The sequence below is a fragment of the Syngnathus leptorhynchus genome, chromosome 9, assembly GCF_054491065.1.
Source record: "Syngnathus leptorhynchus isolate UIUO chromosome 9, UIUO_Slep, whole genome shotgun sequence".
Taxonomy (NCBI): domain Eukaryota; kingdom Metazoa; phylum Chordata; class Actinopteri; order Syngnathiformes; family Syngnathidae; genus Syngnathus; species Syngnathus leptorhynchus.
The window spans coordinates 8,177,785-8,300,644 of record NC_141203.1 but is presented as its reverse complement, the minus strand read 5'-3'; the positions used below and the strand labels follow the sequence as shown (position 1 = coordinate 8,300,644).

General features: G+C 40.4%; 5 protein-coding genes and 2 long non-coding RNA genes across 8 annotated transcripts in view; 4 read left to right on the top strand and 3 right to left on the bottom strand.

The window, feature by feature from the left end:
* Window positions 1-5,284: 5,284 nt before the first annotated feature.
* LOC147050981 (uncharacterized) lies at window positions 5,285-30,744 on the bottom strand. Its single transcript, XR_015067232.1, has 5 exons — window positions 30,487-30,744; window positions 15,754-15,817; window positions 11,196-11,248; window positions 7,518-7,594; window positions 5,285-6,497 (listed from the first exon to the last, which is right to left on the bottom strand). It is a non-coding gene; the product is annotated as an uncharacterized LOC147050981 (long non-coding RNA).
* On the top strand, window positions 10,012-12,095 carry sox21b (SRY-box transcription factor 21b). The gene is made up of 2 exons (XM_085919786.1): window positions 10,012-10,167; window positions 10,239-12,095. The coding sequence occupies exon 2, from the start codon at window positions 10,255-10,257 to the stop codon at window positions 10,987-10,989; it is 735 nt and encodes a 244-aa protein (XP_085775912.1). The 5' UTR covers window positions 10,012-10,167; window positions 10,239-10,254; the 3' UTR covers window positions 10,990-12,095.
* dct (dopachrome tautomerase) lies at window positions 27,460-31,937 on the top strand. Its single transcript, XM_085919784.1, has 8 exons — window positions 27,460-27,970; window positions 28,057-28,356; window positions 28,705-28,805; window positions 29,031-29,197; window positions 29,299-29,478; window positions 29,552-29,687; window positions 29,763-29,964; window positions 30,965-31,937. The coding sequence occupies exons 1-8, from the start codon at window positions 27,688-27,690 to the stop codon at window positions 31,135-31,137; spliced, it is 1,542 nt and encodes a 513-aa protein (XP_085775910.1). The 5' UTR covers window positions 27,460-27,687; the 3' UTR covers window positions 31,138-31,937.
* On the bottom strand, window positions 31,813-90,858 carry LOC147050978 (glypican-6-like). Of its 2 annotated transcripts, none has more exons than XM_085919783.1 (9): window positions 90,724-90,858; window positions 67,605-67,763; window positions 64,886-65,277; window positions 62,088-62,253; window positions 51,570-51,700; window positions 50,565-50,708; window positions 34,619-34,755; window positions 34,021-34,196; window positions 31,813-33,720 (listed from the first exon to the last, which is right to left on the bottom strand). In XM_085919783.1, the coding sequence occupies exons 2-9, from the start codon at window positions 67,711-67,713 to the stop codon at window positions 33,515-33,517; spliced, it is 1,461 nt and encodes a 486-aa protein (XP_085775909.1). In that variant the 5' UTR covers window positions 67,714-67,763; window positions 90,724-90,858; the 3' UTR covers window positions 31,813-33,514. The 2 variants fall into 2 exon arrangements, with proteins under 2 accessions (XP_085775909.1, XP_085775908.1); XM_085919782.1 differs by lacking the exon at window positions 90,724-90,858 and adding an exon at window positions 83,019-83,225.
* LOC147050979 (uncharacterized) lies at window positions 42,842-43,589 on the top strand. Its single transcript, XR_015067231.1, has 4 exons — window positions 42,842-42,967; window positions 43,066-43,109; window positions 43,171-43,456; window positions 43,530-43,589. It is a non-coding gene; the product is annotated as an uncharacterized LOC147050979 (long non-coding RNA).
* Window positions 90,859-101,918: 11,060 nt separating the features above from the next.
* Window positions 101,919-105,851, top strand: fastkd5 (FAST kinase domains 5). The gene is made up of 2 exons (XM_085921124.1): window positions 101,919-102,012; window positions 102,772-105,851. The coding sequence occupies exon 2, from the start codon at window positions 102,783-102,785 to the stop codon at window positions 105,204-105,206; it is 2,424 nt and encodes an 807-aa protein (XP_085777250.1). The 5' UTR covers window positions 101,919-102,012; window positions 102,772-102,782; the 3' UTR covers window positions 105,207-105,851.
* A 16,531-nt stretch (window positions 105,852-122,382) lies between these two features.
* Window positions 122,383-122,860, bottom strand: part of slitrk5b (SLIT and NTRK-like family, member 5b) — a 7,086-nt gene continuing 6,608 nt past the window's right edge. Inside the window, exon 1 of the mRNA XM_085921086.1 lies at window positions 122,383-122,860. This exon is cut by the window's right edge and continues 6,608 nt beyond it. The gene's annotated coding sequence lies outside the window, so the exon portion shown is untranslated.

Below are 122,860 nucleotides of genomic sequence, written 5' to 3'. Positions count from 1 at the left end.
CAATTAAATAATTTGGTACAATAAAGGCAAACAAAGGAGCAACGCAGGCACAAAGTGAGGGCTCCCACATTTGCATTCTACCTATTTCTGTATCATGTTAATTAATTTGGGGTTGGAACCACGAGGGAAGTGAGTGAGGGAAGAATAGAAAACAGCGCAGCTTGTTTGAAAATGTGAGCGAGGGATGCTCTGTATTCATGCGGCGTTCTAAATCAACAATTTGGACAGAGAGTAGGAGATGATTAAGGGTGACTTTTATTTATTATTTCATTATTTTAGACAGTTAGTGTCACAGTAGGATTTCATTTGAAATATTTTTTTGTCATTTCTAAAATGCTTTGAGGGGGACTTGGAAAGCAGGGGGAAATGAATAGATAATAATTTCACAAGACTGTCACAGTCACCTGCTCATTAAACGACAAAAGCAAATTGTGCTCTGTGTAACCGCTTTTGTTGACGGCAATATGTCACATTCATGTTTTTTTTTTTTTTTGTGCTTACGAGTGGGTGGCTGATAAGCAGTGACGGGACCCATATGGGGCTGTCAGCCGACCGCTGGTGGGCTCTTTTGCTCTCTTGCCGGGTCCAGCTGCTGTAATTGAAAGAAATGAGCCATGGAGCTGACACATTAGCACGGCCCCAAGAGATGCCCCCCCCCCACACACACACACTCTTTAAACATACCAACTCTATCTGGCTACGAGTGTAACACTGACGACGTGGGCTCGGCTGGCATACGCACACACGTACGCACTAGCGAAAGTGACACCAGACTCGGCCATCACTAAGGCGTGATTGTGGGAGGGTGTGTGTGTGTGTGTGTGATGAGAAACTGCCCCGCAGTGAGTTAATCAGTTGGTTGCTCTGCCAGCACCTCCGTTTATTTGCCGTTTATCCTTGCGCTCATGGCCCCCCGGGGGGTTGCCTGTCTGTGAGGTAGCACCTGCAGCTTTCCTGACACTTGATTTAAAGCGGCGCATGCAGCCAGCGCGCCAGATTACACCGGACAGTGATGAGAACTTATTTGTACTCTGATGAGACAAACTGCAACCAAGCCCACCCATCCCATCCCCTCATGCACTGACCGGTCTTAAGCAATCCTCCTGTAGTGTAAAAATGATCTCGGCGTGAACGTGACAAATAAATCTCAGCTTTGCTCTCATTCCGGGTCAGGTATCAATTCATTGCTTCTTGAATGAATGAGTGAGTGAAATAGACGACGTCGATAAATTCGCCTTGCTATCATAAGATCCGCATTTTACACGAGCATCCAACTACTATTTATATGAATCTCTACCATCAGAATTGCTTCAACCAAATGTGTCTTCTGTATAAAATCTAAAGAGTTGATTTTTGTTTTGTTTTCTTGAACACTAAAATTGAATACGGAATAAATGAGACACAAAAGTGCTCTTAGATGCATGTTTTTGATTTAATTTATGTTCACATGAGCACAATCCCAAAGTACATTTCTAGTGCTTTGCTGCACTTTTGTAGAGAGTATAAAGTGCTTTCTTGGTCCTGCCTCCCCACCTCACCATTAATAGCAGGAAGAAGATCAGACCATCTCCAATGTTCCATCAACGCACTTGAGTCTCAACAGCTACGCATTTAAGTGTACTTCATTTACCATTTACATCAAGTCTAATGACAAGGTCTCACCCAAGGGCGGAGCTACGTGGTGGCAAGGGGTGACCATGGCCACCTCTGGTCACTATGACCACTCCACAACAAAAGTAAACGTTTCCTTTTTTAGTTTCATTATTACATGGATGCAGTATTTGTAGACGCCTTGATACCAAAAGAACAAATTTCCAACTGATGTGAATGCTACCTAAAAGACTCCAGTTTTAGTTGATAACTTTTGACTCTTACGGGTTATGTCCATCAAAAGCATCACTATTTATCACGCAGTCATGGTTTTAGAACATAAAATAAGTATGTACTTCAAGCTAGATATCTCGTTACCCATTCATAAAACAAGCAAGAATAAACCTCAGTAAAAATCGATCCGAATTGAGAAGAATTAGAGAGATTATTTTTTGTTTATGTTTTGAACGAATGGGCCAGCAATTGCGGTATGTAAAATAGTCTGACTGGCTGTTAGCTAGCAAATTAGTGCATGAGAAATAAGTAGCTAAAGAGACAGAACACAAAAAGCAACGCGGCAGCAAAAACGATTGCATTATTGAATAAATTATGTTGTTTTGATTGATTTAGACTTGATCTTGTTTGTATTATGCAAGGGTAGTATGATAAACGGCGACTTCCTAGTTACAGGGAAAGCACGAGCAGTGAGATGTTTTAACACCCTGGCCACCCCAATGAAAAATTCCTAGCTACGCCCCTGGTCGTTCCCATTTGTAATGCGAGGCTATCAATTAAACTGCTTTCTGATCTACTTTCTCCAATCGGCTCAGCATTATTCGGCTCGCAATTACAATGGCATAACCCTGATGCAAGGCCCACTTTCAATGGAGCTTGAGTGTTTGGCAAATACATGAAAGGAGAATTTATTGTGAGAGAAAATGTACAGTAAGTATAGAAAAAGCAAAGCCCATAATGGGGACCCTTTCTCTCGAAGAGCTTCCTTTCTCCAAACAACCTTCCTCTCTGTGCCATCAGAGCGGATCGTCATTAAATGCATCCTGAAAGAGGCTTTTAATTTGGAGTGTAGCGCAAACAAAAAGCGAGGAGAGCTTAGGCCGCACTGACTCAATGTTTATAACCTTGCCATAGACAATTTAAGAATACCGAGTAAATGAATGACGCAGGCTTTAAAGCGCACCCCTGAAACCTATTTGCATTCATGATTTTTGTTTTGTCCGTGACGCTAAAGTGATGCGCGAATAGCTTTTGTGAGATGTTTCGGAATAATCTCAACTCAAGCATCCTTATTGTTGGGGTGAATGCCGTGGAGAACTTGAGCCGGTGCTATTTTTATGTGTTTCAAAAAGAAACACACTTTTCATGGAAGAATAGGATTGTAGTTTTTGGTATTGATTTACAGAGGCTTCAAGATATGCATCTCGAAGATGAATGCGTGCTCACAATCAGATGCAAAGAACATTTTTTTTCCCCGAGCTGTCGGGGGGCCCCTCTTCCCGTTGCGACCACCCCTCCCTCGCTCTTCATTTTGCTAACTGGTGCTCGAAGCTGACCAAGCATCAGCTTCCTCTGTGCTGATAAATGGGCCTTTTGAATTGATGGCAAGCTGGAGGAAAAAGAGATAATCCCAGATAATGTGGATACAGTTTTCATTTCTTGTCACCCAATTAAACTGCAATTATCCCGAGTGCAGGAGAGGAGAAAAGTGGAAAGAATGGCCAAAGAATGGGAGAGCGGGGCTCCGTGGGACACTCTCGAGCAGACACATTAGCCCAGATTCGCTCCGTCCTGATAAAAGAGAGACCCCTTTTCTTGCACTTGGCAAGTGCACAGTGAGAGACAGGCCAGCTGCAACCTGGGGCTGCACACAAGAATGCCTCAACAATGTTTGTGCATTTAAAAAAAAAAAAAAAAAAGCCAAATGTACACAGGTCGCTCGGAGAGTCTTTAAAGGTTTGAGCCGTGTAGATTTTTCAAGTTATTATCATGCTAATACTCGGAACACACTGTCGGCGGGAACAAAAGTGTAGATTTTGTGAAACCTTTGTCATCGATGACTGGTCAGTGTAAGAGCCCGTGGAGTGGAGCAAGCGGGGGGGTTTCACAAAGCTGCGGCAGAGCCAAATGTGCTTGCAAAGAGAATTTAAGGGCATTCAACCTTCCTCAAGAGTACGTTGACATGAAAATGACAAAGTTGAAGGAAATAATACAAAAACATACAGGGAAAGTTGCTCCTTTGTTTTTTTCAATCTGACCTTGGGAGAGCAAAGTCAAGCCTTATTTTGTGTTTTTATTTTTCCAAATAAAGAAAACTCTCCTAAAAAAAACAACAACTATAAAATAATACAAAAATAAAACACAAATAAACAAAATACTTTTTTTGTGAATTGTCAGCGCGGCTAGACTTGTGTGGCACAAAATCTAAGGAGGTGAATTAATGTCTTTTGTAATTACACTTCCTCTTTGCAATTATCACTCAGGACAATTTATGGATTAACCATATTGATTTCACTTGACTCTTGGCAGGAGTTAATTTGAGCAGAGAAGATATTTTGCTATGGGATGCAAACAGCCCCCTCGGGGATAACTGGGCATTAGAGGGGGGGCGGGGGGCGGACGGGGAGGGGATGGGGGGGGGGGCATGGTCTTTAGCCTGCATCCCCTGGGAGGATGATGTGACACTTCCAGGGTCCTGGCCCTTTGTGCAGCGATCTAATGCGAGTGTATACCTTTGCTTGGATATTGACTTTCACCAAAGAACAACAAAAAAGTGCAAACTGGAGGAGGCTTTTTTTCGCACGAGTAAATTTATTAATCTTCACGCCGCTGATTAGCGCTTTGAAGTGTGATTTTGAGCGGGCATGTTCCCCGCTTTGCTCTGCTTAGATAAACGACGGGGGGAGGGGGAGAAGCGCGGGGGGCGGGGGAATAAACAGATTACTTCAAATCATTAGACAAACATCTTAACGCACCGAGCGCCTGCTTTGCTGATAAGTCGTCGGCAGGAGCGTCGTGGCTGTCGCCGGATCGGCGTGGCGATGTTGCTGATGACAGCGAGGTGGGAATACTCTCTTGACATTTGATCAATACGCCCTGGCGGGCCTTCACCTCGAACCTCCCTCACTCACGCCAATGAGTAATGGGGAGAGCCACACCGGAGAAGCTAGCATGAGCGTAGCCATGCTGAGGCTGCGTTCATCAAAATAATGAAATAAGCGCAGACAGCCGTCGCGCCCCGGCCACCTCCCACCTCTCTTAGCCTAAAAAGGCTTCTGCTGACAGGACACTTGGCCTTTCATTGATCATACAGTTGTCATGCACATGCCACAAACATTAAAGGCCGCAGTACAGATCATGATAAATAGATTGTAGTATTTTGAGGAATATTATAGAAGTAATCTGCCAAAGGCTCAAAAGAGTCAACTTCCAAGGTATACAACCTTTGAAGGCATTATTGATGTAGCACCTTTGAGCGCACTTGTATTTTTATGTTCCGACATAACACACAAGTTGGAAATTAAAGTGTGATGCATTTAAAGAAATCATTGCAGCAGATGAATCCCAAGTAACCCGGTGCCATACAATTCCGAGCCTAATCATATAAGCAAGACAAAGAAAGACATGACTAAAACGAGTCAACATAATTCAGCGTGCTATTGAGAATTTTGTTTTCTTTCATTTCTGCAAGCGTCACCCTGAGTCAAGGTTAAAATTTGAATTAAAAGATGTCTTTCTCTTATTTCTTCTGATTATGCCTCCTATTTGGTCTTTTCACTCTTTTCTTTCTGTAGACATAAGCATTCTTGACCCCTCATCAGAGCTTTTGAATCAGACCCACAGTTTCAATTCCAAAAAACCCACACAAACTCTGTATTCCGTCGTCTATTCAGCGTCACGAGGGAAACCTGGAGGTCGGAGGCGGGTAATAAGGTGGGAGCGCTATCCCCGGCAACTTTTACACAGGTGTCTTTGATGCGCCGCGCGTTCCCCCGCCGAAGGACGACGGCCAATGTAAAAGCCAGCGTGGCGTGTTCCGAGGCACTGCCTCGGGTTCAAGGAGATTGGATCACGTTTTGTTTGCGCCACCGCCTCAATTCAACTGCCGCATAAAGGGAAAGGAGAGTCTTTGTGGGGTCGCGGGAAACGAGGTGGATAGAAGTGTGTGTTGGGTGAAGAAAAGGCCTTAGTGCATCACTTTTCTCTGATCCGCCAACTGCAACTCAACGTGTATCGGAGAGATGTGTGCCATAAGCGGGTCTTTTCTTTCCCGGGTCCCCGTGATGAGTTAGCAAGAGCTGCAGCGATAAAAGCCGATAGGAGGGGTCGCTATCAGGTGGCAGCGCTGGTAATTACAACTCTCTATTTGGGGGCTTTGCAGCGATGCTGTGGCGATAAGGGGGGGTGAATATAATGAGGAAGAAAAGACCGGTGATAATATATCTGCTAAATGGTTCCAAACAGTCTATCATGGGAAAAGTCAGAGCCTGCAGGGGGGCGGATCGCAAGCAAGCCCTTTTAATCTCAGATCAAAAAAAAAAAAAAAAAAATCGGACTTTTCATCAATAGTTGTTTTTGAACCGATCCGGAATGTTCGTACTATTTCACGTGCCCCCCCTCCATCTTCCCGGGGGCTGTGGAGATATTCAAGCAAGGTGAGATTACATTTAATACGATGACAAGCGGCGGTTTAAAGACGAAGGTCTTATCAAGCTCCCGAGCGGCGCATCCTTCTGTGGAGCCATTCTCCTTCCATAATGTGCTTTCAAAGTTTCTTGTACGCGCCGGCTCAGCTCCTCCATGAAGGAAATGACTATCAATCCTCTTTAGCGCCACATCACAGGCACTGACACCGCTCAGTCCTCGGGGCCTTTTTTCAACAACATCCCTTGCTACATTGTGATGCACGCACACACACACACACACACACACACACACACACACGAACACACACACGCTCACTCAGGATCATGACCACCATCAATAGTATTTACACTAATGTGATTAAGTTAATACCGCGGTCTATGAGAGGATTATTTTCTCAATTCCTCCTGATATGCGTAATATTTAGGCTGTGGTTGAGTAAATATTTTGGTTCTCCACCAAAATGATTCCCACCTAAACAAAGGCACGAAAGTCTGCCCCGAGGAGTAATAAAGACTGTATAATTAGAATGATTAAAGAGCTGCACAACTAATTTGGCAGCCGGTGAATGTGTTTGGAGAACACAACTATTCAAAATAGGTCACATCTTTAAAGCACGGGAAAAGAACTAACTTTATTCACACGAATTACAGACGGGTGACTCATTGGAGGTGATGCCGAAGTCGACATTGTCTGTTTTGCAATCCCGTCATTATGTTGCCCTGCTCCTTAGAGAGCTTTCTGCGTATTGTGTAAAAGAAACCTCCTGAGACAAAATGGCTTCTAATCTGCACGCCGTCATCTTTAAATAGCAATCCATTGGCTCCTTTACACGTTTCAACTGTTTGTCATCCCCACTTTATCACAGGCTCACTTAAGATAAGATTTGGCAGCTAATAGGATGTGTTGGTGACTAATTGACTGTCAATACCGATCACATCATGCCGAGAGCACTTTTGTCCACCGTGTATGGCTTTTCGGGGTGGAAGAAAAATATTTATAATGTTCCCATTTTATTTCCTTTTTGAAAAATCAAATCCATGCTTTATTTATGGCCCTCTTATCTTCATGATACAATTTATTCCATCAACTAATTATAACAACTGGCCTAAATGTTTGAAACAATTCAAAGCTGATTTAGAATCTCACAGCTTTAGTCTCATTATATTAGCCACGCGCTTTCAACAGAAAATCAGTTTGGATCTGAACATCTGATGTAAAAGTGGGTCATCAATTTTAAAGGTTGCTGAAGAAGAAATATTGCATACCTGCTATTTACTGCTCGGGCTGCGTGGGGGTAGCAGAAGGAGGAGGAAGAGGACGCGGGCAGGAGAGATGTCGGTAACTAAAAGAGAAAAATGTTTTTTTTTTTTTTAGAGGATTCAAGAAGATGAAGGGGAAAGCGGTTGGAGGAATATGTATGTCTAAGGAGAAGATATGGGAATTTAAAGATATGGGACGTTTGAAGGAGACGGAGGACCGATACGTGTGGTTAAATGACGACGACGCGGGCAGCTGAAGATGACGTGAGAAGGCAGTTGGAGGGAAAGCGGAAGAAGTTGAAGCTACTAGAAGAAGCTTCAACTTGTTCAGCTTGCACCTGAAGTCAAAGGAGGACGAGGGAGGCAGTTGAAGGACCTGCTTACCAGCTGCCTTCATTTGCCTCCTCACACTTCCAAGTGCGGGCAGGCATCTTGTACTTCCTCCTCCTTCAACTTCAACCTCCAACAGATGCGTTCTCCACCTTCTTTTTTGACTTACTCTCTCTTTTAAGCACCAGCATCTTTCTCCTTCATCTTACTTTATTTAACTGCACGTATATTCTACAAATAGATGAACATGTATTTAAAAAATATATTTTTGTACTACATAGAATAAACAACTAGTGAGATTTTTTCCAAGTGTGTATCTCATTATTATAGAAAGTCAGTTCATGGTTTGCTTTAGCGAGATTTTTGGTTTCATTTCGAGGGAGTGACGGGGGAAATCAAACGTGTGTGTGATCTTCTCTCTTAATAGAGGAGAAAGTCCCCATGGGCTTGTTGTTGCTGCTGTCTCCCTCTATTTATTTGCAGGCTATTTTTTTTCTCTCCTATTCAAGCCTTGTGTGCGCTGAGGTGGCTCCGTCTCAGAGGCTGGAGCCATGCAGGTATAATTTTCCTCGCGCTCACTAACTCATCGTGAATTATTGAAGTGTTATTTCCGGCCTGACAACAAGGGCTTGGAAGGATGGGCAAACCGCAGGTGAGAGGAGGGTTTATGTTATTATTGTGATTTTCTTTCCCCCTCTTTTGTCTGTGATAGATTCTAAAAAAAAAAAAAAAAAAAAAACTTGAAATGTATTTGCGTGTGTGTGCGCATGCAAAACAAAAACACTGACCAAAACTGGAAGAAATTCAATATGTGCAAAGTTTTGGATGATAAGGCCTAAAAACCAAATAATATTTCAGGGTGAAATGAATTGTCTGAAATTAAATGAAATTTGAACCTTTGTATGGGGGGCGGGGGGAATAATAAAAAAAAATATTAAATAGATCATGCATACAAAAACAGTCCAAAGTATTAACTCTCATCTGATATGAAGGGAAAGTAATTCACATTATTTCCTGTTTTGTGTCATCCTCCGGAGGAAATGAAGCCACTCGTAGGAATTCAGTGTGTCCGTGTGTACGTGTGCGTGCGTGCGCGCATAGTGTGCTTGTGCGTGCGCGCATATAGAGTGTGTGTGCGCGTGCCTGGGAATGTGTGTGTCTCACATGCACTGCCCAAGATTCTGATAATCCTTTCCACCAAGCAATTGAAACACAATAAATAATAAAACTATTACATTCTGAGAGCATTTAAAATAATTTCTGGCAAACGAGGATTACTTCTGACTTACTCATGACAAAAAAAACGCCTAATTATCCATAATGGTTACATACTTTATTGTACCATGAATTTTAAAAGAGAAACAACTGTACATTTAATTAAAATGTTTTACCTGCAGAGATAATTTGGCATTTATATTTTCCAAGGCCTCTGCTATTCCTTCATTATTATTTTTTGGGGGACAAATAATAATGGAGAGCAGAGACGGCAAGTGAGAGAGAGGGGGGGGGGGGGGGGGGGAAGCCCGCTCCAACCAACAATTTACCCCACAAGTCCGAGCTGATAAGTGTAATAATTGCGAAGTTGTGAATCGGATGGCTGCCCTTGGGAGGGTCTTTTGAAGTGAAAAGAGGGGAAATAGGGAGAAGGAGGAGGGGGTGGTGGCTATGGTGGTTTGAGGAAAGTAATTAATTTCACCGAACGCGATTAGAAACACTTCAGACCTCCTCAGTGGCTCAAAATTGTTGCCAAATGCGACAATATTAAAGAGTGGGTTAGTATTTAAAAGGTGTTGGTGGTGGGTGAGGTGGGGCTAAAGGCAGGTGAGGCCATGCGAGGTGAACAAGTACGCCAAAAGATTTTGCGCGCCCGTGCGTAATGGGCTATTACGCGCGCATTAATAGAAATAAAAACGGACGCTTTTATTAGGGGATAAAGTGATCGGGGTAACACTGCGCCTTTTGAGCATCCTTTTAAAACGGGATGGGAATTTAGAGGGAGGAAAAGACAGGGGGGGGGGGTGAAAAGAAGTCCGTCGATCGCGTGCTGGTGGCGTTGTAGTGCGCATGCGCCACTAGGCACTTTCACTACCTGCCACACATGCAGTATTTCACACGGGGCTACGGAGACTTGTCAACCACTTGCGTGCGCGCTGCCGCTGGTGCTGGACGACACGCGGAGGACAACGCGACAAGACTGCGTGTTTTTCTACCCACTGTTGTTTTGCTTTAGCGTGGACGCGAGGATGAATAGGAGAATACAGCACTTATTTTAAGGAGTTCTCTTTTTGTTGCAGAAGATAATCGCGATGAAGAATTAAAGAATTAAGTAAGTAAACGACTCGTGTCCGCTTATTATGAAGTGCATTTATTTACGTGCGCGCGCGTTCATTCCTCTAGAGAGTTCGTGCCAAGTATGTCTAAACCGATGGATCACGTCAAACGCCCGATGAACGCCTTCATGGTGTGGTCCAGAGCCCAGCGGAGGAAAATGGCCCAGGAGAATCCCAAAATGCACAACTCTGAGATCAGCAAGCGGCTGGGTGCTGAGTGGAAACTTCTGACCGAGTCTGAGAAGAGGCCCTTCATCGACGAAGCCAAGCGTCTGCGGGCCATGCACATGAAGGAGCACCCCGACTACAAGTACCGGCCCCGGCGGAAGCCTAAGACCCTCATGAAAAAGGACAAGTTTTCCTTCCCGGTGCCCTACAACCTCGGGGAGCACGACGCGCTCAAAGTCAGCGGCATCTCCGCCGGAGGGTTACACGAGAGTATCATCGGCAACCCGGATAAGGCGGCGGCGGCAGCGGCGGCCGCGGCAGCGCGGGTCTTCTTCAACCCGTCCATGTCCACGAACCCTTACTCCTTTTTCGACCTGGGCTCCAAGATGAGCGAGCTCTCGCCGCACTCGTTCACCTACGCGTCCCCGCTGGGTTACCCGCCGAGCGCCGCCAGTGCGTTCGCGGGGAGCGGCGGCGCCGGGACGCACACTCACTCGCACCCGTCCCCCGGGAACCCTGGCTACATGATTCCTTGCAACTGCACGGCGTGGCCCTCCACCGGACTCCAGCCGCCCCTCGCGTACATCCTGCTTCCCGGGATGGGGAAGCCACAGCTCGAACCTTACCCCGCCTACGCAGCGGCGTTATGATTGACCCCGCGCGAGATTAAAACAAAACAAACTATCGATGAATTAGTTTGATTTACGCATGCACAAACTTGAACATGTGATGACGTGTGCATTTATCACATGTAGATGGATGATTGCCTTTATTTAAGGTCTCCGTGAGAACTCGCCAAACTTCTGCCAAATTACTCACGAAAGAGGGAGGGGGAAGGCGACACTATAATTTGCACCTGTTGGAGCTGGGACTGGTTCGTGGGTCCATCGTGGGAGGATTGTGACACACCTGCAAAACAAAAAAACATGTACAAAAAAAAAAGTCGGTTTATTTAGTGTTCCAAGAAACCCAAGCAAGGACATTTCACTAGCATCATGTGTACGTTTAGAGCAGGGGTGGGGAATCTTTGCAGTTTTGATAAAGTCATCCAGGGCCATACAAAATTTACAGTACAATGGATCAAAATGTTCATTATTCCAGACGATGCACCGTTAAAGGTTTTGGGACTTTTTATAACGGTTCCTTTACAATTGCATGGCCAGCCTGATCCAATGCTTGGGCCGTTTGTGGCCCACCGGCCTTGGATTCCCCACCCTTGATTTAGAGTTTTTAAACCCTTTTCTAGATGTCTGTAATATTTATTGTTTAGTGGACTCTATGGTGAGCAAATAAAAAGGACAAGACTGAATTTGCACATGAGACGTTTTAAGAGAACGTAATTTATTTTATTGCCCTTCAGACCCCGATTCAAACGCCCCCCTCCCAAAAAAAAAATACACACACACATTTTCCTCTTGTGTCATGTGCAGGGATTGCAAGAAAATCGTTTTTTTCTTTAAATAACTAACTCGTACATTTCTGTGTTTTCTTTTGTGTCACCTGTTGAGAAACGGATTACAAGAAAAATAATAATCATAACAACAAACCCGTATAGAATTAAAAAAGTATTCGCTTTTTGATGTGATGAACATCTTTTTTTCCCCTCGTTTTGTGAAGTCCAGGTGAAGTGTAAAAGACCCCCTCCCCGTAAAATGACCGCTTTTGTACGGTTTCAATGAGGGTGTATTTATTTAAAGTGCATGCACCTCTTAAAAGTGCATTTATATAATCTGAATTAAAAGGGACGTACAACCTGCTGATGTTCTCAACTACGTGTTTGTGTGTGTTGAATTTCAATCCAGGCCCCCTTTTACTAGATTACACTGGGAGATTAATTCATAAGGATCGGTGCGATTATGCAAAACTAATTTGGACAGTCCAGGGATAATTATCTCCGTCGCGGTTAATTAAACCCTTTGAGTGGCGCTCCGCGTTTGCAACACCCGTGGAACTTCCTCCTTGGGGGGACAGCCCACCCATCCCACCAACACCACCCACTTAAAAAGAATGCGCAAGGTGACCTCGTGGTGCGTTTACAAGACAAAAATATACAAAGATTTAATTGTATTAAAATGATATTTAAATCATTAGGTTTATTTAGGACATAATTGATATACCTGCAATTGTTAAAATCTTTCTCCGATGAATTCCATAAAAATTCGTCTTTTTAGCTCATTTTAATGACATTTTATCTTGCAAGAAATGAGAAAGCCCCCCCCCCCCACACACTTTTTTTTTTAAACTTTTCTCTTCCCTGGGAGGAAATGTGAAAGCCCTTTTTCTCCTTTTCTCTTCTCTGGGAGCGTTTAGACGGTCGAGGAGGTTTTGTTTGCGCACAAAACCCGGGTCGGGAGGTTTTGTGCGAGCGTTGTTTGTTGAAGTGGAGCTCGGAGAAAAGCGGCCGCTCTCTCTCATTGTGATGGAAGCAATCAGTGGTATTTGGAAAACTGTTAGCATTGTGCACTTCTTCTGTGTCCATTGTGCAGGATTTCTTTTCACAAGGTTTTTGCTCCCCCTCCCCGCTCGCTCTCTCTCTCTCTCTCTCCCTCTCTCTCTCAAGCGATCCAGCTGGACGGAGTGAATAGCGGTGCAATGTGTACACGCTTTGTCCCCGCAAGCCCTTCAAGTAGCCCACCCTGAATGGAGTGAGTTGACACTGCATGACAGTGAAACAACATAATAAAAAATACATGAGCGGATGAATAGAAGCAGGCGCATAAATAAATAAAATGGGTGGCCAAAACTGGATAAAGTGAATGACAAAACGGTGAAAGAAGATGATGGAAAAGGGTGGGGGGGGGGGGGGCAAAACGATATTTAACACGCCAGATTAGCATTAGAATGCCATCTACAAAGCAGAACAATTGATGAATGGGTTTACCGGCCAAGAAAGAAATGGACTAAATGCCTTTTGAATAGATGGCCTATGTTTTCTCAGTCTAAGACAGGCCCTGAATGGGGTAAGGTGGAGATGCAACTATGGAAAGAAGTGGGAGAAGAAAAGGCCTTCTATTAAAACGTTTTGCAGCCTTGGCTCCAAGGTCTTCAAGTGAATAAGAGGAAAGAGAAGGTGTGTGTGTGTGTGTGTGTGTGTGTGTGTGTGTGTGTGTGTGTGTGTGTGTGTGTGTGTGTGTGTGTGTGTGCATGCGAAAGGGGGGGGGGGGGGGTGCTCGGCATCGGCATCTCACCAAGGTTATGCATATGAGAAAATTATTATTGGAAATGAATGACAGGAATAATGGCACTTTGTGGCAAAAAAAAGAGACTAACATGGTCTTATCATAAAAGGTTCCAAAATTGAATTTGTAATGTGTAAAAAGTTGAATATTGGGGGGTTACAACCATAAAGCCATTATGTTGTGAAGAAAAAAACTGTAAGCTGATGAGAACAAAATATTAATAAAGGAATAAAGTCTGATGAGCAAAAGACTGCAACACTACAAGAAAAACATAAATAGAGGCATGATGTTACAAGTGTTTATTTAAAAAAAAAAAATGGTGGTGGGGGGTGCTTAAGTCTGTTTCAAGTTTGGTGTCACAAAAGATATATTTCAAATTCAAACTATACATTTTCCCCCTGGAGTCAAAGAAACTTTCCCAGCCTTCTCTTGCACACCTCCATGCATTCCTGAAAGAAGTCTTCCGGGATCATCCACAGCACCATCGCCGCTGCGGCACTCTTGATGTTCTCTATGTCCTCAAACGAGAACCCATTGAGCTTGAGGGATGCGGTTGTTGCTGTTGGGGGGGGGGGGGGGGGTTGTCCGAATAAAAACTACACGAAAACCAAGTCGGCTGAGTTGAGAAGTCATTCTATCTAGGGCACACTTAAGGGCAAACCTTGTAGTTTGGCTTCTTTTGTGACACCAGTCTTGCAACACACTTCATATGTGAAAAAAACTTGCAAGGGCAGAAAAACAAGTTCTATTGCAAGGATTTTTTTTTTTTTTTAATTTTTTTTTTAGAATCAAATCATAATGTTACAAGCATTGGCATATTGTTAAGTGAGACCTTGCAGGTATGAGAATAAGGCTTACATAATAAAGTTCTTAATACTCTTTAGACTAAAGTTGCAACTTCTACAAGAATAACAATAGACTGCTGAGTATAGTGCAACATCAGGTGAAAAAATATAGGTGAAAAAGTATCAGCAAGGGAAGGAGACGAGTCATAATGTGATGGGGGAAAAAAGTTGGAAGAATGAAGAAAGTAATATTTACCCCAAAAAATATATATTGCCAGAAACATGTCATACAAAATCAAAGTTGTAATAACTGGCAATCGATCTTTTCAGAAACAGTGGAGGCCACTCTTTGGCATGAAAAACTTAAAAAAGTGAAAATAGTTTCTAATAAGAGCAAAGTCTTTTGAGACCAAAAACTGGAGTCACAATATTGACTACAACAGGATCAGGATTTTATCAAAATGTTTTATATTGCCAAAAATGAAATTCTCCCAAAAACTATTAAAAATAAAAAGTGGTTCGGAAAGCAAAGTTGCAATTCCACGGAATTAAATTCTTAAAAGGCATAATGTCAGTATTAAGTTTTGAATGGGGGGGGGTAAGAATGTTCCTAGAATACAGTTAAAAAAAAAATAGTTCAGAAAAGTCATAAGGTAACGACAAAAAAGACCCAAGGTTACAAAAATCAGGATGGATTACAGTAGTAAATCACATTTTCAAGTGCAGCTTAAAAACACTCTCAGGAAGCTTCATTGCAGCTACGACCATTTTACATCAACGAGAATTTATTCTCAATGTTACTTTCTTTCCATAATTTATTTTTCCTTGTCATTGTGACCTCAAGTCACGCTGCGGCACGTGAGAAAAAGGCAAAGCCAAAATGATTTTGACATCTCTTTTCACTCACCTTGAGCACAATCAATCTTTTTTTTACAAAGATTTTTCCCTTCTTTCTCAGCAAAGGCAACATAAACTTTTGAATAGGAATAGATTTCCTTTGCACACTTAATCATTAATGTGCGTTTGGCCTTGATGTGAAGATGCTGAACATTGGAACAACTCAAGTGGTTGCTCTATAGCGCAGGAAATGATTCCGTTTTACTCTTGAAAGTAGATTTTTATGCCTAACCTTACAGCGACCAGTGCATTTGATTTTCTCGCATCGAGCAGAGTGTCAAGGCTGAATGGAGAGGGCGAGGAAACGCATTCAGTCAAGTCACCTGAGAAGGATTGCTAATTTCATTATGATGCCTATTTGTATTTAATTCATGACAAAACAGTTAAAAGTCCTAAAGCGCTCCATTTTACATTTGTCTTCATTTAAATGGGTTTCATATGTGTCATTCTTCCCACTGGCCACATCATTTTGTGTCGTTAAAGCTAATTATGCCCACGTTTGACTAATTCTATTCATGAGATTTATTTCTTCCCGGAAATAATAGTTCCATACCTTATTCAGCAGAAGCAAGAAATGCTGTCAGCATGATGCACTCCAGATCTTTGGGCTGGCAATTCTAAAAAAAGGAAGAAAGAAAAAATTAGCATGATTATATAATAATGTGTTCGACCGTTCGTGTTTTAACATGGCCTCCAGAGGATTTCAAAAATCAAAATTGTCTCTGTTAGGAAAATGTCTCCATTAATTTAGGACAAGTATACATAATTTACTGTGAGAATAGCAAACAAGCAAAAAATAAAACTCATGTATTTTTTTTCACAATGCAGTTCACTGCAATACAAAAAAAAATCCCATTCCAATGCCCTTATATGATTCGGCGTCAAAGCCTTCCAAAACATTTGTATAAGTGAGATTAAGGAAATTAACATACATCGGTATCAGCGGTTCAAGCGTGTTGACCTCAGTTGGAAGCACAATGGCTTCCCGTTCCCTAATTCGCCCCGAGGCCGCGCCATGAGCATGTGGATTATCACCTGACTTCAATGGCTTCAGATGGATCATTTGACTTTTTTTTTTTTTTTTCTTCTCTCACCTCCACGGACATGAATAAAACATCAATATGGTTTCTTTGAGGATATTTATTTTATTTGTTTGTGCATGCTCACCTGGTTGCATGTGTGTGTGCATATGTACACGCACACACTGTGAGAAAGCTCAAAGAGTATGATCACTGACTTCTTCCAGCTCATTTTAGGCAAATCAAAGTGTGAAAAGTCTCTCCTGCAGCAATATCTCTCACCATCATCGGCTCAGGTCAAGAATGTTTATGAAGGCCGCGTGTCATATTACCTGTAATCTCCACGCTGTGAACTGCTGTATTTCAGACTTTTTCGTGCTTCAAGGAGGGAAGGAGGAGAAGCCGGGGTAAAAAAAAAAAAAAAAAAAAAAAAAAAAAAAAGGGTAAATTATCTTGCATTGCACCTTACCACGACAGCCTAACGTGGCAAATCGAAGCCAGCCGACGGTACATGTCACTGTGCCCAAGGTCACAGGTAGAAATGAAAATTGTCTGCGTACTCTACAGGACCCCCTCCCCCTAATAAATATGGTACAAAGTCTCTGAAGTCAGGGTTTGCCTTCAAGAAGTTGCTTTAAAAGTAGCTCATACAATAAGTGCACAGAGTTCAGAGAGGATGATTCTTAAATTTGAGCGTAGAAGGCAGGTATCCTGGCATTACGATTTTCGTTCCACCAAATGCCGCATTCTATCTTTATCCTACGCTGATATAAGATATATCTAGACCATATTAGTGCTATTTTTATTAACTTATGATAAATATTTTTTGTATGTTTATTTTAATTCAATATGTGATAATAACCTACACACATTTGCCACACAATATGCACAGGGGAGTTTAATTTCTAGAGCAAAATATTCGATTTAAATAGATGATCCAGATCCATTTTTAAGAACATCACTAATTGTCAATTAAAAATAAAGCACAGTTAAAGCTGGTCTCGAAGGGTCTTTACAATCTGTGCAAAGACTCTACAGCACCCACTGCTGACAAAAGCGGCTCACTACAGTAATAACTTCATATTTGTATTCAGCCAATATCTCCACTGCATTAAGACACCAAGCCCTTTTGATATTTCGTACTACAGTGACTTAAATGCAATAACTCGAAGGGAGAAAAAAAGTCCACAGTGAGAGGTTCAATGGAATACTTTGACAAGAGTTTATGAAAAGATTGTATAGCCTCTTGATAGCCACTCAAATCATTTAGTTAATAAACCCAAACAAGAGCTAGAGAGAGAGTCATAGCATTATTCCATGAATCCATCAATAAATTAAAATAATGTCATGTGAGAAGCTTTAAAAAAATGTTCTTTTAAACAGATGTGACATTTTTTTGTTCCATTTCCAAATGACCGCTGGCAGAGATTGCCCGCTTTGGTATTAATTCTCAGGTTTTCAAGGAGGAGGGGGAGGAGGGGGTGTATAATATATATATATATATATAATTATAAATATATATATATTTATATATATATATTTATCATGAGAAGAAATAATGAAGTTGAAGAGCCGATGCCCTGAGGAGCAGTCGCAAAGAATTATATCTTTCTTTAACACAGGACACAGGCAAAAAGATAAGTACCTGTCACTTGGCGTACTTCTCGGCGACGCGTGCCTATCAAAGCGAGAGATTATTTTGCCCATTACCGCAAAAAGATCTGGGGGGCTCCAAGACTGCACCTTTAATGACAACACATCCACGAGCGTGCGAGCGAGTGAGCCCTTCATGCCAGCGGTTGTGTAGGCTTCCTCTTGCTCACTCCTCAAAGAAGAACTATTGCCAACATTCATTCACAGAGATTATTTCTTTGCTTTTAACAGGATTACAGGAGTGCAGCGCGCGCATTGTAATATCGCAGTTTAGCAGTCAAATGCTTGCAGACTTGTTGTAATTAACAGAATAGATGCTTGCCAAAAAGACATGTTGGCGTACGGATAAGCTTTTGGAGGGGCCGGACTTATTGTTGTTAGCCACTTTAAACTTCATGTCGGAATTCTTTTGCACTTTTTGAATGTCGATGACACACACTTACAGTATAGAAATTAATTAGAAGAGATGTGCCATTTTTTAAATTCATTTAAAGATGTAAATGAGGTCAAGATGGGAGCAAGGATGGAGATGCAGAAGATTTTTTTTCCAGGACTGAATACCAGTACGTATACCGGTCCTGGAACTTTGTGACACCTCTTAAAGTTGTGTCTCGTCATATTTCACTTTAAATTAATGGTTGTTTTGATTTGTATACTTGTGCGACAGTTAATATGAACAATAAGGTAAATTGAGTTTTATTGGGGTTTTTTTTGTTGGCTAACTCCTTACTGCCTTTTAACTACCTGTTACATAAGAAATTAGAAATGATATAGCTTTACATTATTTTCACAGTGATGACAATTGTGACTCTGCAACAAATTAATCCCAATCTAATTAATCTTTATGGAAAATCATATTCCAAAGACTAACTAATATAATAACAGATTATGTATTATGGACTTTGTAGGTTTGTGAAAGAAATGCCATATAATTAAACGAAGCTTTATTAAATAAAAAGAATCCAGCTGGAATTTAAAAAGAAAAAAACATTTCTTAGTGGCAATTTATTGAATTTGAAAGAAAACCCAGTGCATGTATTATCGCAGAGCAAGCCTCATAAAATATGCCATTAGTTCTACTAATGAACAAGCATGACTTCATACTTTGATTGGGAGCTAATGCAAAGTGTCCTCAGAACCAATCTATTATGAATGGTCTGAGTAGACAACACAAGCAGGCTACCTTGACAGTTTACGCATTCCCTTCAGCCAACGTGTCGCACTGAACCTTGTCCATGTTGTGTTGTCAGACAAAATGGGCTTACAAGAAGGTCTTACATGCCCTGATTGTCAATTTCTGCATCACTTGTGTGTGTGTGTGTATGTAAAAAGTGTGCAGTGCTATAATTTTGTCTATTAAAATGTTTGAATCATTGTCACATTGCCGAATGTCAAATACTCTCAAAGTCAAAGGAGATATTTGTTTCTAACAAGCGAGGACCAAGTCACTTGACTTTACTGCAAAGTTGTACTGATGACTTGGTGAAGTCGTTCTGACGTTTTTGGTAAAAGTCATTCGAACAACAATTCCAAGTCAATTTTATTTGACTTTTTATGGCAGTTTGAGACTTTTACAGATTTTCCACACTGCAGAGTAAGCTACTTACTAATTATCTAGCTTCCAAACAAATAAATACTTGGGTGTCAAACAAAAGGGCACGACGTTTGAGGGTTGCTGTTGACACCTCAGGAATTTTTAGCAGGTAAAGTGGGGCAATTGGAAGCGAACCAATTGCAAATATTACAGCACCATATGTTTTCTTCCCTTCCAAAGAGATGGAAGCTACGCTCTCACAACAGAGACACAAATGGACTTCAATGAGGAAAAGCGTACAAATGTCAGGAACAAGGCAAGAAGGTGTAAAAATATACATAGCTAACAGACAGCACTAAGAGATTTATGTATGTAGGGCGTGAAAAAAAGAGACACAGCCGACGCCTGGTGCTGTCAGCCTGGTTTCCGTGTTGCGTCATTCAACAGTGGCGGTGTACCGTGAGGCCAAATATGGCAGAGGGCTCTATTTAGTGATCTCTCGTCACGCAAACAGACGTCGGGATTGTTGGATGTTTGTAAACAACTTGAAAATATTCCCCACTCTTAATTTGATGCTCAATGCATCTTGACAGTTCATTCCATTCAAGTGGCGGTAAGATCACGTGTCACATGTCACTTCCTTTTCAGCAAGTTAGTTTACTAGCGAAACACTAATAAGTCTCTGTCGTCTGGGTAATATTATCGTCCGGGTCCGACCCGCTCTCACCTTTTTAGCTCTACGGCCATGATGCCGAGCGGTGATAAAAGCTCATGTGTGTACATAAAGCCGGCGGGCCCTTGACAAAGTAACATGAACACTTGGAAGGGATACTGAGACAAAGCTCATTGTGCCTCCTAAATTGCTGAACGGCTCCAGGGGCTGACATTTAAAACACAACATTGCCAAACACACACACACATTAAATGCAGAAAAGCCAAGCAGGTTGGCTCTGAGCGAAACCTGAAATTCAAGTTCCTGGCGACGGCGGCTGACCCAAATTTCCCGGCCCCTTCTTCTCCTATACGTGCTTGTGCAAGCCCGGGGCCTCGGGGTGACATATCCCTTACACAAGGATTGCCGGTGCATTTACATGCAAGCATGCTTAATGAGAGATCAACAGCAGCAAAGCGCTTTGAATATAAAGCTTTCTTGTCCAAAAAAAAAAAAAAATAATATAATGAGCGAGCGATTGATCCATACTCAAACAAACCGGTTTGCTGAGCTAATACCAAAGCCAGATTACAGCCCGTGCCAAAAGTGCCCTGGCGTGCGACGCCTTTCGCTTTCAGGGTCCCCAAATTTGTCATCACATTAGCACATGGTCAAGGAGTACATGCGAGCACTAATCTGCTTTCCTGCACAATTAGTCTCCTTGAAGAAGGGGGTAGACTGACAGCCTGGGGGGGTAGGGGGGGATAAGAAGAAAATCACTGAGTTTGTCATAAAATGGATGGATTATTTACAGCCGGTCCAATGTAACAGTCGAAGGTTCTTCCCTCTGCCCCTCACCTACTAAGTCCTCACATTGGCTTCTTTTAGTGTGCATTGATAGAGCCTAACAAAAGAGGTTTTAGTGAATTTGGGTGCTCACAGGCGCTGTCAATGTGTTTTAGCTGAGAAGAGCAGACGGCGGAGGACAGGCAAGTTTTCCTTGAATAAAATATTAGATAATTTCATTTCAAACTATGGGCAGACAGAGAGAACAAAATAGCAGGAGGGATGGAGAAAGGAAATGTTTTTGTGTGTGTGTGGGTGAAAAGAATAAAAAGAATTCAGTGCTGCTTCTTGCAAGAGGGGAAAAAGAAAAAAAAAAACATTGATGACACCCAGTTCCATTCTTCCACTCTCCCCTTTCTCTGCTCCTCGCCTCGCAGCACGGCGGGCTAAGCTGGGAGCTGTAATGTCATTAAATTGCAAATGCTTTTTTTTTCATTTCCGACACACACTGTTTACTTATCTGGCAAAAACATATGTTGGAAGGAATCCGTTAAATTCTGCCCATTGCCTTGGGTGAAAGTGCAATAGAAACGGGCCCACTGAGCTCCTTCTGTCGTCTCCTTTTAGCACTTTGCCTTATCTACAAGGCTGCTTAGCAGCAAACTGGCGAGTTCAATGAAAAATGAAGATACAGAGCAAGATTGGGGAAGAACAGTGACGGGAGAAATGCTTGGAGAGAGGGTCATCCCATTCCTCTCCATCTGCATAAATGACTATTTTTAAGGCATCTGGGGCGTCTGTATATTTTTCTCACTCTGCCACACATTTAATTTCACGCCCCGTGTTCTGAATATGCTTAAATGCATATCTCTGATGCACCTTTAAGCCAGAGGAAAGAGGATGGGGCGGCGTGGGGAGGGGGGGGGGACGGTGGCAGTGGCAGGGGAGGGTACGAAAGCAAAATTAAAGATAAAATGGTGTGATTTGCACTACAAGTCTATTACTTTATGGCATTTACATATAGTTTACCTCTGCAATTCCAAGATTTTTCACCCCCCCCACCCCGAACACACAGCACACCACTTTGCTATCAGTATAGTTGGGCATGTATAAATATGTATAAATCTTTGTTAAGCAGGGGGGGAAGGAAATAGAAAGTTTCAAGGGTGCACTTTCTTGCCTCAACTTCTTCCTCTTGGTGCCGTGACGCTGTCAGCAGACCCGCTGGGCGTGTTCTGGCCCAACAAAGAGCCGTGAGGGGCTTCGAGCACTTTGTGCATCGTGATCCCCCCCCCCCCCCCCCCCTCGTGCCTCATACCCTCTGAGTGACTGAGGGGTTGGGGTGGGGACCCTTTTGCCTATCAGACACCGTTTCAGCTTTGGATGTGGCTGTTGTAGTGAGAAAATGAATAATTCTGAGCATTTGTGGATTCAATGTTTTGGGGTTACTCTGAGCAGTCATGGGACCCCCACATGGCCCGAGGCCCACTGGTTTCCCACCACTGCTGTAGAAGAAGGGCCTTATCACGTGTGTGTGTGTGTAGCCCTCTAGCATGGACATGTCATGCAGATAGACCGACAGAGTCCTTGTGATGAATAGCCTCGGTGAGTCTTCTATCAGGTGCTCCGGCGGCGGTGGCAAAGACTTTCAAACCCCGCCCCTTTCAAGGATGAGGATTGGCCGGGAGGAGAGTGAGAAAAGGACAGAGAGAAACTATTCAGGGCACGATTCCTTCCCCTCATTGTCTGCCCGCTTGGATTTGAATGCGCTCGCTCAAAAGCGGACGAGAGAAGCGCTTGAGTCGGCCGCATTGTTGCCTTTCTCTCTGCGCTCTTTTCTATTTGCAATTAAATGCATTTCACATGGAACAACTGTACGGAGCACGTTGCAGATAAGGAGGAGGAGGAGGAGGAGGAGGAGGAGGAGGAGGAGTGTGTGTTCCATTGCCTTTAACCTCGTTTGTAATGCCTTTGCAAATTTGGAGTGCTCTTATTGTAAAAAAGTAGGCAATCAAAACAGAGAATTTGAATAGAAAATGCCACACAGCTAAAAGCATTGCTTCAATTAAATTTAAATTGCTTTTAGAATTCTCGTCTTTAAAGGAAGCAGCAATCTTAGTGTTGCAGTTCAAGGGCTTTACGTGCAACATTGTGCTCACACAGCCACATCTCACACACACACACAGAGGTCCCAAGAATTGGGATGAGATCAGTCAATTAGAATTAATGTCATCTGGTCATTTACAGCTAAACACCCTCCACATCGCATTGTGTTTGCTTTGTGTGCACAGTGTCGACTGCAAAAACCAATCTCATCCCGCAGACAGACACGGCACTTTTTTTTTTTTTTTAAGGATTTGAACGCTGTAAATAACTCCCAAGCTCTCTCTTACGAGGTTTACCCCTGCAGCACTTTGTAACTTATCAGGGCCTCCTTGTGCTTCCTCTAATGCCGGCATTATGCTCAAATGTAAATGGGTGAAGCTGCCAGAGTGGTGGGCGGGAATCACTCAAGAAAGACTCACTCAAGGGGTCTAGCCAATATTCCGATTGGGGTACAGAAAAAGGCAATACACAGTATGGTTTTATTTATTTTTTATCTTTAAAGACACCACTTACAGTAGCACTGTTCTGTTATAATCTTGTTCTTGATTGAGATCTTTCATTGAAATAAGAACGTGTGTGACTCGAGAAGATTATAATCCATCAATTAATCAAGCAATGAATTGATGAAATTGATTTGTTTTTTGATTATCTGGAAGAAATTGAAGCCAAACTGAGTGGGCTACTTGGCTGTAACCAGCAGAGGCGCTGTTGAGTCACTGTCACTTAGATTTTGACTCAAAGTAGAAGAAAACTACGATTTCAACATATTAAGAATATTTCCCTTATTTCATAAAATTAGTTTACCTTCATATAGGTTTTTGGGTTTAAGTAAATACTCAAACTTTTGAAATAATATATTAAATTGAATGAACACTTAATTAATGTGCTATCTAAAATATATCTATTTTTAAATATCACGTTTGTGGAATGATTTAATCCCGAATACGTAGAGTTGGTGCTGATAAAGTTTTATTATTAGCATTAAAAAATATGACTCTTGTATCCCTACATATGTGCAAAAACAAACCCCACCCACAACAGTTAAACAAATGTATCCCAAAGTCTGTGAAAACGACACTTGCACCCAACCCAACTGAGGAAAACTTGGAATATATTCTTAGTGAATGAGGCCCAAGGCTCTGTTTTGTACTTGTAATTTCCATCTCTAATGGTACAAGAGACTGATTAGTAATTAGGACAGCCTCATTTAAATGCATGTAATGAGTATTATAGGTTTCTGTTCTACTGCTGAGCCGGGATAGGATCTTCACATTGAATTTTAACGCATATTGACCTCTAACGACTCGGTTCTTCATGTCCTCGAATTGGCTTCGTAGCGTAATGACTTTATCGTGGGATCTCACAACTAATTGACCTCAAGCGTGTTTCCCAGCATAACTATTAATCTTATTTTCCAGTGAATAATTTGGGAAATGGCTCTCGCAAACATCCACGTGCACACACACACACGCAGACAGGCGGGCAGGCTGCTCATGGTGGAATGTGTGGCCCCTAGATATTAATTTAGAGATGGATAGGAGTCTTAAAGAGGATTAAAACTCTATACAGGCTACTCATTTCACATGGCTGCCTACCACCCAGGCTACTGTGTTGCGCTCCCAGACGTCGCTCGGCATGGTGGACATTTTAAATGGTGACAGTTAAAGTACAAAGATGTCCAATCCCAGACTATTTCATGGCATATTTGGCCCGGGCATCCTGAAGGAAATTCAAACTGGCAGGGTTTGACAACGAGTGGCCATGCACCAGACACGGCAACACTGCTCTCCTGCGAATGTCTATGGTACTACACCACCTTTCCTGTCCTTCCCCAGTCAAAACACTGTAATGCTATCCTTACAGGGACAGCCTGACACACTAAATAAAAAGAAAAACATTTACAAAAGCAATGACTTCAACCTATTTGTGAATACAAATTGAACAGTGTCTATGGACCACTATGATTATAAATGTATAAAGGAATAGCTCTAAAATAGTGTCAAGCAAAACAGAATAAATTTTTTAATGGCAGATTTTTTTATTTGCCTATCGATAGGAGTCTTAATTCCACTGACAGAATATTTCTGAACACTTGAGTATTAGTATTCATATATGTTGCTGTAAGATTTACATTGGATCTTTAATGTGAAGGACTTTAGATTGTTTGTTTAATTTGTATTTAATTCAATTTATTTAATCCCAAATGAATGCTATTTTATACGAATATAGGCAATGTTTACACCCTTCATTATTATGTCTCAAATTCCATAAATTTCCCCACCTTGTTTCTCTACAGCTCTTTGGCACCAATCTGTGAAATAAAATGCACTATATATTTGCATACTAGTACAAAAATATATACATTTATATTTTTTTTTCTTCCAAAGCAACAAATGTAGGCGCTACATGCCATCACCGTTCAAAAATATTTGTCAAAATACTGCAATAGCAATCGCACTCTATATGGAAAGAGTGGAGAGCAACATTTTGAAATGCCTAGTGGTAATTTTTCAATAGACAAGATATAATTTTGTGTTTGGAAATCAGTTTTAGCGATTTGTTTTTCCGCACGCACACACACGCGCGCTTTAGCTTCAATTTTACAAAGCAAAGCCCTAAATGCACATCAAAGATTTTCTTGTCTTGCATTTCACCTTAACATCTAACTTGAAATGCTGCTTATCTTTAATTTAATTTGATTTGCCTCAAACCTGCACATTGGCTCACACCTTTATCAGTGGCACGGTGAGCCGCAAAACCGTGACCAATCCGAATCATATCACAATCACGGTTGATTTTGACACCTTGAGAGTCTCTTTGCTCTTCCAGACACCTTATAAAAAGCGTAATCAACATTCCAGTTGACTCCGGGCAGGAATTCTTCTAATCCCCATCAGTCCAGTGAAGCTCATGAGGCCTCTTGGGTAAAAGACTCAGCGGTCACAAGAGCTTTTCTCAAGGCGCCATCGTGTTTTGGTATTACTATATCCTGAGATGATGGACTATTTTATGTTTATGTTATTTTTTATGGTTAAAAAAAAAATGTCGGTAGGGAATAGGAAACAAAATCAAGAGTGAAGCTGTGACCGTAACCTTTTCTTAACATTAGATTGGTAATTATTGCACTATTGTTGTACAACAGATACATACAAAAACAAATGATGACATGAGTCGCAATGAAACGTGGGTGGACGTGCGATTGCCTTTACATAAAAGCAATGAGATCAAACGTCTTAATGATTCTTTCCTTGTTTGTAATTCTGACGTGGTCTAGTCTGCCTTTCTTGCTTTGAATTCCAAATTCTGCGTAAGAGCGTCAGCAGTCACAAGACGTGCGGCTGAAATGCAGAGAGACAGACTCGGGGGTCAACCATAATGTAGTCACAAGTGCGACAGAAGGGATGCTCAAGGAAATCTTGTGATGCACATAAGTGAGCATATGCAGAACATTGCCGGATGAAAAATTCAGGACACGATGCTTTGAAATGGAGGGGAATCCACATACAATTGGCTGGTGTTCAAAAACAAGCGTGCACATAAAACACACACTTCACAATAGATATTTCCTTCGAGAAATGTCGCCTCTTTTTGAGATGCAAACGAGCGTCTGACTTAGAAGCTGGATGTTGTGCCACGCACTTGTGTAAAGGCGACTCGGTTTCTCCAATGTAGAGGTCGTTGAACTCCTCGCTACACTGCATCACAAAAACAACATTGCTGAGCTTTCGTCTTGGGATTTTGTCTTTGGGGTGAACCAGCTTTTGTCAGAGGGTGTTAGTGGGTTTGAAATACACTGGTATGTATAGTTTGGAGAAAATCCTTCTGAATTTGAGACAAAGTCCAATTGGGGGTGAAGTTTTTTTTTTTTTTTTTGGCATTTTGCTGGACAAGGGCAGACAGAAGAGGGGGTTTGAGGCATTGTGCGCTCTTGTGAACAAAAATTACATTACGCTACCTGCGCCTTAATTAGGACCTGTTTTTAGCATGTCTTTAATCTAGTCTAGTCATGGTCAACAAAATGCCAGATTAAAAAAATAAAATCCAGTAATCTTTTAAAAATAAAATTCAACATAAACATGTTTTTTTTCTATTCCAGAATAAGATTGATTTGCTTCAAATGTATTGATTAACATATTGCTGTATCAAAATATGACAAACAAATGTGTGATTCCCAACACATTTGGAAGCTAGCGTTCCACCGTCATCAAGGACCACATGAATTGCATGAAAAACATGAAAACTGAAAGATTCTTGGAAAATCCTTTCCTGCCCTTATGTTATCTTTACAAAGCTTTGATTGAAAGGACAACAGTTGCTAAGAGCATTATCCTGTTATTTTGTGCACTTATGTTAACCCACTTATTGTTTCTAAAATGTTAATCTGATTCATCTTTTTCAGAGAACTTATTGAATATAGTCTTGATAAAGTTCATTAAAGTCTTATGCCTAATGGGCCCTTCAGGCAAACATGTTTCTCAGTCTCGCTTTTCAGCTCGCCTGTCAGGTGATGGTCACAAGACCAACTAGTCTAATCCCACCCAGCTCTACTAAAGCTCCAACACAAAATAGTGCGGTCCTTAATGTGTGTGAAACCAATTGCAACACAAGATGACTAGACTTTAAGTGCCATTTCCACAAATTTTCTCCACATCTAATTTGAAGATACACAACCAGGGAGGGAAGCCGGACTCTAGTTGATCGACAAGCTACGGACAAGAATAAACAAGCGGGTGGAAAATGACGGTAGTTTTACTTTTTAGCCTTTTTTGCTTATTTCTGCGACCCGGTGAGGCTCAGTTCCCTCGAGCGTGCTGCACCGTGGAGGGGATTGTGTCCAAGCAGTGCTGCCCTGCTCTGGGCTCCGATTCTGCAAACATATGCGGCACCCTGACGGGGAGAGGAAACTGCACCGCTGTCCGAGTTGACACCAAACCCTGGGGAGGTCCGTACAGGCTCAGGAATGTCGATGACCGCGAGAGATGGCCCACCAAATTCTTCAACCAGACTTGCAGGTGTAATGGTAAGTCCAATTATTGTATTATATTTATTGATTATTGCAGTAATCAGATCACTCATAATTAAATGAATACTTTTTGGGTGTTTTAGGCAACTTTGCTGGCTATAACTGCGGGCAGTGTAAATTCGGCTGGACGGGACCAAACTGCGACCAGAGGAAAGCTGCCGTCATTCGCAAGGACATCCTGACACTGAGCCCTGCAGAACTCCAGGAATTCCTGGATGCCCTGCAACTGGCTAAAACCACCATCCACCCAGATTACATGATTGCCACTCAGCACTGGCTGGGCCTTCTGGGGCCAAATGGAACAGAGCCCCAGTTTGCCAACATCTCCATTTACGATTTCTTTGTGTGGCAACACTACTACTCTGTACGAGATACTCTGCTTGGTGAGTAGTCACTATAATCGCCACATTCAAAATCACTGATTAATTAAAAGGAGCGTCGGATAAGGGAATCCACAAAAGTTGACTAGAAGGCAACTGCTTTTCTTGCTTTGAAAGGCTTCAATGACATTACGCTATATCAAACAATTAAATGAATTATGCATAAACTACTGCAAATAATCCATTGTTGCTATCGGCCTGTCCTCAGCCCCCATCAGTATTGATATTGATGTCGTCTAAGGTCTTAGCAAATACTTTTAGGAGCTGTAGTCTGCTTAAACCAAATGTTTTGCTCTGACCTCTTTTTAATAACAAAATCTGATTTTTCGTTTTTGCTCTATGTCCCCGTAGGTCCCGGTCGCCCATTCAAAGCCATTGATTTCTCACACAAAGGACCTGCATTCATCACCTGGCATAGATATCACCTCCTCAGCTTGGAAAGAGACTTACAGGTACAAAAACATAGTTTTGCTGGAAAAACCTGACGTAAAGGTTTAGATGGTTCCCTTATTACATACAAGATGTTTATTTTAAAAATAAAGAGATGCAAGCAACGTGTAAGCAGAACGAGTTAGGGTTGTGTCAATCCCAAATTTGCCTAATGAAGCACACGCATTAAGCGTCTTGCAAAGGCATGCTAATACCGATTAACCCCTAATTCCTTGTTTCCCCTACAGAGGCTGACTGGCAATGAGAACTTTGCAGTACCTTTCTGGAACTTTGCAACCGGGCAAAACGATTGTGACGTGTGCACAGACGCTCTGCTGGGAGGCCGAAACCCCGACAACCCCTCCCTCATCAGTAGCCAGTCCAGATTCTCGAATTGGGGTGTGGTGTGTAACAGGTCTGCACTGAGATTTGTATTCTTGTTGTTAGTTTTTTTAATATTTTACATATTTTTATGACAAATCTGCACCGAGAAACAAAGTATTGTGCTCATTGCAGTTTGGATGACTACAATCGCCTGGTGACCCTTTGCAATGGCACCAATGAGGGTTTGATTCAGAGAGGTGTGATGAGAGGAGCTAACGCAACTATGCCCACCATGAGTGATGTTCGCAGTTGTCTGGGTATCCGGGACTTTGACAGCCCTCCATACTTCAGCAACTCTTCCTTCAGCTTCAGGTGGACTTTTGAAATAGAGTTTCAGCCACCCGCAACTACACTGCACTCTGTTACCAAAGGTTTTGATACACAGAAACGCCCTGGAAGGGTATGACAAGCCCGACGGCGAACTGGATGAAACTGTCAACAATCTGCACAACCTGGTCCATGCGTTGCTCAACGGAACCAGCTCTTTGCCCCACTCTGCTGCCAACGACCCCATCTTCCTGGTCAGAGTCCAATTTCACAGCGTGCTCAGAAGTCAAGCGCTAGGGGGTGTTGAATTCTGACCGCTTGCCTTTTAGGTTCTCCACGCTTTCACGGATGCCATTTTTGATGAGTGGATGAGGAGATTTGTCCCTTCCAATGCCACCTTCCCGGATGAAATGGCCCCCATCGGTCATAACCGAGACTACAACATGGTTCCGTTCTTCCCTCCGATCACAAATGAAGAGATCTACATACCATCAGAGCAGTTGGGGTATTCCTACGCTGTTGACTTTGAAGGTAAGCAAGTGGCCAATGTCAGTTTATTTATCAATTCTGCCCATACGATAAAACCTCAAACTTACTGCCACTATCACAGAACAGTGATGCTGCACAAGTCTAAAAACATGTTTTTTAAATAAATAAATAAATAAATCTGGAGAAATAAATAAACACATTTGGAGAAATAAAAACACAGATGACAATAGTACATACAATCCCCAAAAATATGAGTAGATGTCCTAGCTGACAGGTGTCAAACTTGATGCCCACAGTACAGATCCTGCAAAAGGTTGCCACATTTTTTTCTGCACGAAACTAACCACAAAAATAATAAGCAAATGCATGAAGTATTTTTTACTTGCAACCAGTTTTGCAGTGTGAGCAGGCCAAGTCATTGCAACAAACCAAACGCCACAAAATGTTCAACACTACCAGGAATCGTCTGTTATATTCAACCCACATCTATGCAACTCTCTTTTAAAAGTCATAGAGCCATGACGTCACAGCGGCCCCATATTAGAAATAAGAAGCACTTCCTACCGTGTTAAAATGTTTGCAAAGATGATCGACATGCATGCACAGCTGTATCCACTATTCCTTCCAAAGAAGAAGAAAATATATTTCCGTCATGCTGCACAAGCTCCTCCAAAGACTCGCTACCTTGCCAATTGAAGGTGCACCTGTAAACAAACCGCATATTAATTCCATAAGAAACTGTTCACGGGAAATCTAAAGGGGCTAAATAGATGAAAATGAGCGATTAACATGTAGAAAAAAAAAATAAAAAAATGTTTAACTTTTAACATGTACAATGTGTGTGTACCTGGTCAAGGTGTTTTTTTTCTATGACGCAATTCCACGCTTCACATACGTGAACCGGAAACTTTTTCTTTTTTTATATATGTGCGTGTTTCTATATTAATATCTGTATACATAGAAATAGTGAGACAATGAAATATAATTTCTGCATTAAATTGCAAATGATGAATATGTTGTCTTCGTCTTTGCATTCTTTCAGACGCAGGAGGATCAGCAGTGTTTGTGGTGGGATCAACTCTTGGGGGAGTCTTCATCGGGCTCCTGGCGCTCCTCCTTATCTTTGTGCTCTACCTTCGCCAGCGCAGAAACACAGGCTTCGAACCCTTGATAAAAGCGGACTTCACACACAGGAAGTACACGGACGAAGCGTAGATCCCCATCAACTGATAACTATCACTGTAGAGCAGGGGTGGAGAACCTATGGTCCGCGGGCCTGAAATCTAGATCAAACTTGTCCAACACAAAAACTGAAATGGTCCCTCATAAGAACAAGGTTCTCAATCCCTGTTGACAAGTCACATATTTTGAATGAGAAAATTTCACAGTGCATTGCCAAATATAGTCACATAAAGAATATATACTAAAATGTATCCCATTGATTTATTTACAAATTGATTTACTTTAGTGTGAAATTTGGATCTGTTAAGTTATAGTACACAAAATATAGGTTAATTGTGCCTTCTGCCATCTAGTGGACAAACAATTAATTGTCACTACGTTGCCGGCATAAATTGATGAACAGCGATACATTTATTTGTAGGAAATCATTTTTACGACCTGATGAGCTCTCACGGCACACTTCATCGTGATGGGGAGTCACTGTTGTAGATGAATGACATGCAGAAACAATTAAAATCATGTAATAAATGAACACTTTATAATGCTTGAAATAAATTTAAAAAAATCACCGCAAATTTATGTCAACTATTTAGAAATAAATAAATTATTTTATCATTCCAGAGTCATCACAAATGAGAACCTATCGGAATGTTTTTACAAATATTTATTCTTAAGAACAGTACAAAAACACTGAATGCAATCATCCTCTTTAATTAATTGCATTGTAAGGCATATTAGCTCAATGGCTTGAAATCAAAGTCAAGCTGAGTTCATTTGAATGTACCGTCATATAACAACAATGCACTGATGAGAAATAAAAACAGTGACTTGAAGCATTTCCATCTCTGGATATATTTTTTTCCCTCATCCTTTTATTGCAAAAATATTACCATTAAAGGTTTGATGATACAAAACATGAGAGCACTATTCATTATAAAGAATCTTTTTTTTTTTTTTTTTTGAATGACACACTGTACACTTGAAAAGTCCTCGCTGATATGTTCTGAAATGGACGCATACAGAGGCTGCTTTTGGTCGGCCAGGCCCCCCGACACCCTCGACAATCCGCTCTAGTGACTAGACCCATTCTGGCCTGTCCGCTCTGCACTCTCCATGGATTCTCATTTCACAGGTGACTGTGGATCCAGCCTGCCTGGGCTGCACACACACACACCAACGTTCAGGCTTCACAAAACACGTTCAGGGGCCCCTTTTCTTTGCATTTTGTTGCACTCTTTTCTTTAGTTTCTGCATTATTGTGCTAGTGCAGCTCAAGAAATGGCACAAATAGAAATCAGTAGATGCTGGACATGGGTGTTTCAAGATTCAAATTCAAAACATCTAACCAATGAGCATCTGATGTTAATTTAACATTCATTCAGTGTCTTGCCACTGAAATATTTCTGTATGGTTGCATGCTTTCCAGACTTATAATAGAAATAGCCTTCAACTTATTCTTATCACTGGGAATTTCAAACATACAAATTATTGAATAGCAAGATCCATTTATGGTGAATAACAGGTTGAATTTTTTGGGGGGAGGAGGGGTGCGTTTTATTGAAAAGAGCTTCGCTAATAGTGAGCAAATAATTTTCAGCATTTATATTTTTATGGACAGAATGCCTGTATTTTCAATGGATAGACGCGAACAACAATTAGCCTTGTGGATAAATACAAAATGGCAATGGAGGCACGGCAGCCAAAACTGTCTTCTCTTAAAACATCTTAACATACAAACAAAAAAAGAATGTTTGGAATATTTTGCAGAAGGTTTATGAATATGTTGCAAGGCAAATGGCAAACTCAAGTATAGTACAATTTTCCCTTTTGTATGGCATGAGGCCAGACTATTAAGACATACTTCTTTTGAGAATATGATAGGTGAATAAAAAAAACGATGTAAAATGAAAGCAAATTCATTATTAGCGCTGATGATTTCATGGAAATTAAAGTTGCATGTTAAACTCTGTCACTCCTGCCATTAAATTGTTTGAATCTGATTTAAATGTTACATTGAACACAACTGTACCACTTGAAGTCATCAATAAGCACATTTTTAAAAATGATCTTAAACACACACACATATACTTTTTTTCCTTAACACAAAAAGTCAAAACAATCAAAGTGCGTGCTATTTTCTTCCACTTGGGGGCAGACATTGCTGCCTGACATTTATGTGCAAAAAGTTGTTGCCTTCTTTTTTTCCTTGAATAAAAAATAGTTTTAATCTCTCAAGCGGAGATTGTAGGGCCGGCCGGCTTCAGCGTCGAACAGAGGAACCATGTTGTGAACTATCAAGTCAATAAATGTGCATTCTTTGGGAAAGTGGGAAAATTGATGCGTGACTGACTTGACTTGTTCAGTCTGAATCCTGTGTGGAAAAACTCGTCCCCACCTGTTTCCCCCTGCATTATCTCCAATGTATTTGGAGTAGCACAACCAAGAAGGCCAGTGCGGTTATGAGGCCAGAGGGGGGAGCGTGGGACGAACAAGTGCCATCTACCGGACCCCTCCGGTCGGCTTCCACGCCCGGGGCTTCAGGAGGGGCCACATCTGCCTCTGTGGGGCAGGCCTCTGTGCAGCCGCTTCCGCTGCCGGAGCCGCTGCCCTCGTCGCCTACGGCGAGACAATTAAATGGATTCATAATTAAATCTGGCGATTTAGAGAACAACAAGACATTATGTAATCAAAAAGAAAATGATTTTATCCATAAAAATAATAAATAGGACTTTATTGGGTGCATCTGTTTGCGATAAATAACAAGAAGGTACACTGAGTTCACCTATAGACAGATACTATTTATTTTTGATCTAGTCTTTTTTTCTTCTTTTGTTTGTCTTTCTGCTTATACTGTAAAAATAATAAGTGGAGTCTAAATGACATAAGAAAGAGAAATGGCGGAAGGTATAAACTCACTGGAGTCCTGAAAGTAGATATCGTTGCCATTATAGGCATTTTTCAGCTTGTTTGTCATCACTCGGAGAGCCATGATCTGCTGACGGATGAACGTGTCCGGACGGGTGATGTCCACATTGACCTCGGGGTTGTTTACCTGGTTGGTTAGTCCATCCATTACCACTTCTGGGAAATACCTTTTGAAGAGGATAAAAACACTCAGGATGTTTTTTTTTTTTTTTTTGTCAAAGCAAGCCAGCTTTTGCAGTAGTCATTATAAGTGTGTATGTTGTGCTCTCTAACACACAAAGACATCTTGTGAAACTTGATCTAGAAAGAAATAGGAGGCCATTATCTTTTGATGAGTCATCCTCAATCTCATGAGTTGCTTCTTTCTTAGTATGGAAGACAAAGCATTTCGGGATGACACAACATTCCATCCAGTCAATAAAAAAATAATAATACGGTTTCAAACATCTGACACACTACAGTGGCTTCTTTGATAAAGCAGCAGAGGATTGTTGTGTGATTCAATTCCTTTTTTTTTTTTTTTTGCTTGTCAGAACACCATTTGTTCCCCTCAGAAAGAGCAGATAGGTCAGTCAACTGGAATTTTTACCTCCCCTTGGTGTGTCCATTCCAGCACTGATCATCAGAAGCATTCCCAACAGCAAGCCTGGTGTCCACACACATCTCCTCAGGCAGATTGGACCAAAATCTCTTGGAATGCTTCAGTTTCTCTTTTATGTCAACAACCTAAGCGGAGAGAATAAAAAGTAAAGCATTTAGTGAGGCCATTGACTCTCATGAGGACATTACACATCGCCACGTCTACCTAATGCCCCCCTTTGGAACCTTAAATGAGCTTGTACGATAATACTAAAATTTGGGTTGCATTTGTGGTCACCGTTAACCTTTAAAGCTTAGTATCATTGGCTGCCCCAACTTTTTTCAGAGGAAGACCACATAAAGCTCCAAAATAGACCTGATTATTATTCCACCGTCAAACAGTCCAGGGTGTTGTTTTTTTTAAGCCTCTGTATTAGAACAGGCAGGATAGCAGCAATGACAACACCCCCAACCCCAAGGCTCAATATTCTTTCAGATCTCACGTTATTATGCGCTTTCTGACTTGAGTGTGTTCAACTCCAAACTTTCATCGAGCATGCAAATGGTGACATATTTCGCCAGAGTTGAGGAGAGTGTCTGATAAAGGTGGGCTGGCCCCATAATTTTTGTGTATGTGTGTGTGTGTGTGCCCGGTTTACAGGTTGGCTTGTGAAATTGCGGTGAACCTGAGCAGAACATGAAAGGTGCTGTGCTGAGCGCGCCACGCCGCTGTGGGCCTCGGCGGCGCTTTTGATGTGTTAATCCTGTCACACTGATGCCAAGGCACCTCAGTGGCTCCGATGCTGCCCAGAGGGTCACCGCAGACGCACTGTGCTGCCACAGATTGACGATGGGGCGATGTTGGACTAAAAATCTTTGCGCGTTCAAGATTAGCTTAACGTCACTCGACATCTGCAGGGTCCGTGAAAAAGATGTGGATTGAACCCAGAGTGAAAAAGTTACATTTTAATGATGCAAATATGCAGAAATATGTGAACTAAGACTCGACTTGGGATGTCTTGGCTTATTGTTGTTTCGTTTTTGATGATTCTATCTGCAGAAGCGTAAACACTCTAAATACTTAATGGGAATACTATTAATGTATTCTGTTTTAATCTGCTGCTGAAAATAAGTAGGTTGGAAGCTTTTAATAAAGTCACACAATTATTAAGGTTAAAACATGCAAATGATAGGTTCTTATTGTATTTCAGCAGCTCATTATTTAAATGTTGCTTCTTGCACTCTGATACAAAAAAAAGTCAGATTTCTCACTCTTCTTTACATATTTTAAATCAGATTAAGTAGCAAATAAATCATGCGCTGAGAAAAACGCTTATGCATTTGATGATTAATGGAGATCATTTAAATGGGAGGGAAAATATTTTCACAGAGCAATAAAGCCATTTCTGGGAAAGGTCAGCCTACCTTCTCCCTCTTGCGTTCACGTTGCCCATAAATAAATAAGTAAAAAAATGGTTAACTGAGTGCAACTCTTGTCAACGTCCACTAGATATCACTGTGTCCTAGCAGAAGATTTCTTTAAGCAGGAACGTACTAAAGTCTTTCTTTTTCTCTTCAAAATACATGGCAACATATCAAATTAGAGCATTCCGTTTTGTACGTTTACTGCTTTTTGTATAAAGTCAGCTGGAATCGCAACCCTAAATTTCGGGTTCTTAAGGCTCAAACACTGAACAAAAAAACGGTTTCCGTCACTAAACAAAGATTGAAATCATAAATGCTATTAGGAGTTCAGTTTAAAGGCAGTGATTGACAGTAGTTATGTACAATTCAAGCTCTCACTACCGCTCTGAGGGAAGAAAAAGTGCAGCAAGCCCGTCACGAAGCATCTACGACTCCATTGTGTCTTGTGATCGTCTCTCTCTTTGCTTTTCTCAGAAGCCTTTTGTCCTAAGTGAAGGCGAAAGTACCGCCGCTTCACGGCCTGTGATCTTCCACTAAAAAGCTTCTTATTCTAAGAAGTATTGCTCTGCCTCTCTCAGAAAAGTGGGGCATGGGTGTTGCATCACTAATAAAAGTAGCCTGTTCTTCAGCATGGCTTCTTTCCTCAAACGATATGAGACAAGATGTTTACAAAACTACACTCCCAAGATTCGTTCAGCAGGAAACACAACTTAAAAGTTGCTTGTTAAGTTTTAGCGCTGAGGTGGCTTAAGCTTGCCACAATTCAAACTGTCATTCTCCTCAATGCAAGAAGTACAGAAGAGTATTTATTTACATACTATATTAAACATGGGAAAGTGTTTGAAGAGAATAATTAATTACGGGGGGAAAAAAACAGGATGAGCCAATGAGATAATTGTGTTTGGATTCTTAGAGTGGGCGTGTTGTGTGCAGATGCTCCACAGCCTTTCTTCCAATATTTGTCATACAAACACACATACACACATCAGTCATTGTGGATTTCTGCATGCGAGGCGACCGTCTTTCAGCTCAGCACTCATACCCAACAGCTTTCCTGTGCCCTTTTCAGATAGCTGACTCTCAAGTAAAAATATTTTAAGAAACACCTTCTAGTCAATTAAGCATTATCAGAGTCTATTCGTCCAGTTTTGTAGGAACAATTTGAAGGGGATGCCCTTTTCTTGAAGTAGCATGTTGCATAAAGCAAGGTCCATTAATGCTTGGATGCAATTTAGTGTCTGAAAATTGAACAGCTAACAGTTCCAATCGCCAGTAGTCATGTGGATGACTGATCACAAGTGATGTTTCTAAAAACCCAAGCTAAGCACTATTATTGGTTTTATTTTGTCTAAGAAGTACACAGAAGGAGCTGCATTATATCGTACTCTGAGAGGAACTCTGGCACTGCATGAGGAAGTCTCGAGTGGCAGGAGTTTAAGTTGGAGTGCATCAGGGCTCAACTCTGAGCCCCTTTGTTTTCACGATAGTGATGAATAATAAGGTTAGACTGGAAAGATTATGATTCTAACTGGTACACAAAGATAATTGTGCTTTTTTTCTGGGGTATCAGACAGAGGAGTACAGTCTTGCGTTGAGCCAAACGGGCAGTTGTTTGTCGACTGTACCGCGTATGTATATCGTCTAGCCATAATTCATCGGTGAATTACATCTTGTCTTGCTGCTATGATGTCACACTATTGACGTAGTTGACCCAGCTGTGTGCCTCCTACCTACGCAACCCGCGGTGGTAGCCTGATCGGGATTTATGGATCTGAACCGCACTGTGGTGAACCGAACTGAACTGGTAGAAACGGGACTTAAGGCTATCTGACGAAAACTTGACGCATGACCCTTGGAGTTTCTCCTTCAAAGAGTGACTCCATCTGGCATCCTGCCTCTTTCAGCGTCTACTTAAATAGCCATTTATCTAGGGATGTCCTGCTTGCCTGACACTGACTTTCTACTGCAGCGGCCAGTTTGGAGCTAAATTAGTGCGTGTTCCTTTTAATCACAGAGTCCGCAGCAGGCCTCTCCACCAAAACCACGAGGGGCAGACGACTCCTCGATGGACTTGTTTTCACTGGCAACCGCGACGGCATTCTGCATTAAAATAGTTTTCCTTTTGATACGCGTTTGCAGTATTCTTCCTGCGTCTCAATTACAGAGGTCAGCGAGTAAGGCGGAGTTCATACCAGACCCCCGGCCAGGCCTCGAGGCTGACCAGTGACCGCTCTGAGGAGAGATGGAATAGTTTCTCACAGGCCACGGTCAGAATAGCTTTGCTTTCTCATCAGATTCCTGATCAATTTTGGTCCAGACAATGAATCTGCTTCTCGGCTATAAGATGTCCGAGCGCAAATTGACTTTGACGTGTTGTGAGACCTTGAGATTGTCAGCCATCCAGTCTTGTATTATCTCGTTCTCCTTGTTGTTCCAAGACTACAAAATAGCAGCTTCGAGGCCAGAGCTGCTATTTTATATGTAAGCTGATATGTAAATAAAGCAAGCGGGAGTATTATTTTGGGTATAATACTATCTTTTGGTTATTTTGTTCCACTTTTCAGCGGTTCAAATCTAGTTCTCAGTTTCTAGCTTAGTTGGTAAGTTATAAAAAGAAAATCTACTAGTAGAGGAAGAAAAGAAGTTAAGCTATTTTTTAGCTTCTCTAATGGTGTTTTTTTTTTTTTTTTTTTTTTGCAGTTAATGACTTGTGAGATACATTATGCAAACACAATCATTATTTGTGTCGAGTGACATAAGCTTCAGGCCACTTCCTAATCAACTATGGTTCCAATTCATGTCACAATCAGTGTAACTGATTCATTTGGAAGTCAACTAACAGCAACATGGTTGGGAAATTATCCAATGGTTCCAATATGAGTATGAATGCTTATTTGTCTATATGTCTATACCCCACCTCTTACATAAGTCAGCTGGGATAGCATCCAGCTCATCCGTGACCCTAATTACAAGCCCTACAGCAAATGGATGGATGGAAGTCGGCCAGCATCACGGAACGGATTGTGTTGGGCTTTGGGGGTTCCACCGAGAAGAAATCTCATCTTGCACTGGATGAAATGTTTTGCAGCAATCACAACCTGAGTAGAAAGGGAATGGACTGAAATGATCCCCGTGATGATGTTCTGCTTGCTTTTTGGGGCCTTGCTCTAAAGCGACTTCAGCAGGTAAGCAGACCGCACAGAGACGCTGGCCAATCAATATCAGTCAACAGCAACTCCCCAGTGTGACTTTACCGGCTTGAACACCATGAAAGCCGCCATTAAGAAATTGCGTTTTATAGATGCCATCTTGACGCAAAGGCTTCCGCTCTATATCACGACAACACTTAGCTGTAAGCCTTAAACTTCCCTCTCATTTTTTATGCCATTTCTAATCTGCCACGGTGAAAGACGACAAACTCAATTTAACACGGAGAATTCAACAAAGCTCCCGCCTGAGCAGGACATTCCTCCTTCTAATGGCTCCCGCTGACAGTGGTGACAATGATAGTCTTGTGGGACTGTTAGAGCTCCGCCTCCTGGGAATGGACACTTGACAAACTGAGGAATGTTTTTTTTTTTCTTATTTTACATTATTTTACATATTAAGTGTAGATTGAATTTTTTTTCAAACCAACACAATGTCCGCATCTCAGCAAAACATCTACAAGTAAATGATAGATTCAATTGATGCTTTTTGAACTAATACATATTTATCACTTGTCACACAATGTGATTAAAAACCGCCGCCTCAAAGAAAGTGCACACAGAATGAAATCGGCTGCCGCGCAGTCACCGACTTCACTGTCAAACTCGCTCTCCATCCAATAATAATATTGAACGGTATTGTCACACCCTTGAGACATAACATTATTTTCAACTCTAACGTGCATTGCTGAAAATGAGTCACCATGCCCTTAATTTAATGCGACGGCAAAGCTCTGTGTTGAAACACACAAAAAAGGAAGGAAAAAAAAAAAGTTGGTTCCAAAAATAGACGGCGACTAACATATCTTTGCTCTGTCTGGAATTTGATTGGGATTAGCACACTGCACGCTGGATTAGGAAAAAGCACTATACTGACTGCTTGCTTAAAATGGGACACTATCATAGAAATGGAAAATACACAACCAAGTCTATTTATTCTTATTAAACTGAGAAAATGTGTCAGAACCACTTTTACGTCAATAATTAGTCCAGAGTCAACAAAGGCCTCACTTGAAAATCTGTTAGGGATCTTAAGCAGAGTTGCAAAGTGGTTAGACTCACAGAGAGCAGACAAATACTTTGTCATCATAACCTCAGCAAGCATCCTCCAAATATGATCATAGTGCGATTGATCATGTTTTGGAAGGCACATTGAAGCGTTTTTTTCCTCTTTATATTGAATTACATGCTGTCAGTGTAGGTCAAATTCCGAATTGTGTTTTACATAGTACGGCCTCAAACTATTTGTTAAATCCCGTGAATTGTGTTTTACATAGTATAGCCTCAAACTATTCGTTAAGTCCCGTGACAGGGAGCCGGTATGGCCGAAACAGTTCATCACTGTGAGAAAAATGTATCACGGTACCGTCCTGCGGGGAGGAAATAAAAATGACAGAATATTGATGAAACGGTGGTGAGTTCGCACTTGTGACTCGCCTGGGGCTATGACAGCGGAAGTTTGAACAAGAGGGATGATTAAAGGGAAGAGATGCTCCGCCGAGAACGGAGCCGTCATCAATGGGGCCACGTGGCGGGAGCTCCCCTGTGAAGAAGCCAGCCTGGAGTGTTCAAGGGCCAACGCGCCTCATTAGCACAATGACGAGTATGAATGATCTACATGCCGGACAATGTAAGTGCAGAATATGAAGACAATAGCACGACCGACCTCGCTGTCGGCATGTGTGCTACCTCACTATGGCTTGTGTTTACCACACGTTGGAACTGAACTGAGCGTTTATGAATGATACCTTACTTAAAAGCCTAACCGTAGTTTGAAACCCTAATCCTAGTTTGAAACCCTGACTTTAGCTTTAATACTAATGACTATTTGTCAGCAATGAGCGATAATGCAATTGCTGAAAATGTCAACTTCTTTGGCCTAATAAAGAGTTCTGCTGGGATTTCTGCAAATGGCAAATGTTGTTTTGCTCTGCTGTGCATTTCTGTTTGAGTCGCACCTTGTATGATCACATTATCTTTTAGTCGGGTCAGTTTGAGTTACAAAGACGGATGCTGTTTGCTTATGCACTGGCAGAGCTAGCATTTTTCCCTTGGAGGGGTGGGTGGGGGGTCAAAGGATATCTCAGGGACTTTTCAAAAAGCCGAAGATGATTTGCAAATGTATCGAATTGCTGTAGTATAGCGTCATCTGCTGGTGATAAGTACTTGATGTAAGATTTTATTTGGCTCAAGTATCAGTGGCTGGTATCGGCACCCTCTACAAATTCTAGTACCACAAAATATGCCTGGTATCATATACTGTCCATTTATCTTTTTATTTGTTAGAAATTAAAAATGAAAACTTCAGCTGCAAATCTTTTCACTCCAAAACTGTATACCTGTCTGTTGTATGTGTTGGCTATGAAAAAGGAAGTGTGTGCATATTTGACATTCTTGAGTCTCTTTGTACTGACTGTATTACATAGTTCGACTGAAATGAATAGTTATAAAAGGATTTCTAGTCCGTGCCCATGTGTCATCATAATGATTTTTGCCTTGCTGTGTCTCTATTCTTGACTAAATGTCACAGTGCATTTACAAAGAGCCGCAGGAATTGTGTTTACCGACGCTCACCTCTCACACATCTTTGAATGCATTACACATTTCTAAAGTTCCATTAAATGCCAGGGCACTGTGTGGCTTGCAGAACAATACAGCATGGATGAAGTGAAACTAACAGCAAGGTTGAGAACAGCAGCGCACATTCTGGACTAGTTGCCAAAGAAATACAAAGAACATATTGTCAAACAACCATTCACAGTGACATTCACGCCTCGAGACAATTTAGTTTTTAATGAGCTGCACATAAAATGTTTTTAGAAGGTGCACAAAAGCCATCCAAACATTTTTACAAACATGCAAAGCCTGATTGAAGGGCAAACATGCTAACTTGAACTGTTCTAAGTTGAATGTAAAGACAAATCAATAGAGTTATTGATTTGACAATAGGACACTAGGAGCTCATAATTGTTTAAAAACAGCGACCCAGAATAGGTGGAGGGACATATAGCGTATTTATCGACCTCAGCTATATTGTGTCGGGTATGATTCAAAATCAATAGTCTTTTTTTTTTTTAAGACAATCGTCAAGGGAAATTTGCTGAATTTTTTGTTGTTGTGAGCGGGTGATAAGGAACGAGCTGCGTATCATTTAAAAATTTGGAGGGGTTCCAAAAAATATGTAAGCCTTTCACCGTGAAAAGTTGGGTATTAGGTTTGTGCATTTACAAAAAGAAAGATGTGTCCAGCTCTTTTGGAATAGGAAGGACAAAGTTGAGTGATTTTTTACTGGAAGGCACTCCATCATAGAAATTATATTACATCATGAAATCCCTTGGGGGTAAATGCTGTGAAGCAATAAACTACGATTTTATTATGTTGGGCTTTGGATCATTTTTGGCTCCGGGACACCTTACAAGGGAGGTTTTTTTTTTCTTTCCCAAGGACCACCTCTGCATACATACCTCTGAATGCAATCAAAATTAAAAGCTTCTCATTTGAGGCAAATTATTTTGAGGATACTTTGACCTCCATTTGAGACCTTGTGTTTAGATTTATATGTGCTTTGAGTGTGGGGTCATTGATTCTCAGTCTCTAACCTGCTAACTTGTGCACACCTGGGTGATCAAGAGCAGCAAGCTGATTGGTTAATTTGAGAGCACTTAAACAGAGGCAGCATATTGACACAAGTTCAGTAAAAAGAATCCAGCGACCATGGCTTATAACTTGTATGTGATGTAATGTTGCTTTATATATTATTTCTATATATTTCTGATGTTTTTTTTCCCCCTCTGATGACATATTGTTCTGTATTTTCTGTCTCCAGGGTGCTTGTGCTCTGGCTGTTAGTGTTTGCACAGCACGCAAAGGGTAAGTCCCTGTGAATTTGTGTATCCACAAAACTATTGTTACTTTTATTTCCTCTCTGTAGGAGGTGGTTCATCACATGGAGACTTTGCTCCTCCAGAGTTGGATGGGATTTCCCTTGGAAGCCAAGTAAGCGATTGGGATCCACAACAATACAGTCAACAACTTGAGTTAACGGACCCTGAGCAAAGCGGTTGCCCAAGTTGCGTTTGCCAGCCGTGCGACCCCCTCCCATGCCCTCGTCCTCACTGTGTGCCAATCTTTAGTCCTTGCCCTTGTCTTTCAAATTGTTGTCGGCGTGGGTGCAGCCCGCATTGGAATTCTTGGTAGCCTCCGCAAGAGCTGAACAAGTAAGTAATACATTTAGGTTTGGTCAGTTTGTTGAAAGCTGTGCACTAACTTCATAAACTTTCATGCTTTCAGGTTATTATCTACTGGTGTCCACTTCCATGACAGGAACTGTAATAAATTTGTTCAACTGAATCTCTGTCCATTTAGTTTTGATTCTGTTCATTGGAAATTTTTACAGCCCTAAATCACAAGCAGTCTCAAGATAAAGGTACACTGGTTATTTAAAAAACGATAAAGGATTTCAAAGCATTTGACTGCTGCTAGATTCGGGGACCCTAATCTCAAAGATTGCCAGACTTCATTGAGTAAACATTGACTAGGGCAGCTAGAGGTCAAAGGACACGTGCTGATTTCATTTTGCTCTATTTTGACTGCCTTGTTGGCTAGCATTCAAAATCAATGTGATTCTTATGTGAACCCCTATAGGCAGGTCAGGTCTTTTTTTGTAGTGACCTGCTCAACTGGTATTTGCACTGAATGTGCATTAGCTGGATGGATTGACTCAAATACACTGAAAGCTATTTGATTCGAACTGGTGGGTTTTGATTTGTGTAATGTTACTTGCATTGAAGCAATTAGTATAACATGCTAATGTTAAATTTATCGTTAATTTGCCTATGGATGCTTTGTAAAGATGGTGCTTTGTAGCCAAATTGGTACTCCAGTCTTAGGTTGGCATATGCGTTAGTCATACTGTACTTTGGTATGAATGCCAATTGTTTAACTTATTGATCTGAGTTTTATGAACGGTTACTCCAAAGCTTTTTAGTCGAACAAACAGTACAATTGATCACCTACAGTACCGAGACTAATAATTGGTGTCTTTTCCAGGAAAGTTGAAAGCGATGGAAAGTCTTCAAATTGGAAACGGAATGTTCAAAATACGAAATTAGACAGTTGGGTGATTTTTTTACCACAGATTTATGTTAAGTCACTTGAATTAAAAAATGGCACATTACACCCTCATTGAATAAATGTCTTTCAACCTTTGTCCCACAACAAAAATGCTCAATGAAAATGTCCAAATGTAACAGACTCTGTCTGATCCTTCACGTGGTAAATAAAACACCAACTCACATGTGGCTAGACCAGAATAGGAAGCAAGGACTTCTTCCATTTGGAAAGTCATTCTCATTTCCATGGAAGCGGAGGTAATGCCTTGAAATAAAACTTCCTTCCAGAGGAAACTGCGAACATTAAATTAAACACCGCACTCGCCACATGTGCACTCATAGACGAGTTATTTTACGTGGTCTATGAAGAAGCATGTTAGAATCTTTGGAATCTACATAATTACACGGCTCGCTAGGTGCAACAACTTTGTGAGAACTGAGCTGTGGACAGCGACGGGCTCACTTCACTTCCATTAAACTGGATCCAGTACAAGAATTTCCCAGTGGCTTGACGCAGCATTATATTTCTGGGCTGCAGCTTATAATGTCAGGTTCAAGATGTTTGGGAAAGGAGTGGCTGGGTTCTTTTTCCTAGCCTGACTTCACAAACCACATTCGGATGTTTTATTCTGTGTTTCCCGCTGAGCACGGCGGGGAGAAAGAAAACGAGAAGCGAGGGGAGTAGCAAATTTAACGCAACGTTAAGCTATCTACATCAACACATGCTGCACTTGAGCTTTGAACAGGAGTGTCGCATGCAGCTCTGAAAACTCAACAGCCAAATCATGACAATATACAGTAAGAACAAAGACGAAGCCCAAAACAAGCACACGTCATAAAAATCATTTATTAGCTAGGAAGGCCATAGTAGCACAAAATAAAGGCAAACCATGCAGAAAACTGAGACAAAAGCCCAAGTGTTGCCGAGAGGAAGATAATGATTCAATGTGCCGCCACCTTATTGCTTGGAGAGAGCTCAACAACAAAACTTCTGCCTTCGGAGTCAAATCTAAAATATACTTTATTAATCCCTGAGGGAAATTAAAGGTAGCTTACTTTTGTTTTTGTGGTTCTGTAAGGATGCGTGCTGTCTCTATGGTTAGGGTTAGGGTTATGGCTACCATGGCCAGACAGTCTGGCTTTTTTTGCATTGTGGTTCGTGAACAGGTTTTTCCAAACCCAAAAGCCCCAGTTCCAAAAGTATTGTGACTAATGGTGACAGAAGTGGGACACTTTGCGGTAGGGTCAACATTAGGCTTAAGGTGTTGGTCAGTGTACTTTTTTTTTTTTTAACGAAGCAGAACGAAGTTCAAATTTGATTTGAAAGTTCTCTTCATCAGAGTTCTTCCTTCAGGCCATCGGTGGTGTGTTATTTTACATTACTTACTCCTTCAAATTATTGTATCATTTAAGCGGGAATTATAAGTCAATAAAAAATATTTTTACATTTCTGCTTTGTGGACTTTACCACCCTTTGGCTTGAATATTCTTATTTTGCACAACACTACAGAACAGTACAAGCATATATTGAATATCTATTTTGACTAGAGGCCAGGTAAAAGTGCAATCTCAGGGGTTCATGTGCCTGGTTGGATAATGCTGAGGGTAACATGTGTTTTCTATTTTTCAACACAAAGCATCTGGTGAGGGTGGGTGGCGGTGGCATCGGGGGTTAGTAACTTAGTTTTAATGGGGCCTGGCAGAAAAACGCAGCGAAGGAAGTTCGGTCGGAGATAAAGTTTTATCTATTTAATGTAAGCAAAACCATGCTGGTCTTGAGAAGGAAAAACGGAAAGATGCAGAAAAGGGACTCAATGTGTTTGTCGTGTTAATCTTCACATCTACCGACTGAACCCACGTCATTTTTTTTTTCCAGAACTGTCTGGCAGCATGTGCCTTCTTTGAATTGTCTGTTTTGAGTTTCAAATTGCGGTGGCGAGCTTGGACAAACCTTGTGGTGTGTGCCTAAATACACGGTGGATACCCGCTGTTGATTGTTTACCGACAATGTGAGCCTCATCCAGCGGTTCAAAAAATGTTTAACATGGCAAAGCATGGCACGGAGGCGAGTGCAGAAAGACAGCAGTAAATTATATCTTTACAAAAAAAAGGGAGCTATAATTTCTCTGCAATGATAGCTTTTACAATTGGTGTGAGGTCACAATAATCAAGCACTGGACCATTCTCGTAAACACTTAAAAAAAAAAAAATCTACAAAGGGAGAAAAATGCCAATATGGATTATTATTATTATCATTACAAATATACTGGAACCTCCAAAATTGATTCAGTGTAAGACTTTGCGGGAATATAAACAATGTTTTGTCTTCTTGGCTTTTTTGTAATGTCATTAGAAAGAAATTGTGTGATGATGAACAGAGCTGTGAATTTAGGACGTTGTGCATGAAGCTGCCCCCACAAATGAAAAACGTTTTATCATCTTTGAAGGCGCATGCTTTTCTTCTCCCGGTGTCATGGTAAGCGTTTGGGAATTTGAACTTTGAGGTCAAGCAGTATCTCAAATTGGCTAAAGTAATAATAATTTATTTGATTAAAAAAAGAATCTGAAGTCCATTGACTTTATGTGTCACCCTTGTAGATCCGTCTAATGCCAGACAGTGTATTGCACAAAAGGACACAAAAGTCTTTTAAAACTTGTAACAATTGCTAAATGAAACACTTCTCTCCTTATCTACAATGTGGCTCTGACTTTAACAGTCTATTGTGCCTTTATCGCAGCTTAGAAGTTTCATGATCACCATTTCTCGGAGGGGGGTGTGCTCTGACAGAATGTCAGGCAATTAAAGTATTGTGGCTCATTGAGCTGGAGGTGGACACCGCTGCTCCGCCCCCCCATCCCATCACTTCCCAACCCCTTCACTAAAAAAACCAACAACGTATGGCTGTACATCCACACAAGACATTCTTATCAAAGAGCAAGTTAAACTCTTGTCAACATATCACAAGGCGGAACAGCATCACCATACTGGGTAATTATGAAGCATTGGTGCGTATAGGAGGACAGCGTGAGGGAAAACAAAGATGAGCTCAACACATGGAATCCATTTCTACCTCTGATGCAAAGGAAAATGTACAAATTCTGCTACGCTAATGATTGCACAAAAAGAATCTGTGACACGTAATTCTATTTGTAACCGAAAAAAAGCCACACAAAACAATAACAGGATGTCAGATTGACTTCAAAGAGCCTCAACTGCCACTGTAATTCAACTTCTTTTCCTTTTATGTCACGCATGAAAAAAATAATATCCTGGCAAAACCTTTCAACCATAGCAGTTGCACACTGAATAAAATATGTTGTATTTTAATAGAAAAGAGATTCAATGGAAAAAAAGGAAGCTGCAGAGTACCTTTCAATTTTTGTTACAGGTCATTGTACTTTCAGTCTCTACATGGGACTAGTTCTCCTTAATGACAACATTTATTTGTCAAATTCACCGGTTCATGAATGGGTGGTCCATGAATAGAATAGCTTCTCACTATGGCAATATTATTCGTTGTTTTTCACAGAGAATAAATATGTGCCTGTGGGTATTTTTATATTGATTGTCTTTGTGTGCTGCGGCACCATTTTTGTTCAAATATCCATTCAACATCGCTACATAGATGCTCATTATATTCGCAAAATTGACACTAATTATGAAGTGAATTGAGTCACTTGCCACCAAAACTGAGTGACACCCACATAGATCCTGGACGGGAAGTAGTTTTGGCAAAGTGGCAGCAATAGAAATAAATGTAAAGCCGTCCACTCTATGACTTTGGGGACAGTTTCAAGTATATCCTAACTTTGCATGAACGTCCTTGCTGCTATTGGCGGTAACGTTTCACTGTTTAATATTTAGCAGCTGGAGGTAAGCCACCGGAGTGAGTTCATAGCAGATGTGCATGGTATTTCAAATATGACCTCAAACACCTCCGCCAACATTAAAAACAATTCTGGCATCATTAACGAACTTCAATATTTTTCACGATATGACTCACTACAAAGATGAAGGTTGTGTTTGATGGCGTGAACATAACTGTCGCCCCTGATATGATGCTACGATAACACTCTGGCTTTTAGGCCGATTTCTTCACTGTGCTGATGTTTCACCTATAGCTTGGCAGCCTGAGCTGTGCTATTTTCTGCATGTTCCGCGGTGTACTTCGCGTATATGACACATTCCTTGTCTGTTCCTGCAATTTCTTGTCTGAATGCCGGCTGATTATTCATGAGCGGCCCCCACGCGCCGGCCTGGCCGCCGGCCCGCGCCGTTGTACCATTAGAGCAGATGCTGGCCGCAGCGCTCTGTCAGACCAGGTCACCTCTTGATTTGTTGTCCGTGCTATTACTAACATTGGACAGGGGATATTTCCAGAATAGATAGGTTAATTGAGAAAGGTGTGTGCTGAGGGATCGTCACCACCTGAGGACACGCCGGCATATGGTCAACACATCCGCGATGAGTTAATGACTTTGTTGTAATGGAATAAAGTTGAAAGTTTGACACTGTACTTTAAGATATGATCTGCTGCATCTAGTAAATCCTCTTTCATAGGTGTTTGGAAATGATGTTTAATTAATGTTTCGTAGCATTCTAAACAAAAGTAGGAAAAGTAGGTTGTACGGGCATAAGAATTTATTTCATTAGTCACAAAATTATGCCAATTGTATGGAATGGATTCATTGTGTTGGAAAGCCAATGAGGCGAAATTCCACCCATTTTAGATAACAATGGCTGTAGTCAGCAACAATATTTGGGCAACCATTGTGCATTAGGACTGTGTTTTTGCCGGTCTAAATTTAGTCCCGGGTAATTTATTGACCCTACGACTCAACTCGTTTTTTTTCATACTCAGCCACCATAGTTGCGTTACATAAACGTATGCATTAATCGGGTTCAGTGAGCCAGTCGGTAATTATAGCTCAGGTCCTCCCGAGTAAAGTTTGCATGTTCTCGACATTCCAAAAACATGGATGTCAGTTTAATTGAAGACCAGTGATGTGCGGTGAGATTCATGACTGGTGTGGAACTACTCCACTGGATTCGGATATAAAAAAAATAATGAGTACGTTGAATTGCTTTGAAAAATATTATTCAAATAAGGTCACTATTTAATTTTTCAATATGTTTTCAGAGCCATGGCCAACCCAACTGGGATCAATTCAGTTCACCAATGATCCGAGTGGGCAAACGTACTATGCAAAATGGATGGATAGAAGACACTGACTTCAAAAACGACTCATGACCAGTCGGCAAAAGATTTGTCCAATTAAAACAACAGCAATGACTTGACCTTTCATTTACCCCGTAGCCTTTCAAAGGCCCACCCACAAGCACAAAGGAAGAAATATGCTGAAGCTTACGCTGTGTTGCATAGTATTCCAAATAATCCTCTGGTTTGCAGCAGAGAGAAAGAGGGGGGAGAAAAAGGAAAGTCTTAATTAATTGTGTAGGTGGACGAAGGAGTGAAATGAAAAGGAGGCATGAAACAAAGCATAAAAAATACCCAAACAGAGATATTGAAAAGGCAATTAGTCTCGAATCAGGCAAATAAAAACATGGTATACGCATCATTAAACTGACAAAATGTGAGAGGATTGGGTTTTCAATAGCATGGGTAAGTTTGCTGGTGACTAAATCAGTCAATTTAAACCACTTTTATCTCGAAACGTCAACCATTTGCCTCTCGACTACGAGGAGGGCATTGTGGCCGCCAAAGTATTTACGGCATGATGAGAACGGCCCCTGAGTTACATTTGGCTGTCAGCGTTAGCCTTTTCCTCGGCTGCAGCGTTTTAGCCCTCAAGGTTGTTTGAGATTGTAAATGCTCGTATCAACGTCCAATCCCGCAAACACGCAGCCCATCTGATATGAAATCAAGAGCTAGCTTTCCAGCAAACAATGGTCGTGGTCAGCCTTTGGAAACAAAAAAAAAAAAAAAAAACTTTCAGCCTGGTCTGTTCTGTTTGCCAAGCACACAGACAGGCAGCAGAAGGGCACGTCGTGACACGCCTCACTCTCCGGGGGGTGGAGGGAGGCAGTTGATAGGTTAAAAAACGCCGATCGATAGATGCGAGAAGAGTCCGTGGAATGAATTGCCGTCGGCGGGAGCCCGACAAATCACTGGCTTTAATCAACGGTGTCAGGCGTGAGGAAAGATAAATGGTGTTTATGCCTAGGAAAACAAGTGGCACTCGATGCCCTTACCAGTCTGTCGAGGCTTGTGCCAGCTGCCGTGGTGGGACGCTCGTCTGGGTTGTAGGGCCTGAAGCGGGCGTTGAACACATCCGCAACACCACGGGCAGACCGAGTCATTCCTGCGGGTTTTGGCTGACCGCAACCTTGAAAAGCCTACAATTACAAAAAAAAAAAAATCCCCCAAAAATCACGGGCACCCAACCGACGTTCAGGATATGAAATGACTTTTTGGGAAGGAGAGAATGAGAAGAAACAGGACTTTGCGATTGGTTGAAGGCCACACGCTGCTGGTATATAACAAGCTGTATGCTGAGGTAACCACGGTGACGCTGATGGTGATTCAGCTGGGCTGCGAGCGACTTTAAGTTTTATAGCCTTTGGGAAAACACCACATATACAGTACCGTGACTGTATGTGCTGTATGGGAAACCCCTGCAGGGTGCTTGAATCCCAACTGACATCAACATTACATGAGAATAGCATGCTGCATTTTTCAAATTTGCTTTCGTTTGTGGCTGGTAGAAAATGCAATAAAATACATCAACTACTAATTTACTCTGCAGCTCTCAGAGTAATTTAATCCCTAAATGGAAATCTTTCAGGTAGTCTTAAGTGAGTTGAAGGATGATATCCAATTAAGACCACAAAGAACTAAATGATACAAATAGTAAGCAAAAAAAAAACTTTAATCAGCACTGCTACTCCTCTTTGACATCTATATGTGTTTAACTAGTTTTAATTTAAACTCGTAAACATTTAACCACATTATTCCTTCCCTCCACCAGTTTTAATACATTTCCGCAAAAGGTCTAAATGGGACATTTTTATTTTTCACAGTTTCTTACTTGTTAGCCTACCCTAAGATTACCTAACCAGACTCAGACATGTAATTTACATGCGACACCTAAACTTGGATTTAATTAGAATGTGAATTACACACCTATGACTCAGAGCAGCGGTGTGTGATTCACAGCTGCCATACCGGCGCGGCGTAGGCGACAAGGTGTACGATACCTTATAGGAGACCTGGGCGCTGTTGTCTTGCATATTCATGATGGCTTCTGAGATCTTGACATCAATGGGGTCCATGACGGATTCGATGTTGAAAGGTCCCTCCAGCCGCAGAGCCACTAGCAGCATAGCATCTGCCGGAAAATGAGTTAAAGTGAGCACTGACATAATGAAGAACGATATGATCCAAATGACATAATTATGATGTGTAATTATATCGCGTCACGTCTTGTCACTCTTCACACAGCAGTATAGTTAATCCTTTTGTGCTGTGCAAAAACCAGTTAAAACATACTATACATAAATAAATACAGGACTCAAGATAGATGAGCTGTGCATAAATTGCAATCCTAATTAAAAAATGTAACATAATAGTGTGTGGAGTCATTTTCACGCAGCGCTGAAAGGCTTTTGTTACACTAATTAGTTAATGAATGCGTGATATAACGTGCCTCACTCACACACACTGACTGCATGTTCCTGAAAAGGGAAAATTAAGTCTCATTTAACACTGGAGAATGATTCATGTATGTATGTATTTTGCTTTTTCTCAGACTTTTTGAGTTTTTTTTCTTTGGGACAATTATTTCAAAAAATGGTTGTCTTTCGCCACCCTAATATCTAACACCTCACATTATCTACAATACAATTTACTTTTTACATACAAAATTACACTTGGATTGAATCCACAATGAATGAGAAAAAATTGCAGCCTGATTTTCTAAATGAATAAGGCTGATAAGCTCACACTGTGTGTTTCAGTCTTTTTCATTACCACACATTATCTTGTGAGTTCCTGTCGTCTGACCAAATTAAAAGGCATGAATGCCTTTCAGGGCAAATTTAATTTTTATGTTGATTGACCCCGTCACATCAGGCAGATTTGGTTTGGCGCCGTGCGATGAAACTCGCTGATGAGTCATTGATTTAATGGAAACGCTAAGCACCTATTCTTACCGACTGCGGGCACGACGGGAAGGTCATCGCCTCATTAATGTCACTGCGTGGACAAGGGCCAGAGTCTCATTGAATTCAAGACACTTGCGGCGTTGTCTGTGCGGATAACTTTTGTTTTAATTGCCATCAATTACACCCTTTTAACCCTTTTAGAACCAGCACATTCATTTGAAATTATGTAAAGTACTCAAATGACATTCACAATCAAAACATCGTTGTCCCTTGCACAGTTGCACAAATAAGCCAAGCTAAAAATGCGGATAATCGAGCCCCTTTGAATGCGCTCCAATTCCCACGGGGTGTGTATGTTAATGCAGAACTGGCTTTTAAATGGCAGTTCTGAGATGAACAACTAAATCATAATGGAGAAATTCCCAGATTCCTCCCACTTCAAATGGCTAAATAGCACACTACAACTGCTTTTCCCAGGAGCTGTCTTCTCTTTGTTTTTGGGTTTTTGTCTCAATTTTCCTATTCCTATTTGGGATTAGTTCTTACATTATCATGTACCATTCATTGAAGGTGCACCTTATAGTCCGGTGTGCCTTATAGTCCGAAAAATAAGGTAAATCAAGTCGTATTGTAAGACGGTTTCACAAATTCTAGGAGATGATATCAAAACTGAAGCAATTTGAGACCAAGTGAAGCCCAACACGAACATCAAAACTTTCCACATTAAACCCAAACGTGAGACCAAGACTTGAAAGAGATGAGACCTGATGAGATTCTGTTCTGCCAGTCATTTTATTACGGGGCTTGAGGTCACTAATGGCTGAGACCCATTAGCTCAGCTTGGGTTCCATTTACTCATTTCCTCCCAAATTATGTGTATCCCTCTTAAAAAAGATGTTTGTTGACACTACGGATAGCAACTAGGCCATGATGCACCTGTGAGGTGTTAATATGCCGAGCGCATCAGTGCCAAATGGCCGTGTGAAGTAGCACTTCACTGGTTGGCTCCACTGAGGCTCCAAGTGTAAATGACACTTTCATCTGGAAAGCAAAAATTTGAACTCGCCTTCGAGCAGCGATGATAATCAGTCATCTTGGCGCGTTTCCTGACTCTGAACGCACTGCATTGCTTTGTTTCTAACGGCGGTTGACGTGTCATTCAGCATTCAGTTTAATCTGTTTACCGTGTAAATATGCTCGGCTTGTTGTGCTCGCCTGCTTGCTGCACGGAAAAATTAGAAACATCTAGCAGAAATACATGAGCTGTCAAGTGCATGCAACGACAATTTAGGTCAAAGGAGCCGACTAGGGGTAAAAAAGTCATTTTCATAGTATTTTATAATAAGAAAAACAGAGTTGCCTCTAGCATGAGAGATAATGGCAGTCATTCCCAATGACACTTATCAGACAGTCTCCTCAAAGTAAGAGAATGTGTAGACCCCATTGGTCCGCAACTCATGGCATGTGACAAATGACGCACCCTTCGTTACTTTTGCTAAGTCTGACAAGCTTTCAACGCGAGTTGCCACTGCCTGCACTTTCATGGTGAAATATCATCCAATTTATGGAGAAAGAACATTTTAGACAGAAGGCTAAACAGGCCAAGGATAAAGATGGAGGATAAACATAACATTTCCATAAAGCTCGCTAGCTCTAGTCCGATCATACAAAGCAAATAGAAGCATTCATACTAACTTAACAATATGTGACAAAAAAACAACAAAACAAAATCAAATCACACTAGCATTTTGGTTCACAGGCTAAAACATGGCAGCTTACGTTTGAAGCCAGCACACATTACATTATTTAACATTTCATAGAGAGCTAACAAGCGTACTTTTATTTTACAATTAATACAGATACATTGCTTATCTGGAAGCAGTAAAGTTGTTCCTATTGATCATTTAGGGATTATTTTGACAAAATAACTTAATATCCAGAGCCTGTCCTTATCCATGGTAATTTGGACTTTCCTCACGTATTTACAAATAACATGTGTCATGTATACAGATACCCAGAGCATTTTAAAAGGCCAATACTATTTCCCCCAAAACATTGCAAAATGTCATCATTGAATTCAGGAAAGTGTCAGAGCTGTGTTCTGTGGATCGTTGTGATTGCCCAGTCTGCATTGGGACCACAATGAATAGTTGGCACTTCCAGCCAAATGTTCCTTGCATCAATGCAGAGATAGGCGAGCATCCAGCTGTGGGAAATCTTTTTATCATACAGACACAGCCTTAGAGATAGACAGGTCCTATTCTGAGCCCCGGGCTTTTAAAGACAACATCAGAAGCCGTACCTCATGTAGAGCACAAGCACCATGCCGAAGCGGCACAATAGACCTTCGGTTTTACCAATATGCACATTACCTATTTGAACATCACAGCAGACACTTTTAGTCTGTGCTCTTTATCAATATTGATGTGCACTTAAATAGGAGAGATGAAAGACATTGACAAGTCAGGAAAAGTGAACGGCCCTATTTATGAAAGTATATTTTCATCGGGATGGGAAAAATAGCTGTGGCATCATTTTAGTTTGTGCACCTCATCTGTGGATCAGTCACCCAACAAATGGGACTAAAAATGGGAGGGAAAAAAACAAACAGTTGAGAATAGGATCAGACTCCTCCTCAGACTAAACCTCACAATACAAACAACCATGGTTATTTCAACATGATGCACAGATAAGAGACAATGGCACTCAAGAGACAACAGGAAGCAGAGCTGGAGGTGGCGGAAATGAAGATGTGGAGGGTTGCTAAACTGGATTGGATTAGAAATGAGCTCATTGCGTTAGAGGGGCAGCCAAGGTTTGATGTTTTGGCGGACAAACTTGGAGGGAGCAGATTTCGATGGTTTGGGTATATCCAGAGAAGAGATAGTAAGCGTATTGGCAAAATAGTGATGAGGATGGAGGTGACAGGCAAGGGAGCGAGTGGAAGACCTAAGAGGTGTAGTAGGGGAAGACATGAGAGCACTTTGCGTTCTATGAGCACAGGTAGCTGAAAAGAAAAAAAGGAAAGTAAGCAAGAAAGAAAGAAAGGAATCAACAAAGAAAGAAAACATTTACCACTTGTCGCTATGACGACAAACCGTCACTCATCCAAAATTGTGATTGAATTATAAATGTTATAACCTCAAGGGGCATCGAGATTCCGGTGTTTTGCATTGGTATCATAAAACGGCAAATCGAGCCCAGTCCTTCTCAAATAGTGCAGAGTTTATAGACAAATTATATTTATAGACACTGAAGAGAGTTTGAGGGCCATCAAATATTTTCGTCTTCCATAACACAAAATAATTGTCAGCTATGAACAGTCGTTCTACGTCACGACCACATCATGCATTATCCTTAATTCTATACATCACATAAATCATGTTTCACAACCACATTATGCATTATCATTAGTTGTATACATCACATAAATCTGATTTTGGACTGCACCTCACGCCACTCCTCAGAATTTTACCGGAACCTTGAGAAACATTACGTCCACAAATGCCATTGAGCTCCACTTTGGGATTAAATGGAGTTGAAACAAACTAGTCTGTACCGAGGCAAGCAAGCAAGCTGCGGGCAAATTGCCTTCATCTACTCTGAATTACAGTTACGGCCAGCACAGCAGCGACGAGGATCACCCACTCTGCAGCAAATGAAACACATACTGTGGAACTGATGAAACACTTCACTCTCAAGCAGGTAGGTTTGGTTTGCAACATATCTAGCCTGATAACACAAGTAGAACATCAATAAAAAAATGTAATAAGTTATCCCTTATTGAACATATGATGGTCAAACAATAAAAATAATTCAGAGGCAATACAGGAAATAGAAATCATTTGCTTCACTGTCGCATCATGTTTTATAATAAGATTTAATTTATACAGCAGCACTGCCTACGAATGTCAGAAGTTAACTCAACAACTCATATTGTTCGTTTTACCAAAAGTTACAGAAAGGCAAAGCCAAACACTGAGTTCATCAAGTCCTGAAAAGAGATTAGTCAGTCACTAGTCATTAGTGAGGGCCGTTCATTTGTAAAACCTGAAGTTATTCTGATTATTAGAGCCACAATAAGACAGAAAATGTTTAGTCAATTTTGCATCATCAGATTTCAGATTCAGGTTTAGCCCTAACAGAAATTTTGCAGTTTCCCTACATGTGGCTTTTGGTTTTAGTCAAATTAGCCCGTCGTAGCTTCTCGCAGGTGCCATTCCGTTGCAGGACTGAAACACCATAACAAAGCCAAAAAATATTTGTCTCTGTTGTGGTTGATTTATGTGACTTCTTCCAGGCAGCGTGGATTAATTTCCCGCTTTTGGCAGTCCACTGATTAACTGACGACTTAGAGTTGGAAGTGAAACTAAATGATCACCGATCAAGTAATCAATCCAAGGCCCGCCGCGTATTATGTATTACACTCATAAAATACAGACTCTGAACATACTGTTCTTATCTAAGTTATGTGGTTTTACATATTCTATTCCAACGAGACATTTAACTCAAGAGGCACTTTCAGCACCTTTGTTGAAATTCAGCGCGACGTTTAAGACTTCAGACTCGAAGGACACGCTGCGCTTGAACAAAGAGTGCAGCTTGATAAGTGCTTGTCTCTCACTTGTGCTGTATGACCTCTTTCAAGCTCTTCAATTCAATTTCTGATGGTGACATTGAGAGACATGTATGAATAATGTTTCTTCCATTCAGCTCCAAGTACTGTTAGGTCAGTTCTTTTTGTTCCTCTTGAATTCAGAATCTGCGACTTGCACATACATTATTTGGCATTTGGTGATTTTATTGGAAGAAAGACTCAAAGAAATACTTTTGAATAGTCCAATTATTTTAACTTTGGCCATGTTTTCTACACATGCTGCAAATCGGAATCACATTGCAAGAGAGTGAAAACAAAAAAAAGTATTAAGTGAGGAAAAAAAAGAATGACTGAGACAAAATAGTCACATTCAAATACAGTCAAATATTTTTTATGATACATACACATGCATCAAATATAGTTACTATAGAATAGATACTATGATTGCACAATGTTAGACCATAAAGACTAATTTATTGTGAATATCAGTATTCTTGATCTATTGCCATCACTTGGAATGATCAATAAAAGCAGTTTTCATTATTTTCCGCTCAAACATTGTCAAACAATAGACAACTTTATATTGAATTCTGTCATTTTTCTACTGTACTTTTCCTCACACCGAGGATGAGTTGGAGTCAATTCCAGCTGAGTTTGGGCAGAAGCCGTTGCTAATCAATTGTAAGGCACTTTGAAATTGTGAACTCTGGCAGAGAGGGCGAGAAATTAACACAGTGAAGTCACCTAAGAAAAACTTTTGAGGAGAACATTCCAGCAGAAGCCCCGAATGCGAACCTGATTGGCCGAGAATCAAAATGAATTAGGAGTCGAACCTCAACCTGCATTACGAAACTGAACCGTATTTTGGTATTAAATATTCTGATTTGCATGCCTGGTTTGCAATTTTATGTTTTTAATTTGTGATGTTTGTCATCGTAGGACATTTCAGTTACCAACAAAACATACATACGATTCCCACCCATATCAATCTTCAAAACCACAAAGTTTAAAATGAATCCTGCTAACACAGGTTCATGTACAATAAAAGCTGCAAATATAATGAATAGCAAAAGCACAACACTTTACAATGGCAATGAAAAAGCTTCAGTGTGCTCCTGTCATTCTCTTTCTTTATCAGCAAAAAGTGGGAGTCGGCTAAATCTATTTGAAATATTAATAACATACAATTACATTTCCACCTCTGCTCATTCGCTGATAATTGGATCCTATTCAGGCCTGCTGGGAAGGAGGGTCACCGAGCCAGGCTGGATCTGGAAGGCCGAGACCAGTAACACCGTTTAACCCTTGCCTTACGGTGTACTCAAAAGTCTGAGAGTCTGAGCAGCCTCGAAAAGGTTTTATCGCTGGTAAAATATCAGAATCAGCTTTATTGACCAAGTTTGTGCATGGCAAACAGGGAATTTGACTCTGGTTGATCTCAGCCTCTGTACAACATTCAGGTAACTCACATTTATTTTTATTTTTATTCATTTATTTTTGATTTTGTCAGTTTTGAACCATTAGGTAAAACACCCCAAAAATGCACTAAAAGGGTTATAAATTTTAACCCTATACATTCATTTGAAAATTGAAGCATTGCTGTGTATTGAATTCATACTTGATTCCAATAATGCATGCATATAGAGTAATTTAAAATATCCTGTGTCACTCAGGTACAGACTAAAGACAAACAGCTGCAGCTTCAGACTGCTCTAATTAACATAATTGAATTGTAATGCCGTTCTCATTAAATGTTCATCTTTTGCAAAGCACACATCCAATAGTGGCAGATGTTATTACTGTTATGGGGAGGGGGAAAAAAGGGTTCCCCCAGAAATTCATCACGTTGTCTAATACGCAGCTGTTATCATAATTAACGCACAAAGCAATTGTTGTCTTGCAAGAGCAGGCGAGGTCGGCGAGGATGCTTTGCTGTCCGGCGGGAAAAAATGGATTAACGAGAGGCTACGCAGCAGAACCTATTTAATCTTTTGTATGATTCACTGGGATATGATTTATTCATTGCAATGAGGGCACAAACACATGGATTAAATGACTTTTGAGAAAAATGTGCAAAAATTTAACCTAGCGAGGAAAATATGTATGCATGCATCATGTTCTTTAGCTAGCTAGCTAGCCAGCGAGTGAGATAGCGGATAAAATCACTCTCTAATGTAAATGTCTAAATAAGTAATACTTGCCAGTACAATAGTTCAGCATGTGAAATATTGTTATTATTTAAAACATTCCCTGCACGCATAATAAAGGTTTGATGATGGATACAATTTGACCCTGGAACTGATGAATTCTATTTCCATATTTCCCCTTTGGCCAACCAACATTCTGGCACAGATTCTTGCTCAATCATAAGGGTCCCAATAAATATGCATTTACATGTGATGGAACCTTGAAGTGTCCAGTCGGTGCATTTATTAAATGAAATATTTAATCGACTTGTCTAATTATTCTCTTGCTTGAGGGTAAGAAAAACAAGCGTGTGTATGAGGACTTTGATTTCATATTGTTGTGAAAAAAAGAAAATCTCTTCATGAATTATCGTGGGACTGATGAGACCTAATGCAGTGGGAGGAAATGATTAAGAAACTTATTTGTATTATGAATACGCTTGCAAATGATATCTATATACTGTATATATAACAAGTATAGAGAGGAGCAATTCATCTGTTAGAGCTTAGAGATGGTGTCAACAATGTACACAAACAACACAACACACACACACGATGGATAAGAGGCGAGGTCTCGTTAATGTCAAGTGCTATATTTTATTTGAAGTGAGAGATTGTTGTCTGGCGGGAAAAAAAATGTATCTATCAGTGGGTGCAGCTTCAGAGTTTAAAGGCTTTTGCACCCTTTGCTTGGATTATTTTTCACCTCCTCCAATAGCTTGTCTTCTGTGCTCAGTGGAGCAGACATATGACATTGATGTGAACGGCGCACCATCAAGATGAATTTCTTAGGTTAGCCGACAGTGCAGCACCCCAAAGCCGAGAGCAAATAAAGTCAACTTTGCATACTTCGGCTGAGTTTATACTAATTCCACACATATTTCTGTCTGCCCATGTTCAGGAGAGCTTTTACGGTGAGACGGTAAGCTAATTGGAAAATCTTTCCGATCAAAGCTAGCTTGAAATGTCAAAGGCAAAACTCATAAAAGCGCCGTTTCATCGACCACAATAATGCCTGACGAAGACAGACGAAGAGCTGCTCCTGCATTAATGAGGCCCAATGCGAAAGTGGATATAACCCAGCAAAGCGTAGATGTTCTTCATTGCCAAGGCTCAATTTACAAAACATTAACAAATAAATAAGATTGACATGTTTGTGCCTGTTTGTCTGCCTGTCTGTCTGTTTGTTAGTTCAACATCTGAGTGACTAGTTGACCAACCCACTCAGTCACGACTAATTGGGACGATGCAATAGGCTCCAAAATGGTCGGAAGTTCTTTTGTCACTAACAAGACAATATTACGGCAAACTGTGTGTCTGTGCATTTAGGGTTGTTTCAGGTTATTGCAACTTTTAGAACGGTAATTACCAAGCCAAGGCCATGTTTACCCTCTATTGATATTCTCTCCATTCTTCCGCATAAACCTTGTGTTATGCTAATCTTATCGAAAAACCTTCACCATTTAACATTTAAAGAAGATAGATGTGATCAAATGTGAGTAAAATATGTATTTCCCACCCAGTGCAGAGCCAGGCTGAAACACTTGCAAACACATGATTTAAAGGTAAGAACATAAAAAGGAGTAAAAAGTCATCTAGCCGTGGAAGCGCACAACGGTGAATGATAGTCTGATAAAACATGCACACTTTGATGCTTTGTCCTCCTCTAAAACGACCTAAAGCTACCCCAGAGAGCAAGCAGACGAGGTATGACTTCAAGGAAACGGCTTCGACTCGGATTTAAGTGTTTTCTTTGCCACGGGCTGTCACCTTTTTTTTTTTAGTGTGCCACCTTAACATGACTTGCTAACTACTGGAGTCATGCGCGCCAGCGAGGCGTTTCATGGAATATGAAATTAATAAAAAAAAATGTTACATTGATGTTTGTGCTCTTTGTCTCAGCACGTTCCTGGCGTTAAAGTTGACGTGCTGCGCCCCCGCCCCGTTACAAATCCCCATTAGGCTCGACGGGAGAGAAGAATCCAGTGAGGAAAATCGTTTGCAATGAGGGAACGTGGGCTGGAAGGGGTGGGGGGGGATAACATTTTCTCACTCGAGGCAAAGCCCGTGTTGTCAAAACAAAAAGCAAAGCTCTCCTCCAAGTCAAGTTCACTCTACGCAAAGTGTCAAATTGACGAGATGAGCATCGCGATATGGACCATCTGTTCTCATCCATATTGAGTTACCGTCATGATCATACCAACTATTTGAGCCTACATGTCATATGCAACGTCAATATTTTGCACGCAAGTTTAATTTATCATCTGATTACTATTTTATTCAAAAGGTTAGAAAGTTGCGGATTAGATTTTACAATTTTGTTCTCAACATTATGACCACATACTGATTGTTTACGTATTTCATTTGTCATCGTATCCCAACCCCAAATTTTTCAAATTTATACTCAAATTATTATTATTTTTTCAGTGAATAATGCTATCATTATGATACAGAAAAAATTACATGTTGGGAGGAAAATGTCATGTAAATATGTATTTCATATGTAAATAAGATGCCAAAATATAATTAATGTAGAGTTGAACCCTGATGCTTTCAGCTTCCACGTGTTTGTCATGTACAACGCGGCTGTCCATTCATACAGTAGTTGACACTTCACAATAGCTATCAGTGTCAAAGGTCATATTGCTTCATTTGTTTTTCCCGGGCCTTATCTCAATCTGTGCTTCCCGCACTCCAACAATTACCTGCAAAGCTTTTTCCTTTGGCCTCAATATCCAATTCCATCACACGCAGTATTAGTCAGATGCACTCAGCAGCACAAGAGAAGAACCAACTTGAATAGAGCTGTGAGAAATGAAGCACACTAACCGATGTAATGGTTCCACTCGGGGTCCAGGTCAGCTTGATTGGCCAGGCAGCCTTTGATGACATTGAGGCAGTAGTTCTTGCAGGGTTTAATGGCTGGCATGCCTTGACAAAAGGGGCAGTACGACATCTTGGTCAGCGCTCGCATGCATGCCGGAGTGCTGCTTACCTGTAAGAGCACACAAAGAAAGGAGATGTGAGCGCCTTTGAAGAGAACATACAGGACTATTGCTCCAATAATGGAACGGTAGAAGTCGCACTCTCGTTCATTCCACGAAATGGAATCTCGTATGGATGTAATGTGGGGTTTTCTTCCCTCTCTTTCCAGGCACTCTTCAGATCCTCCTCCATAATCTCACGTTCATGTTGTGTTGAACTTTTTATGTATTGTACATAAAGGCTAAATAAAGTCATCACTTTATTTTTATGTAAATTTTTTGGTGTGTTTTTTTCATGTTCATTTTTTTGTGTGATAAATTGTAAACACAAACTTATCATTGCGTCATTTGTCTACTTCCATGCAAAGCAACTTATTGTAAATATTGACATTGATGTTGGCGATCCAGGTATTTTAAATCATTTTAAAAAAAAAATGTTATTAACAAATGGCCATTTTTGGGACTCCTCCTGCACAATACTGGCCCGATGAAACCTTAAACATCCTTGGGAGTATCCTATTGAAGGTTCCGTTGTCGCTCTGGCTTTGCTCAATAAATCTAGGTGCTTTCCGTGTGCGCACATGCTAACCGTCACGGCAGAATGATGGCATGTGGCCAAGACTTGGCAGAAGCTCTGTGCATTCTATCATTGCATCTCGGCTGTGTGCGTTTTCCCAGCTTGTCCCTGCCTCTGCTGCCTCTTTCCAGCCGAGTGGAGATAGCGGCGCCACGGTACTAGATACGAGAATGCCTCTCCACCTAGGAGTTAAATGTGTGACACCCGTGGGCTCGCTTCTTCACAATAAACGAGAAGATGAGCTTCCCCCTCTCTCCTCCCAGCTTGTCATATATCTCAGGGATGAATTGGACACAGCCGGCATGCACTTACCTGCGGCTGTTTCCCGCATACACATACATCCATCTCTTAGGGCGTCAACATGCCAGGGAACAGCGGCAGCAAAATGACCAGGCCGCACATGAAGAGGGAGGGACATAGGGGGACATTTGCCAAGGCGGTCTCTCGGTCTACTCCGTGCTTCTCCATCCTGTGACTCAGTCACTGTGAGTGATTGCTATTGAGTGATGTGTGTGTTGCACCTCGACTCACTGCTACATTAGTGCTCCATTAGGTCACACAGGTCAAGCATGCGGAGGCACTGACAAAGAGAATGTCCATGTACAAAGAGGCCACTGAGCAATGGACGGAACTCAAGGACGGTCCGACTTCTCAAGTAAAATGTCACAAGGTTCATCAAGCATCACAGGATATTTTGGGTTTTATTTGAATTTGGTGAAATTTTATAGAACTAAAATATTGCCATCCATCATATACAGATCAGTGTGTGGTTCCTCAGGGCTCCATCCTTGGTCCTTATTAGTTTCTATTTCTATTTTTAATTTAATTCGTGGATGTTAAAGATATTCATTCATCTTTTAAAAGTATCAATCAACAGCTCATTTGGCAAAATGGGATCTCTTTTCTTTCAAAGAGGGTAAAGAGAAAAGTGTGTTTATACACATCCTAAAGATCCTACCGATGATTAATCATAACTCATTAAAATTCTAACCAGAAAGGCAATTAAAGTCTGACTATGTGTCTGTCTGATTGCTAGTTTCAATTGAGAAGATGTGCTTTTTGGTTTACAAAGCGCTCAGTGTTCAGATTCCAAAGCATGTTTTACTTCCATGATCACGTCTGTTGCCCAAGGGGCAATCCTCTATGTGCTTTGAGAAAGTCTGCTGAAAGGACAGTCAGTCATAAATTATAAAACAGTTTGCCTGCCCTTCTTAGATGTTAGTCTGTGTTGTTTTCACAACAAAACTTGTACGTTTTCAAAAAAAAAAGTATTTTGTATGTATTCCTTCAGTTGTAGCTCATAAATACACCTATTGCTTTAAAATCTAATGTGTCTTAAATGAGGTCAAACATGGAAAGTGGCATTATAAAATTTTACACCGCCACTGTTTGTGTTGTAGGATGTGCAAAGAAAGCAAAAGCGCAAAGCAAAAAAAATCTTGTTTTGACTTGGTAAAGTCGTGATCTCTCCTTTTGGGTTTGGTTGGAAGGTGTCTGCTCACACTTTTAGTTAACACTTAAAACAGGTCCTCTAGAGATTGCTCGAGAGATAACATCACCACAAGTGCTGGTTGGAGGAAAATGAATACACGGGAGTTATGTTTGCGCATTTGGAAGGTGACACTTGTTGTAAATTAATCCAAGATTTAGCTCGGTGCCTTTTGCTTTAATCTCGCCCCTGTATATGATCAAAAGTGCAAACACTCCTGGGGCGGTACGGTATAGAAGCAGGAGAGGCATTAAATCAGTGCATTACATCAAACGGAATATTAAGGACATACAGCTTAATTATAGTTGCTAGATGCTTTGGGAGAACTTTGCAAACAACACTGACCAATTTTTGGATTACCTTCTCCTTTGCATGTCATCTCTGGAAACTCTACACAATGTAAGCTGTTTGAAGACCCAGACAAAAATTGTTCAGAGTAAGGAGGAAGTTGTTTACAGTGAAACAGCAGAGGAAAGTCAGCTCGCTACAAGAACAGCAAACATGCCCTTGGGCGTGTTAAAAACTGCAGATGATGCGCAAAAAAAAGTTGTTGATTCTTAGCCGTTCTTTCGTTTACCTTAGAGACTCTCTGAGCCACCTCGCGGCCGACCGAGAGTCCTTGGACAAAAGTGCGAGCAGCGATGAACGCCCGGGTGATCTGAGCCTTCAGTTTCCTGGGCACGTCTCCGAAGGGCTTGAGCTGATCTGTGTACTTGCTGACGCACTCCAGGTAGTCTTCAGTGATGACATACTGGGAGTTCAGCAGAGTGAACATACGCTCCAGAAGCCGTGACCAAAAGTCGTTGAGCATTTCCTCCAGGTTGACATTGCCCCCCGTGTAATAGCGCTTGAGCTCGGCGAAGAGGTTCTCGAACACCTCAGCGTTCTGCATGTAAGGCTTGCCGTACGTTCGCACGAACATCTCGTTCAAGGACCTCTCAGTGTTCTCCAGGAGCTCCAAGAAGAATTCTGCAAAGAAAACACTCATTAACTCCGATGGTGTAAATTTCACCTATGTAGGTGAAATTCAGAGTTGTCCATCTCACTGAGATGGAAGATGAGTTCCGTTTGAAACTTAACTTTTAATCATTGTTGATTCTTTCGCGTACAAACAAGAGCTCCACATGAAGCCTAGTTCTGGGAAGCAATAAGTTTAATGTTTGCAGTCTGTATTGTCCAGATCACATCTGTCAAAATTCATTTCAGATTTATTGTAGTGTCGAATCAAGATGTTGATTCTGCAGTATCTCACAGAAGTTTCTTTTTTTGTTGTTTTTTTAAAGACAGTACTGTAGACTTCTGATAGGAATGTCAGTTTGCCCAAAATGTTTTCCACCTTGGAGGTGAAATGAGAGACGCCATTAAATATTTTGTGTGCATAATGATAAAAATGCTTCCTGGTTGTTGTTGATATGAACATGTAAACATGAACCCGGTCTTTGACAGTTAATCCAACAAATGTAAACACAGCGTGTGTGCTAACTGCTAGGTAAATCGACGGACGGGAACATTTTTCTTTGAACCAACTAAACTCCTGTTTCCATGTCAATGTATCAGACAGAACAAAGCTGCCCAGTTGTCTTTCTTCAGAAATGACACTTCATTTACAGCGTATCTTCTTCTGTTCTCCATTTTGACCCAGTTACATCAAAATTGATTCATCTATATTCAATTCCTCACAATCAACTTTTCTTTTGATATGCTCATCCTGACATTCTAAGAAACATACAAATAAACATACATTCACATTATAAAGTCTCTTTCAAGAAGCAAACATAACTCTGTAGGTGAGACTCCAACGGTAGGTTTTAATGTCAAGAAGCATCTAGACAAACTAATAAGAAAGCGTGTTTGGCACATTTCGACTCAACATCGATGCTCGTATCGCTCGCGTCTGTGCTGCTTAGCTAAGAAATGCATGAAGTCGCAAATGCACAATCTTACTGAATAATGCAGCATCTAGATTAATGCTTTCCTTTCCTATCTCCTAGCGGTGAATACACCACGTCGACCTTTGCTGGCTTTTGTTCAAACCTGACAATCACATTCAATTTCTATATTAATCAATTAGTAGTCACTTTATAATCGATACTTGTGGAGGCACAAAGGAGAAAAGCTGAAAATTCCCAAAACAGAATCTGGTTTGTTGCTGATGAAATTACGGAGAGTGACAGCAAACCCCAAGAGCAAATTGCGTGGCTGGACAAAGCCGCTGGCTTTCTTGTGACATTACCGATACATTGACAGCAAGAAATCTCTGCAGGAAACAAGATATTGTCTGGTATTTATTTATCAATTTGTGGTTCATTTGTATCTTAGAGGAAGCTCCATGTGACGCTTTGAATGCTTATAACACCTTTCTGAAATAACACAAAAAACTCATTTCTGTTTAAAAACAAAAAAAAAAGGAAATGAATCCAACATCTCAATTACTGATCATAACGACATGATACCGGGTATAAACACAAGAGCAGCTTTTAATGGCCATCTCGTCAGAGGCAAATACTCAGCTCGAGCGTAAGGTATAGTTTTAAAACCATCCTGTTACCAAGGAAACCTCAAGAGCTTTAAAGTCAACCGGGAATTAAAACTTAATAGGCACAACTTTAATAAGAAATGAAAGTTTTATATGCTGCAATCCACTGGGCGCGCCATTCAAATCACCTTAGACATCAAAAAGACAGGTGGCTATTTTTCCCCCCAGACTTCTTTTCACCTCTGCATGTGAGGTGGTGATAAGACATCCCTTCCCACACAGTCTCATGTCGGGAGCGAGTGGGATTATTATATCTCATTAAGAGGAGCTGACTCCATTGAGGAGCCTTTAAGAGATGAGGGTGAGGTAACATTAGCCCAGTGGTCAAGGCAGTCGCTTTGGGGGCTTCAACTCACAGTACTCACGGCACGGCACGGCACGCAAGAGAATGAAACAAAGCTTAATAATGCAAAATTTGGCTCTGGGCTGCTCTTGTCAATCTGCTGAGCAAGGAGCCGTAGTTTGTTTAATCCGATGAGGGGAGGCTACTCCACCCACATGCATATTAATAAGGGGATTCTCTTATCTCCGTACGAGGGGCCGAGTGAGGCGCTACAAACAGTTAACCTTGTATCAAATTAACACTGACAGTCTTTTCATTTTTGCTCGTCAACTAAAAAAAAAATTTCCATAAAAAAAAATACAGAGTGGTAACATGTCTACTGGAATGCGAGTCTCCGACTTGACCGACCAATTTGCAGAGCATGTCTAAAATAAAAATTATCGAAATAAACCTCAACAGTATTCACAGATGACTTACCATCAAACTTCTGATGTCGAGACACAAACATGCTCCTCAAGGTGTGACTCATCTCGTCCACCAGATCACTAAACTCTTGTTTAATCCGCTGGCCAAAGGCGTCTTCCATTTCTTGGGTACAACACGTGTTAGAATGCGGACACACTCGCAGATTTTCGCCTGTGAAAAGAAACACCAATTAAGAAATAGGTCACGGTAAGAGCAAGTCTGCTGACCACCAAACACCATCAAATTCTAAAATTGTAGAGCTGGAGCCTAATGAAGGTCATACTCAACAGCTTCAGTTCAACTTATTTCTTGTTATTTATTGTAAAGCAAAAAAAAAAAAAAAAGGTGAGGCCTGTAACTAATTACAAACTTGTTTGTATAAATACCCACCACCACAAAAACATGGGAACTTTTTTTATTGGATGAGTTTTCCCATGTCTGTCATCTTTTCTTTCTGAGTGTGAATAGCTAAAGCAGTAAGCACAAAGAATTACATTGACATTCTTGGCATGTGGCACAAAGAAGCCTTTTCACTCTTGCATATTATTCTCAGGAATAATCTCCATACATCATGATGGAACAACACATCATTTGACAACGTAATGAAAGTGAAAAATTAATCAAAGGAGAACTAAAGAATGGAGGCATATATAAAAAAAAAAAAATTACAGAGAAGTTCAAGTTCCCTAACTGGCATTTAACTTCTGGCACTGAGGTAGCACAGTGAGATGTGTGACAGTATGTAGGCTGCAATCTTGCCGTCATGATAGGCCTGAGAATAAATTCTATTGTTGATGGCAAGAGGTAAAGTTAACTTACAGATAAATCAGCGCGAGCTGAGATGCTACAATCTTTTAGAAGATTCGGCTGCACGTTACATAATTAATGACATTGGGGAGAAGTTAATGATGCACATCATTCTCTTCCCTCAAGCTGTGATTTAGAAAGAGCAACAGAAATCTTGGGAAGTTTGGTCTATCTACAAACTTGACGAACACTTTCACTGCTAACAGAATTTATTTCAATACCGTCTTCATTGAAAAGTCTCTTTCACATATATTTGGATCCAATTTTCATGTTTTTATTGGCTCTGCTGGTATTTTAACTCTTGCCCCGATCAATCAGGGTCAAAAGTTCTTTTTCGGCTTTGTTCATTCAGATAAGTATGGAGCAGAGGTGGGTGGGTAAACTAGCCAGCAGAAAGTAGCTCAATGAAGGGAGTATAAGTGTTTCATCGTGACACAAATACTGAAGTAAAAGTCAAAATGTCTTTAAAAGTTAGTACCTGCCACTCATTTGATGACACAAGTACCGTGCCACTGTGTTAAATATAAATATTGTTGAATTGACATGTGACTAATGACTGTCAATTGAACTACTCCACAAAGCAGCATTTACTTTCTAAATGCTCTCAGCGAAGATTCCAAAAGGCCAATTTTCTCAGCATCAAGTCATTTTTGGTCTTTTCAATTCGCGAAACAATTTATTGCTCGTCTTAAAGTGAGCTACAGCCTTGTGTTACTGTCAATACACACCGCTGCATTGCTCATGAAAAGATCAAGAAAAGTCATAAAGTCTAGGGAACTATTGATTTATTGTTCATATTGTCGATTTTAATTTGCTATCCTGGTTTTTATATCCATTTCAAACAAATGAAAGGGTATGGTGGATGTCTAAATCATGCAATGGCATCATGATATTTCGTCATCTGGATTAAAATTGAAAGCAAAATTGCAAACATTTTCTTCTAAATTTCTTTCTTACATTGCAATGGTATGTAATGTATTGCTGTAGAATAAAGAACAATGATTCAGGGATCACCTTCGTGGTGCACCCTCTCACTGTGAAACAAATAGTGACTGTGACCTTTTCATCAGTTGTGTCTGGTGGAGAGCATCTTGACATAACATCTCTTCATTGTTCTCTGGTGGCTCTCCAACATGACTAAGCCCGTTGTATATCAATGAACTGCACATTGGGGAAGGAAGGGGCTTTCAAGGGACACCAACACTCAGAGGAGCACTGTGCCCTTCCTAGTCAAGGTTAAAACAGCTTGGCCTCACTGGATCATCTGTCTGCCTGACAACCTCAGATCTAAGATGGAGGAGTAAAGAGCTTATAATAGAGTACAGGTTTTTTAGTAATCATAGGAAATGGATGTATATTTATTGGGTGTACTGAAGATGATGATCGACAAGAACAGAAAGCATCAACAGATATCAATGTACTATATTACATTTTACCTCTAGATAATTCAACAGAACGATGGCATACATCATTTATATGCCACACAAGTTTTTTTTTCACCATAGCTCAATCCACTGGCAATCCATTCAAACGAATGCGAGTAGACTCTTCGCAGCTATAAATTCCTTAGTCCATGCTTTTACCACAATCTTCCCAATCCTAATGGCCTGAGGTTACCAAACAACCAACAAACAAAAACTTCCTTGTACTTTGTGGTTTGTAAAAAACAAAAATGGCAAGAAACAACATAAATGGAACTTAATGTTGGACTCTAATAGGCATTTGCTGCATCTTGGAGCACCATTTCGGAAGTTACTTGGGTTTAGCAACTGGAGCATTTGTGCTTACAAAGGCCAAGGAGGTGGCTATTGACAACAACAACAACAAAAACCAGAATCATATGCTTGGAAGTATGTCGATGTTCACACAACTTCTATCACTCACAAAATACTACAACACCATATTATTCCAGATTATAATGGGGATTTCAGCGTTCACCTAAATTTACCAGTGGCAAGACTGTGTGCATGAAGCAACATAATTATATAATTGCAGGGGTGTTCATGAGCAAGTAACTGTATGTTAATTAGTTCGGTCTTTATCGTTTCACAATTGAGTGACGTTTGTTGGGTAGTTTATTAAGGCATTGGTTTTGTTAGTCTGTTTTGGTTAATGGGAGTTTTTCCTAAGTGTTCTGTAGTCATCCTATTTTTTTATTGTTTTGGTATTTTAATCATTTTGTTCGTTTTTATTTGCTAGTTATTTCACTTTGCGATAGTTATTTAACTTATTTAAGTTTCTCAACTCGTTGAGATGTCTTCAGGGTTGTGCACTGCGTGTGATTTCTTTGATAGCAAAGTCATCATTTGTTTCTGAGCTAATGACTGTTCTGGCCGATATTATGTAAAGTTTGATTCCCGTGGGAAGCTGTCTACGACCCTGAGCAAGGCACTCAGAGGGAATTATTTCACATGAATAGCCAGCCTTGTTTATTAGTCAGACAGAGGAAGAGGCTTGAAGCACAGAGATGTATCCCCGCTTAACCTTCCTGTATTGAGCCAATCGTCGTGCGTCCGCCTAACAAGAGCGTGCACAGGTTTTTAATGAGCTTTGACTCATTTTAATTACAGCAAAACAGTTTAAGCATGGAATCAGAGTCACTTTTAGTGTGTTTACAAACTGCCATCACGGGTCTCAATTACTTTGCATCACTTGCATGTCAGCGATCCTATGCTCTGTCAACCATATTTGCTGCTTTATTCTATTCATGAGTCTAAATATTAGAAACAGCCTTCAGCAAACTCTGGCCATGTCAATTAAAAGTGAGCATGAACAATGGGGGCCTGATTTCCTAAGATCCTAAATGTCAAACAGCTATTTATTATATGCCGAATACACCAATATTAGTATTTCAGAAATGTTGTCACATGACCTGTCAATGTAATTGGCAGCCCTCATCTATATTGTCCTCCCATCCATTTATACTTTTTGCTCTAGCGGACATACATAAACAACTGCTTTGTACAGGGAGTCTAAATTAAGACACCACTGTCACTTATCTCTAATTGCACCATAAGTAGAGTACCATTATGCTTCGTCCTTTTTATGAGGGATTTGAAGTTGCTAACTTTAAAAAGCAGCCAGAGAGATGTACCTGATCACAAAGATGTGCAGCATATGTCTCTGGCATCTGCTGCTGCCCAAACACTATTTTATTGGTTCTCCATTGAGGTCACAGGCCTTTGTCTTGTTCTAAATAACTGTGTAGTACTCCATATTTTGCTTTGGTAGTTTGGTTTTCAGTTTAGCATTTCATCAATGTGTCATTTCTATAACAGAGCCATTAAAGTATGTTGTACAAGCGAGTAATGTTTGGATCATTTTGCTTGTTAAGCTTCCACACTATAACATGCCTGCAAACATTTCCATGGAAATCCTGTTTTTAACATTTGAATAGATATCACAACATTGTGAAATAAATCGAATGAGAGCGAATTGGAATGTCCATGAACATCAGTATGCATCCAAAAGCCAATGCATTCTCACACACTCCTCCCTTTCCAGTTTTAATAATGTCTCCAGAGGCGTTGTGTATAGAATAGCCATGCTCCCTCCTCAAGTTCAAGCTTGCATCAAATCAATTCCAGTGACACTATATCACATTTTGGGTCATGTCACAAGTCATAATGAAAGACATGATGTGCTTTAAATAACTGGCGGCTTCTGCAGGTATAGACAGAGGGGCGTGTGGTTGTCCTTGAGTGTGAAAAAAGGACAGATTCGAGACAGAAATGAATTCCCGGCGACATAAAACATTCGACAATGAAAGAGGTGCGATACGTTTGTAGGATGGGAGTCTTCTTTTTATCCCCGGGAGAGTCGGCATGATGGGGAAAACAATATAGAGAAAAAGGGTTTCATCCACCAAGCAAACGTGTCAGGTTTTTTATGTATATGTCAAAGTATCCCACAACATGCACCATGTAGGTGTTAAAAATAAAATGGGGGGGAAAAATGTTGAACCAATGAGTGTGTGTTTACATTGTAAAAACATTTCTAAATGCAGAAAAAAAATTATTATCAGAAAAATGAAAATTCACTAGTTTTGTTAGTTTCCATTCATTGACTCATTCGTTGTTTAGCTTGCATGCTACAAAGCAAGAGTCTGCGTAATATTTAGGATTTGGATAATCGTTGCTTAATTTCACTGGTTTAGTTTGGTTAATATTAATCAGTGGGTTAGTTAGTTTTCTGACTAGTGAGTTAGGAAAATTTGTCTATTTTTGGTTCCTTTGTCAAAAAAAACTGTAATCAGTGCTTAACTTCAGTTTTTTGTCAAATGCATAGAATAAACAGTTGGGTTATGTTATTCTTTGTCTTTTCCAAAAGAGCTTTGATGTCCATTTTTTTCCTGTATTTTAGATAAAAACACCATCAGTTAGACTCAACTCAAAAGCAATTCAGGCAGCAAAATGAAGACATAGCTCTCTCTATTTGCCATTTCCGGCAAACAGATCAACATTTATAAATGTATATAAAAAAAAAAAAATCTGCCACCAAATAGTTCAAATTAAGCAGCTTGCCAATGCTGCTGGCCTCATCGCCCAGCGTCCATACATATTTTATGCCTAGCAGTCATGAGGTCATCTGAGGCAACCAAAAAAAAAGTCATTTTTGCTTTTTCATAAGACGTCACAGCCGCGCCAATATTGTCACAGCATTACCCGGCACTGAAGTTATTTTTATGAAGGTAAATATATAAATTGTCATGAGGCTAAAATAGGAAGAAAAATAACAACCCAAGCAAAGGTCCTTGTATAAATAAAAGTCAAGAAGACAAATAGACAAATAAAATGTACAACGTGCTTGACCTGGAGGCTAATGGCTGTGGAATATTCATGGGCAATATAGCGCTGCAAGGCCTACCAATATCAATACGGTTAAGATTAATGTGCGTTTGCATCTTCAGCACATTTAGGAACCATGATCAGCATATGGAACACAGTGTCTGCCTATTTTTTTTTTATTTATTTATTTTTTTACACGATATGGACTCAAAAATGAGGAGGAGGAGGTTGTTGTGGATTTCCAGTCCACACGCTGCTTAGACATGCATGCCAACATGCTCTGCATCCATTTAGCGGAGGCGACGGCAGCGCAGGGCAGCAGCCGGTGGCACTTTACTGATTATTACCTTTCACTCAGCATTTAACGGTTTCCTCATTAGCGCTGAAACCTCGCCACGGTGCCAGGACTTCCCGCTCGTCAGCACTCCACTCGGAGGCCGCATTCCCCTGGCCTCAAAACAAAACGATGGGCCAACATCGCTGTTAACAGACGGTTGCTAAAGATAGACGGTTGCAACGAGGCATTTCGAGGCAGGGCTGTGTCTCATTTTGATTTGATGGCTAGGTGAGGCCTTGAGGAAAGCAGACGTATCTGACACGACAAGAAAAGTTAGGAATGCTAGCCTTTTGTGGAAAAAGTCTTTTTTTTACTGAAAAGCATGTCTGTCATTTTTTAATACAGCTGCCTCTAAGTGGATATTTTGTTCCGTTGAGTGCTCTCAGCGAGAAACCAAATTTCAAATTTTCAATAGAAGACCCTGCCTCAAATATTATCATCTCCCCCTGTGTCAAAATGATTTGAGCTAAAGAGATTTCTTTTTATTAAAATTGATTTTTATGAGAGAAACAGTCCAACCGTAGTGATTTGAATGATTCATGTGGTTCAAGCAGCCTGTAGTTTTGAATTAATTAAATGGAAAAAAAAAGAGAAAATTTCTTCAGTTGTTGGTTTTTTCATACATTGTTCTTCACGTCTTCATAGAAGATTTTGAAATGGTTTGGGGTCAAGAAATTACAGCTCGGCTTGCGAACATCAAATAACCAAACTCAGAAAACAAGTGAGCCAGAAATAGATAAAAAATGTCTAGATTTTGTTTTTTAATTCAAATTCCACAAACCCCAATAAATTATTAGACTAGTAGGGGTTCATACTGTGTATTACCGTAAGGACTTTCCCTTTAAACTTTGATGTCTGCTAGGGGTCCGCAACATATTCTGCAGCCCACAAATGGCCCCCGAACCCTATGTTTGGGACCACTTCTTTCGAGGCATTTTAGCAGCTTTTTCTGATGACCATGTCCCTAACGTTCCCAAACCTTACACTGCATAAAAGAGCAAGTTTCAGGTGGGTAAATATAGATATTTTCATAACCTAAAATGTAATTCTAACTAGCTGACACAGTAGAAAAAAAACAACTCTTACACCGCCTTGGGGTTTGGCGCTAAGGAACACTGGATTAGAACCAAAAGCCACAAACAGAATCAAGTCAAATCTTCCATTGCAGATAAGTTCCAGGGATGCATCATCGAGATACTTTTGCTGCTTAAAAACACTGAACCTGAATTAATGAGTTTGAAATCCATCAGTGAATGTAAATTTCTTCGGGCATCTGGAGCCCGAATAGAAAAACAATTAACAATTATGTTGGATATAGAGCAGATGCTGCATACAAGGTCTTCTCACCCATGGTTTCACAAAACTGAGCCACCTTGTAATGTCAGATAGGCAATTGATTTACAGAGCATACAAGATTTACCTTGGGCAGCCATCCATTGTCTATATCGTACTTGTCCTCATTAGTGGCTTGGAGCCTGTCACGCCCATTCTTAACAATTTAGAATTAAAGGTAATTTATGTTTTGGGGATATGAGTAAAAATCCAAATCCACCCAGAAAAGCCAGAAATTAAGAGTTGTTTAGCAGACGTGCTTAACCAATAGGTCACCTCGCCACCTTGATTGATCACATGCATTAAAAATTGCAAGATTCTCTTCTTGTAGTCTTGACACTTTGTGTCAATGTTAAGAGCTCCATTTATTCTCAGTATGCATAATTTTGGACTAACAGCATATGAGGCATGTTTTTTTTCCCCCTAATAAACCTTTTAAATCCCTCGCATCTGCAAAACCATCTGCTCATTGTGCTTATCTTGTTCAGAGTCGTGGTGAGCTGGAGCCACCAGACATGGGGGAAAAGACAGATTACACCTTGGACTGGTCGCCGCTCAATTACAAAGTACGTGTAAAGACAGACAACCATTCCCCTAACATTTGCACCATCGCCGAGAAGGGAATAAAATCCATCCACAAAAACCACAGCTGAGATTTGAAAACTATCTGCCGAGTTGTGAGTCAGACGTGCTAAATCGCTCGCTCCACATCCGGTCGATGACATTTTATGTTATATAAAATCGCATTAAATGAGCAGACCCTGAGCTCCTTTTGCTAAGTGCCAAGTGATAGGTGAAATCATCAAACATGAGAGAATATATATCATGTCAACAATATGCATACTATCTGTGAAAAAACATATTACGTGGCACAGAGGAACATGACTGTTTATCTAACAGTGCATGCATGACTTCCTGGGACATTAACTACTTATGCAACATTAAACAAACTGAAGACAATTCCCAGTTCTGCTTATTCATCTCGCCTTATAAAATTCAAGTATTCCCTTCCCCTTGCTTTTTACATGAACAGTGTCATCACAAGGCATTTAAACGACGTCTCGCAACAGCGCTGTGGAAAGCGAGCGTCACGGGGCCATTTTGGGCCGTCACGACGGATGAGATGCGAGTTGGAGTCAGCGCTGAAATAAAAATCCCCTCGGCAGCACCAAATGCCATCGTTTGTTTGAATTCCTCCTCCCGGATGAGTGTGACATCATCAGATTACATTGAAGAGGAGCAAGAATAGCCTTTAAAGAAGACATATTGCACTCGACTATGATGTTATTGCTTTTATTATGCTTTTTCTCATTTCACATACAGTTGTTTGTGATACCTTCAGTCCTGACCTTTGGATGTTTTGCTAAAGTCACAAACTGTTGGCATTCTTTACAGCTCTCACAATGTTTCCGTCATCAACAGCATCTTTGGTTCCTTGATCTGTTTGAGGTTGTTTACTTGCTAGCTGTTAGTGGTTTCTTTCGTCCTTCAGGACATTCCAAATGGTTGTATTGTATTTTGGCCAGTGTTTCTGAATGGATAGCCATCTTCTCTCAGCTTTCACAATAGCTTGTTTTTTGATCCGTAGACCAGCTCTCTGGTTTTGGAGTGGGTTAAACGTGTAATTGGTTCGAATGTGTCTCGACAAACAAAACACAGGCCAAATCTGAAACTTATCCTGTAAGTCCTGCTCCATTGAGGGGGGTTAGGTCATATTGCACACCAGCCCCAAAATACTGCAAGCGAAATATGCAATATAGAAACACCCTAAATACTACCTAAGCATGTTTTTTTTATAGCATGAATGGCACTTGAAGGTCTTCAAACACACTTTAAAATAATACAACCACATTCAAAAATAAATATTGAGAGCAAAAAGAGGTCCAGTCACTGTTTCCAGTAAATAAATCCCTTTTTTGCCATCCCAGAATATAAATTAATAACTATTTCCAAAGATATATATTGTAAAATGAATTTCCAGCCATTGCTTTCTGTTGCAGGGGTGAAGAGGACAATCTCATCTGCAAAGAACGAGCCTGATACTTTCTGTTTTCTAATCTTTAAAATTTTATGTTGTACCACCTAGTGTCGGAAAATGGAATGACATCATTCCCTCCTTGACAGGTGGGCAGGCATTCTGGCTATATTTATACAAGCAATTAAGAAGACACTTTTCAATAATGCGTCCCCATTCACAATGACGGTGCCATAAAAGAGCATGAACAGCAGGTGATTTGCGATTGGAGCAGAAGGATAGCGTAGAAATCCAAAGACGTCATCGTAAAACATCAACTTGACAGCTCTTCACGGATCAGTCTCGGTGTCTGTGACAGACAGGAAGGTCACTTTGGTCTGGTAATACATCATCGGCCAATCCTGATCACCCCAGCCCCACCGTGCAGGTACTCCCGTTTAACCTTTCTAATCCTCTCCATTCCATTACATGATGCTGGAGAACCTGTGCACATTACACACTCCAGCGAAGCTCATTTGTGCCCTTATGCAAGCAGCCAAGGATCAAATAATATAAGCGCTCGTATTTCAGTGGGAGCTCATGGCTAAGTGTAAACAAACGATGACATTGAATGCGACTTTATTGTGATGTGGCCTCCTCCGTATTGGAACGTTTTATCTCTGTCGCTAGCTCAATCCAGACAATAGTTATTGGCCGTCGATGTGACATGTTTTCAAATGAAAACAGGTAACAAATTGTGTGCTCTTTGTTTGTATGACAAAAGGGGACCTTGTCACCTCCAGGAAATGACAATGATGCTGAGTTTGCTTATTTCGGTGGAGCTAGAGTCGATCACAATTTGCTCCAGGATGCTGCACATAATAATAACATTTTGAGTTTCATCACTTGATAAATATCTATGTAGCTATTTATATAGCCAGCGAGCAAGCAACCGCTTTTATGTTTCTGTAAGGAAATACGGACATTGAAATAATCAATTTCTTATGTCAAACTGTCACCACAATATTTAACATTTTTTTTACAGTACGAGAATTGTATGGGATGTGCAACAAAATTAAGATATTCTACCAGTGGGAGGCTGAAGTTTCACTGGGGTTATTTGAGAGGTCATCCATAATTTTGAGCAATCTCAGACAGTCCAAGTCAATTTTGAAAGGAATTTTCAAGGTTCTGTTGTATTTATGTACTTATACAAAAGGTTCGATAACGGAATAGCATTTGAATTCTGAACATGCATCTGCAAACAGCCTCAAGCCAGCTCATCCGCAGGCGGAATCGTGGCCTTGCTCTGACAAAAAGTTTATACCGACGGGGCTTTGCCTTTTAACCCTGACTCCGCCTAACTCCAAGGCATCGCTTTGACCACAATAAAACTCTGGGATTGCCAGCATGACTTAAGAGCAATTATGCTGAGGTCACAGTTGAGCATGACATTCTGCTTCCAATATTTGGAGTTTGGTATAAATAAGCCCATTTATAAAAAAATAAAATAATCACACAGCCCAATTAACTCATCACTTATGAGTCTAAATAAATCTGCCAAATCTACTCAAATCGTGTCTTGAAGCAATTGAGGCAAAGAGCGCTAATTGGCGCGAATTCAATGTCAACTAGTTTGCTAACAGTGTCGCCAGTTACATTGACTTCCAAAGTTACTTACTTAAATGATGACTTGATTGTAAAAGTAAGAAGTTCATTTGCAAGTTAGATTATTCATTACATTCAGAAAATTCTGACAAACTGCCTAACACAAAACTGACAATTAAGTGACTCCAAAAAAAAAAGCAATGTGTAGTTCTTGAAAGTGGATTTAATTCATCACTGAATTTATTATTCATTTACAATGCAAACTACAGCCCTTGTCACTCAGGTGCAAACAAAGGTTTACAATGTTTTTCTTTCAGTTTGAGTAGTTGAGAAACTATCGGTATCAACATTTCTGACAGCCCTGTTGTTTCGCACACAACAAATTAAACAAAGAAAAAAAAAAAAATGAATAATCCCATCTGGCACGTCTATCATAGCCGTGTCTAAGAAGCTAGGTTGCATATTTGATGAAAGGACCACCTGTTCACGAATGCCTAGAATAACCTCCGCGCTCGCACCTTTGCATCCGTGCCGACGACGCATCGAGCAAACAATTTCATCTCTCATCTCCAGATGATGTCATCTCTTGAATAGACACCTTTTGATCAACGCCTTTGAATGAGTCATATAGAGGCGAGGCTTTATGAGCACCTCAGCAAATTTGCGCGAGATGGCCGTCGTGCCCTTGAGGCGTGCAACCTGCCTGCTTCAAGTTAAAAATTAAAACCATCAATGAATTTTTTAAAATGACCATCGCACATTGTTGTCTCTCAGCAGCATCTGTTGACCAACTAATCAGCACTATTGGAGTTTGGCTCAGAGTTGCTGTCACACTCAATTAAGTCATGTGGAACAAAAAGTAGCCTTCATACGGTTGCCACAATCGCTAATGCACGGGTTTCCATTACATGCAATGGCAATGCAAGTTTCATTTAAGTTCTGTACTTGCCTTTAGAAACACGGGGATTTTTTATTTTTTTTTATGTAGGCTGCCTTAAATGTCACCAGCACAGAAACCACAACACAAGGTTACCAATGATCCGTAAAAAAGTCCCCACTTGTTTTTTCCCAGAATACAAGCATTATTTATCCTTAAGTAAACACACTTGATTCTTACATTACATATTTTTTGCCTGATTACAGAAATAAAAAAAATGTCAGGCAACAGGTAGTAGCTACCGGTATAATTACAGTATAGCCGTCCATTTCGATTTCACTAGTTCCCAGCCAATTGCAGTTAATGTCATGGAATAATTGAATAATCTATAAATAGACATGTCTTACTTGATAGCGAGCGGCACCGCTTTTTACTGAACACACCGTTATTGTATCCTCCCACATTCCAAAAAAAACCAAGCATGTCAGGTTCTTTGAAGACTGTAAATTTTCTAAAAGTGTGAATGTGAGCTCGTCTCCAGCCTACCAGTGACTCCACTCCGGTGAGGATAAAATGGATGGACGGAAGTGACCAAATCACAATGCAACATGACTGAACCATGCGCTACAAATACAAGAATAAACTTGATATAAAATAACGCTTTTCAGGAAGTTTCTAGAAGTTTCAATTCAGCACTTGAGATTGTGTCCCTAATTAAGTGTTCAGTTAGTGAAGTAGTGCTTTGAAATGAATTTAGGAGAACCTAACACGTCCCATGTTGGATATAATTTGAAACAAGCCCTATCTCTTGACTTCTCATCCCGTTTAGCTTGTTTTCTACAAAATTTCTCCCCATGAGACACTTCTGCTGATGCAGGATGAAAAACGCTCACGCTATGCGCACCGCGTGCCAAGATTTTTCGATGAAACCATCACTTCTCCTGCAAACTCACCTTTACGCTTTACTGAAGACTTTAATTCCTCCAAACACAGCTGTTTCTGCTTTGAACGCATAACTGAGCCACGCCGGTAATGCCGTCGTGCTTTAGCAGCTGTTTCTTATAGAGTTTCATCGTGCCAATGAACGTAAAAATTGGAAAGTGGCCCGTCATGCTAGGTAATGTGAATTATTACATTTCCCACATTCACACTATGCAAACTGTTCCCTGAGGAATGTCACGAGAAATCTTGGAAAAACTAAATTCCTTTGAATTGGACTATTGTCAAGCAACATGAGGAAAATCTATATTCATCTATATTATACATGTAAAACTACATATTGGGCTTCTCAGTAATGCCAGCGCTGAGATTCAAACACAGAGTCTCAGAACTATGAGGCAGACATTCTAACCACAAACATATTACAGAGGAAGGCAGTGCCCCCGCAGCCCCCCCTCTAGTTCCGCTAGTGCAAAATCTGTCATATTGCTTCTGTTTCCTGAAGATGTTTTCTTCATTTTGATTGAAGATAAAACCAGTGTAAACATTTCTTGTTATACAGTCACAGAGTATCTCCACTAACTTCCAAAACTTCCTCCATACATTCTGTTTTACGTACCTGAAGACATGAGCCAATTGCCGTCACTTTGTTTTAATAAACCAAGGGCTGGCAAACTTGAATTATAAACATCATGTTTATGAGCAGACATCTGATTAATTCAAACATGTCATGGCTAAAATGTGCTGATTTCAGACTAATTACACTTTGTTCCGAGTTAAGAGGAGCATGAACCTTCGTGTCAGGTGGATCAATACTGAAATACTGTTCACTCAATACCTGCCTGTAATTGATTCCTGGAACAAATTCGTGATATTAGAACGTTTGACTGATTCCTAATGATACCATATGACAATCTTGATAACTGTATTATAATATAACCATTATAATCTCTCAAGGGGAAATTCAACTCACACTGCTCTAAATTTATATCACAGAGGACTACATCACACTTATGCAGGCATGCGAGGAGAGATTAAACAATGCTGCACCACTTGAGTCGAGATGCGAGGATGGCGCTTTGCTCAATGGCACCTCCACAGTAGCCAGCAAGCAGACCGATATTTTTTACTGCTGCTGTCCCAATTTTGGTATTAGTATCAGTATTGAAATTCATGAGAAAGGATTTTTACACCGTTGGTTTGTTGCCATTGACAAAACGTTTCAGTCTAATTGTATATTTATTCCTAGCGATTTTTTTACAAGTGTGGGAGAGTCTCACATCGCCAGTTGCTTTACCAGTAAGCTTTACAGTCAGTCTATCAGTCAGCTGTAAGATATAATTGGAAGCGAGACGCGCTTTAATTGCCTTTTATGGCATTTTTAATCATGTGGAAAAAAAGAGTCTCTTGTGGTCGGAGATACTTAAGCAAGCGGAAGCCACAGTTCCGCCTGGCGTTGGCGCTAAAATGTACGCGAGAAGGGGTTAGTTAATCTGCTTATGACTGACCATTCATTATCCTTTATCTATGCACGCAGGATTGGCTACAGCACGGAGCAAGCAGGCAATCTCACTGCAGTCGCCTGTGGGGACTCTTCACATTAGGATTAAATATTGTTATCGTCATGTCGAGCAGTTTGCGCGGAATTAACTGGCGGCGTGCTTCTAGGAAGCAAAGATAGCCGCACTGACCGTTGACCTCTGCGAAGGAATACTAGGGACACAATTCAATGGAAAACAAAAAGAAAAGATATGGCAATGTTTGCCTTAACCAAAAACGATGACTGAGAAAATAAAATTGTAATTGAACAGAATGAGTGTCAAAATTTTCAGGTCTTTTCAAAAAGTTTTTTTCTTGTACTATCACTAAATGTTCCTCTTCATAAATAGCATTTTTTTCTCTAATAATAGATCTTTTTTATAATGATGAAATACTTTTGTCATATTCCAACTTAATCCTTAAAATAAATCAGGATTTTATTTGTACTGTTACAACTTTTTCTCAAAATTAGTTCGCTTCAATAAGTTCAAGAATTTGAATCTGTTCTCAAACCGAAGCGATGGAGGCGACCGAAGCAAACCGATGAATGGAAATACAATAAATCCATTCCCGCCCGTCAACGTTGTGTGTGCCAGAAGCAGAGGTCGTCAAGGGAGTTCGAGGGTGGAGCCTGTGGATGGATGACCCACCTAAACAACACTTTGCAGGGCTTCCTAATAGCACAATCACTTGCACTTTTCACTTTCTTGAGAGCAACACTAGCGCTGATACTGATTTTTGAAAATTAATAACAAATGTGACATTTACGCTATGTGAGAGAACTCAATTGAGTTACTTGAACTTAGCAATTTATCTGAAATTTTGTTAAAAGACTTTGCTGAACTGAGATCCCACCATGCATTATTCTCTCTCTAAAGAGTCCAAATTCACATTTCAGAACCTGCGTCTCATAAAACTAAATTATTTTTTCTCAAATGATCCTCCTCAATGTATGATAACGTTCCCCCATATATGCCATATTTTCTTGGGTTGTACAAGGATTTTATTTTCATTAAAATTCCAACTTTATTCCCTGATTGTATTTTCCAGAATACACAGGCACTCCCTATTCAAGTTTAGATTTGAATGCTGAAGTTTAAAACTCTTGTTGGAAATTGAACAAGTGGCTGGGATGTTGTTCCATTCTAACTCAACCGCAAATCAAAAATCAGCTCTATTAAACTCTTTTTGTTTTTCCGGCCAGAAACAAACACTTGTTGGTATTAACGTCGCATTGGATTCTTACCTGGAATCTCCTGGAGGGGAACATGCGTGAAGCTGAAGCCCCTGGCAACACAAGCCTCTCTCACCTCGGTGCAATTCCTTGCTTTCAATTCTGCTTTGGATGCAATGCACAGCGCAGAAAAAGTGTAAACGAGCATCTCCAGTCTGAGCATTGTGGACTTGGATAAAAGATCCAGGAGCTTCCCTGCTGTATCCTCTGCTAATTAAAAAAAATAATAATAATACAACAACAGCAAGATCCACTGGTACTTGGATCTTTTACTCAGTTTGCGCCTGCAAAGCCAAGCAAGTGCATGTCCCTGAGGAGGAGATGTGTTTGAAATGGAGCAAGGGGTGCTTAATTAAGAGTCCCCACCATGCACCGCTGGAGAGATGGCGCGCATAAAAGTGCCACATGGATCCGGAGAAGAGAAGCGCTCTTCCCACCGCTTGCGCGTAACTTGTCCGAGCCCCGCAGCAGTGCAACAGAAGTACGGACTGAGAGCACCGGGGTGCTGCGTTCAAGTACAACTGCTGTGCGAGTGGGTGCAGAGGAGAGACTGCGTGCGTTGCGTATCAGACGCTCCGGCGATGCAAAGCAGCCCACAAAATGTGGACTGGAGTTCACTGCAGACACCAAAGTATAGGCAACTGAAGCTGGGGAATAACATGTCATTTAATTATGGTGCGACATAAAACGTCATAAGAGTATTATTTGTTGATTTGAAGGAATACTGAGAAACTAAATTATTATTATTATCATTAGTAATTGAAGCTGCCTAGAAATAGTTTGGGAATGCCACATTTTTTTTAATTGAGAGATTAGTGTGAAAGGGATGCTTTGAGAATAATTGTCAATTATTTGTCTATGTGAAGCCCTTTGAGACTGCTTGTGATTTAGGGCTATACAAATAAACTTGACTTGACTTGACTTGACTTGAAAGCTTTTGCGTTTGCATATTTTGTGATACACATGTGACTTGAGCAACTGTGACGTTAATATTCCATAACCCAAACAAAAATCACAACGCTGTATTTCAACTAATTTGGGTTGCACAGAACATATTATGATAATAATTTGCATGTTGACTTCACTTTTAAAGACACATTTTCTATAATTGTGCAAAACATTAATAAAGTGCTCTCATTCATTAAAATGTGCAATATCCTGTGTAGAATTCCACTATAAATAAGTTTTAAATATTCTACGAGTGCCAAGAAAAAATTATTGCAACAAGTAAAATGTTTAAAACTGTCATTTTTTTAGATCAGATGATCCTGACGTCATATATGCTAATCACTGCCACTAAGGGGCATATTGACATGCAATGCCGTGGAAATCCAATTGCAACTAACAAATGCATTTTCTCAGTTTTTGCTGTGCAATGAGAGGTTATTTTTTGTCAATATTTTTCCTTCCATTTTCTATGTTCAAACACAAAATCCCATTAACGCAGTATCAAAGTGCATTAAGTCAGAGATGGAGAGAAAGGCCATGATGAAGAGCAGAAGGCAAAGCCTCCATGACATTATCGATTGTAGGGCATCTTGATCCGAAAAGGGTAGATCAGCAGTGGATTAACATGGCTGCCATGGCAGCGTAAATGATACCTCAGGGTATGAAAAAGAACCACCATTTCCCCTAGATGATAACATTCATTGAAGGAACGCAGAGATGTTCTGCCACATGGGAAATGGATGGTTGGTGGGAATCTGTTGGAGTGAACTCCATATATACATCATGTGTGGTTTGTTTGCTCATCCAATATTCACAAAGTGATTTTACAGCGAGGCTGACATTTATCGACTTTGCGGATCGAGTATGGAAGTATGCAAAAGAGGAAACCCTGATGCATTTTCAATGATGGTGCACAACATACATCATGTTGCAAATATAACACCCCAAAAACATGTCCATCCACTTCAGTTATGGTGTATTGCTGTTACTATATTACGAGGATCAAATATTAAAAATCTAACCTGAAGTTGACTCAAGACTTGGGAATACAAATTAAACTGATCAAGAGGAAGGCTTCCAGAAGTCTGTAGTATTTTTCTTTTTTTTTTTACATTGAAAACTTTGTATCCCCTTGTTGGGCAGCATTGGAAGGGTACCAGTTGAAAATGTACGCAATTTTTTCACCAGTTTTCTGAAGCTGAGACGTAATTGGTTGTGACCTGTGATATCATTTTCAGTTGACAGAAAATGACAAAATGGTCGCGCCGAGATGGATAAAAATGGTTGGAATTTGCTGCTTAACTCAAATGCAATATCAGAATGCCGTTATTAGACTAGTGTGGGGCATATACAACATATTGCAAAGGATTGCATATTGGGTTCATATCCCCTTTAACAATTACAATTTAAAGTAGGCTAACAAAAGAAATGTCTCAAGTAGCATTATTGTTTCAATTATTATTAACAATAACAGGATTGCCAAATCACTCAGTTCCTCACTGTGGGACACAAACTGAGAAATATAAAATTCATGACGCCGTTATTGTTGTCAGCTACTTTTTGATCAGTGTTCTCTGGCATTGAAGACTGTGTGCTGTGTCTATTTTGCGAGCAAATGTGCCCCCATTCTGGCTGCTTGCAAATTTGCATATTGGTGTTTGTCGAGATGCGATATCTGGGAATGCACTGAGGAGAACTCTTAATCCCTTCTTCGCAGAAGCCACATCTGCGTCGCAGTCAGAGCACGGAGCCTTGACCCACAGCAGGGGAAATAATAAAGCAATATTGGCTCTGACGGTGCTAAATGAGTAAAACCAGGCTTTATATTGACAGGCCAGTCCAAAAAAAAAAAAGGAGTCATTTCTAAGGCTGGATCTAGACACTTCCTTCAGATGGAGGATCACTGAGGTTTTTATGAAAGCACCTGCACACAGCTTCTTAAATTGCTATTGCCTGGACCTCCACCTGAGCCCACTTTGCTCTCAATTGAACATCCTACCTTCTGCTCTCACTCAATGTCATGTAAATTACTTTATATTCTGTCGGTACAGGAATATCGCATTCAATTCAAAGAGGATAAACATTTTGCTGGCATTATTCTCATTAATTTAACATAAGATATGTTAACAAAGGGAATATACGATCAGGGGAATTATCACTTAAAAAAAAAAAAGATTAGTGCTTAATATGGACCATAAGCAGTCTTAGAAAAAAAAAAAAAGCTCATCGTATAAATATTTAAGCTTTGTATCATGTATTGGAGTAAATTTGATTTATATGATGCTCAGATTGATCATTGTCCATTTTTAATGAAAGTGCTTAACAGGTAGGTCTAATTAAAGCAGATTAAATAGGATTTGTTGGCAGGCTCATTTACTTCTATAGGCGACAGTAATTATCTCCTGTTGCACTGTCTAAAGGGGTCACTTTAGCACAAAGGAATTAACACAGAAAGTTTGTTTTGTTTGCTTTTTTTTTTTTTTTTTTTTTAAATGGAACTTCATTATACTCTGGAGGGAAATGAAAGCATAATGAAGATGCCTGTCTCCTTAATAATGCCAGCCAGCTCAAGGATGAAATGTATCCATCAGGGTTCCAAATTGCCTTTTAAAACCAATGAAATACACCAAGGCTAGTGGGAATAAGTTAGAAGGCAGGGTGTTTATAATGTCACGTCATCACTTCTACTCAATGCGGCCTAAACCAAAAAGGTCAACATTTTCAATGCCGTGCATCCTCAAATTCTGCCATTTGTTCTAATATACTGTATTCCTTGACCCAGTTACTTGAGCACAGCAAAATGCTCACCTCATATTTCCTTTATACAAAATGAAACAAAAATTGTCTGTGATTACCTTTTGGTAAAAGTAGAATGGAAAAAGACGAGGCATTTTAAAACGGAGGAATTTTTCCGCTCCCATCTGCAAGTCATTTAATGGTAAAGTTGTAAGATGAGTTTGATAAAAAGTATTTTGGGTGTCCCAAACAATCCTCATCATGTATTGTCCATATAGTTACATCGCCCCCACGCCCCAAAAAAATCAACTTAGTCGAAACATAGTGTTTTAATCGCACCAATTTTACTTCCCCGCCACCAAACTGCGTAATTAGCAAAAGCTCGACTGGAGACGAGAGGTGTCGCGCATTCTCCTGCAGCCTACAGCGAAGCAATGCCTAAACATAATGTCATCGCTCATGCTTCATCACCTCGGCCGTTGATTGCGTTGCCAACAAACATGTCCGTGGGGCTGACAGTGAAGAATGAAACCATTACGGCGTGAGCAGCAATCAAGGCTTATACTATGACTATGCAAATACAGAAAACTAAGTTTCTACCTCATGAATCGTAAAAGGTTCAAAATAAGACGTTTGTGCAAAGCTCTCCGAATGTTGTGATTTGCTGTACAAATCAAGCTCTGAGTTCCCCCAGGGGCATGCAATTAGCATGCTCGCAACACTTAGATTGAAGTCCAATGTCGGCTTGGACCACAGCAAAGCAAAAATAGCTGGAGATGCATGCATGCAACAAGGACAAAGCAATAAAGCACGATCGACTGACAGCTAAAGGTAAGTGTACTGTCACTAGAGCGGAACATGCCAGATGGATTCTCCCATCTTGTATGTCGCCTCATATGCTGATGGTGTTCAAATACAAGCTTTGTGCTAGCTGGACAAATTGTTAGGTACACTACATTGTGAGTCAATACAACCTGTGCAGAAAGACAAATTTATAATGATTTTCCATAATGTAGCGAGGGGGGGTGGGGGGTCGTAGGGGGCACTGCCCCTCATTGAAATATACTTGGATCCCTCAGGTACCAGGCTAGATCATTAACTTTGGGGTATTTTCCTCCCATTTATTTTTATTACTTTCCAAACTTGAAATTACAACCCTTCCCTCTCAATTGCTTCTGTCCTTGCTTTATAACACTACTTTTTCCAAATGTGGACAAGCATGATGATTCCTAACTTGCGCAAGCCACATCTTATCCAATACACCAGATAGAATGAGACACATAGTAATATTTAGAAAATGAGGATTTTTTTTCAAAGCAGTAGCAGCAAAATAATGGTAGTTAACATGGACATTGTTGAAATAGAGCTTCTATTATGTTGCCAAAGTTCAATGTTCCATTTCACGACCGGCATTGCTGTCATCATAATAACACATCTGTGAAAAGAAAATGTAGAACTACATTCTACGCACACAATGCTACACTGCTACCTCCAAGTTATCGGGATGTGGTCTTTGGAGGGCTATTTATTGTCCTGCAAAGGAAGAGTGTGCCCGTCTGAGCCTCCTTTAGCCCATTAAGTGTAATGAAGGTGCTTAGTTAATGAGCCATAGCTTCCATATAGAAGCAGCTCGCTAATGGAGCGGTGACGAAATGAGAGTCGAGATGTGATTGAGCTAAAAAGGTGCACAATTCTGAGGGTATCAATGGGACAGGGCCAACTCTGCTAGTTAATTGCATATTAGAGGAGAGAAATTGATTTGAATTATTATAGAATAGGCAAACATGTTGACATGTAAATGTGTGTGTCACAATTAAATGAAATGAGACAAGCCCCCATTTGATTGTTCGTGAATGGGTTTGGCTGTATTTATGCTCAAACTGCCATTTTATTTTTTGCATGGGGCTGGGAAGTTACTAACAAATATCATCATCATTTAAGAATTCATATATTTTGTGACATTTTTGCTTGGTAGCGTGCCGTGAGATTTTTCTAATGCAAAATGTGTCCCTTGGCTCAATAAAAGGTTAAGAACAGACAGACTTCTTCCAATATAACTGATTTGCTTTTAAAATTCCATTATATTTTTGCCCTTTGGTTACTTCCATTTTTTTTTTTCCCCTTGCAGCAGCATTTAACAGTTACAGCATGAAATGAGTCCATTCGCTCTCTCGAGTCACTTTCGACAAATTACGCTGTGCAAAAGGTGAAGTATAAAAAGTCGAGAATGCTGACAAGGATGCACAAAGTATCAGAAAGCTCGATTCACATATTTGCAAAACTAATAGTAGATATCATTAGATTGTATTCATATTTATCTGTAGGAATCTCCAAACGCAAAAAACAAGACAAAGAAATTCACTTCCCCTGCCTACAACATCTGAAGAGATTATACAAATTTATCAAGCGCTATCAATGTTTCCCCTCACACTCAATTTTAGTTAATTCAAAGGCTCTTTTCATATTTGCTACCCGCAGTTTGATGTTTTAAAATGGAATATATATTGGATGAGGGAAACGGGGGAATTGGGCTGCCTCTCTGAAACGCACCATTATCTGCCTTTTCAGTTTGAGGCAAATTAGGCTCAGAGGTCCCCTGGACTCATATGACGGTGCAGAGTGAATCCTCGGTGCCTCACTATTTTGATAGAAAGCCACTTAAAGCCGAGAAAAGGAAGAAAAAAAAACTCGCTGGAACTTCAGAAAGGTTCACAGACATTTCTTTAGCAAAGCTATACAAATGGACCATTGAAAATTTGGACTCAAGTGAAACAAACAGCATATTGTGAAAGACTTTAGATCAGTGAGCATGTCAAATATTAACATGTAAAACTAATTAAAGTATTAGGAATAACCATTTAGTCTGGTTCCTTTCTATTAAATAAGTCAATAATATTTACTGTAAATTGAACAATTTGGGAAAAAACAAAATCCATATCATTTACGATTATGAAGATAATCCTTGGAAATAGTTCTGTGGTCCTAAAAGTTACAAAACCTCTGGATTTTAACATTTCAGTGAATTTAGCTTGCATGAGTTTCAAATGTGCAACGAAGCCAGAACGCACCGAGAAATTCCAACATAAACATTCCATCTGGAGAAAGAAAAAGCTAGAACATGCCTGATTAAGTATTAATAGGTTCTCTTCTATAGAAACACAAACATAGTCAAGATGTTACCTCCAATACATGGCCGAAGCCTGACAAGTGTGTGATTAAAACAAGTAAACGATCTGGCCCTACAGATAATTGATGATTTGTTCATTTCCTGACATTTGACTGCCCCATTACACAACTCTCATTTTAGTCTTGTTATTGTTATGCATTTGGCATTTCTTTCCTTTCTCCCCCTAAAGCTCCTGGCAATTGACATTCTGTAATTAGTCAGTAAACATCTTTTGAAAACACGCTTGACATTTTGAGGGGGGGGGGGGGGGGGGTTAGGGTTACATCTATTTGTCCGTGATAGTTTGATAGATCCGCAGTGAGGACGTTGGAACGCTCAAGAGTATTCGCCCGCCACTCATTATGTTGCATTAGGCGCCCCTGCTAGGAGGGGGAGGCCAAAGCTCAGAGGGACTGCACGGAATATTAAATGCGCCTTTGACCAACATCGTTGCATCAAGGTCTTGATGCAGATGTAGTATAACGAGGCAACGTTTCAAAACAAACGTGTTCATTAACGCATATACATTGGGGGAGAGGCGGAACAACATGATTCTGGATGGACCCTTGGTAACAGGTGGTCCAAAAAAATTTAAATTAAAGAGTACAATGTGACAAAAAAATGCAAATAAGTCCCTAAAGCAAGGTTCTCAGATTTTAAAAAATAAATAAAAAATGGAGATTTCAAAAGACAAGTAGAAGCAGCATTGCAGAAAACAAAGCAGATTATATAAGGACCAATGAAAAATCACAGCCAAGATGGTAAAAACTAGGAACAAATAGAAGCATGATTGTTTTGCAAAGTTGGAGACAAAACAGGGAGCACTTGAAACAAAAGCATGGACTCGAGTGAAGCAAGAATGCTTACGAGAAATGATGGTTCAGGTCTGAGGATGCCACAGAAGACAAGTCTGCGAGAAGACACAGGTAGACCTGGACTATTCCTACATGAGGAAATGGGACACAGGTTGGGACAATCGGTCATCAAAACAGGAAGAAAAGCTTCTGAAATGAGAGCAAACAATGACTACACAATAAAAGCAAGCAAAATAAACAAGTATTCCATTTAAGAAAAAAAATGTGTTCAATTTCTTGAGTTCAACTCATGAAAATTGGAAGCAAAAAGATAAGTTAAATCTTATTGGCCAGTACAAGGAGTGGTGTTTGTTAAATGTAGGACAAAGAGGGCGTCGCCGTACGCACCTCTGAGACGCAACCCCATTGAGCGCACAAGTTGCCTTGCAGCCTTTATGAGAAGCAATGCAACAGAGGCTTGTCGCTGAGAGGAAGTCATAGTTTGTCTCTGACAAATAGTTCATGTTTAACGGCGAGTGTGTGTGTTCGTGCATGTGTGTATATTTGTATGTATGGCCGACATCGTCTCATTTGACATTGCCTGCGGCGGTGTCAAATGTCGTGTTCACACAAGTGGGGTCAAAGCATCAAACACTGACAGATGACTGCTTGAAACCACAAAAACCTACACTGAACTAAAATATAGAGCTGTTGTATTATGTGCCACAGTCTCCAATTGGCTGCAGAATACCTTCCCGGTCTCTTTTCAAATAAAATCCCAAACTATGAAAATAAACATTCCAAAAAAAGCAAGTTTTATTTCCAATCTACATGACACCTTAATGTGCTTCACCCCTTTTGTTATCCTTACCTCGTAAGTCTGTGACCCCCAGCCTTGGAGAATAAAGACTTCGCCATCCCTTCAGCATGACCCGATAAAGCCCGGCCCGACGAGAGGCTAAACGTCTCCTAAGACAACCGCAGCAGTCCAGCAATCGATTCGGTGCCTTGAGAACACAAGAAACGGGATGAATGAGAAGCCTCGCAGGCATCTATCAATGTTTTCGACACAAATGCCACTTAACTTATAGTACAGCAGGGTGAGTGATTACCTCTGTCAAGGTGGATGCGTTCTAAGGACCTGTTTGTAAAGTACCCATGACACATCTTAGAATAATGCATAGATGGATCATGGTAATACTTAACGGATTAGCTGGACGGAGGACCCAAAGTGACAAAATTAAATAAATAAACACACCATGAAATGTTTCATGAATTTTTTTTTAATAAATTATTTAAATAGTTAATTGTTAATGAAATATGGGATTAAATGAATCAAACAATAAATTAATATGTCATTAAATAATTAAATGCACCATAAAATGATTCAATAGAGGTCTTATTTGAATGTTTGATTTATTAATTATTAATTTATTATATATATAATTATATCTCTCTTTCATCAAAATTTTCCCGGTGATGAATTTATTTATGTCAAACTTTCCCATCAAAATTTGATGGGGAGGTCCTCACACCTGATTGGTTGTTCGCTTGTCAAGTCAATTCAAATCAATTACACGCGCAAACATTTAAATAATAAGACATTATTTAATGGTGCATTTCATTATTTATTGGTGCATTCATTTGTTTGATTTCCTTCATTTCATATATAATTGATTTAATTCATGAAACATTTCATTAATTAATGCAATTTTTAATTCATCATTTTATTGCTTGATTTCATTTTGATGCTTTTGGTCTGCTATACAGTTGAGTTTGCAGACTTCTCTGGAGCTGCACAGTGGGGCATATTTCAATAATTCAGTGTCAACAAATGCCAAGATTTATTTGCCACAGTGGGGATGTAAACATCTCACGGCTGAGGCGTCACTATTAATACGCGTTTGTTTTTAATACTCAACATCGAGTTGAGATATACGGCAGAGCATAAAGCATCACGTCGTCCCGTAATGATAGTCGACAAATGGGGTCGGCAACTTGATAGCCCTTCATTACTTTCCATTTCTCGCTAATGAGTCTCACTCTTCTCCTCAGATGTGTCATTTCACCTGTCAAAAAATGTTTCATTCCTCACAGAACTCCACATCAAACATTTCCTATGGCACAAAAAGAGAGTGCGTTACCCCCTGTGGAATCGACAAAGCCAAAGTGTCCTTCTTGCTTTCTAGCAGCATGGTGCAAACCAGAGTGAGTCACAGTTTAAGCTTCATCAAGTGAGTCCACATCTTTGAAGAGAGTCTACACTGCACATGTTAAGAACCACAGGTGAAAAGGTCCACATCTCCAAAATAACTTGATCGATCGGCAAGCACTATCACTTCTCAGATGCGAAGATAATTGGCTGTGATGTCGTGTTTTGCAGACAGTTGAGAACGTTGCCTGAAATCAGGTTGTTTTGGTGATTATTGCAGCCATTATGAAAGATAAGAATGGATCCCAAGTTGAAAGGAGGACATTTTAGGTATTGTTTGTATTGGTGCCAGATTTGAAGCCAAACAAATAAGAGAAAACAATTCATGATTTTCTAATAGTTTTAAGTCATTCTAATGACATCATGAGAGTTTTTTTTCAACAATGTTGCTACTTTTTCTTCTCGGGAAAACAAATCCCCTTAAAAAACATGACATTGTTTTGACTTTAACATTGGTTTTCATTTTGATCTGATGCTCTTTTGCAGACGATCTAATGTAGCTCCAAACAACCACAAACTGAGAAGAAAAAATCTGTTTTGTTTGTTCTGTAAATAAATATGAAAGAGTGGCCTCCTCGTTGTTATTATAGAAGTACTCCATCAAATGTAAGACCGCATAAAACAATTTACTTTTGGGATTTGGAATAAACACTTTGAAGGGATTGCTGTGTTGGCTTTGGCTTGATCCTCCATCTGTCATTCACAAAATATTTGCACTGTTTGTTTTCTATGCCACTTCCTGTTTGTTTTTTTTCCCCGCCTCTCTCCATACAGTAATCCACGCCTGGTGCAGAAGCAACCCCAAAAGCGCAGATGGTACATTCTGGACTGTTTACACCATAGAACATTGTTGGAGGACACATATTTCCCCCTGTGGTTTGCCTGGTGTGGCCTTTGCAGATTTGAGATTGTACAAATTTAATCCCCATTCATCTGCTCCAAATCCATTAAAAGAGGAGATACGATACACAAGCTTTTAAGTGTAACACTTGAACGAATGTTGTGCTCCAGTTGCACCAGAAAACTGTGCTGGGTTAATTCCATTTGCTCATTTTCCAGCAGAGGGATGACTAAAAGCGTTGTGTACGAGTGGTCTAAATCCAAACATCCATCAAATCGACCCAAAAGATGATTGAGATTGATTTTTATTTTAGGCCGACACCGATTCTAATACTGGGCAGAAAACTGAATTTTCAGACCTGATTAATCAGCCAATTAATAAAAAAAATGAAATAAATAAAAATTAATAAAATAACTTCTTGGCCTTTCAAAGGGAAATGACTTTATTGTCTTTACAGGCATCCTTTTTTTTTTTAAATCTTAGTCAGTGAAAGGCTTGCAAGAGCTTAATGTTAATAAAACTGAAAACAATTTGCATTTTTGTTTCAGATTTTCACAAGAAACATAAAGTAGACGTACTTGATTCGCTTTGGCCGATGACTTGCGTGATATGAATATTATTGGACCTCTATCATATTCAAACAGTATAGCGTTTATTTAGACAGATGGATGATGTTGCCAAGCATGCAAGTTACCATGGCAGGCGGTCAGGCTTGAATTGTGGGCAGTTCTAATGGGGAATCAAAGTTAATTAATATTGCAAATAAACCACAATAAAAAGTTGACATTTTAATTGCTGTGTTCAAACAAACAAAGCGTGTGCACACGTTTACGTCTGCTCAAATCTCGCCTGACAAGCCTTGCAGTCAGCAAAGTGTTGAGGCAGACGAAGAAGCTTCTTGTGAAAACTCCTCATCAACCTGCCCCGGGAAAATTAATTGTTTTCCGCAGCCAATTCAGAGATGCATTAGCATAAATTGACGGCGGCGCTGCACCGCGTGCATACTTAAAGCTGTGGTTCACCCGCCGGTCGGGTATAGAGCCGGATAACTGGCAGGGGTCAGCTGATGGACCGGGACCTCTGTCACAGGGAAGGCCGGCGGTTGAGGTGCCGCCTCAGCAGGATGGCTGACAGGTCGCTCTTATTTATTTATTTTGAGTTTCCTGCCTCATTTAGATCAACTCGCAAACACGTCGCAACATTGACAAGTGTGCAATGTCTAAACGTTCAATTAGTTCGATAAATCCGACAAAGAGCTGAAAGCTTCCTTCTATTTGGGCCGCCATATTTGTTTTTTTTTGCTAACTCCACCACACAAACCAGTGCTTCTGACAAATTCTTTGGGTATTTTGAGAAAAGCACGCTACAAACATATTATGACACATGGGAACTATATTAAGATGTAAATAAAATAAGATAAATTAAATAAAGACCCTCTGCTAGCTTGGGTTGAAACAGTGACAGTGGCCACATAAACAGTGCTTGAAAGCACCGAGTGACATAGCTGACATCTTCACAATAAAGATGCATTTTTAACATCTAATAAAGGGAAAACATCAACGCAAACTGCAGGATAAATAGAGGTTCTAGCAATCAGCTCGAGGTGACAAGCGGAAATGCATCCTTTGAGTCGGTGTCCTTCCCGAACGCGTACCATTTATCTTGACTGTCAAAGGAAAGAGGACATGATAATGAAAGGTGTACACCCCAGTGAGCATCTCTCACATTGGCACCACAATAACACATGCACGGAGCTCCAAAAGGAGCCTGCTTGGAAGGACATGTCTGATGTGTTTTTTTATTGATGGTGCCTGAGTTTTGGTTAAACTCCAATTGGAGTAAATAGGTGAATTTCTGGACATTTGTGTAAAAAGTGAGTCATTATGATCAAAATGGTGGCTTTCAGACTTTCCCATTTTACTCCCCAAAAGATGAGCTTTTTCCGAGTTTCATTATTGTGCTACATTTTCATGATAGCTGACTGGTCGTTGACAGGACACTAATAATATTTAAATAGTTTTACCCAACTGCCATCTCCAGGTTTGGTGTCCTTCATCAGTATTGTGTACAAGTGCTTCCCTCTGGTGGACAGCCACGTAACTGCAACAGCAATAACGGTCAAGTGGTTCTTATGCTGGTAATTATCATTGGACAATTTTTACCAGTTGAGATGCATTATGGAATAACTTCATGCCCTATTTGATGTTATAATTCGCTTCAACTACATGCAATTAATGGGTAATATAGTTCAGCCATAAGTAGATTATACACTTCTACTTTGCATTTGTGAAATAGATTTCCCCCTTTTTCTTCAGAGCTGCTAATCTAATTTAACGGCACTGTATTTGTACCGTAAACATATTGTAGTGACAAAGGTAGTTCATATACTGCAATAGTTTAACCTACAATTAGGTTGGAATATATTTGGAAGCGACAAAGGAAATGCCCATTATAAAGCACATTCGCTTCCTCTGTGAGAATGTTAACTGCAAACTTCCAACATAATTATGCTTGCAAGTACTGCATAGTTATAGTCCCGTTTGCTGATGATCCAAACAGGATTACCTGTCTTGACATGGGCCTGTAATCTCTTCCCATTTCTTATGAAAATTATAAATTTTATGGGAGAAACTGGGTTTTTTTTAAGACCAAATATTTTATATAGCTTTTGTTCTCATTGGGGTCAAAGGTTACTGGAGTCCTTAGGGAAAACTGTGAGGCACACATGCAAACCACCAACACACTGGGTTAACAAAATTATTTTTATTATCATTCAAGAGACAGCAGTGGAGTCACAAAAATATGAAATCTTTCAATCTAACATACAATAAGACAAAAGGCATAAAACATAAGCAGAGTATTGTAACATTACCAGCAACACCGTGACATGATCCAAATTTGACTGTTACAACATGGTTCCTTAGAAGAAGCCCTCCCAGTGTCATCAACAGGCCGGGACAAGTGCAATACCGAGCACATCCAGAGCATTGCCACCTCTCCCAACCTGCTCAGACCGGGATCAAATCTGCCGAGATTGGTGTTGGCTCCGTGGTCAGTTTTGCATGGATTTGCACAGCGCCGCAAAAAAATAGCTGAAAGCAAACCAGCAAAACTAACCACAAAGTCACGTGGGGCCATTCCTTGCTTGCGTCCTGTCCTGTCCTGGGCTGGAATGGCATCGAGAAGTACTTGAAGTGCTCACACTGCAGTAGATGGTCAAGACACTACCTGCACTATAAGCACTTTAATACCGCTGAAACTCACATCTCTTCCATTGGCCGCCATCAAAAGGCACAGGTTAGTGGTAAAAATACAGGACTCCATCAGCTTTGCATAGATTTGCACAACTCTTGTTCTTCTTGCAGCGCAACCACGCAAAGCTAACAGAGCACTGCCGCCGGTGTGTTTGCACAAACAGACGCACAACATGGAGCGGTGCGGGGCCGCTCATGCCAGAAGGGGCACTTAGGGCAGTAGGTGCACGTTGACTTAACTATCTGCACTAGATGCACCTTAGCATAAGCACCCGAGGCTGTCTCGCTTGGGGACGTCACTCGCGCGTGGTTTGACATTCGGGTGCATAACATTAGCGCGTGGAGTGACATCACACCGGCCACGAAGACAGTGATTCTCTGGGAAAGCTTTTCTGTCCATGCACCACAATAGTGCCGAAAGTGCCTCCACTGCAGTAGATCTCACAAGACTACCTGCACTGTAAGCACTTTGACACTAAAGCGGCCTGACATGATTCCTGGTGATGTCCATCTGCGTTCCGTCACCTGAAAGCAGAAAATGAGTCACAGAATCAAGAGTTTGTTGCCATCGCTTTGATTGATGACTGTCAAATAAAAATGAAGGTTGTTAGAATTAACCAAAACAAAATCAACCTGGGCCTAAATGTAACTCTGCCAGAACCGAAACAGCTAGCAAACAAACTTCTCTCTCTCCCACTGTAGGCCTTTTAAATGTTTACATACATGACTCCACTCTAAGCTGAAGATTTAAATACAGCTGTAAAAGATCAACTAAAATGGGAAAAGTACTTTTGAGATATGGATAGGGATTTCTTCAGCATGAAAGTGACAATACAAGATTTACAGTTGGTTCCACACAATATGGGCATGCTTAAAAATGACATGGAACATATTTACTATTCTACTGCTTGGCGCTTTATTCAATTACATTTTACGATATGGTCCAAATATGGTAATTTTTAAAAGCCTATATATTATTAAATCAATCATTTGATCCATCAATTTGCAATCCACAAGAGACATACTGCTGCATTTTACGTCATCGAATTTAACGGTACTCGCAAAACAAAACTTCAATTTCCATAAATGAGAAAACTAATGCACATTTTGAGTGATTGACTTTGACTTTCAAGCGCTTACTCAACTTTACTAGTTTGATATTGAGCTGTACTTTACGCAAGCCAACAGCACGTGACCTCCTTTGTTCCTTCCTTCCTTCCTGCAAGTGTAATTGTACCCTTCCTTTGCCTTGTCTTCCCTCACTCCTTTTCTGAACTTTTTCCTGACTTCCACCCCCGCTGACCTGTTTTGTTTTTTTCATGTCATCTTTCCTTCACGACTACCTCCTTTCCTTCTCTCTGTCCCATTTTACTCACACATCCTTTCTCCCTTCAGTTTAAATACAGAAGAAAAAGTTTTTATTTTTTATTCAGTCATAATTTTTCAGCCTTCATTATATATCAGAACCCTCCTTCCCAATGTCCTTTCTACCCAGGGACAAAGCTAATTGCTCATTAGGTAGCTTTTAATTTTATTAGATTTTTTAAAATTCTGTTTTAGTTTTAGGGAGGTTTTGTGAGAGTTTAATTTGAAAATGTTTCATTTATCTAGTGTACGTATATGATCTGTATAAAAAGGAACAACAAATTGTGCAATAGAGTGAACTGCAATCCCTAAACAACTGTTCGTTATCTTTCTTCTGAATGGCCTCACAGTAATACTGAAAAACAGTAATATAAAATGTATCCCCAAAGCACTCATTTTAGGTTGTTAAAAATGTTTTTCAATTTTGATTTGACTTATTTTGTTAACTATACATTTTGTTCTTGACTTATATTAGCAGTTAATGGCATCCCTTATAAGTAAACTTGGGAACCAAACCTTTATTCTACCAGTGGTAGAATAAATAAAGGCATAATTTCACTGCTTCTAAAACAACCTTCAGAAATGCTACATTATCTCGTATTTTCTTGAAAATTGCCTACGGGATCTTCTGACAGATTTTTGACCATTTGAAACCTCAATCAAATCCACAAGATAAGCTGACTGCAAAAACAAGCGGGTGGTAGAACAACACTTTGCACCCTTCCCCCACGCACTAACATGGCGTCCACGCGTCCGCATAGGGAGCAACATCCATCCACCGGCTGGATACGGTCAACAAGAACAAGTGCGCGACTACAATACACTAAAACTCGGCGTGGCTCCGACCACTACGACGTGCTTGCGTGGAAAGTGGAATAGCCTCCACACACGCGCACACGTTGCGGGTGTCTCCACTTCATGCTCACCAAAACACGCGAAGATGCGGGCATGTTTTAGCCAAACACGTTGTTGTTATTTAAACCACACTTGTGCCATTTTGGTGGATCTTATCAGGGCTGTTAAGTGGGAAAGTGAGCTTTAAAAGAAGAGCGACTGACTAAAAGACGCTCTAAATTAGCTAGCTAGTTAGCCAGCTAGCTTCCCCTTCTAATCATATACTTCAAATTTAAGCAGCTAACTTGGTGGTTAAGAGACAACACGTACTTATAAAGACTGTTAATCTCGGTTGCTTTCAGTGGCATGGGGAGTTCACATAATCATGGTTTACACAAAACTGCGAAGTAATTCAACGCTGTTTTCGTGTTTGCCCATTAGCATTAGCCGTTAGCTGGCTAACAACGTAGCATCGCGCGCGGCCTGCTTCAACTCCCCATGTGCTGCCGCTTTGTTCCGGAGCTACTTTTTAAGTATCCGGCGGATAAACTCGCCCGAATTTTGGGCGTTATCCACCAAACAGGTCGTCCACTACGGCTTTGAGCGAGCCGCGGGATTCGGTAGGCTACGGGAGGGGGAAAGACGCAGGTAGCACGCGAGGACGTCGCTAGCGAGCGGTGGAGCGAAAGCAAAAAAGCAACACATGCTTTTCAAATCTCCCTCACCCATGGAGGCGAGGTAACCATGCGCCGCGCACGCACAAAACACTCCTTCCCCAAAACGTGGAAAGTGGCCAATAAAGCACATTTCGGTCCGGTTTAGCAAAATAAAAATGTCCTTTAGACATCAAACAGTTGACTTTGTTTGCAAGAGAACAAGGCTAACAACAGGTTTCTTCACGTAATAACACGCGTGGTGGACACACAACTACTAGCTTACATGGGGTGAGGGGAAACAGCCCTTGAACACTTACCGTTTACTCACTCTTCTGTCATAGATATTTAAAAAAAAGAAAGAAAGGAAAAAGTGACGAAAAAGACGCCACATAGAGAGAGGGGTAAAAGGAGCCAAGCACGACCATGTGCTCCCACTATGACGCTTGGCCGTGTGTTTGTGAATGGTAGTAGGATTGCGAAAGTGGCGCGAGTAAAGCGGCTCCGGGTTTGAGCATGTGCTCAATGAAGGGCGGCTCCCACTGGAAGCCACTGAAGTCCGACTCCCTCATTAGCATAAATCAACCACTTCCTCCCCAAGCACCACTTCAAACTTATTACTGTTACACCAGAAAAAATTCATAACAATACAATAATATGACGTTAATATATTTCTCACTTGAACGTGATAAATATGTTAAAAAGGAATACCTTATCACGTTCAAATTCTACCGTACAAATAAATAAGTCGTTACAAAATAAAGAAGGGATATTTGTTTTACTAGGTACTATCATGCCAACCCTTATCTTTAATTGTTGTTTACTTTGTGAAATGTTCCTGTAAACACTGGTTCACTTATTCAGGCAATGTCTTTATAGTAACAAATTCAGGAAACATGCATATCAATTTATGATTGATATTATTGATTGGAACAATTTCCTTTTGGAAATATATATTGTTTGAGGCTCTAACTTTGATTTCCAAGGCACTAAAAGGACTCCATTGGTGACACAAGCCGGAAGAAATTGCTTGATTTTGTTCTGCTGGTCGCAGAGGTCATGTTTTAACACGGTAACTTATTATGTTTTAATGCAAAATTATTTATGTTTGCATGTGAAATTCATAGGGTGAAAATGGTAATGAAAACGTGATAAGTTTGCCCTCCGGTTAAGGTCACTCGTTGAGTCCTTTTTGTGTCTTATAAATTAAAGTTAGTAGCTGCAGTATATATTTCTCATTTGTACACTTCTGAGCAGCATATTTAATGTGTTAAATTATTTTATTGTTTTAAGGGTTGAATGAATTTTCCCAGGCTACTGTTTAATGTTTTACTTTAACACAAGCCTAAAAATAAAACGCCAGCAAACAATAGTGATTCTGGTTCATGTATGGTCTTTGCCTATGCATTAATAAAAATAAATACACTGATATCCAAGACCAACGTGTATCATTTATTTACACAATTATGATCATACAAGTATTCACGTTTGTATTTCCAGTAAACTAAACACAATTTTCCTAATAATATGGAAACGATTAGGAATAAGGAAATGTAATTAACCCACTGTTAATAGTTGCCTCAGTTTGTTTACATTCTGCTTAGTTTGTGTAGTATCACAGATTTTTAAATAGCAGTCTTAATAGGCTCTTTATTAGAATAAAGTCATATTTTCTATGAATTGAAATTATTATGAAATTATTATAAATACATTTGTTAAACTTGGCTTGATATGGTTACTGTAAAAGTGTTACAAGGTAATGACAATTTTTTTTTATAAACAAATGTATTAACAATTGCGTTTCGTCTTTTTGACACTACCGGGTTACCGTAGGTAACGCTGCTACGTTACGACCGCCTTTACCGGAAGTACCATGACATTTGAAATATTTCAAAATAAGAACCTATCCATTCACGTGATTACACTTAATCACAATAAACGACCAAGAAAACTTCTGTGTTGCAATTCATTACTGCATATTTTGCACAAAAGTGAAATATATTCCTCGCCTTTTTTCATCTTAGCTCACAATGTTCCCTGGAACGGGTTGAAGCTTTTTATTACGAAGGTACAAGTATTTCAGGATTTCCTGTTAATTCCGTAGTAGGAGACTGCGTCGGACGTTCACCTTCCCCATGCTCAACCTCATGTCAACTTCACGTCAATACCATCACATCTACACTTTCACGTCGAGGAAGTAATGGTGAGTTTAGTGTGAACACTTATGTGTTCTTAATTCCTCTGAACACACAAATGAAATTGAGGGTAATACAAAGTGTAAACAATATTGCTTTTAATCAATTGCAACATTCCGTGTTTGCATGGTCTTCAGTGTTATGGTAGTTGTGTTACAGCATGTTCAGTAATGAGTACTTCAAATTGATTTCAATGGTGTATGGTCATCTATTCGTCGCAGAAATGACTCTCATTTGAATTCAATTTACTGTACCCCAGAAAGCGATTTTATTGCCATTGTCAGTGAAAGGTTATGTCCAATGGTGCAACGTGAAACTAAAAAGATGGCATGTAATGTAATAAAGTAATGCATATATTTAAGTATAGTGCAGCTCGTTTATATTTCATCTTTACAAGAAATAACTAACATACTAACATTAGATTTTAAGGACTTTTTTTCCCCAGTCCTTGACTTTCACAAATTTATTTACTGTTGATACATGGGTGATTAAGCAAAATGCAGAATCAGTTTGAAAATGTAATTGCATTTACTTGGATGATTTAAACAGAGCCCATTAAAAATGTGTCCTAGTTCGGATGATAATGTTTACTGTAAATATTATGGGAATAAAAAGTACGTATTGAATGAGTTCATAATATAATGAAATAGTAACTGTTTTACTTTTATTCTTCTACTGTATTTTTATGATTTAGTTTACATTTAAACTATAACATTACATTGTGATATAAAACAAAACAGTCACAGTCTCGCATTTGTCTTTTTCAGCCGACAGATTCATGGCTGCCTGCGTGCTGTGTCGCTTGAGACCGAGGCTACGCTCCCTTTCGGGTTTGAAAAAGGGTTTTGCTCACCGCGTTATTAGCGAACTTGAGATTGATTCGGATGAGCAGGACAAAAGAACGTCGGAGTTCCAACTCATGGATGCCCTTCCGCTTGATGACTACAGGGTCCATTATAGCCCATCTTCATTTCACCACCCTGTAGGAACCAAATCTGCCCTCTCCAACAGTCAAGGTGATATTGATGATGAAGAACCATGTCTCCCCACTCTGGCTCCTTCTTTCTGGCAGCAGAGCAATCGCTACAGCATAAACTCCTCACGGCATCTTTCCAGCTCCAAAAACACTTTGCTCGACTTAGCCTTCAACCGAGGTTCCGAATCCAAAATATCAGTGCAGCTCCATCAAAGAATATCCACGTCACCTGATGTTCAAGTTGATGCTCGTGCTTTTCTCAAGTGCCGGCCTGATTATTCATCCAGAACCCTTGATCTTACCCAAAGACCTCCTCCCATTGAATGGGAACAGGTGGTGCAAGTACTACGGAAAGTGTCTTTCCTTAAAGGCACCATGAAACCGTCCAACATTTGTTGTTTCTTTGAGGAGCTCAGCCACACCGACGCTGACAAGGTGTCACTGGTGAAGACTGACCAACGCTTCATCATACTTCTTCGCTACTCGGTGGAGAACCTTCGCCTCTTTTCTCTCCATGAGCTCCTGAACATACTGAGCTCATTAGTGTGGCTGGAAATGCCTCATAGTCACACGGTACTCGGGCTGTACGAAGCTGAGCTGCGGCGCCGTGCCGACCGGATGACTTTAGACCAGTTGCTTTTGGCAGCCGACTTGTGGCGCTGCCTTGGCAGGAAGGTGCCTCAATTCCTCAAGCTACTTTATGACTTAGTCCATTTATATCTTGGACAAGTCAGGCTCCCAGAGCTGGTCCAACTGTTGTACATCATGGGAGAAGGGAGGCAGTGCCCCAAAGTTCTGATCGAGCCCATCGAGCAGCTACTCGTGCGACACGTCCAGCAGCTCCAGCCGGAGGAGGTTGGTGCAGTCTGCTTGGGCCTCTTCAAATCCCAAACTGCCCTTTCAGAAGTAGCGGTGACTCGCCTCGTCAATAAGGCGCACTCCCTCGTTGGGGATATGAGTGACTTTGCCATGGTCAATGTGTTCAAATACCTGCGTTTCAGCTACTTGTTTCACAGCGCCTGGATGGAGGCCATGACGCACGAGGTGCCGCGACGATCTCATGGGATGGGAGTTAAGGGGCTCATGCACGTGGCGCTGGCTTGCTCGGCTTTGCATTACCGCAACAACGGCATCCTCGTCGCCATCGCCGAGAGAATTCCAGCGCTGGTGCCACACTGCCGGAGTAAAGACTCATGCAAGCTGTTGTGGGCTTATGGCAACTTAGGCTTCCTCCCTGCTCAAAGTCCAAGTTTTTACCAAAGTCTTACCGAGGCTCTTAGACTGAAGAAGGCTGAATTTCTACGCTACCCAGAACATCTGCTCACCGGTCTTCTCGGCCTAGCCTTCGTCTCGCAGTTCCCTGAGGACCTGATCGAGTTAGCCTTGAGCCCGGACTTTGTCAGCTTAGCGCTGAAGTCACCGCAACTGGATCTGAAGAAAGACTTGTTCACCTTGGACAGAGCTGTGGCTCTGGAGTTGCCCCACTGGACCGGTCCTCGGCTGAGCCTCCAACTGAGAGAAGAGGTGAAAGAAATGTTGTGGAAGTTTGTCCAATCGGACGTGTGTCAGAAATTTGAGGTGAAGGAGGCAGAGGCTGCACTGCAAGAATTGCTGGGAGGAGACAAGTTTGTGTGTAAAAGAATGATCCTGCCCCACATGCGATCCATCGACCTTGAAGTGCACCTTGACTCTTCTGGTCAGCCCCTTCCCGTTAATCCGGAATCTCAAACAGTCATCCAGAACAGTTCTTCCAAATGTCCTCCAAAGCAGGGTTTGGGGAGAATGAATCTAGGTGTGAGCGTGACTGACAATCTCATAGCACAACTTACAAATGCCAAGAACCTCCCAGGTCCACCAATCGCCCCTCCCAAAGTTCAAACTCTTTCTGCTGTGCAGCCCGATGAAAGACAAACTTTGTTTGACACCAGGCTAAACTTGACGGGCGCCATCACAGAAATGATCACCGCTCCCAGCAGCCGAAGATCAGCCCCCGCAGACCCCGGCGCCATCGTGAAACTCGCCATCCAAGTGTCCAGCCGGAACCACTACTGCATACAGTCACAACAGCTACTGGGCCTTTACGCCATGAAGAGAAGGCAACTGGAGTTGGCGGGTTACAAGGTTGTAGAGCTTTGCTATAACGAGTGGCTTCCTATGTTGAGAAAAAGCAGAACTGAGAAGATGGCCTACCTTCACTGCAAGCTCTACAACAGCCTGGAAACTTGACCTCACACAGCTGCTGGTTTTGAATGAAATAGGATGCTTTACAAATTTGCCATACGAATGTGCTAAGCATAGAAAATGTCCTGATAGACTTTTGTGTACATCATCCATATACTGTATGATAAAATTAAATCTCAAAATTTGTTTAAAAAAAAAAAAAAAAACATCCATTTGTCATTATCTTTGTCCTCACACTATCAAAATGAGGCACAATATATTTGTGCAGTGTCTTGCAAAAGTATCCACACCCTAGTCTTTTTTTACTCGTTTTGTTACATTAAAACCTCATTCACAATTTACTTATCTGGTTTTCAATTTTAATGTAATTTTATGTTTTTCAGGGCTTTGTAACAATGGTTTATACATTACAATATCCTTTTTCTTATGTAAAACATTTTTAAAATATATATAATGTACATTTTATTTCAAACGTCATACTAGTTTGTTCAGATCCGTCCATCTATCCGAATATAATTTGAATTGGAAAATTCAGCCACAATTCCTAAGAAAACAACAAATAAAAGACCACCAGGAAAAATATCTATATTGTGTTTAAACATTTGCTGCTATTATAAATGATGCCACTAGAGGGCGCTCTCCAACAAGGTACTAGTACAATGCATCATCCAATAAATTCCAGTTCAAAAGCTGCGTCATGACTTTTGTATGACAATGTAGTACGTTCATTCTGATGTCTTTAGATGGGCTTTTCTACCTTGCAAACTGCTACCACAATAAATGTGATACATTCAAATAATACACCTACACTTTTGACATATAATTAAATTGAAAAAAGATTCAGTATTCATATTTTCTGTAGAAGTGATTGTTAATTGGTCCCATTGCTATGTTTAAGCTGTGAATCACACAAAGGAGAAGATGTAAATATGCAACATTGCTATTATGAATCTCTGCAAGCATTTAAATTTCATATGATCACTTCAATAGCATTTCAGAGAAATAACATAAGAACAATAACAAGCTTTTCTATTTTTAACAGGTTCATGGGCTACTCATGTGGTCCTCGAGGGTTACCAGCTGCCAAGTCCCGTGTTGGTGAGCGCTGAGCTGTGTGTATCCCAGATCCTTCAAAATGGTGCCAAACATAAAGGTGTTCCGAGACAATTTTTGGGAAGTGCTCAAGCACCCCTAAAATTTTAGATTTATTATTATTTTTACCACATGTCCCTATGGTACTGAATGTAATATTTGACATTTAATTGTAGCTCACGTTTTATATGTTAGGAAGGAGTTATTATTAATTTATAAAAAAAAAAAAAAAAAGCTATTATACAAAACATGACGGAGACACCACCATTTTCCTCTGAGTCAGATGAGAGACGCTTGCTGTTGTGCCGTATGCATATGTTCATCTCAAACCAAGGCTACTGACTGGATCCCTATGAACTCATTCATTGCCATCACATTTAAAATTGATATTTGACGTCTTGAGCCGTCAATGGCAGTGAATGACTTAAAACGCTCACTCCTAACATATCACAGAGCGTGAAAGGATCTCGGAAAGAACCATATTAGTATTCACAAAACTGCAATGCCGCTGTTGTTCTTTGACTTTCGGCTTACTCCCTTTTAGTCAGGCAGTATCAAATACTTTACACTTATAAAGACCCAAAAGACAGTAAGTGCATTTTAATTAGTCAAATGCAGAGTCAATGGCCTTGAGACATTACTGTAAAAGTGAATTCACATTTGGACCTTTCATGTGGCAAAACTCTGGCAGCCAATTTCACACCTCTGGGTGAGCAAGGAGCATTCCTTTGAAGTGCACACGACTCCCTTTCTCATTTAGCGCCTTTTATTAAATATTATATAACTCTTGCGCTTTACCTGTGCTCAGTGATGCGTCTGACCTTGGTTTTGTATTTTGCAAACAGTCAATTTCTTCAATTTCCTTGATCACTCGATGGCCTTTCTGCTTAATTAAGCAGCTATCAATACAAGTAGGTAAATAGAGGATAATCATCAGGCTCAGACACGACGTTGCAGGCAGTTAGCGGAGGCGCTGTGAATGCTGTCTCAGTAATCCTCATCTTATTTGCATTTCAATTCTTCTGCTTTTTCTCCGGTTGGAGGCTAATCCAGCGGCATCTGAATATGTGGCCTCGGCGTGCAGTCGGCATCTCTCGACTCATCCCGAGGGAGAGATACTACATTGTGTCTCGCTCTAATTCTTTCATATACTTCATTGTAGGAAACAGACAAATCCCAATGTCTCGTAAAACGCTGACGCAACAGCTCGAATGCAACAGAAGCGGCCAAAATGAGCAAATCGTTTTGCGGAGTCGGTCCATCTCTAGATGGTGTTTGGGCGTACGTCGGCTCGTCTCGGCTCGGCTGACCTCTCGGACGCCGTTCGGAATTGTGTCTGGTTCTGAAGCTTTTAACATTCCTCACACACACACGCGCACACATTGTTAACCAACTGCGGTCTACTTAAATTGATGGAAAGTGTTTGCATTCAACTCTATAGATACACTTAATAGAGTTCTGAATGGCAATAAACCGGAAGCAAGAGGTTGAAGACAATCTGTTTTGAGATACTGGTTCATTTAGGATCACCGTTTCCCATAGGAAATAATGAAAATTTAATGAGTAAGTTCCAAGGTCAAATTGTTGCTATCAACTCGAATTGATGGGGGAAGTTTTTGCATTCAGCTCTTGTTTGAACCGCTTCTAAAACGTAATATGGACGAAGTTAAGCAGCTAAAGGCAATCTGTTTTGAGATGCTGCTCGACTCTATTATTTTTTTCACACAGAAATAAACGGTTTCGGGGTCAAAGTGTTCGCGTCATTATTCCGCTTTTGTGATGTATCCACGGGCAATGTTTTAAAATAACAGAGTGAGAATTGAAGGAAGGAAGACTTGCATCGAGACCTTTCCCTTTAGCATTTTAAACTGTCCTGTTTTGATCAGCGATTTTGGCAGCTATGGCGGGTTGTGCTAATAAGATGTCAATATGGCTGACATGTTTTTGTTTCACCATGCTGAGTACCGGGCGTGATTCATGAGTGTACAGACCCCGAGTCGGGAGTTATGAACACTTTTGCGCTTATTTTGTTTTTAGAAAGTACATCTCGGTGTCATCTCGAACGTAAGCTCGCGCAGGGAGAGCCACGCACACTGCTAATTAGTCTAAAAACATACTACCTCGTTTTGTCTCTTTGTCCTCCATTCTTTACACGCCTGCTATAAATACGCCCGCCGACAATATGCTCCGAGGGCTTTGTAATTATCGCGGGATGTGTTTTAAATGCTGAAATTTCTCTGTAAATGTTTACTCCCGCCGAAGTCACGTACAGTATGAAATTAATTATGAGTTATACTTGGGTTCATTAGTCACTCTTTGTTCCACTGCTCGGTCATGACTTTTTTCATTCCCGCCACTTTATTAGGTACATTTACAGAATTGGATGAGATGTATCAAAGATTCTGCCTTTACAAAGATAGTTTTGAGAGGTATTCACTTGACTTTCTTAAGGTGTGGTTACCTTTTATTCAGGCTAATGGGATATAAAAGCAAGCAATTTGAATCCTTCATATCTTTTGAGGAAAAACTTATTTAAATTTTACATTTATTGTGACCTTGGCTGATTGTAAGTCAGATACAGTATGTTATTTTGCCCATCAGGAAGGTTTCCTTTCAGTATTTGGTGCCGGTCATCTCTCTGGATCTATGAGGTGCTCAACTTTCCGAGCCTTAGGCAGGATGACAAGCTTCACCTCAGGTTTTCAACTCTTTGCAGCAAGTACGCACTTTGCTCAGTGACACTGTTGTTGCAAAGTAAAATTCGCATGTTTTGACACTAGCGGATATGTTTTCTTGGGTAGAGTACAGCATGTGAATTGTGCCTTTTAATATTTAATATATTATACTTAATATATATAATATTTAATATATAAATTACAATATTAATTTAACATTATATTCGTATTAAGTTGACAATGGGTTTGTCCCTTTAGATGTCTTCAAAAATGGAGTGATATGGTTAGTATTATTAAAATGATTTGTTATAAATTATTCATATTATACCTATTTTTTTTCTCTTGATTCAAGTGGTCATGCGTGAGCTGGAACTTTTATCCTATGGACAATTTAGAATCTTCGATTGTGAAATCAAACAAAAACATTATTCATATGAATATTTCAAACTCTATTTATGTACTTATGGTATAGGCCACTCCTCTCGGCTGACGTACGGTGTTTCTCACCGTTTGTAATTCATAACCAGTGACCGGTTCTGTTTACTATAAATATCTCTCCAGAGGCCGATATACTTTTTTATTTGCCTGCAATTTTGCTTCGCTTCGCTTTAAAGCCGTTCCAGCCAGACTTCTGTGAAAAGTGTACACAAGCACTTGATATCAATCATAGGTTGGCTTAGTGATGAGCATGGCTTCGCCATCTTTTCCTCATCATTCATCATATTGTGAGAACAATACATATCACAAGTGTAGTTTATTGGAGCCTTTGACTGTAGAACAAAAGTCACCATTATAACATATTTCACCCTTCATACAAGTGTAAAAAGATGTTAACCACCATAATACGAATACAAAAACCGTACTCACCTCTTTGGTTGCTGACACAGCACTACGACCTCCGACCACAATAAATATTGTCAAAATGTGTTAAACTGAAATTTGTATACAGATGTTGTATTGGATCCTATTAGACCATACAGGTAGTTAATTATATCAAGTGTGAATGTAGCAATTAAGAGAAAACAAAACTGGCTCGGACTTGGTGTCATACATTCAAGAGAGTCACGCACTGCTAACCTCTAAGCAGACATTAAAGTAGCCCACATTCTTTGCTTTTAACTCCTCCTTTTCTTTATGCTAATTTATATTTTAGTCTGCGAGAAGACCTCGGTAACCCTGTCGACAAATGTAAAGTGATGTGCTATGTAATTATTCATGACATTATCTCAAACACTCGTAAAAACTCGCTGTGGAACTGTTCAGCGCCAAGTCACCACGAACACGCAATCGCCATACCGGCAAGTGTAGGGAAAGATTGTGGTCAGTGTGTTTGTTTGTGAATTGTGTCCTTGCCTGTGTTGTGTTGTCAGGAGGGCTGCTGAGGAAGCTGTTTGATAAAAGAAAGAGCTGCAGGAATTTAAAATCTTTCCAGTGTACCAAGTTCTGTTTGTAAATAATTGATGCTTTTTACAGTACATTCACATTGACTTGACATTGCAAAACATTGTGCACTACTGCACATTGTTTGAGAACATTTCCATCCCGTGAAAAGCATCGCAACATCTGTGCCTTTCATTTACAAGAGGAGCCACAGTCAAATCAGAAAGCCAGTCTGAGACATAACAACCATTGACCTTCGTCTCTCATAATGATAATACTGTAATAGTAAGAAGAATAGCAGACATTAGTACTATTTGCATCCCGAGGCAGGAGAGTTGATGGCCATGTCATTCTTCTTATCCACATTTTTATTCCAAACGGATGACTATGCAAACTCACTCAAATCAGCGGTGTAATTTCGTTTTTTTTTTTTTTTTTGCATAAACATGTTAAACATGGTGGAGGTAATCCAATCCCGCTGAGGAAGCTTTTCATTCAACAGAGGAACACGAGGCCTATTTTAAGGAACCCAGCAATGTTATCCCTAGAAAAAAAAAGCACTTAAAAAGCTATATGTTGTCTCAAACAAGCATGTTCTGCAATTTTGAGAATCCTCCAAATCGACGACACTGCAAAAATGAAGGACATTTTTTATTTATTTTTTATTTTGCCCAACCATTTAGACGCGACAACCCGCCTGTCATCTTCGCTGATTTAATGGACTTGACTGCAAACCCACAGCAGTTGACCTCATTCCGCAGAAACCAAAGCATTCCGAGACCTTCTGATCAAAAACTGTGACTTAATGCTTATCAACCTATTCTGCTGCTGATTACAACCAGTTCCCCCATTTAATCCGCACAACTTAATTATACAGGAGATGTCCGACTCCCAAGGACGCTCTTATGCCATAAGCACTGAATCCAAATATGCGTACTAGATGTAGCATCTTTTTTGACAGGCATAACCAAAAAAAAAAGAAAAGAAGTTAGCCTACATCAGCGATGTCACAAATATAAGCTGAATGGGTCAAAAAAGGTGTCCCCAACACATTTGTCCTAAATCTTTTATCACAATCTTGCAAAACAAACTCACATCAGCGCAAGCTCTTTAATTGTGATTAAAGATCTCTGAAACATCTTTAATTAGACGGGATTCGATCGACAAACCCCACAGCTACCCTCATGCCGTACAAGCTGAGCCTTACATTGTTTGATGTTCTTAATGTGTGCTCGTGTCGTGCGTATTACGCGTGCCACAGAAGTGGCATAAGTTGCTATAGCAACGAGCCTTTTCCCCACTCAATTGTATTCCTGTGAGTGGATGTTGCTTTGATCGGGTAGCCAGCGGCTAGGTGAGCCGTTTAATTGTGCCATAACCGCTGGGAAACTCTTCTCTGTGGAGAGACGCAGACATGCAGTCGATATGTTTTACAAGAGGAAATGAAATATCATCAGCGTCCACTGGAGTCTTTGAAAAGTCTGAATTATATATCCTGAGCATTATAAGCATTGATCTGTGCCGTGGACATTTTGGACCACTTGTAAAAAAAAATATAGATGTATACTAGAAAACTCAAGTCACAACTTGGTTTGACAAGTTGTATTAAAATATAAATAAATGAATAAATAAAAATTAATGCACTTTTCTACTTTGGATGTACGCACAGTATATTCACTGCAAAGGTAATTTCCGATATTCCGATATTAAAGATATGGCCTGCATTATTAATAAATGTTGCAAAATGGCCCATTTGAATAATTCATCCTACATTCTTTGGAGTTTCACATCGTAAAGCCACCAGTGAAAAGTGCTTTCAAAGAATTGATTTTAAAATCTAATCTCCATTCTCATGCGTCTGCTCTACAGAGAGCTTCATTTGCAACAAAAAAGACAAAAGAAAAAAGATAAGAAGATGAGCTCAGCTGTAGCCGGTGGCTGGGTTGGTATTAAGTAAATGCAAATATAATTTATTCGCGTGCCTTCCATTTTATGTGATCATTCAGTTTACACCTGAACATCCCACCATGGGAATACTAGCTTTCTTTGGTCTTTTTATATATATATTTTTTAAATTAACTACCTTTCTTCCATGCACACACATTCACACATCCTCCTCCTCAATTACTTGTCAAGTGTTTCTTTCAGTGTTGATTTTTTTTTTTTTTTTGGTGGGGTGCACTATATCACGGATGAGCGCTTTGCCAAGTGATCTGTAGCGAGTGTGTCAAGCTGGCGGTCATGTGTGGCCATTGCATCAGCAGCAACAAATACAGCTGTGTTCAACACTCCATCAGGGATGGATGGATGACTGATGAACAATTTGCCTGCTAACTTGAGTAAATTGACCTTTCGGTTTTTATGACTAAAATATGCTTTTGCCGTCAAAGTGGTAGCCTACTCTGCCTGTGTGTGTATGTATACACATATGCACACAGACACACAGACTCTATATGCATATGTATATATACTATATGTATGTGTGTATATATATGTATATATGTGTGGTTGGAAGCCAACGAAATAGAAAGCCCGCACCAGAGAGGACAACCAGAACCAAGATGAAAAGGGTGGCCCTTCCATTTCTGCTTGCACCTTTAATATGGGTTGAGTCATTGGTTCTGTCAGGCTTATTAATGAAAGTCCCAAACAAAGGTGTAATTTTGCCTTTCCACGCCTCAGGTTTGCTCAGTGTTTTGGAGATGTCTGTGTAGACATCAGAGGAGACTCCTTGTTTTCCCTCCCGTGTATGTAAGACAAACAGCAGCAATGTGACTTGTTTTAAGTCTAGTGAAGATCCACATTTGTTTTCTCTCAGACAGATACAGTACTTGCAAAATACTTTATGTTGCTATTTTGGTCTCGGCCTTAAATGAGCTTGCAATCAATGCTTCAATGACGTGAAATGGCCGCATAATGGATCGTTATACCTCACAAATGGACTTCTTGTATGGTGTTCATCCAGTTTTCTTAAGAGCAGGTTAGTGAATGCTATAAATAACGTAAGTGGCATCTTGATATTTAAAAAAAAAAAAAACAGCAAGGCACCAACCACTTAAGTAGACTACATACTGGGAAACAAGACTATCATGCTATCCAAAACAGAACAGGACAGAAAAAGCAAGTAATTTGGGAACCAAAACTGAGCAATTAAAGGTCAAGGAAAAGGAGTCGAGTCAAAAGTAAAAAAGTTATTTGTGTTTGTAATCTTTTTCTTCAATGCATTTATAATCCGCACCAATTATACACAAATTTTTGCTGTTAACAAATCAAGAATGTAATACATTAAAAAAAGGTTATCTTGCACAGACTATACAAATTCCTGCTCTGTATCCAGGGCGTCCTCAGATCTAAAGTTCAGTACATATTTTTTTTAAAAAGAAATTAGTTTGACCTGTATCTCATAAAAAAAAAAAAGTTATATCCAAAGAAGTCATTTTCATTAACTGTAATGAAATCTTGGAAATCGAGGGAGCCTGCTGACAGTTATCTATCAGCAACGACGGGCGTCGCAGTATCGTATCTTTGCCGGATCGTGATTAACTGAGCGGTATGCGACGCGTGTTGCGGCGGAGGGTCGCCTCAGTCCGCCAGCTCGTTAGGAACCGCCGCGCTTGATTTCCAAACTGGAAGGAGGAGGCAACTTGAAAGTAAAAAATTGTTTTGATGCCCTCGCCACCAGCCGCTGGTACATAGCCCGCAGCACATAATGCTTCCTCGTGCGGTTAATGAGCAACGATATGAATGGTCAAAAGTGGCGTGCCGCTGTTGCCGCACCGCTCTTTGAAGTGGAGCCTTTTGAATATTAATGACATTCATGACCTATTTGCTACTTTACTTTATGGAAATTCTTGATGGCCGCGTTGCCCCAGCGGATTCAGGGAGAACGCGAGCATGCGAGCTGTGAGCAACAACCGTCTCATTCCAATGGGATGATGCGGTTCATCGTTTGAAAACGGCGTCCTCCACCAGGCTTTGAAATAGAGACAATGAAACTTTTATGCAGCGATATATCCTTGACACCAGCTATTGCGAGCATCTTTTGTGCGACATTAATCGAATTAAGTAGGACTCCCGTTTCAACAAAGAGAAATAATCCCTGAAAGTTGAAGAGGACTGATTGAAAAGTGTACGCAGTAGAAGAGGCAATTTGCATGTAGTGACCTTAAACATTGGCTGTTTTATGTTGCAAATCAATAAGGTCTCTGCTGTGACATTGAGAAACAATCCCTCAAAGAACTGCTTAGAACTGCTTTAAAAAAACAACAAGCACTGATCGGCCTTTTCGCACCACTTATTTTCCAGTTAATTCAGAGGAACCTTGAATGCCCTAAAGTCCAACAATTTGCAATTCAGAATTTTGTGTGTGTTGCTATATGGGGGGGTATATTTGAAAATATTCCAAAGAATTGATTGCTAGCTGTCCTTTTTCAAAAACAGATAGTTGTCATATATAGAATCACACAAAATAGTAAAAAAAAAAAACGTTCTTAATGTTCAAATCCATCTTGAATGTGCAAAGACGAAAAATACTCCCTTCAATGTGTTCCGTCCCAAACGGACAGGGAAATCTATTTGAACGAGATGACAGGTTGTCCTTCTGCTGAAAAGGTGATAAATGTTTGGAGGGAAAGCACGCTCTTAACAATATTCCAACCAAGTTTTTACATCAGCGTCAATGTCTCGATTCGTCATTTTAGGGCGTCTGAACAACTGTAAACAGGCCTGTCAAAGCATCGCATGATATTACGTCGCATCTGACGGTGGGTGAAGACATTTGCTTGACAGCTTGAGTATGGTCGTGCTCCCAGGGGTTCGGAAGATGGTTACCCAACACACCCACCTCGCCATCTGTCCGACTCCATTGTAGCTAGCTGCAAAGCCCACAAGGATGTGCACAGCGAGGGAAGACAGAAACATAGAAAAGTGCTTTTAGGAACTCTGGCGCAACCTCTCCAGTGTCTTACATTAGAATCATCTTTTTTAAATTTTAGCTGGTGTGCGGTCAAGAAATCTTGATGCATTTTGTGCGAAAGCAGTACGGCTCAATTTGAAAAAAACAGTTTTTGCAATTATACAAAGTAGACTTTTAAAACTGAAAACGGAAACAGTTGGTTCAACATCTGGAGCTCAAATTTTCAGCACAGGTCAAAACTGCAGCACATTGGGGCATTGAAACAAATATTTTTTGTTCTTTGAGTGTTTTGAAAATGTTTTGACCATCCTAGTGTGACATTATGTTCGTTTGGAAAAATCTACCCGTAGAAAATTGGAAATAATTTGGTTCAGTAAGACCGGTAGTTGGTAGTTTTCTCTCTTCTTCAGTGTGCGAAGCATGGTCAAGCTTGTTTTTAATTTCTTGAACTTTTAAATTGCCAGTCTCCATTTAGATCATACAAGTAGGACATTGTTCTCATTTCCCTCCTTTATTGTTGCTTTTTAGTGCACCAGTCTCTTGACAAATGCATCCAATGCATATATAACGAGATGGGCGATTTGGGATACCTCATATCACCCCACATAAAAGGTCACATGCCTAATATGAATCAATCATGATTATAATCATTTGGTCATTATAGTAATCCTGAAATGAAACAGAATGAAAAAGAAGAGAGTAGAAAAATAAATATCCAGCTGGAATTGCTCAAAGTGTTTTTGGGAAACGGCGTAAGGAAAGCCATGATTTAAACAGACAGTGCCCTGTGCGGCATGTATGTACTTTGCTGTGATGTTAGTGCACCAGATGCCAAAAGCATGTGTGGATCTCTGTGGCTATGCGGGTCACTGTATGCCCCCAAGTGTTCGTTCTGATGCCACATTGGCCCAGGGACTCTGCCCGAGTCCTTATTGGCTCAGTGTCGTTTATGTGACACTGCACTAAGGAAAAACATATTGCACTCTATTGCCCGGGTAGAGTTTATTTAATTGTATGAAATAGAAAAATGGCCATTTTCATCACTATTATTATTATTATCATTATTATTATTGTCATAATTATTATTATTATTCTCTGCCTGGTTAATGTGGCCACTGAGCTATGTTTTTCCATTCATTTTTTTCTATTTTGCTGGCAAGCCTTGTGTATACTAAAAATAAAATTTGAAATTACTGCGCTTAAATTACACAAAAAATAAAGCCTTACAGAACTAGAAAATGTTGCTTTCCTTTGTGATCAGTGTGCCAGCTCATACACAAAGCTACGATAAAATGTAATGCTGAGTTGTAAGATTAAATGAAAGCTATCTTACAACCTGTGGTATCATTATTCTTTTCCAATTATCTTTGCTGACTTACTCATTTTGTGTAAAACATTTTAAGCTCAAGTAGTCATTTAATAAGGGATAAAAGCTTGCCTCATTAAAGCAAATGCAATGCTGAAGTCATGTACATCCACACAAATATTGAAAATGGCATGATCACCTTTTAAATATTGCCTACTCGAACTACATAAGTCTCTTCCACTACAGGCATGAGTGATTAACTGCCGCTCTTCAGGGCCAACTTCATTTACGGCTGAGCGGTCAGCTCCTCCCGTCTTTGGAAGGCCGGTTGTTCCAGAGACGGTTGGTAATTCAATTTTTCCCGTCGCAATCTGCAGTCATACGTGTCACAGCGTTAAATTGTGCTGCTGGATCGCATTAGTTTTTGGTGGGCAAAGTGATGACATATTTGTCAAAGAACGCAGGGAATAACACATAGTGCTGAATTATCTTGGTTCAAATGTGTCTTTGTAAGGTTGTGAAGTAATCCGCTTCAGCGTGGTTTTAATAGAACTGTCAGTTCTGATGTCAGCCTTATTTTTCCTTTCCTGCAAAATTTGCTACAAACATTCAGACTTCCATTTGTCGAGAACTCTGCAGCCAAAAACTGGCATGTATTCAGGCTAAATGAACCCCTCGATAAACAGACTGCAACGTGGGATATATTTTTAATGAATTCTGGATGACAACCAGAGTAAACATTGTTTTTTTTTCCCTTATCATTGGGCAAGTTAAATTTTGTTTGGTTTTGAGGGTTTTCCTTTCCATGTTAATGTGTGGACTATTAAAGGGTCATCTTGAACTGCCATAAGCTTTGTCACTTCATGCAAAATGGAAAAAAATATCTACTGAAACCAAGGAGAAACATTTTTGGTCCATAATTCCAAAACTGTTTGCGACAAACACAACACTGCTTATCACCCAAACAAGACCTGCTGCTTTTCTTAAGATGGAGGTGAAGGGAATGATGAAAGTTTCCAAAATAGCATCCAGTTTCAGCACAACACCTTCAGGTTTATTCTCGAAAGCAAAAACAAATGTCAGGAAAAATCTACGAAAATAGCTGAACTTGACTTGGGGTTAAGCAAGAAGCACTCTGTGCTGACTTCCATGACATGACCTTGAAAGGTATAAGGGGTGTGTGCACACTTTTGCAACAACAGTATTCCTGTTTGGTTTTTTTGCTTAGATTTTTTTAAATTTAGTTTTATAGATCACATTTGTTGTGGGAAAAGTTTTGAAATAATTTATCTCGGTCTCAATGATTTATCCCTCAAAGTCATTTACCTGTGACACAAATGTGCTAAAGTGTGCTAGAAAATGGAAGGGTGGATGGATGGATGGATGGATGGATGGATGGATGGATGGATGGATGGATGGATGGATGGATGGAAAACATGCATTACAGATTCATTCAGAAACTGAAAAAAAATCAAAGGTCAGCCTCCCGGTCGTGGGTTGCCGAGGTTCCGCGGTACTTAGCGTGTAGTTCACGTATATCCATCCGTTTGTTGTCCCCTATAAATTCCAGGCCCGCATCAGCGGTGCGTGGCACTACAATTTGCCCTTGATGTGCTCCAGAGCCAGGCGAGGGCGGAGCTGATATGAAGGGGGGGGGGGGGGGGCGTGGACAGAGGTTAATGCTCTGCGGGGTAGCGTGAATCCGAGTGAGTGACAGTGAGGGGGGACAAACACTGAGTCATGTTGACACGGGAGGATGTTATTAATTTGCGTGCGTACAAAGAGAATTACCTTATGTACTCAGACAGTTTGGAAAGCCTTCTCTAAGCATCCATTCGCGCAATGTTGCCAAATCCCCTTTTCTTTCTCTGGAATTGTCTCCTCTGTCGTATGTGTTCTCTAAATGGAAGGATGAGGAGGGATTGTGTCACTTCGCTCAGGTTTGGCAAGTCATAAGCCCGGATAAGCCCTCATGAATATTAGTGTCTTTTCAACAAAAACAGCTCTGTGTTGTTGCGAATATACTGGCAGTATGCCGTCCCCTGCCAAAGCCACCCCCCCATCGACCCCTCCACCCCTCCCCTCTTCAACCCTGTGTGTGTTTGCATTTATTGCCCAGCCCCTCGCAGCGTGTCATTTCCTCTCAAATCAGCAGGGAGACATCACACTGACATAAACAAACGTGACGGACACAGACAAATTGCTGTTTGTATTCAATATAGCAAAAAAATAAAATAAAATGGAAGTCTGCCCCTTCGCTTTGTTTTGCCAAAAGAAACGTTAAACGAAGAGAGGATGCAGCCACTGTGTTTGGCTGCAATCCTGGAGGCAGGCATGAATTCACTCTGAGTCAATAATTTATTCACACACATATAAATGCAATATACAGTACAACACGCAGCTGAAATTGAGTGCTGCCAGGAACCAAATACACACGTTTGTCATATTTCAGCTTGCCACTACACAACAATCCTTTTCCCAGTTTACATGCACTGATCTGATTAAACTCACCTCCTCAATTTACTTACTTGGAGCTTGTTGTCAACTTGTTCGCTCATTGCGTTATATCATAAGAAGGTAGCTGCACATGGGACCATTTTCAAAACTGAAAATTGATAAGAACAGTCATGTTTTGTTTAAATGGTGTCAAATGAAAACATATATATATTTGAGGTCACATCTCAAAATAGACGTTTGTCAAAACCACCAAGTTATTCTACCTACCTAAACACTGAAAAACTTATATTTTCAAAAGCAAGGCTCGCCTGATGGCACTTCTCCAGCAAAGTGAAAATATACTGTGACCAACAATGACATATTACCACCATCAATCAAATTGGAAGACAGGATATGCAGTCGGGGGTTTTCAATCATTTTTACAGCTCAGTGTGAGCTGGGATTGTTTTGACAACGTCGTCGCCGGTACGTGGAAGTTTTCTTAAACGTAAAGGAAAGAAAATCCTGCTTTATCAAGCTCGTTCTCTCGTAAAGGGACTATTAAACAAGTCGGCATCGGCTTCATGTACTTTCTGTCTCCAAAAAGTTTACTGCGAGATGTAGAGTCGGTGTTTAAATGGCAAACCTTTAAATATATGACTGTCCCTTTAAAAGGGAACTAAAACCAAAATGTCAAAACTTTCTGCTGTACGATAAATGTGCATATTCTCTTTATTCATTCTAAAACATCGCCTTTACTTGAGAGAGTTAGAGATTCTGCTTGTAAGAATTGATTCATGTCATTTTTTGTCTAATCTTGTTTTGAAGCCCCGATATTGTAATGCGATACTGGATTAAATGCAATAATAATTAAAAAAATCATAATATATTGCTTTATTGTTCCAATGTAATGCGTTAACCTCAATGTTCCCTCCATTACTGACTATCAAGCTCCATACAAAAGTTATAATGAAACAGGAGGTAGGCAACTCACTCACAAATTGAAGAGGGCGGGGCTTAGCAGAGGTCTGCGTTCTACCAATTGACAGACACATTAGTCAAGAATTTCCTCAAGCAGTGGCCGTCCTTCTAATTGACGCCTTGTAGTTACTATTTGCGTCATCCTGGAACTACAGAACCCATTTGCTTACTGAAACTCTGTAGTTGTTTTTTTAAGTGGGTTTTTATTGCTACATTGCTTTTATCTCATTGTTATTTATTTATTTATTGCAACCTGTTTTCTATGCCCTATTAAGTGTTTGTTTAGACCGAGGGTGCATTTGGACCTGGAAGCTGCAAAATTAATTGCCCGCATCGAGATCAATAAAGTCGTCTGAATGTGATCCGAGCACGTCAACAGGCTCTCACATGAATTAAAGTTTGGAGTCACTGCTGAGTATTAAATATGATTTTACATTAATGACAAACAGCGTTTGAGGGAACCCTCATATCTCTGTAGTGTTTTGTGAGTCTTGATGGCTGGCGAGGCAGGCGCTCCAGGGAGCCAACTACTTGTATGCAAATAATTTACTTTTAGAATAGAACATTTTAAAAATACACATTATTTTTTACGTTTTTTGGTAAAACTGATCATTTTATCCAGGGTACTCTAAGTTTATAGAAATTCAGACGTGAACAGACTAATTTGAAAAAAAAAACCTTTTGTCTTTTAAAGAGACCTTTGACGTCATTTTACGGCAAATGACAGAAGATAAAGACAAGATTTTAGGCAGACACGTTAATTTCTTTCCCCACAACTGTAAAATTACACTGAAATGGTCAGTATTACACCTTGTGAATGAAAATTGATATCCTATGAGTGTACTTGACAAGCATCTCTTATACTAACCCCTAATCTTACCTTAGCCTTCAAAGGAAGAGAGACAAGTCACTCTGATTGCACAGTTATCTTCAAGACGGCCAAGACTTGCCCTTTCTCGCAGAATCTGACGACCTGATCACTAACACCAATCTCGGTGATGAATTCACGACATTATCTCTTGGAATATTTCACGCATCAAGCTCACTTGCAAACATGATAACGTATGGCCTCAAGACTGCTTTCAATGTAGAATATGCTAGTCGCGGTAAAAGTAATATGATGGCTCTTTTCGGTTCTCTGGAATAAATCTTATTTCCGACTGGCTTTGCATAAGATTTGTTTGGTTTTGTAGTATTTGGAAATGCAACATTGAACAATGCTGTGATAGGAGCCTATTTTCAACTAAATGGCACTTGTTGGCTTTTGAACTTATCAATTAGATTGTGAATTTCCCATCATCCCTTGTCCCCTTTGATTTCGACTTTCCCTTAGCATGAACTCTACTAAAGGCCTCCCGTATAATAGATTCCCCCCGGGGGCAAACGTGATGTCAACTATTGTGATGTCAGTCAGAGCAAAATGTTTACGTATATTTTAACCGTCTTGTTTCAGACAGACTAACGCAATAAGTCAAATTTCTTACTCATGTAAGTGTAATGACTAAGACAGGGGGGGGGCTCGAGACATATGTCTAAGACTTTAACAACTGCGAGGCATCGCGTCGTGTACCAGATGTGCGGTTGTCTTCTCGGCGGTGAAAAGGAAGATGCAAGTATCAAGAAGCTTTGAGTCAGCGGCGTTTCTGCCGCGTCCGCTCGCCTGATGCGAGTCGATAGTCAAGGTTTCCTCTCTCGGCAAAGGCTTGCAGTCATACGCTGTCTTCGCAGCGCTTGACGCGTCTCTTGGAGCTTACATAATGTAGATCTGCCCTAATTTCCCCTCTCCCCGGCGAAACTGCTAAACAACATAACACTGCCGTTTTGACAAGCAGAGATAAGTCAAAAAAAGGTAATCTTTGGCTGTTTGTCTGAAAATACGAAACAATCTCTTATTTTAATAATGACCAACAGATGTAGTGGTATGTCAAAAACCCAATGGTACAATTATGTACAATTCACAAGTATAAGGGCCTCTTATTATTTTCTGTGTCAGCCAAGTGATGGTTTCCATGGCTACCAGACCTTGATTTGAAGCTGCGTCTGCGGTGCGAACAGTACAATTGATTAGCAAACGTTTGTATGCAAATATACGTCTTGGAGGATGAGGTCTCATTTCATTTCCAATGTTGCCCCACCAAAAAAAAAGGGGAGAATTCAAGCATATTTTGTTAAATGGCCCCGAGCATGTTCCGCTTAAGTTGTTTGCTGACACACGCGGAATATCGAATTGGTGACGTCCCATCGTCCAAATCTTAGCGTTCCTTATGTAACACATCATTACAGCCCATTTACTTGATTGAAACCATGAAACCTGATTTGAAATTCTAAAGTGGCTATTTTAATTTTAGTAATGCCCTAAAAAACACCAATGGGGATTGGAGGCGACGTGCAGACATGCTGAAAGGAAGACAGAGGCAATTTGAAATGAACGCATATATTTTTATTCATCAACTAGCAACTAAAGCAGCAGCACATATACTGTAAAGAAACCTTCTTTGACAAATCTTACCAGCGCTTGCAATCATATTTCAGTCCTTGCAATTCCGCACGGATAAACCAAAGACAGATTTTCTTTTGTCAACTCAACAAAAACTAAATTAATAAGACACAGAGTGCATTTGTTTTATACCAGACGTTTGCATATTACTAAGGCGTAAGAGGGCCGCACCGGGAAAAAAAAAACATTCTGGAAGAGTTCGTACAAGTGAGTAAAGTTGTAAACTTAAATTATGGGGCAATTTTGACATCATTGAAATGACTTTATTCTCATAAGATTACAATTTTACCCTCCGTATCATAGACTAAATGTTGACATCCATTTTCACAATTCTCAGAAGAATACGAGATTTTTATCTTTATTCTTGTGACGGGATCACAAAAATAAACTGCACACAGTTTCCATATAATTTACAGA

Bases quoted from the DNA above. Each gene is read 5' to 3' on its own strand.
- sox21b (XM_085919786.1), top strand. From the start codon at position 10,255: ATGTCTAAACCGATGGATCACGTCAAACGCCCGATGAACGCCTTCATG.
- dct (XM_085919784.1), top strand. From the start codon at position 27,688: ATGACGGTAGTTTTACTTTTTAGCCTTTTTTGCTTATTTCTGCGACCC. The intron at 27,971-28,056 runs GTAAGTCCAATT...TGGGTGTTTTAG, and splicing joins CCAGACTTGCAGGTGTAATG to GCAACTTTGCTGGCTATAAC. The intron at 29,688-29,762 runs GTCAGAGTCCAA...CTTGCCTTTTAG, and splicing joins CCAACGACCCCATCTTCCTG to GTTCTCCACGCTTTCACGGA.
- LOC147050978 (XM_085919782.1), bottom strand. From the start codon at position 83,169: ATGCTCAGACTGGAGATGCTCGTTTACACTTTTTCTGCGCTGTGCATT. The intron at 62,254-64,885 runs GTAAACGAAAGA...GTGCTCTTACAG, and splicing joins TGGCTCAGAGAGTCTCTAAG to GTAAGCAGCACTCCGGCATG. The intron at 51,701-62,087 runs GTTAGTGTGCTT...ATTTTCCGGCAG, and splicing joins CGAGTGGAACCATTACATCG to ATGCTATGCTGCTAGTGGCT.
- fastkd5 (XM_085921124.1), top strand. From the start codon at position 102,783: ATGGCTGCCTGCGTGCTGTGTCGCTTGAGACCGAGGCTACGCTCCCTT.